At 37.9% G+C, this 142,723-nt stretch overlaps 13 protein-coding genes, 2 long non-coding RNA genes, 3 other non-coding genes and 5 pseudogenes across 20 annotated transcripts; 10 read left to right on the forward strand and 13 right to left on the reverse strand.

The window, feature by feature from the left end:
- Positions 1-244: 244 nt before the first annotated feature.
- Positions 245-3,817, reverse strand: LOC121776385 (protein IQ-DOMAIN 5-like). Of its 3 annotated transcripts, none has more exons than XM_042173557.1 (6): positions 3,705-3,817; positions 2,109-2,222; positions 1,796-1,960; positions 1,387-1,614; positions 938-1,051; positions 245-860 (listed from the first exon to the last, which is right to left on the reverse strand). In XM_042173557.1, the coding sequence occupies exons 2-6, from the start codon at positions 2,181-2,183 to the stop codon at positions 501-503; spliced, it is 942 nt and encodes a 313-aa protein (XP_042029491.1). In that variant the 5' UTR covers positions 2,184-2,222; positions 3,705-3,817; the 3' UTR covers positions 245-500. The 3 variants fall into 3 exon arrangements, with proteins under 3 accessions (XP_042029491.1, XP_042029490.1, XP_042029492.1); XM_042173556.1 differs by lacking the exon at positions 3,705-3,817 and adding an exon at positions 3,316-3,657; XM_042173558.1 differs by lacking the exon at positions 3,705-3,817 and adding an exon at positions 3,239-3,259.
- A 3,047-nt stretch (positions 3,818-6,864) lies between these two features.
- On the reverse strand, positions 6,865-6,938 carry TRNAI-UAU. Its single transcript has one exon. It is a non-coding gene; the product is annotated as a tRNA-Ile (tRNA).
- A 351-nt stretch (positions 6,939-7,289) lies between these two features.
- Positions 7,290-9,172, reverse strand: LOC121776347 (annotated as a pseudogene).
- Positions 9,173-11,963: 2,791 nt separating this feature from the next.
- On the forward strand, positions 11,964-13,820 carry LOC121775754 (pentatricopeptide repeat-containing protein At1g28690, mitochondrial). Its single transcript, XM_042172795.1, has one exon. It carries the CDS (start codon positions 12,089-12,091, stop codon positions 13,667-13,669), a length of 1,581 nt encoding a protein of 526 aa, XP_042028729.1. The 5' UTR covers positions 11,964-12,088; the 3' UTR covers positions 13,670-13,820.
- A 2,293-nt stretch (positions 13,821-16,113) lies between these two features.
- Positions 16,114-17,745, reverse strand: LOC121775984 (F-box/kelch-repeat protein SKIP6-like). The gene has a single exon (XM_042173101.1). The coding sequence runs from the start codon at positions 17,718-17,720 to the stop codon at positions 16,617-16,619; it is 1,104 nt and encodes a 367-aa protein (XP_042029035.1). The 5' UTR covers positions 17,721-17,745; the 3' UTR covers positions 16,114-16,616.
- A 62-nt stretch (positions 17,746-17,807) lies between these two features.
- On the forward strand, positions 17,808-18,759 carry LOC121777794 (annotated as a pseudogene).
- A 1,412-nt stretch (positions 18,760-20,171) lies between these two features.
- On the forward strand, positions 20,172-23,070 carry LOC121777795 (annotated as a pseudogene).
- Positions 21,215-21,816, forward strand: LOC121776147. Its single transcript, XR_006045248.1, has 2 exons — positions 21,215-21,359; positions 21,512-21,816. It is a non-coding gene; the product is annotated as an uncharacterized LOC121776147 (long non-coding RNA).
- A 1,686-nt stretch (positions 23,071-24,756) lies between the features above and the next one.
- Positions 24,757-28,150, forward strand: LOC121777952 (GDSL esterase/lipase At5g45910-like). Its single transcript, XM_042175294.1, has 5 exons — positions 24,757-25,062; positions 25,809-26,030; positions 26,163-26,314; positions 27,163-27,436; positions 27,777-28,150. The coding sequence occupies exons 1-5, from the start codon at positions 24,831-24,833 to the stop codon at positions 28,004-28,006; spliced, it is 1,110 nt and encodes a 369-aa protein (XP_042031228.1). The 5' UTR covers positions 24,757-24,830; the 3' UTR covers positions 28,007-28,150.
- A 223-nt stretch (positions 28,151-28,373) lies between these two features.
- Positions 28,374-31,103, reverse strand: LOC121777951 (adenylate-forming reductase 06235-like). Its single transcript, XM_042175293.1, has 2 exons — positions 30,709-31,103; positions 28,374-29,926 (listed from the first exon to the last, which is right to left on the reverse strand). Exons 1-2 carry the CDS (start codon positions 31,016-31,018, stop codon positions 28,533-28,535), a joined length of 1,704 nt encoding a protein of 567 aa, XP_042031227.1. The 5' UTR covers positions 31,019-31,103; the 3' UTR covers positions 28,374-28,532.
- A 4,198-nt stretch (positions 31,104-35,301) lies between these two features.
- LOC121777796 lies at positions 35,302-36,865 on the forward strand (annotated as a pseudogene).
- A 136-nt stretch (positions 36,866-37,001) lies between these two features.
- Positions 37,002-39,415, reverse strand: LOC121777641 (NEP1-interacting protein-like 1). The gene is made up of 5 exons (XM_042174957.1): positions 39,163-39,415; positions 38,844-38,995; positions 38,288-38,371; positions 38,042-38,194; positions 37,002-37,358 (listed from the first exon to the last, which is right to left on the reverse strand). Exons 1-5 carry the CDS (start codon positions 39,308-39,310, stop codon positions 37,236-37,238), a joined length of 660 nt encoding a protein of 219 aa, XP_042030891.1. The 5' UTR covers positions 39,311-39,415; the 3' UTR covers positions 37,002-37,235.
- Positions 39,416-44,190: 4,775 nt separating this feature from the next.
- On the forward strand, positions 44,191-47,597 carry LOC121776032 (calcium-dependent protein kinase 2-like). Its single transcript, XM_042173146.1, has 8 exons — positions 44,191-44,854; positions 45,679-45,822; positions 45,918-46,070; positions 46,165-46,280; positions 46,593-46,760; positions 46,862-46,989; positions 47,080-47,179; positions 47,470-47,597. Exons 1-8 carry the CDS (start codon positions 44,191-44,193, stop codon positions 47,542-47,544), a joined length of 1,548 nt encoding a protein of 515 aa, XP_042029080.1. The 3' UTR covers positions 47,545-47,597.
- Positions 47,598-47,897: 300 nt separating this feature from the next.
- LOC121775728 (AUGMIN subunit 4-like) lies at positions 47,898-51,706 on the reverse strand. The gene is made up of 13 exons (XM_042172765.1): positions 51,446-51,706; positions 51,298-51,345; positions 51,080-51,205; positions 50,425-50,778; positions 50,137-50,236; positions 49,899-49,944; positions 49,673-49,766; positions 49,473-49,544; positions 49,292-49,350; positions 49,101-49,169; positions 48,974-49,025; positions 48,323-48,400; positions 47,898-48,102 (listed from the first exon to the last, which is right to left on the reverse strand). Exons 1-13 carry the CDS (start codon positions 51,572-51,574, stop codon positions 48,031-48,033), a joined length of 1,299 nt encoding a protein of 432 aa, XP_042028699.1. The 5' UTR covers positions 51,575-51,706; the 3' UTR covers positions 47,898-48,030.
- A 179-nt stretch (positions 51,707-51,885) lies between these two features.
- On the forward strand, positions 51,886-54,743 carry LOC121775730. The gene is made up of 6 exons (XM_042172766.1): positions 51,886-52,169; positions 52,240-52,370; positions 52,458-52,627; positions 53,169-53,246; positions 53,791-53,932; positions 54,028-54,743. Exons 1-6 carry the CDS (start codon positions 52,043-52,045, stop codon positions 54,445-54,447), a joined length of 1,068 nt encoding a protein of 355 aa, XP_042028700.1. The 5' UTR covers positions 51,886-52,042; the 3' UTR covers positions 54,448-54,743.
- A 177-nt stretch (positions 54,744-54,920) lies between these two features.
- Positions 54,921-61,860, reverse strand: LOC121777160 (aconitate hydratase, cytoplasmic-like). The gene is made up of 20 exons (XM_042174315.1): positions 61,548-61,860; positions 60,734-60,838; positions 60,445-60,605; positions 60,240-60,332; positions 59,843-60,028; positions 59,504-59,665; positions 58,959-59,103; positions 58,738-58,880; positions 58,596-58,652; positions 58,427-58,506; positions 58,235-58,310; positions 57,847-58,032; positions 57,656-57,723; positions 57,461-57,579; positions 57,020-57,141; positions 56,466-56,564; positions 55,904-56,383; positions 55,644-55,742; positions 55,299-55,541; positions 54,921-55,213 (listed from the first exon to the last, which is right to left on the reverse strand). The coding sequence occupies exons 1-20, from the start codon at positions 61,813-61,815 to the stop codon at positions 55,145-55,147; spliced, it is 2,961 nt and encodes a 986-aa protein (XP_042030249.1). The 5' UTR covers positions 61,816-61,860; the 3' UTR covers positions 54,921-55,144.
- A 7,044-nt stretch (positions 61,861-68,904) lies between these two features.
- On the reverse strand, positions 68,905-70,279 carry LOC121777257 (heterodimeric geranylgeranyl pyrophosphate synthase small subunit, chloroplastic-like). The gene has a single exon (XM_042174446.1). It carries the CDS (start codon positions 70,036-70,038, stop codon positions 69,094-69,096), a length of 945 nt encoding a protein of 314 aa, XP_042030380.1. The 5' UTR covers positions 70,039-70,279; the 3' UTR covers positions 68,905-69,093.
- Positions 70,280-74,025: 3,746 nt separating this feature from the next.
- Positions 74,026-77,563, forward strand: LOC121777256 (probable beta-1,3-galactosyltransferase 2). Its single transcript, XM_042174445.1, has 11 exons — positions 74,026-74,579; positions 75,236-75,332; positions 75,437-75,486; positions 75,575-75,786; positions 75,869-75,932; positions 76,089-76,161; positions 76,230-76,350; positions 76,439-76,526; positions 76,649-76,774; positions 76,864-76,973; positions 77,091-77,563. Exons 1-11 carry the CDS (start codon positions 74,467-74,469, stop codon positions 77,237-77,239), a joined length of 1,203 nt encoding a protein of 400 aa, XP_042030379.1. The 5' UTR covers positions 74,026-74,466; the 3' UTR covers positions 77,240-77,563.
- Positions 77,564-78,670: 1,107 nt separating this feature from the next.
- On the forward strand, positions 78,671-80,969 carry LOC121776149 (autophagy-related protein 8C-like). The gene is made up of 6 exons (XM_042173291.1): positions 78,671-78,832; positions 78,920-78,972; positions 79,712-79,767; positions 79,873-79,925; positions 80,480-80,598; positions 80,686-80,969. Exons 2-6 carry the CDS (start codon positions 78,936-78,938, stop codon positions 80,778-80,780), a joined length of 360 nt encoding a protein of 119 aa, XP_042029225.1. The 5' UTR covers positions 78,671-78,832; positions 78,920-78,935; the 3' UTR covers positions 80,781-80,969.
- Positions 80,970-82,604: 1,635 nt separating this feature from the next.
- Positions 82,605-82,677, reverse strand: TRNAK-UUU. The gene has a single exon. It is a non-coding gene; the product is annotated as a tRNA-Lys (tRNA).
- Positions 82,678-85,225: 2,548 nt separating this feature from the next.
- TRNAK-CUU lies at positions 85,226-85,298 on the reverse strand. The gene has a single exon. It is a non-coding gene; the product is annotated as a tRNA-Lys (tRNA).
- Positions 85,299-86,449: 1,151 nt separating this feature from the next.
- On the reverse strand, positions 86,450-87,021 carry LOC121777185. Its single transcript, XR_006045405.1, has 2 exons — positions 86,779-87,021; positions 86,450-86,696 (listed from the first exon to the last, which is right to left on the reverse strand). It is a non-coding gene; the product is annotated as an uncharacterized LOC121777185 (long non-coding RNA).
- Positions 87,022-87,626: 605 nt separating this feature from the next.
- On the reverse strand, positions 87,627-96,601 carry LOC121777184 (annotated as a pseudogene).
- Between the last annotated feature and the right edge of the window lie 46,122 nt (positions 96,602-142,723).

Here is a 142,723-nt window from a genome sequence, read left to right on the forward strand (position 1 = left end):
GACCATGAACTGCATGTGTCATTGTCCCGAGATTAAGTATCAAGCTCGAATCAAGTGTTGTAACTCGATCTTATTTGATCCATCAAATTGAAATGAGCAAACAATAAGAAAATAACTTAATTAAGAACTACTATTACTTATATATTCAACTCAAAGTAATATATTTTCTTTTTGGAATGTACAATAAAAGCGGCAAATTTCTAAACAAAAGAAACACTATTGTCTCTATTTTGTACAGCATAAATTTTTGTAGCAAACAAGAAAGGTGTCGTTTTGAGTGGAATAGAGAAAGTAATTCGTAAACATAAAATTTTCAATTTACAAAAAGAAGCCATGATCACACCACAAGTACAAAACCAACACACACATACAAGTATATCACAATAACTTAATGTTTCATAATAAAAAATTTACAATATTATAAGGAAGAAAAGAGAGTACTTCCTGAAGGTGGAGCTCAGATCAAATCCTCTATCTGCTTCAGTTTTTGCATTTTCACATCATACTTGGGAGCTTTCCTTTGCATTCTTCGTTTTCTTCTCTTCACTTTTCACGCTCACTTTTTTAACCGTAGCTGCGTTGTAAGACAGTTTACGGGCTTTTCTGGTGGCCTTTCCATTAGGAGAGATCCGTGTGACCTTTCCTGGCACCTTGCTCGCAGGGGAAATGGTTTTCTTAACCGCCTTTCCGTTAGGCAAGATCAGTTTCGCGTGTCGGGCCTTCTTTGCTTTTTTGGGGATATAAACTCGACTTTCCCATGGCCTAGCAGCTATCCAACGCTCCATCCAGCTCCAGCCCCAATCCGCTTTACTAAGTTCTTTGTTGCTCGGTCCAAAACTTGGCATCGTGTTGGCCCTCCACTGCACACGTTTTGTTAGATTTGTTTCTTGGGCTCAAAGATGATGAAGAAATCGATAGATACTACAACTCGACATACCTGACGAGTAAAGGCATACGCCAAAGCTCGTTCCCTTCTCAGTGCTGCTTCTTCTCTGTGATGTATTCTTGCAAGGGCTTCAGTCACTGTTTCAGAACCACCACTCCACTCCACCTGTCCCACATTTTATTTATCGAAGAAATGTGACATCCGTCTTAAATGTGTAGTTTCAAGTGACAGAATACTTCGGTTTACATATAGAAATCGTGATGTATATAAGGTGTGTTAGGAGGCTTCCTAAGCACAGGACGACTGATAGTACTACTATCGATACATGTAAAGAAACGACAATGATATATCGTTCGCTTCCTTTTCCCCTATCACACACTATCTCTTGGTCTTTAAGGTCACTTTTTTCCACAAGGAAATGGAAAGAACAGCAATTTCAATCATGACAATTCCTCCAACATAAAATTATGCATAATTTTAAGGAGAAAGTTTTGTATTACCTCAAAGTCATGAAGCTTAGCTTCGAGCTTCAACTGATTCTCGAGCTTCTTCTGCCTAAGTTGGCCTTCCATAACCATATTAGCACGACGTGATCTAATCTGGGCCTGAGTTTTCGTCCATGAGTGCAGGCGACCCAATGTAGTATGTGCTTGATTCTTAACAGAATCACACTGCACCAGCTTCTGTAACCTTACATTTCCTCTCATTCGACATAAACTTCTCCTTGCCTAAAACAGGAGAGGAAAAGCATAGTCAATTCAAGAGTTTGAGAAAAAAAAAACCATAGACTTATCATAAGTTCATAACGATCTTCATATTTGAAAGCCCAAGACAGTTATGGGGAAAGGCAAAATAAATGAACCATGTAAACTAAGACGATAGTGATTGCTAGCAGGGAATATGACATACAACATGTGCACGGTATGCAGTCTGAATCTTTCTAGCAGCAACATATTCTCTGGAGAGAACGACACTGCCCTGATTGTCGAGACAAGCGCCATTGGCTAGTGCTAGACACCCTCTGAGAGAGCAGAGATCCTCTCTGCAGCCATCTATGCGTTGAAATGAAGATCGCTGCTCAACAATATCGAAAAAAGATAGTAATATCAGAAATCAAGAAGATGGGACCGAATCATCTTCAGATAACTTGAATAGTCAGTTAACATGGGAGGAAAACAAAACATAGAAAACCAAAGATTCAGACTGGAGTTGAGCTTCAAACCTTCACTCTACGTGATTTCTCTCCTTTCACTTTCCTTTTGCTGATTATATTCTTATACCAAACACCTGAACCCATACTCAGTGCTTAAAGCCTGGATGTGGTAACTGAAGGACCCTATAGAAATCACAGATTCCATAAATTACATTCAGTATATGAAACATCTAATTAGATATATCGATGAAATGCTAATGGATAAATGGTGAAATGTATAAATCAGCATAAAACAAGATGTTAGAATCATATGATTAATGAAAGAGATTGCTCTAATTAGTAAGGAATTCTCAATATTTTCCTCTTGTGAGCTCAAACACCGGCAACCAGAAAGGACGGCAAGAAACTTCTACAAAGAAGAAAGCTTGTGTGACACAGCACCTGCTCACTCGCCCAACTATATTCCAAAGAAATGCTAATCGATAGAAGGCAAAACGTATACTTCAGCATAAAATGAATAACGAAATAGATTGCTCCATTAGCAAGGATTTCTCAATGTTTTCCTCTACTGAACTCAAAAACAGGCAAACGCGAAGAAAGCTTGTGTGACACAGCACCTGCTCACTCGCCCAACTATATTCCAAAGAAATGCTAATCGATAGAAGGCAAAACGTATACTTCAGCATAAAATGAATAACGAAATAGATTGCTCCATTAGCAAGGATTTCTCAATGTTTTCCTCTACTGAACTCAAAAACAGGCAAACGCAAAGGATGGATTAAGAAACTTCAATAAAGAAGAAATCTTTTCCATCTCAAAGACAGAATTTACAATGTGTCTTTTCATATGTGGATAAAACAGTACAAGAAATGAAATTTAGAACACAAAAATCTGATATTAATTTGTCCTGTCACAAAAAAGAATTCTCAAATCCAGCCTAATCATCAAAAGGGATCATTAAACCTAAACAATACATCACTGGAATTATGAGGCACGAAACTGGGATTTCAAAGAACCATTCAGATTGAAATAAGCATCAAATTCAATCAAGTAGTACAAAAGACTCGGTTTTTTCCAATTCAGCAGTCCATAGAAAGTAAATGCTGTAAAACTAAAACTGCTCAAGAATCACAAAAACCCACATGTTTCTTTCAGTGCTAGTTGAAAAGAAAAATACAAAAAGGCCACATTTTGCTTACAGACACATGAAAAAAACATTCTTGAAAGGTGCAATGAAGGAATAAAAGAACATGGGCAAGTCAAGAAGCTCACATACCAAACTCCTTTTAGGCAAAAGGGTTTCTCTCAAAGCTGACAAAGAAAACCAAGAAAGCTAAAGAGCAGTGATGGAGATTGGAAGTATGAGGGAAACAGAAGAAAAACAAAGGCTTATATGCAGAGGCTTGAAGTGGAAGGTAGAGAGGGAAAGTGGGTAGTGTTGGTTTTGCCGATATTAGCCATGGCCCAGCGACTGCTGACCTCAAAAACAGAGGTTGAACACAATCAAACTCAAATGTATCACCAAATAAGAAATTCTATCCTGTCGCTTTAGATTACAATTATTTGAAGAAAATTGATGCCTTTCCTCCATCAAGGGGTTTAATTTGGAGAAATTTCGCAATTTAATCCAAGTAAATTTATGGTAATAGAGACACTCGAACTAACCTGATACAACCATCAATCATTATTCGCATTGCCTCTTATCATTTTTGTAGGAAAAAATACTTTAAATTAACCTCCTAAGGCTAATTGAATTGTGTATCAATGGTATTTGATTTAATAGAATAGATAAGATTCAGTCGTATAAATATTGTTCGATTAAATTGCAATACTATAAGATAAGACTGAATCAAGAATTTTCAACTAAATAAATAGGATTCAATACATAATTTCAAGCCAATGTTATGTAGAACTGGTAAGGTAGTTTAGCCTTTACAAAATTAATCTCAACTAATCTTGTGACTATTCAATCTCGGGCTATTTCAAATCAAGTTAATTTTCAGCAACAGAAAGTATGAATGTGTGGTGTGGAAGTTTTTGTGCAATTAGGGCTGTTAGGGTTGACATGTTATTCGGTTGAGTATGATAAATCTTGACAAAATTAGACTAATTCCATAAAGGATTATTTAATCTTAAGTGACTGAATATCTGCTGTAAATTTTATAACTGAAAAGATTAAAAATTGGAATTACATCAATATTAAAATGGTTCAAAATACAAGCATGCATTTAATTGGTTTTCTGAGCTGATAAATATACACACAAAAATTCAGCTAAAATCGGCATGTCTGTTTGGTGTGAACGATGATTTACAGATGAGATATGTTACGTGTTTTTAGGCCGTAAACTGGCAATTATAATCGTATTAAATGTCACACTTAATTTTGAATAATTAACTCATACGTAGATTGATTTTCTTATTATTATAATAATAATAATAATAAAGACGCTCATTATAGTTTGAGCTTATTAATTATGTAGTAGTTTGAGTTAATTAATTAGGTTAATCCGAATTGCATGTCTCGTAGTTTTCTATAAGGGCACCCGCAACGCGGGCCGTGGCCGTCGCGGGTTCCGTTCCGGCGGAACGGTTCGCCGGCGCGACGCGTTGCGGCTCGCCAATCCGTTCCCAGGCCGTCCCCATTCCGTGCCGTGAGCCGTGCCGGCGAGACGCGGCACGGCTTGTTCCTCCACGCGCGCCGCCGCTGCCTGCGAGACGTGGCCGCCCCTGCGTCGTGCGTGACGCCCACTCGCCGACCCGCGAGTGGGCGTCGTTAATTATGACGCAATAAATCATTTTTTTTTAAAAAAATTCGAATTTTGTAAAAAAAAAAAAAATTTTAAAAATGTGTAAACGGTCATATGACCGTTTTTTATATCCGTTTAACATTTTTTTTTTATTTTTTTTTATTTTCTTATTCTATAAATACACCTAATTTCATATTCATTTCACACAACTACACATCTATTCTTCCTACATCAACATCAATTCCTCTCCAATTTTCATATTCAATCTCTTCACAAAATGTCCGGCGACGGCAATTACGGTGGTGGCGGCGCCGGTGGGTGGGATCTTCACAAAATGTCAAGGACGAGGAAAGGTGGGCCGGCGGTGTCCGCTCGAGCTCGGGCTCAACCTCAAAGCGCACGAAGCACACGGCGACCGGCAACTACTCGTCTGGTGACACCGGTGAGGCCGGCGAGGGTGAACCGCAGGTGTTTGGGGGTACGGGGGATCCAACGCCCGGCGAATACGGGGGATCCAGCGTTGGGCGCCGTCGGTCGCAAGGGACGAAGGCGGCGAAGGCGGCTAGAGCGAGGAAGGGCCGAGGCGAATCAAGCCAGTCGGCCTCGGGATCGGGCTCGCGGGGACGCTCGGACACACTTATGGTGGCGTACATGACCGCCACAATGGCGGACACTTCCCGCTTCTCGTACGCCCAATTCACGGCCTGGTGGAACGGAATTGTTGCTATGGCAGCACATCTTGACCTTCCGACTCCCCCTAAACCTCGACCGCCTCCGGAGGATGATTCGCCGGCAGAGTAGTTTTTTAATTTTCCCACGTTTAATTGTGTGTTTTTTATTGTGTGTTTTTATTTTTTTAGGATTTTAATTGTGTGGTTTTTATTTTTTTTAAGTTGTAGTTGTAATTTTTTTTAATGTTGTGTGTTTTTTAATCAAGTGTGTTTGTTTTTTATTAAAGTGTGTTTTTTAATTGAATTGAGTTGGAAATAAAAAAAATGAAATTGAATGAATAGTAATTTAAGGAACGGTTAAGGAACGGTTAAGGAACGGAGGGTTGCAGGTTCCGTTCCTTAGTTAAGGAATGGAGTAAAAAAGTACAGTGGGGCCCTCAAATAGTGGTTTAAGAAACGATATAGGAACGGTATAGGAACAGCGTTGTGGATGGCCTAACAACTAGCAGTTTTGGAACAGTTGGATCACCAAAATCCTAATGCTTATTTATTTCGATTAATGATTATTAATTAGATTAAATATTTTACAATTAAGTTATGTGTTCCATGCAGTCACGTACATTTCTTTATTCACAATATGAAAATGTGCCAATATAAACAATTTTTTGTATAATTAGGCATTACATTATCACGACTTTCTTTATAATATGAGTATCCCGATCCATCCATGAGGGTATGGATAAATTTAACAATTTGAGCTGTTGTTGATTTCAAAGTGCGACTGGTGATTGCCCGGCCTCGTGAGCCTTCAGGACCGGATCACCTCTGTTATCTTCCATTGCAAGCAACGATCATCGCACCACTTATGCCGTATGATGCTAGTGACAACCTTTTCATAATGTCCGATCCCACGAATTTAGTTTCATATAAACCTAAAACACCATGTGTTAAGGGGAAATGAAGAGCCAAAAATCACATCTTAAAGTTGAAGATACTAAGAAAAATTGTCCAAAAGAAACCCCTTGTTTATTCAGTACATATTTTGTGGTAACATAAATCATGAAAAAGAGGTTGTAGGTTTTGATGTGGAATTGTTAGGTGAACCGTTCATGTTGGTCTTTATGTGATAGGAGTATAAAGTATCACAAATATCATTGCTCCATCACCAACAAAACTACTATTCCATTAGTCCAGATATATCTCCACACTGTTCTATCTTTTTGTTTGATTCTTCCTATCAATAATTAAGATAACATTATTCTAGTTAAGCTCAGACACAGTGTTTGTGAACAAGCAACTCGAACCTCTAAGAAATAAGCAACCAAAATCAGAAAAACATGGTTCTAGCGGGCCCGATGAAAAGGTCCTGGTAGCAGCAACTCAAATCTTTAACTGAATAAAAAAAGATGGTCCTGGCGGGGCTCGAACCCGCGACCTTCGGCTCATAAGACCAACGCTCTAACCAACTGAGCTACAGGACCAATGTTTATTAATCCTACTTATATCATATTTATATATATATATTTGGGTGTACTAGCTATTTTAAAGAGCACCCCACCCCACAATGGGTGGGTGCCAATTTGGTCCGGACCGGTGGGGCATTGGGGGTATCAGATGTGAGTTTTAAGTTTAAAGTGAGATACATGAATACGACCACTTGTGCTTGATGTTGTCCAAATTCTTCCCTAAGTTAGTCTACAATTCTCCACTTCTATATTGAAATTCATCAATTCTTGTGTAAAATTTTCTTAACAAAGTACTCGTAAAAGGGAAAATCATATGACCAATGTTGCTACTAATAACACATCAAAATTTTCAAATGAAGATGAAGATTTCAACAAATTCTAACCAATCAACTTCATTCCACCAAATCAACCACAAATTAGTTTGTTTTGCGGCTCCAAAATTGAACAGCCAAGTATAAAAAACCTTCACCCCAAAACCTTGCACTAGAAAAAAAAAAGAAGATGAAATTTTTACCTCCCTCAGGCGAAAACTTCATAGAAATTCTCGATCACGAGCAAGCCCGAGTCGATTGACTCCAGAGGGTCTTTTCTAAGCCGGTGTCTCAAGCAGTTGGGGATGACAGTGGCAATATCCTCCGTTGTTACTTTATCTCTTCCCTTGAGAGCAGCCAATGCTCTTGCTGCCCTATTCGTTACTATATCGCCTCTCAATCCGTCCACGTTGAGCTCTGCGCATACCTTGGAGATTTTCACTCTAAGATCATGATCTATTGTAACGGAAGAAAGGCCACTCCTGGCCGCATCAATTTGCTGCTGGAGTTTCACTTGCTCCGCGATGTAGGACTTCCTGAATTCTTGAGGATTCTTGTCGAATCGTGCTCTCTCCTCAACTATCTTCACCCTGAGCTCTGCGTCCTTCACTGTTCCAACTTGGGCGTGCATCCCAAAACGATCAAGAAGCTGCGGCCTCAGTTCTCCCTCTTCCGGATTTCCGGATCCGATGAGTATGAACGTGTGAAATCGAGATTCCCTCTCTCTCCACAGTATTCCAACCCGAGGCTGCAGAATCAAGCAGAACGTCCACTACATGATCATCCAAAAGATTAACCTCGTCCACATACAGAATCCCTCTGTTGGCCTTTGCTAGGAGACCAGGCTCGAACGCCTTCACACCTTCGGTAACGGCTTTCTCAATGTCAATTGTGCCAAAAACTCTATCTTCCGTGGCACCCAAAGGCAGATCAACCATGTTGATCTTTGTAGCTACGACAGGGAGCTTTCATGACTTTGTCACGTACTTCCGGCCCCTGCACTTCAGCATCCTCTGGATCCGAGTTAAATGGATCCCCGTAGACTACTTTGATTTCAGGGAGTAGATCGACTAAAGATCTAACGGTGGTAGACTTCCCGGTCCCCCTGTCACCCATGATCATCACCCCTCCGATCTTCGGATCAATCACATTCAACAAAAGGCACAATTTCATCTCATCCTGCCCAACTATAGCTGCAAATGGATAAACCGGCCTCTGATTCTCCTTTGAAGAAGCGAGCTTCTGAACCTGATTATAGCCATAATGTAAATCCAGAGTTCTTCACTTAGCTACTAAACACTACTCTATAATCTAATCAAGAATCAAGTGAGATGAAGAACAAGTGATTTTACTTAATTATGACTTGAATTATCCACAATTACCAAAAATGAGATAATATGAACTTCTCAATAGAACTCACATACAACATCAACACACTCTTCAAAGCAAGAGACGAAATCAAAATGGAAACAACAACTGAAAAAGTGATTTAATGTGTTATGCATATTTTGGTAGTTGTGGATACAAAAATTGAGATAGGATTAACTTCTTAACCAAAACCATTAGAATTTTCTCGCAATACACACCCAAAATCAAAATGGAAACAAAATCAGTACCTCTTGCTGAGCAGGAGAAGTGGCAACATTGGAAATAGAGAAATGGAAATGCAAGGGGACTGCAACTCCTCCGTAGAATTTTCTCCCTGAGCTCAGCCCTACATCAATTAATAATGAGCATAAATTTGAAGAACAAGTGGGAAACAGAAGGGGGTTTAGCAAATGTACGTGGAGAAGGGTGGAGGGAGAGAGAGGGAGAGGGAGTTATTGATGAATGAGAAGCAAAGATTGCTGCAGCGGAGGAAGCTCCCATTATCCCAGCCATCTTCAACCTAGTGTGTGTACGTGTGTTACTTGGGTTGTGGTGAAGATAAAAGGATCAGATTCTGTCGCGATCGATCAAGAATCTGGATTATTTCCACAAATGTATCAAGATTCAAGGGTATCCACGTTTCTAGTTATAAGGATTTAAGAGCATCTCCAACAACCGGCGTCACCACCGCGACGCCGATTTTTCGCCGACGCCGGTTTGACGCCGAACCATTGGAACCGGCGTCGGCGAAATCGGCGTCAAAATCGGCGTCGCCATGCTGATTCCCGCGCTGAGGCCGGTTCCGACGCCGATCCTCACGGGAGCCATTGTGCGTCCCGGATCGGCGCCAAACCGGCGTCGGATTTAAATTTTTTTTTTTTTGTTTTTCGAAAACACTATATATACGCACGTTGAACCTCATTTTCATTCGCACCACTTGTTTTAACGAGTATTTTTTGGTGTGCTTCAAGCTCGATGGGCTGCAGTTAAGGGACCAACGCGTTTGTGGCATGTCGACTGCATTGCTGATATAATGTACGCCTGTATTATCATGCACAACATGATCGTCGAAGATGAAGGTGTACAACTGACTGATTGGGCCACCGACGATAATGAAGCAGGTCCAAGCCACGGCGTCACCACCGCCAACGTACGAGGTGGGGTACCGCACGATGAAGAAGCCCTCCTCCAAGCACATGCCGACATGCGTCAGACGGAGGCTCATATTCGACTGCAAAAGGATTTAGTTGAAGAGTTGTGGGCGCGGAGGATTACAAGGCGTTAGTTTTTATGCAAATTTATGTAATTTTTTAAATGTAATTTTTTTAATTATTGTACTTTTTTTTTAAATTAATGTACTTTTTAAATTTTAATATTATTATTCGAATTTTCCGTATTTGTCTCGTAAATTAAATTCCGTATGTTGATACGAGTGTAAATTAAATTATATAATTGTTATTAGTGATGTGGATAGGTAGTGTGAAGGCTATGTGAGGGCTATTTGATGTCCAGTTGATGTGGCAAGCTGATGTGGCAGGAGAATTGTAGTGCTGATGATGTGGCAGTGTGAAGGCTATTTGAGGGCTATTTGACGTCCTAACCTATTGGAGATGCTATAAGTTTCGAGTGGTGCTAAATGGCCAGCCATAAAAAGGGTTTTTTCTGAAAAAATCAGTCCGGTTCAATTAGATTTGGTTCACCCTGCAATCAACAATTTTCTAGGACGAATTTACCCTTATTTAATATAGTCATACGGACTTTCCACTGCACTGTCACGTCATACGGACTTCCCACTGCACAGTGGCGGAATTCCCGACAGACTTCCCATAATAATGCAATAAACAGGAATTCCGCGCGAATCAACGCAATGCTGGACGTCCGCACGAATTCCCCGCGGAACGCCGCGGACCTGCGAATTCCTCGACGAAATTCCGTATCCGTGCATGCCACGCACAATGACCATTAAATTGCAACTAGTGCAATGCGAGCAACTTCACAAGAAGTTATTAAATTGTAGTGATTAAGTATCGCATATATATTTAACACGGCCTAATATAAACATAATTTTTTATAAATATAAAATAAAAAATGTCAATAATATTTTTTAATGAATTAGAATCGAACTAAATATATAAAATAAAATAAATAATATTAAAAGTGCATGGAACGAAGATAGTGTTCACATATGTAGCATATCATTTTTCATTAAATTATTAGATAATTTCTTAATTAAAATATGTAAGAATATTATTTGTAAAATAAATACTCTTTAAAAGAAATCATACATCTAATTACTAGTTTCCAACCAATTAGAAACATTAACATTAAAATAGAGTTCCACTAATTCCTTTCATCAGGTTATTATTTTTTAATTTCTCTTTTGACTGATTTTAATAAATAGAATATTTTTTAAATTTATTTTATTTGAGTCTGTATAGTGAATTAAATATCAACTTTATTTGATTGAGATAGTTTAGAATTAGATGAACTAAAATTTAGCAGAAAGGAGAAAAGGAATAAAAGGTGGGAATTTAGCAGATTGTTGCTACATGGAAGAATATGTGAGAATACATAGTGGAGAAACAGCTCTATTTGATTCTTCGGCAAGAAATAAGCATGAATAAAGACTTGTAGTAATTCAATATAGATTGATTAATAAATGCATAAAAGAACCGAATACAAATTTTTTCTGCAAAAGGGCTATTTAGTAAAAACAGTACAACACTCACAATTAAATTTGTTATATTTAATGTTTTAGAAGCACAAATTATTTTTATACCCTTATATGGCTGACTATGATATGGCTGGATAATATTTCCCTTGACTTTTCCCCCTTTTTTTGACCTCCAATGGCTTTAAAAAAGTATAAATCTCATGATATGTAGTCAAATTCTATTAAAAAAATTAGTATAAATTTCAAAGTTGTTTGTATTTATTAAATGGTGAAAAGATTATCTTACTGATTTTTAAAATTGTGATATAAATAAGAATTTAGCCAAAAATTACAATTTCTTAGACAATTTACTCGGAAAATACCCTTGTGCTCTAAAAAAATAATACTAATGTAATATGACTAGTTTTAATGAAAGTGATCGATGTAAAATCAGGTAGAAACAATATTACTCCATAAAAGTGTTAATAATTATTAATAAATGCATTGTGAGTGAAAAAATTAAAATAATATTGCAAATAATAAAAAAAAGAAGGTGATATATTGTCTATTATAGTGTGTACAAATGAAACATAATTTTAAAAAAATGGTGTAATTTTTGTTTCGATAAACTAAATGTTGTGTGATCAAATGAATGCAGAATGATTAGTCAAAATATATGTCCAGAAATAAAAAATAAATTCTAGTAGTAAAAACATAATTACAGATTAAATTGAGCACATGATTTATCAAGTCACCTTAGTTATACTGATTTCCGAATTCTGAAATTCAACTTGGATTTATATCTCCTTTTTGGATCTCCAAATGGGAAGAAAATGAGGCATGGCAGATTTAGCAATATCAGTGCCCTAGTTCAACCCACAACCAATTGCCTACGAACAGAGCTCAACGCTGTCCCAGTGTTTTCTGTGTCATCGGCGCTGCAGAGTTACGTAAATTCCGATCACCCCTCTCACGGTCAAAAGATCCATTCCCGCATTATCAAAACTGGGTTCATACCCAATGTCAACATCTCCATCAAACTCCTCATCCTTCACATCAAGTCTTCATGTTTATCTTACGCGCGCCAGGTGTTCGATGAAATGCCTCAACGAACTTTATCGGCCTACAACTACATGATAGCGGGAAACGTACGGCACGGTTTTGCCGAAGAAGCGTTTGATTTGGTGAGAGAACTCTGCCTTTCAGGTGAGAAGCCAGATGCTTACACATTTTCGATGATTTTAAAAGGTTCAACTAGCGGAAATGCAGGGCTATCCTCACATTTTGTTGCGAGGGAAGTCCATGCCCAAATCTCGAAATCTTATGTAGTCGGTGACGATGTGCTCTACACCGCGTTAGTCGATGCGTATGTGAAGGGCGAGAGGATTGATTATGCGAGGAGAGTGTTCGACTTGATGTTGGAGCAGAACGTGGTCTGTTCTACATCGATGATCACCGGGTACATGAACCGAGGCCGTTGGGAGGATGCAGAGGATGTGTTTGAGAAAACTCTCGAGAAAGATGTGGTGGTTTACAATGCCATGATTGAAGGATACAGCAAATCAGTTGAAATGGCTAAGAAGGCCATAGAGATGTATATTGAGATGCAGCGTCTTGATTTCACGCCTACCATATCGACATTTGCAAGCATCATCGGGGCTTGTTCGCTCTTGTCAGCATTTGAAATCGGCCAGCAGATCCAAGGGCAGCTCGTAAAGACTGAGTTTTTCCCTCACATAAAGATGGGGAGTGCTCTGATTGACATGTACTCCAAATGTGGCCGGACGGAGGATGCAAGGCGCGTCTTTGACTACATGCCTAGAAGGAATGTCTTCTCATGGACGTCGATGATTGATGGATACGGCAAGAACGGGAGCCCAAACGAAGCTCTAGCGCTCTTCAACAGAATGATCAATGTCAGCCGGATCACCCCAAACCACGTGACGTTTCTTGGCGCGTTGTCAGCGTGCTCCCACGCGGGGCTGGTTGGTGAAGGGATGGAGATCTTTAAGAGCATGGAGAGGGTTTATTCAATGAGGCCAAGAATGGAGCATTATGCTTGTGTGGTTGATCTGTTGGGGCGCGCGGGGAGGTTGGACGAGGCGCTTGAGTTCATAACGCAGATGCCCGAGAAGCCCAACTCGGATGTGTGGGCGGCTTTGCTGAGTTCTTGCAGGTTGCAGGGCGATGTGGAGCTTGCTAGAGCGGCTGCGGACGAGCTTTTCAAGGTGAAAGAGGAGAGCAGGCCGGGGGCATACGTTGCGTTGTCGAACACGCTGGCTGATGCCGGAAGATGGGAGGGTGTGAGCCAGTTGAGGGAGGTGATGAAGGCTAGAGGAGTGTCTAAAGGGACAGGGTTCACTTGGATAGGGACAGATGCTGGTTTAGAAGCTTTCCATGCTGGGAGTTCTTAGCAAAAACATTTCAAAATCTTTTTTTTTTATAAAAGAATTTCATAATAGAGATTGCTTTCACTCAATTGTGTGAACTGGTATTAATTGACAAATGCTGAGGGATTTTGGCTCCATTTTATATTTGAATTCAAATTTCAGTACTTATTAGATACTCCATTTATCCGTGATTACACGTCCTACTTTTTGGCTGCAATGTAGTTTTACCAATTCCCAAAAAAATATGGTGAATTCTTGTTGATCTCTTTCTACTTCATGTTTTTCCATGAGACAACACACACACACACACACACACACACACACACACACACACACATATATATATATATATATATAACTCACGCGAGCTGGGATGGCATCCATTTGACAGAGGCGGCTTACGGATTGATTGCAGATGAATTACTGCGAGGATCTTTTACCATTCCTCCTCTCTATGCGTTTTGTGCTCCGCCTTCAAATAATGCTGCTCCATTTATCCCCGTGACTACTATGGTGACCCGATGCCCTGGTTTATCGGTTGGAGGCGAAGCATCTTAACAAATAAATTGCACTTTGTAAAACTAAAAACTATACTACCTTCTATAAACTCTCTTTTCGGTTGAACACTCTTTTTGTATGTGGTATAGAAAAATGTTAGACTTGACATGGAGTATATTTTTGTTGTATTCATTTAAGTTGATTCTAATATCTTAAGAGGATGTTCGGTTTGCAAGATTGTATCCCGTATTATTTGGTTCATGAGATTCAATCTCACAATTCAATCCAAGATAGATAATCATGGATAATTAGTCATAGCTAACCCCTATGACTAAAATAATCTCACAACTCAATCCTAGATTGTATCTTGATATTATTTTATCTAGGAAACCGAACACCACCTAAAAATATTTTTTAGGTGTCACTGCTTTTACAAAAATCATAGCTATCATTAGAGAATCACTTGCTCATCTAATCCATTTCACAGATAAAAAGGATTAATTATCGAAAAACATAACTCACGAATCCATTGGCCCGGCGATGAAGATGAATTACTCAATCGCCATTCTACTGATTTTAATATCAGCAAGCAATCGAGCTTCAAATCCATCATCAGCTTCGGCGATTCGCTCGCAGACACCGGCAACTCAATCCAATTCACTCCCTCCGCGCTGCCCTATGGAGAAACTTTCTTCCACCGCCCCACGGGGAGGTGGTCCGACGGCCGCCTCGTCATCGCCTCCGCAATCTCTTCTGTTAAGTGAACTGATAATTACCTATATAATTATTTAGTTTACTTTATGTAGTTGGGATTTCATTTGTTTTCTTAGATATTTTTAACGTACCTTGTAAATATATAGATTGTCTTTTATTGTTATTAAGAAAAATGAATTAAATAAAAGATTTATAATTCTTTTACCACTCACCGTCAATTGATTTGCAGCTGAGGCTTGGGGCTTCCGTTGGTGCTGCCATTTTTCGGTGGCAGCGATTTCAGCGGTGGTGTGAATTTCGCGGCAGTGCGGGACTCGTTTTGGGCAGATGAGGGGGTCCAGATTGATTTAGCGAATGTGTCTCTAGCTGATAAGTTGATTGGTTTAAGGAACTATTTTTGCCCAAAACATAAGACTCTTGTGGTTCCTGGGAATTTGCCTATCCTATGGGATGTTCGGCTCTTTATCTTACTTACTTCATAACCTCGAATCAAACATACTACCACCCTGAAACAGGTTGTCTCAACTGGCTAAACAGGTTTGCTCGCTACCATAACAAACTGCTTCAGATAGAACTTGACTTCATCCAAAAGCAGAACCCAAGCATCAACATAGTCTATGCAGACTATTACAATGCTGCAATGCAGTTTTACCAATTCCCAGAAGAATATGGTGAATTCTTGTTGATCTATTTTTACTTCACACTTTTTATGTGAGACAACTCATATATGAATATATGATGTTGCAGGAGCCCTTATAGCATGTTGTGGCAGTGGAGGACCATACAACGTTGATCACACGTCCATGTGCGGATCCAAAGGATCTAGCGCATGCGAGGATCCGTAGTTGCATGTTAGTTGGGACGGTCTCCATTGGACGGAGGCGGCGTACAGATTGATTGCAGATGGTTTGCTGCGAGGATCTTTTACCATTCCTGCGTTGCATGCGTTTTGTGTTCCACCTTCAAATATGATGCTTCGTTCATCCCGGTTACGGTGACTCGAACCTCCGATTTATTGGGTGGAGGTGAAACATCTTTACAAATAAATTGCACTTTGAAACATGTAAAACTACTGTTGCCAAATGTTAGCCGAAAGTTTAAACTATTTAAGAACTAGACCTTCGATAAAACAGCCATCTCTCAATCGACATTCTCGTTACTTTTTCTGTGTTGAGTGTATCTTGAATAACATAGCATATTTGTATATTTCCAAATCCAATAAAATAAAAGATTACTTCTTTCATAGAATTAAGATGTTTAGCTCAGTGCTTCATCACTAATTAGTATCAAATCCAATAAAATCTTGCTAAAGTAAGTGGTAACAGTAACAATCTTTATTGACACAGAACCAATACATATCACTTCACAACTTGAAAGACAAATGAAACATCATAAAATGGTGAAACATACTGATCAAAACAGACCACAAAAACGAAGAAGGAGATGAAGGTGCTGCCTAACCTTATCATCCAGTCCGAGCAATGCGAGATAGTAGCCCCTTTAGGCACGACAAGAATCACATCCAACCTCAATATCGCGCAACTCAGCCCTCCGTCTCCATCCCTTCCCACACCACACAGCTTCCCATCCAAATTCACCATTGTTAAGCTGCACAGAAAATTCGGGAGCCCTTTCTCCACCCCTCTCAGCTCCTTCAACACATCCTCCTCCTCATCATACCCACGAATCTTACCCATATAATCATATTAATACAGCACACTGTCCACCACCGCGAACCGACCCCTCCACCCCATACCCGTCAAAACTCAACAGCCAAGCAATGAGAGATGGTAGCCCCTTTAGGCACAACAAGAATCACATCCGACCTCAATACCACGCCACTCAGCCCTCCGTCTCCATCCCTCCTCACCTCAATCTCCGCACACATTATATCCACCTCTTTCCCATTCCCTTTCCCTTTCCCTTTCCCTTCCCACACAACACACAGCTTCCCATCCAAATTCACCATTGTCGAGCCGCACAAGAACTTCAGCAGCCCTTTCTCCACCCCTCTCAGCTCCTTCCACACATCCTCCTCCACATCATACCCGTGAATCTTCCCCAAATAATCGTAACAATACAGCACATTGTCCACCACCGCGGCTCGGCCCCTCCACCCCAAATCCAGGCTCTTAGGCACATTCCCCCACCCGCCCCGCCCGATGTCGAGCACCACACCACCTCTATCCGCCATTGCATATAACCTAGTCCCAATTACCGCGCTCGCGTGCATCCACTTATCCCTCAGCTCAATCTCACTCGGAATCGCAGCCCACAACCCCGTCGCTGGATCAAAAACCTCCGCCCAATTGATCGATCGAGACCAGTTATCGACATTACACCCGCCCATTACATATATCTTCCCGTCCAATTCCCCCGACGCGGAAAATTCCCGAGAAACCCTCATTCTATGCCCTAATTGCCAATTATTCGACCGACAATCGAAGATCCAGACATTGTTCGAAGGAATATCGCTGAGAGAGCCGCCGATTACGTATATTTTGGGGCCTAGGGCTAAAACTGATGATCCAACGGGGTGCTGAGGGATTGAGGGGATGGGAGTGAAACTGCGCTTCGAATTTTGGGGGTTTCGCTCGGAATACCAGTTGAAAGAAGAATTGATCCGGAGATTGAGGTAGAGAGATGATTGGGATGTACGGAGGAGAGATCGGGTGCGGAAGAGCTCCGGTGAATTGACGGCGGCGCGCCACGATTTTGAGACTAGAGAGAGGAAGGGGTGGCGGAAGCGCGGCACTCTGGCAAGGATCTGGATTGAGATATCGTCCGGGAAGTTCTGAATCAGTGGGGGTGGAGCTGAAACTGGGGACCCGGCCCCAGCGGCGGCGGTGGTTTGCTCCGCCATACTTAAAATTTAAGGGAATTTTACTCTTTTTATATAATTATTTGTAGAGGAAAGGGCGTCCCGAACCGCCGAACGTGTGGACATTTTATGATTTTGGTCATAAATATTATGTTTTAAATTTTTGCATCCCAACATTTTAACTCGGGCCGAAATCAGTCCTAAACCAATGGATCCATCAAATTTTAACAATCAACGTTTTTAATTCGGATTTTGACCAAATTAAATTGTTAAGTGTGATTACTACCTCCCTAATTATATCCATAATTATTATAATAATTTATCATTTAAAAAACAAAACAAAGCTAGTCTTCGGAATGGCAGAAGCCCCTGCTGCTTCCACCTCCGGTTCGCTCCGGTGTGGCGGCGCCTGTGGCTGCCGCCTTCCTCCTCCTCTTCCTCTACGCGCTCTTCGCCTTCTTCACTTCGGACAATTTAGCCACTTCGAAGAATATGCTCTCAGCATAATTTTCGTCGCGATTTTCCTGTTTTTGCTCTCGAGAAACAAGGGTTTAGTTAGCAGGAATGTCAATTTCTTCAAGCAAACCCGCGATGAGTATGGGAAGAGGTTAGGGTTTTTGCGTTTCGCTTTGAGAACTCACTCGAAGCCTGTGCAATGGTTCATCGGCGAGGCAGAATTGGAGAGTAGGAAGATTGTTCGGAAGGTGTGGAGTTTTACAGCAATGGCGATTTCTACGAAGAGGAGTTTCACAAGGGGGCATGTAACGGAAGCGGTGTGTACAATTACTTTGTGAATAAGAGGTATGAAGGGGATTGGATCGATGAGAAATACAACGAGTATGGGATCGAGAGCTGGGCGAGAGGGAGCAGGTACAGAGGGCAGTATCGCCATGGCTATGGAGTGTATAAGTTTTACACATGGGATTCGTATGCTGGAGAGTGGTGCAATGGGCAGAGCCATGGCGTTGGAGCTCAGACTTACGGCGATGGGAGCTGCTTCGTCAGCGAGTTCAAATCCGGGGTTAAGCATGGCTTTGGATGCTACCATTTGAGCTTAGGACTTACTTCTGTGGTGGATTGATCCGTGTGGTGGTTGTAAGTGATAGAGATGAGTGGGGATTATATTTCTGTTCTGTAAGGATAACCGGTGACAGCCGGCGGTCGACCGGCGGCAGCTGAGTAGCTATTGACTTGCGAATTTGGGGCGGGGTATCGGCGACGATCTTCCATTGCGGGAGTCGCGGCAGGGGAGAAAATTTTTGATGTTTTTTAATATTTTAGAATAATAATTTTTTTAATTAAAAAATCTAATAAAAATGCTTAACTTGGTCAAAATCGGCTAAACAACCGTTGACCGCTACTTTTAGATGGAGCCGTCCAAAATGGGCTGATTCCGACCCGAGTTAAAATGTTGAGGATGCAAAATTTCAAAACATAATGTGTAGGATCAAAATCATAAAATATTCAGGACCAATTTTGACCTTTACTCTTATTGGAAAACCCCAAAAATTTACAGAATTTATATTTAGAAATTCAAATTAAATATTAGACGATAATCAACGTGCAATTTTATTAATATTGGCCCAATAACAGTTAATTTTAAAATGAAAACCTGGCCCAATTGGAACACGTCGTTAATTATAATGAAGCTACGCCCAATTATTTTATACTATATATTCTTTTAAATTTTAAAATCTAAATTGAATCAAAGTGTGGGACATATATTTATAATCAAACGAAGTACATAAAAAATATTTTTAAATAAAATAAAAAAAAATATTCTCAATCGAATTATTTGGTTTTATAGTACTCCGTATTAAAGATGAACAAGAATGGTCCCTATTTATGGGGATGATTATATTATTTATATATAATGTTTTACGATGGTATTCAGTTTGCAAAATTGTATCTTGAGATTAAATATGTAGTGTGCTTGGTTTATGAGATTCAATATCTCAACTCAATCCTAGATGGATAATCATGAGATAATTAGTCATAGCTAACCTCCTATTAATAAAACAATCTCACAACTCTATCTTGGTACTATTTTATCTAGGAAACCGAACACCACCTATGTTGATATAAAATTTGAAGCTTGCGTAAATAATAGTATCACTCTCCTTCGTTCATAAAAAATAGTCTAATTGGTGGGATGCACGAGTTTTAATACGAAATTGGTAAAGTGTGAGAGAGAATAATATAAAAAGATTACTAATTTTATATATTAGTTTTATATTAAAATGTGAGTTGGAATAAGTTAGTGGAATACGAGGTCCACTATAAAAAAATATTAAATAGTGAAATGTGACAAATATTGTGAGACAGACAAAAATGAAAAAATGTGACAAAATTTAAGGACATGGGAAGTGTGATACAATTGATAAAATATTTGGTATGAATAGTATACTTAATTACGACCCTTCAATCATCGCGTGATGACTCGAGCATCCAACCTATTAGTGCCAAAGAATCTATGAAATGAGTGGACGTCAATGTCCGTATGAATGGTCCCTGGCAACATTTTACTACCTCACAATGCCATTGCCACCAACATGAGCTCATGATACATTAGTATCATCACGTCGATAAGTAACAACCAAAAATTAACTCATATCTTTCATAGAGACAAAAAAAACAATTCCACTGGAGCAGCGATGAGGATGAACTACGCAATCGCTATTCTCCTGATTTTATTATCAGTAAGCAGTCAAGCTTCTTCCAATTGCTTCAAATCCATCATTAGCAACGGAATCCACCTCGCTCCCTGCGACACTTCATCTCTACTCCGCCATGACGCCGTATGGACAAACTTTCTTCCACCGTCCCACCGGGAGGGCCTCCGACGGCCCCCTCATCATTGATTTCATCGGTTCGAATTCCCAATCTCACTTCCCTTGATTCAAATTTTCATGGTTCACCGTCAATTTCTGCAATTATAATTGATTGAATAATTACCTAACAATATGTTCTAAGCCTGCTTAATTTTTTCATAATTTATACTCCCTCCGTCCCCAAAGAATATCCACTTTGAGTTTGGCACGAGTTTAATGCAAAATTGGTGAAATAAGAGAGAGACATAGAGAAAAAATAATTAAATTATTGTTAGTGGAGAATGAGTCTCACCTAATGAGAGAAAAGAATTTTCAAAATTGGAAAGAATGCATATTCTTATGAGATGTATAGAGTATATATTATTATAAAACTATTGATATTTTGTGTGAATAGTTAAAAGCTTTTATGAGAAAATATTATCTCAAAATTCCAAACTCAAATTTAAGAATATACAAGCATTACCAAAATATTTTTTCGGTGTCCGCCCATGTTTGCAGCTGACGCTTTGAGGCTTCCTTTTTTGCAACCTTTTTTTGGTCCAAGCAACTGCGATTTCAGCGGTGGTGTGAATTTCGCGGTGGCAGGATGCACGGCACTTGCGGACTCGTTTTGGGCGGAGGAGGGGATCCAGATTGGGTTGGCAAATACGTCTCTAGCTGATCAGTTGAGCTGGTTTAAGGAACTCTTTTTGCCCCACACCTTCAGGTAACTCCTCACTAGAGAATAAAATTAGAACATCCAGCCCGTTTCGTGGGACACGCAAGAGACGAGCACGTGGTGCGGGTCCAATTAAGGGACGGGTGTTACTAAGTTAAGCACAAGGCAACGGGAGGTCATGATACAATTTCAGTTATGTATATTCTTCCTCTATCCGTCTTATATCGTCCTAACTTGTCATTCTCGTCCGCCCGCAGTTAACTACGGAGTATTTTATTTACCTTGAACTATTATTTTATCAAATGGACTCCACATATCTACTAACTTTTCTATATATTTCTTAGAATCCGAATCAACGCAATGTAAGCCAATGAATAGCAGATAGGCGGGGTATATTAATTTTTGTGTTGCTTCCTGTTGCGGCTGTGGAGGAGCGTACAAGTATAATCAGACGTCCTTCTGCAAGGATGTAGCACGTGCCAGGATCCGTCATTGCACGTGGTCTCCATTTGACAGATGCTTTGCTGCGGGGATGGATGTTTTACCATTCCTCCGCTCTATGCGTTTTGTGCTTCTTTGCCTTCAAAATTCTTGTATTAGTTGGAAGGTGAAATATCTTAATTAATAAATTGTGACCCTCTTAATTGGAGTCGGTGAGTTGTCCCTTCCTAAAAATCATATGCGCTTATCAAATTATACTATATTCTACTACTGTACTACTATTACAAATTTTACTCTTTTCATTATAGTTGTCAAATGAGAGTTGCCAAGGTCAAACTTGGGGCAACCCCAATATAGATATTCGGCTGGTCTGCATTTTTTAAATTTCTTATGTATTTTAATTTTGTATTAAATGCCACTAATAAATACTCCCCCTATTTTTCAAAAATAGCAACTATTTACATTTTGGGTTGTTCCTTATAAATAGAAACTTTATAATCTTTCTATTTTAGGACATGGACCCCACAATCCACTAACTCTACTTTCACTACTTTTTCTCTCAATCTCTCTTACTTTTCTCATTTTTCTTTTCCTCTCTCTTACTTTACCAATTTTTCTCACTTATTTTATCAATTATGCATTAAAACCCGCACCGTTTCAAATGTTTCTATTTTTTTAATACGGAAGAACTAATAAATAAGAGGATAAAAATATTTATAAGATTTTGTGTTTTCAATTGTAGTTCATATAGATATATATTATATTGGTTGGATGATTTCAAAATTACATAAAATATGATTTCAAAACCCGCATCTCTCTTGCCGACGGCACGGACGGTCCGTTGTGGATGCTCTTACAACCCAAAACAGTTTTTTTTTTTACTTTTGAAAGATGATCAATAATAGTTCATCATTTAATATGTGCGTCAAAAACAAAAACAGGTTGCCTCAATTGGTTGAACGAATTTGTCAGCAACCACAATAAAATGCTTCAAGGACAATTGTATCTCATTCAAAAAGAGCACCCTCACACTGACATAATCTACGGGGATTATTACAATGCGATTCTATCTCTCCCAAGACGAATATGGTAAGTATGCCATAAACAATAGTCTTGTTTTGGAGTGACACGAGTTTCGATAAAAAAAAATAGTGCGAGTATTGTGAGTGGAAAATGAATTTGATGGTGGATCGACTTCTGTGTCTAGGGTTTTCAAAAAGGAGCGCTCACGGCTTGTTGCCCGAAATGCGGGCCCTACAAACTGGATAATAAAGAGACGAAAACGTGCGACGTCCCAGCACAGTACGTGAGTTGGGATGGTTTGCATTTGACGGAAGCAGCTTACAGTATCATAGCAAAGGGTTTGATCAAGGAATCGTATACAATACCTCAAATTGAACAAATCTGCTCAAACCATATGTTCAATAGATCGTATTCTGTTCCTCCAAGAATTGCACTATAATTTTTCTTCCAATTATATACGCCAATGTTCGGCTACATTTTTATGTACTGCAAGAAAATTGCGAATCTTGGCTTCTAGCATTTGAATGCATTAATAAAAAAATTTGAATCAATTGGATTTTCATTCTCTTATGAAAGTTCGGACCATTTTTTATGTTTACTATCTTAGTGAAAACTGAAAAACATAGTGTTCAATGTTCATAAAAAACTGACTGCAAAAACAATTTTTCTCTCCACTTCAGAAAATCCTAGAAACTAAAAAGAAAAATAGTTCATAATTTTGGAAATTATAATGGCACTCTTGCCCCTAAAACGACTTCCGGTGGCCAAAATCTATCATTTATCAACCCTAAACTGGTTTGCAGCATGGAATGAACGAATATAAAAGAGTGTGATTGTGCTTTTACTTTAATATATAGGTAAAATTATACTTTCACCAAGTGGATTGTGATCAAGATAGAACCATTCTTAAACGTAGAACAAATGCCAAACGGAGGTCGTTAGATCTTTTAATCCAATGGTGTTGATTTGCACAACAACTTCCCATTACAACCAAAACTATTATTAATGGGTGAATGCAGATAAGTGAAAAAATAAAGCATGCATGGACTCTTCTTCGTTTCATTCATTCTTCCATCAACATGTGAGTTTTTTCACATGTTGAGTCCGGAATGTCGTGAAAACATAGTCTAATATGTATGATTTTTAATCTTGACCGTCATTTTTTCCTCATCCAATGAATAAAATATGTAGAGTTCTAGGTTCTACACTTAAGAATGGTTCTATCTTTAACGCAACCCAAGTAAGTTTACTAAAACAAAACGACAAAAAATTGTTTCTACTTTCTAGTGCTTTAGTTAAAATATTAGAAAACCTCACTCGATACGCATTTGTATATAAAATTGCATTCTTGCATGAGTCGACATACCTAAAACAATAATAAAAAGCTGGATTCAGTTACAAAGTTGCTATCACTCGGTGGTTATTATTGGTCGACATGTCCTCCTAATTTAATAATTATAGTCTATTTCGTGCAGAAGACAAGTGGTTTGCGTTGTAATGTGATCAAAATATGAGGAATTAGTTTAGCAAATATTAGGTGTTAGTTGAACTAATATCGAAATATTTTTTACTTTATACAATGTTGAACTTTCCCATGTCCCTTTTTAAAAAAAACGCCGATTCCGATTTTGAGAGAAATTTGGAACTGGAACCGGCACAGGAACCGGCACAAGGACGAATTTTTTTTATATATAGTTATAATTCATAATCACCAGTTTTTTAAATATTGGAATCAAAACCGTATTAATAAACTCAAAAAGTAAGTTCTGATTTAACCATGCATCTTAGATATAGTGAGTCATTAGTTAAGCAAAAATTAGGAATTAGTTGCACTAATATTGAAATATATTTTAATTTTTACTCTATAGTGTGTTGAATTTTTACTCATTAGTTCCGAGTGAAAATTGGATTTGGAAGTGGGACCTGCCCAAGAAGTAATTTTATAGTTTCGGTTCAAAATCAATTGTTTTATACCGGGTCAATAGAATCAATAAGTCGGTTCTGAATTAACCATGCAGTTATAGAAAATAATAAAACAATATTAGCCATTTTATTTATCAAAGCTCAACTAAAATTCACAGCAGAGCAGTTGGAGTAATGGCTATATAATAAAGGCTGGTCGTAGTATTAATTGATGAGTGGCCCTAAGCCAACACTTGGTTGAAATTTCTCTTGAATCTTACTCCCAATCTAGGTAACATGAAAATCGTTTTCTTCTTAGTACTTTCCTTTTCGATCACTGTTTTATGCAGCCCTCTTCCCAAGTATGACTCAATTTTCAGCTTTGGCGATTCGCTTGCCGATACCGGAAATTTCCTACTCTCCGGCGCCCTCAAGTTTCCGGTCATCGGGCAACTTCCTTACGGCCAAACATTCTTCCGCCACGCCACCGGCCGCTGCTCCGACGGCCGCCTCATTGTCGACTTTATAGGTACATAATACTACTATAATAATAAACTTCTTATCCAATTGTCTAATTTAATAGTTATATGTGGTATGTTATCAAGTAATGAAACACAAGATGATTTCCAATTAATATGCTTCCGTAGCCCTTAAAAAAGGTCAAAGTGGATGATGGAATTTTAATATAAGTGGATGTTGAAATGTAAGTTGATTGAGAATAATATTAGTAATAATTATTAATGTATTATGAGTGAAAATGGCGGGTTTATAAGAGGTTTAAGTAGGTAATAAATAAATTTATATACTATGTAATGAGACAATACCATAAATGAAAGGGATATTGGTGCGTAATATCACGAAAATTTTATAAAATTAGTTTTTTCCCACAAACTTTAAACATGTCATAAAATATCACAAACTTAAATAGTTGTTTAAGTTTTCTCAGCAGCAACAAAATCATACTACAATTCATTTATTATTACATCACATAAGATATGATTACTATTGATAGATATGGTTATCCATCTTAGTTGGATTTTTTTGGAGGTTGAAAAAAAAGACGCCAATTTTCCCAAATAAAAATAGAATAATTATTGTGAATAGCAGTGGAGTCAAACTTTCCAAAAAGTCCTTTCATAGCTTTCTTAGCATAATTGAGTAATTGACACCAAGTCTCACCATGTAGCTCCATGATCAGTGAATCACATACCTATAAAAATGACATTTTGGGACGAACATAAATATAACTAGGGTCTCTTACTTGTGACATTGCAGCGGAGGCCTATGGTTTGCCATATTTACCACCGTATTTATCGCACGATAAAAGTGAAAAGTTTTCGCATGGGGTGAATTTCGCAGTCGCGGGAGCTACTGCTCTTGACTCCAAATTCTTCTACGACCGCAACATCGGGCAGTTCCTTTGGACAAACGATTCATTAGCTGTTCAACTAGGCTGGTTCAACAACCTAAAGTCCTCCCTTTGTTCCCACAAACAAGGTCACCTTTTACAACTAACTTAACTGCGTGAAAATTTTACATATAAAGTCATTGCATTCGCAGTATAAAAACTAATTATATTTGATGGGAACCAAGGAAATGGAGTAGTTATGTTGAGTACTGTTGGAACAGATTGTGAGAAGTATTTCAAAAGAAGTCTGTTTTTGGTGGGGGAGATTGGTGGTAATGACTACAACTACCCATTCTTTGTTGGTGGAAACATTACTCAGCTTAAGGCAATGGTGGTACCTTTGGTTGTTGGAGCCATTTCCTCAGCTACTTCAGTAAGCTACTCCCATTATTCTCTTTATGATAAATTGCTTCAAACACTACACTCAAATTCTGATTTGTCCCATAATTTTAAAAACAATTGAAAAAATCATAAAAAATTGGTTTGTACACAATCATCTCATGATGATTTTTTTTTGTGAAATTGTATCCAATATAATAACTGGAAAATCGAAAATGGATATCATGACGATTTTTTTAACCTAATGGCGACACTAGGTTAAAAAAACACCAACAATAAATTACACATAGGTGACTGAGTTTTTTTGTAGTGAGATAACGAATAGATTCAAATTTCAGGTTTTTTACTATTTTAAAAGTTGCTAGGCATGCCAAAAGTTGACAAAACTTCATAATTTTTTGGCCAATTAAACTTAGATCATTATAAACATTTACATAGTGGTCTACTATAAGTAGACTCCTAACTAAAAATCGATATCCCTTTCATTTTATTTTTTTGGGGTAAATAAGTTAGGCACGAAGACAGACTAATGGATATAAGAGATATCGAACCTATTATGCAATAACGAGCTACCGATGACTAATGGATATAAGAGATATTGAACCTATTATGCAATAACCAGCTACCGAGATCCATCGGTGTAGTTTTCAACTCATGAACTCCCTTGTGGAACGTATATATTGCGACATAAAATCAGTTACAAAATTTCGTTTTCTATGCACGTGATGAACCGATACTGCATCAAATTCTTGCAATAAAATATGTACACCTCAAAACATCCTACAATCATAGATACTCCAACAAAACTATCACTCTCAAGTCTCAACCCCCACCTTCCGACAGCCCCCAGCCTTTGCTAACTGTAGCCCTTTTATATGACAGATGCTTATAGAGGAAGGTGCAGTAGAACTGATAGTGCCTGGGAACCTGCCGATTGGGTGCAACGCAGTGTATCTAACGTTGTTCGGAACAAGCAATGTAAGAGCCTACGACAAAAACGGGTGTCTGAAAGCGTATAACGCTTTCTCAAAGTACCACAATTCTCAACTCAAAATTGCTTTGGACAAGTTGAGGCAAAAATATCCTCATGCAAAAATCAGCTATGCTGATTACTATGGTGCTGCTAAGAGATTCTTCCATGCTCCCAAGCATTACGGTGAGTGCAAATCTAAGATTTTTCACATAAATTCAGGTTTAACATTAATTAATTTTTTTTATATATTTAATTCTATTATTTAAAAAATTGTTGAAATTGTTAATTTTGTAAGTTGCATAAAATCCAAACTCAATTTGTAATTTTATTCATTTATTTGGAGTTACATAGAAAATGATTGAATTTAGACTTTATATGGTATCAGCTGTGTGAAATTATGTTTTTGTTTGGTAGTATCTTTTCGGAAGCATGTCAACATGAATTTAAACCATACTGTTATCGTGCCTCTGCCTGTGCAATTTGTCATTCGTGTTTCCATCATGAGACGCGCATGGTTTGTTAGGTTTTACGGAGACGCTAATGTCGTGCTGCGGAGGAGGTGGGCCCTACAATTTCAATAATTCAGCGAGATGTGGCCACGTTGGATCAACGGTGTGTTCGGATTCAAAGGGTTATGCAAATTGGGACGGGGTCCATTTAACTGAGGCTGCTTACCGTTCCATTGCTTTGGGCTTGCTTAATGGATCCTTCACTACTCCAAGGCCCACATTTTCCCCTATTTATGCCTTCTAAATTTCTCTTCGGCCTTGCTTAGTAGATTCATAATCTCTCTTCTATGAGATACTAATAAATATGTATGTTCAATTAGACAAAAATATCAGCTCATGAGCCAGATTCTATGGTGAGGTTAATATATATTTTCGATTTAATTGCGTATGGAGAATTGTTTATGCGTCAAATTGACATACACATGATACTGATAGTAGTGAATTCATTTGCATGATTCAATCAAACACCGAAAACTTATAATAAAATAAGCAACTTTGCTGATTGTTGTGTTTAATTATCCAATACATAACATTTGTTTTGAATCCAAATTTATATTCATGTAAAAAAACATCCTACCAACTAAGATGTGTTTAAGCTGAGAGTAGGACAATTATGCATTAATAATGGTTGATTAGCTAGGATTCAACCGGTACATCCACATATAACCATACAATAGAGCAACATATATAGATATAGTTACATACATAAATCATACTCCCTCCTTCCGCAATTTATAGTCTCATTTTGACTCGGCATAAGTTAAAAAGATTTAAGAATCCCAGATAGGGCCAAAAGCAGCAATCCCATTAGCCTTGCATGCATCAACCACATCCCTACTCCCCTCCGGATTACTCGTCACAATCACCACCTCCGCCCCAAACCTCTTCGCCGCGTCGACGCTCATTTCCGCCACGTTCGGCCGCCCCAGCACCGCCGTGTCGTGAACAATCACCCTCTCCTTCGGCTGCCCGCTCACCCACTCCTTAATCTCCCTTCCAAAATTCACCTCCACACCCTTCGTCACCCACAGCAAGCAAACCTCCGCCTTACACGGCTGCAGCAGAAACGACAGAAACACGCAGATCCCCGACCCGGTCGCCACTAAAAGCACCCGCCCGTACATGTTCGTCAAGTACGGAAGGCCCGCGAACCGCACCCCCCGGACCCACAGCCACCGCGGCGGGCTCGACACGAGAGATCTGGTGAAGTCGCCCACCGCTCCGGCCAGCATCATGTGCTCTTTCTTGTTGTCTGATATGATCCCAAATGCGTGCCATTCTGAAAGCGGGGACGGGCTGATCCTCCCCAGGATCCCCGCCTCCACGCCGCCCTGGAACTTGATGATGGCGGCGTGGCCAGACGGGGACGTCACCCGGACCGGGACCCGCCTCATGGTCAGCCAGGGGATGATGATTAAGACAGTGATTCCAGTGGTCAGCCAGAATTCGGGGATTGCGGTCAAATCTGAATTCTCTATTTTGGAGTAGTTTTTAGTTGAGGGATTGTATGTAGCGTTGAGGGTGACAAAAGCCCAGAGGAGGGCTAGAGCGGCCCACCCCGCGAAGCGGTGGGTCCGCTCGAAGAAGTTGTGGTGCAGGTGTCGGACGAGAGGAAACGCCGCTGTGGAAGTGAGGCATAGAAGGCCAAGGATCACGGACGCGACTGCGATGATCTCCGATGAGGTGGTGTCTCTGTGTTTTAGTGTGAGGACTAATGCGTAAATCAGCCATGCGGCGGAGGAAATCCCGCAGCCGCTGTGAATTCCGCCGAGGGATTGGAGCAAAGCGGTGGTCATGGTTTTGAGGCGGAGGGGGATCCATGGGTGGCCTAGAGCGGTCACCGCGAGCCAGAAAACGACTCGTAAAACGGCCTCGCTGCGGCATAGGACCAAGGCGAAGATGTTGGCGATGGAGAAAAGGGCGGGGCGGTCTGCGGCGTAGGGGAATTTTCCGGTGGCGGCGAGGACTAAGGCGGTGAGGTTGAGTGCCAAGCAAAGTGCGAAGAGACGCTTGTAAACGGTGAAGAGGCCTTGGTCGAGGAGGATCACGGAGAGGCGCGACGAAGGAGGCTTCTTCTTGGCGGCGGATTGAGGCGGGGGATGATGATCCGATCGGGTGAAGGGTTGAGGAAGAAGATGGTGCGGTGGAGTTTGGTCGGATTTACCTGAAACATATATGAACTAGATTAAGATATTGTACATAGATTGGCTAGTAACTGCATTAAGATATTGTACTTAGATTCCTACAACAAATAAAATGGATAAATTACATTTTTAATGCTATTAAGGACGCTAATTTGTGTGTTTAATTATACCTCCGGCCTAATGCTTCATATAATATTCTTATAATTAATTTTTTTAACTAATACTTAGAATATTATATGAAGCATTAGGCCGGAGGTATAATTAAACACACAAATTCGCGTCCATCAATAAAACTTAGGTATAATTAAACACACAAATTTTACCGACACACCAATTCTAAGTATTAGTTATAATTAAGGACACACAAATTTTAATTGTGATGTCTCAATTAAAATTAGTTATAATTATTTTTTTTAAAATTTTAAATGCTAAAAATTAGTAGATAAGTTTTTTTTACTGATTGTTTGTTAGTATATTGTCGGTAAAATTTTCTAATCAACAAAATCCATCAATAAAACTTTTACCGACATGCTTTATGGAAAAATCAATCGGTAAAATCCGCATTTATAAAGTAACTAATGAACATAAAAAAATTTAAAAAAAAAAGAATATAATCGGGCTAAGAGCTTATAGTAAAGAAATAGATTATGAGTTCAAAACTTATGGAATATGATTGACTTATCCCTCCTTAGGTTGGCATGTGTGCTTAGAATTGTAAAACAATAGTATGAATTTAGATCATTATTCAAATCTTTTATTTACCAGCGTATCATTAGATAATGACAGGGATGACTAATAATACCTTCCTCATGGCTCTCTTCAATGTCAGCAAGGGTTTCGACATCTCCATCTTCGTCCCCGTCCTCGTCATCATCTAGATCGCAGAAATGACTACTTTCGCGGCTGAGAGACCTCTCAATGAGGTCGGAGGATGGAATGATCCGAGCGAAGCTGCTCCTCCATTGAGCCCAAGATCTGCGGCTGCTGCTGTTTCGAGACTGGTTAGTCGGTCGGTCTCGGTCCGGAATGGCGAAGAGGTCGGCATGCGGCTTGATTTCAAAAGCTACGCCTCTGCAGCTCGAAAACCTTCCATATTTTTCAGTGTTTCTCATTCTACAGTTTTGTGATCACAAAGAGAGAATGCAAAGAGAGAATAGATTTTATTTTTTGTAGTGAATGATTGCAATTGAAGTGAGAATTAAGATATTTTGAAGCTATATATAGTTGTTTGTCTCCTACTTGTCAAGTGATGGTATCTCTATTTATTAACGCCAACAACCAACTGCAGCTTCTTAATACCTATCGTTATCGAATTGTTCATTATTATTGTTGACTAATTAAGGGCTCTAGTACATTCATCTCTTATAGTCATGCAGAATTTTATGAATATATATATATATATATATATATATATATGCGTGTGAAATTCATGTACATTCATTATTCTCATTGTTTAGGACTTTGATACTAATTTCTAGTAGTTGATTCGTGAGTCCATTTGGAACGTGTCAAGCATTTCTATTTCTGAGGTGGTGTGACTAAATTTTACTACCTTAATTTGGATTTCGATATTTGGGCTTTGTTAGCCCGAATCATCTATACATCGGAATAAATTCGATTTTATGCAATAGCCTGAAAATTACATATGTCAAGTAAATTATTTTCGGAAAATCATCATATCTTTTGATTGAATGTTACCTGAAATATTTTTTTTTCTGTTATTAGACCAAGGATTTCGACCAATGAATAGTTATGTGCTTATTTGTAAATTGTAGTAGTAAACACTATGGTGCAGCTATACCAAGGATTTCAGACTGCTCCCTATTCAAAGAGAAAGATTGGTCTCCTGATCATTTGGTTAAGACTGGACGAGTCTCGTGACACTCGACCATAAATTCTGGTGCGCAACCTTCCTTTTCCATCGCCGCCACCTCCTCCTCCATCCCTCGCCTTCTTCTGTAAAAGGGATGGAACTCAACCGCCTCTTGTTACAAATTGGTATAGATCTAGAATGAAAAGATAAAATTGAAATTATGACAAGTAATAAGGTTAGTAGCATCTCTCCCTATACTTTCAATCGCACTAGAGAAAAATACCTGTAAAGTTCTTAACATTAAATTAGAAAGAAAGAATCAAAACAATCAAATCAATTTTCACTATCCCACAAAATTTACAAATCCAAAATTTTCCAAAAAAAAAAAGAACCCATCTTGTATCCAACTTCCTACCTACAACTACAATCTTTACACAATAGATACAACTTTTTGTCCAAAATCAAATACTACTAATAATTTGATGCACCATCACATTCCGGTATACTGCCAAGAGCCGGCCTCCACGGCCGCTGACTCTCCTCTCCGGCGGCGGCGACGAGCTGCGCCAACACCTTCTCCACCGAAATCCCTTCCACGTCGGCTTCTTTCAACAGCTTCTGCAGCTCCTTCTTCGATATCTTGATCTTGACCTCCAAGGAACAAGGCAAAACGCTCTCCGCCGCGGGCAGCCCGGGTTCGTCCATGTCGCGACCCGACCCGAATGAGGCCCAGTCTTCGCCGCCCCATTCCGTCGACGATCCTTTCCTTATGCAGTTTCCCATATATATTAATGATGTAGTGATTTCGAGGTATTGGATTTTGGAAGATCGGTTTTGGTGAATGAGAGAGAAGGAGTGGGTGATATATATGCTGCAAGGGAAGGGGGTGGTTGTTTAAAGTGTGGGGCCCGCTCCACCTATTTTGGGTTGGCTTGAGTGGCGCCACCGCCACCTCAGCTCTTGTTGTTGAGCTTATCGGCTGCGGCGGCTCTTCATGCTTGTCGGCTGCCTTTTTTATTTGAATTTCTTATTATAAATTGACATTAAAAATCATAACATTTGATTAAATTCGATTTATCCGACTTTGAAATATTTTGGAAAACCATGTAAGGTATAACAATTGAGGAATTATATTTGGTCGTTGTTGTCAGTTAATTGAATGATGCGAATACTTTCTCCGTCTCATAAGTGTAGTCCTCTCCTCTTTGTACTTCATCCGTATAATAGGAGTCATATTTAGTTTTGACACAAGTTTTAAAAATTATAAAAAAAATTGAGTTGAATAAATTAATGTAATATGTGTCTCACTTATAGGTATTCGGGGGTGGAGCCACATGGGCCCTTGGGCCCCTAAGTCGTTTGAAGAATTCCTATATATAATACTCCCTCCGTCCGCCATTAGGAGTCTAATTTCTTGGCGGCGCGTGTTTTAAGAAATGTTAAGAAAAGTGGATGGAAAAAAGTTAGTAGAATATGAGTCTCATTTGTGTATATTAGTTTTAAATGAAATGTGGGTGGAATGAGTTAGTGGAATGTGTGACCCTATTACCATTAATGGTAAAAGTGAATCGGAAATCCTATTTACGGACGGACTAAAATGGAAAAACGGGACTCCTATTCGCGGACGGATGGAGTATATACTATGCTTTCTTATACATATGAAATGTTGACGCTGGTGGTTTGAATATCGGCCTCTTCTTTGCTAGGTACCAAGTTCGACTCCCTGCTGAAGCATTTAACATTTTGATTTATGTATTTGATCCTACTATTTTGCATTCATTTATGATTTACTACTATATTTTTAATATTAGTAAAATTGATTTTATGCTTGTAGTTCATTTACTTTTTTTCTAAGATTAATTTATTTGATTTTCTCATACTCATTTATATTTTATGGATTTTCTCACATTACTAACTTTTATTGATTTTTTCACTACTAATTTTGTATAAAAAATTTAAATTGTAATCTTAAAAAATGATTTTTATAATTTAAAAATAATGTAATTCTTTGATTCTATAAATATTTTAAAATATTAGATAATATTTTTAATTTTATGTCCTTCACTAAAAATTTTTGGAATAGAGAATAAATCTTTAATCTAATAAAATATGTAAGTATATCATATTATTAGTAAAATACTATGCTCCAAAAATCTATTCACTAATTAATTTTCTCATCCTTCGTTTCTAACGCGCGGCCTTTTTTATTGCTCATGTTCGAGTTGTTTCCGTGTCCTTAGCACTGAACGTATTCAACAAATTTTAATGGTAGTTTGAGCCCCCATCGTTAAAATTCTGGCTCTGCCACTGTATGCACTAGTTTTATAATAAAATGTGAATGAAATAAGTTGGTGCAATGTAGAGTCTACTTACCATTTTATAGTAAAAGTGGAATAGGACTCTTATCGTGGGACGGATTAAAATGGCAAATAAGAATCTTATTGTGGAACAGATGGAGTATATAGTTCCTTTCTATATTTGATAAAATTTTCTATGTTGTAAGTTGTGTGTTGATTTTTATTAACAATATTTTAATTACATTTCTTTTGACATATCTTCTACTTATCAATTTTGTATTAAAACTCGTATCGTTTTAAATAATGGATGAGAAATTTATAAGAATTCAACTTCATTTTATTAAAAAAATATCAATAGTTATATTGTAAATAAAAACATAGTTTTTTCAATTACGAATAGGTGAACTTATTTTAAATAAAAACATAGGTTTTTTCAATTACGAATAGATGAACTTATTTTAAATGGGAGTGCAAAATCAAGTATGGTTAACAAACCGCCTGCGTTTAACTAATTTTGGGATTTTTTTGACTTGGGATGAAATGGCCGCGTCATATCAGCAGCCAAAGGTCCATTTTTTATTAATTATTTATGGTTTCTAAAATACTAGAAATTATGATTGTTGTTTGACTATCTATTCTTACTAATTAATTAATACCATTGAGGCTTGAGCCACAAAATATATATATTTATATATATACATGGTAAAAATCACGATGATTTCTTCTTTCTTGAAATACATCACATTATTTAAGTAAGTATTTACAAATATCAGAAGTTATCATTTTTAGTGAGTAAATACACACATGAACATTCATCACATTATGATCTTGTACATGAACTAAAAGTTGTGTCACAACATACTCAAATTTTTAAATTTTCTAGATCTGTCATGAAAATGTTAATAACCTTCAGATTAGTGCAATCATGACTAACTGAAATGACAAATTAATATCACTGTAACTAGTTGACTGACAATTAAGATATTTTTTAGTAATTAAGTTGTACTACTAGTATTATATATATACACGTTTCCATCATCCTCTTATCAGTGATTTATTTATGATAAATTGACAGCTACATAAAAAATAAGAGGTTTGTAAATCGTAGCTATTTTTTATACACAAGTATCCTTTGTATGGCATGTCATACAAAGATAATTTCTTAGATAATAAACATGGACTTGGCTTAACAAATACTACTCCGTAATATGACTGCCACAATAATTATAAGGGTCATAAGATAAGATTAATTAATAACATAGATTACTAATCTAGAAATAAGAGCATGAGCCACGGCTCAGCTCACTCTAGCCGGCTCCGTGTGAAAAGCCAAGAGGCATGGAATCTAGAATCTATGTGGCACTTTGATTGATATGGATTTGAACGCGGCTCCCACCCTGGCTTCGCTCATAATTAATCAATTAGGAAAATAATTATGGCATTTAATTTATTTTTTATGGCAATGTTTATCCACTATACTGGAATTAGACAATTAGTGACAGTAATCCCCTGACTGACTCAAATTATTAGAAAACTTCCACGTTGGAAGCTAGTCAGTGGATAAAACGTCTTATTTTCCAACTTAAATTACTATCGATAGAAGATGTAGAAAATCATGAAAATGAGAATTGTGTAATTGTTCGACCAAGCGGTTTTATTGATGTGATGTAATAATATATGCATGTGATATTGAGAATATTTGTATTGATTAAATATAAGTAATCCTTCATTTTAAGATACTGCAAATTGGAAAATTCTTGATAACGAAGCGAAAGACAATTTAGATTAGAAAAATGAACTTACGAGATAAATGGATTGTGTTTTCCTTCAAGTAAATTAAATTTATGGACATCTTTTAATATACTTAGTTCAGAATCCTTACTTTTTATTGGGCCCAGGCCCACAATATATGACGCCTATCGATTAATAACGAGTATGGTTTTGTATCTTTTTTTAATGGGCTTGACCCAATATAGAACGAGATACAAATTTATTGGCCCAAAACCTTTTTAAATTTATTGGCCCGAATGTAATTATTTGTAATATTTATTTAGATGCTCTTTGCCGAGAGGTAAGGATGGAAGAGGCCGAGCATATGTTGGTCACTATGCTTCAAATTGATGTTCAACCCAACATTTTCACATACAATATTTTGATGAATGGATATTGTTTGCGGGGAGAGATGGAGAAAGCTAGAAACATTTTGCAATTAGCAACGAAATCTGGCATCAAACTTGATATTAGAAGTTACAATATTATATTGAATGGGTACTGCAAAATGGGACAAGTAGATGAAGTTTGTCATTTTTTTACCTCTGCTAAAGAGTTAGAGCACGACGTGGTTTCTTATAACATAATGCTTGAGGCCTTCTTTCGTGAAGGCCGATGGCTTGAAGTTATTCAGTGAGATGGAGGCGGAAGCTCTACCTGTGTGTCCTAATAGAATGACATACACTATCTTGCTACATGGTTTGTGCAATGCTCGTCGTATTGATGAAGCGTTTTCCATGTTGCATACCATGGAAAACAAAGGCATCATTCCGGATATAGTAGCGTACAGTATCCTCATTGAAGGATTGTGCAAAGATGATAAACTCAAACGAGCAAAGGATGTGTTTGACGATCTTCCTTCCAAAATTTGGAGCCTAATGTTGTAACACATACAAGTCTTATCCGTGCATTTTGCGAAAAAGGGCAGATAGAAGAAGCTAAGGGTTTGATGACGCAAATGGCGAACAAAGGTTGCTTGCCTGATGTGTAACATATACTGTCCTTATTGCTGCACTTTGCGAAAAAGGACGGATGGGAGAGGCTAAGGATATGATGAGACAAATGATGAGACAAATGATGAGACATGATATGATGAGAATGTGAGTATTTATAGATGAAAATTATAATTGCATAATAAGTATTCTCTCCATTCACCATAAGCAAGATGCATTTTTTAAGTACTGTGTTGGATCAGAGATGAAACATTGCACAAAATGCAGTAAAAAAGAAAAGCTTTTTATCAACATAGAGGCGACGCCGATATCATACAGAGATGTCTCCTTTTCTTTATAGACAAACAACTGTTATAACTTCATTTATACTAATACAGCATCCCAGTTCATGAAACAGACATCCTCGCATCATTTCCGCCTCTTTTTCTAGCCCCCTCAACTGTTCTAAGGGCTCCGAGTTTCCTTTTCCCAACTCATTTTCGTCTTCTGAGAGTCCTCAAACGTCTTTTCTGCAAACCGGGCAAGTTGCTTGTCGGATGAGCCATTCATCTATACAATGTATGTGGAAGAAATGCCTACAGCTAGGCAGCAACCGAGTAGATTCGCCATCCGTCAAATCCTGGCAAGAAACAGGGTGAGCACTAGTTTTCAAAAAACGGAACTTTTTGTTACAAACATCAACCACACATGAGAACACTAGATACATGGAGAAAAAATTGTATAGGGATTAATCCAAGACTTGGTCTCAAGCTTGAGCACTAGCTTTAATGTCATAGTTCGAGCCTAAATGTGCAAGCTTGGTGTGATAATATTATCCTCATTGGATTGAATAGGAGGAATAAGAGACGTGGGTTCGAATTTCAAGCCAAATAAATTAACCCACCAAAATTGGAGTGTTCAAATAACCCAGGAAAACCAAGAAAAGAACACGGGTCCTTAAAGGCCAAGGAGAGGGTTATGCGGTTAAATTAATTTGCAAACCGAAGAGCAAGTAGAGCCAAGATAATTCCATGATCCCAGTGAAACATGACTACCAAACAGAGCCCTTATAGAAGATAAGGGAAAAAAACGAGAAATACAAAGGGAAAAATATTATCCTCGTTTCTAACGATAAGTTTACAACCACCAAATGCAACTTTTTGCATTTTTTTCAAAATTCAGGGTGTTTCTTCGAATCCCTCCGAATTCCATACCATAAACTACAATTAACCATAGAAATAACACATAAAAAAAATCAGACTTGTTATACTCCAAATTATGCTTTAAATGGACCAAACATTAATGCTAATAAGAGCTATATACCTGTAAGCAAATGGCACAATTAGTGTTGGAAGTCTCAGCACTATTAAACTCAAAGCTTGGTAGTCCTTTAATGGCATCCTGAGATAATCCCCTAATGGTATTCACCTCAAAAATGTCTGAAATCTCCATCAAACCTGTCTCCATAGTGCTGATCTGAACATTTTCAAACAAAGTAAGTTCAACTTACCTAACACTTAAAAAACCAGAAAATTCAGGAATTCCAAATAATAAAGAATCAAACTTTACCTGCCATTGGTATGCTTTTAACACTGCAGGGCTTACCCACTCCATAAATATCTTCCCATTCACAAGACTACATATTAGTGCTGCCTGAAAGAAAAAAAAACATGCCTTCAATTTCTTGTAATCCCCTCTTTCTTCAACAAAGTGACTAAGAATCAAATTTATTCACATTCATACACCCCAAATCAGCTGTCAAATCGACTCCCTTTCTCAACGCCCTATTGCGTTGGTCACGGCCGATTCCTTTATCAGGCCATCACTCTGAGTTAGCTCCCAAACATCTCATGTTACAAACCAAACAAAGAGCTCATCCCAAAAGAACTAATCTATAGACGCAGAGCTTGTTTAATCCATAAACCTCGCACCATATCATGTTGGTTACAGCTGATTCCTTTACCAGACCACCACTCCGAGTTAGAAACCAAAAGGAGAGCTTGTCCCAAAAAACTAATCTATCGGGAGACAGCTCGTTTAATCTATAAACCACACACCAACCGTCTTTAACCAATCGATGTGGGGACACTAAACTCGTTAACAATGGAGGCAAAGAATAATTAACCTTGGAAAAATGCTCCCCATTTAGTATGAGTTCCATGAGCTGCACGGCGGTGATGGCGCCCGCAACAGCCCCTACACCAACCCCACGCAGCAGACCAGTTTCTGTGGTCTGCCCTTTCAGCGCTCCGCTAATTACCCCTACAATAGCTCCACCTACACACGCAAATTTTCCCCAGAAATGTTAAAATTAGTTAGCAATTGAAGCACGAAACAAGCAGATACATCGAAATTCTCCTTTTTTGGAATGAAATTGAGCCGAATTTTGAAAAACCTATGAAATCGAAGAGGTGAAAGGGGGGCTGGATTGGTGAGAGACGTACCGAGAGCGAAGACGCAGGTGAGCAGAGCAACGGCGGATTTCTTGAGCAGCGCGAGGAGGAGCACAAATTGGGAGCGGCGGAGCTCAGTGTGAATCCGAGAGGCGGCGGCGGAAGCCCACCGTTGGATCAGCTGATAGCAGATCAACATTTAAGTGTTGAGAGAGACTGTTGGCGCAAATTTGTGAGAGGCCCTTTTTTTTTCTTTCTCTGAGACTTTTTCAATTGGAATTGGAATTGGAATTGGACTGGTGAGGGATTGAATTTATAAGAGAGCATTTATATCTGGTTGGGAGCTCATGAGCTACCACACACGTGTCAAAAGAGTTCGAATCCTGTGAGGGGCAAAATCGGATTTGGTCGTGTTTTCTCATTTCTTACGTCGTTATTCTAACTAAAATTTTAATACTAATACACCCTCCACAGTGAAGATGGAGAGAAAATAAAATAACTAAAAATAAACGTGACGATGACTTTTACTAAAAAAAAGGCAAAACATATCCTTAAGTCTTTGTACTTTGATTGTTTATTTCAGTAGGTCCTTATATAATTTTTTCGTCTTAGTAAGTCCTTATACTTTTATATTCGATATATTCCAATTCTTATTTGACGGAACCGTTAACTAAATATAAAAATAAAAAATAAAAATAAAAAACAAAAAAAATAAAGAATTCTAATCGTTTAAAGAAATTTTTTGTTTGATTATTTGAAATGCGAATATTAATTTATATTTAGAACCAAATACTATAAATTAATATTCAAACTTTAAATAATCAAACAACAAATTTCTTTTAACAGATTTGAAATTTTTAGTTTTTTTTATCTTTTTTTATACTTATGTTATGTTCATATTTTTCAACTAGGATATTAGGTGGAATATATTAAAAGAATCAATATATGATGTGTTATTTTATAACGGAAAAGTTAATGGTTCCGTCAAATAAGGATTGAAATATATTGAATATAAAAGTATAAGGACTTACTAAAATAAAAAATTTGTATAAGGACCTACTGAAATAAACAATCAAAGTACAAGAACTTAAGGATGTGTTTTGCCAAAAAAAAAATTTATTCCACTATCATAGAACGTACATAATGATAAAATGAATTCATCAGCATGTAGCAGAGGAAGTATATGGTGTGCTTTTCCGAATATTGTTAGATAAATTCATTCTAAAAAAACAACAATCAACTTATCTCTGATCCTCAGGATTCAATTTGAAAGCCTCATAACCATGTTGATGTTGGTGTTGCTCATCATGTGTGGCAAGCCAAGGAATTTGTTGGTGTACATGGAAACGGCAGTATGCCTCTTGATTGTCAATGGAAACACTCCAATTTAAGTGCCATGGCAAATCTATTAAACTCCAATAACATTGGCATTTTCAATATCTAGTCCCAAATTCGAATTTTGTCATCTACACTATGTCATTTATTAATGCGTATAAAATTATAAATTATTTGAGTCAATATCAGAAATAAATTTATTTCCCTTTTCTTTCCTCTCATAACATCAAGTTTTATTTTATTTTATTTTTTTAAATTCCCTTTCCAAAAATTGACATTTCCATCCCACTTTATTTACAATCATTTTACACAACTGATGATAAATAAAGCGAGACAATTTCTGCTCAGCAATAAAAAAAAAACAATAATTTTCTTTAAAATTGTGACTGGACACCAAAATAGAATATTGAAGAAAATAGAAATTTCATCATCCCTTTAAAAAGATTCCAATTTTAATTGTTGACGTTGAAAATATCGATCACATCAAACTCAGTCATCTCCCCATAACTAAATTCGTTATAATTTATTTTTACATATGCTCCGAGTAGCAACCCATAGGGCCAATGTGAATGGTTTTATATTAAAAAAATAAATATGGTATCCTGAGAGTAAATGCACGAGATCTACAAAACCAGGCGCCGCTACCTGAAATTTCACCTTATCTGTGTGCTCAACCCTCAAGCTGACTAGGATTCATTGTTTATTGGTTTCCATTATTCACTCGCATTTATTGTTGCCTCAGATATTTTCTAACCCCCTATTTTTGATAAATAAATGCACCAGGTTCGAACTTGAGACCTTTGGCTTTAGAGATTGAAAAAAGTTGTCGTTGGCATCAGAAGATAGATGTGGTGATCAAGAGACTGTTAGGGATGTGCATTCGGGTTTTGGTTCGATTTTTTTAACAAAATCGAAAAACCGAATTTAGTTCAAAATCTAAAGCGAACCGAACCCGAAAAACCGAAAAACCCGAACAAAACCGAAAAACCCGAAAAAATTAAATATAATATTAATATATATATGTGTATATATAATTTATTTTATTTTATATATATACTAATATAATATTTATATATAATATAAAATTAATAATACATAGTATAATATATTATATAGTAGAATATATTAAAAGAATATATATTATATATAATATAATATATTAAATTAATAGAATATATATATAATTCGGTTTTTCGGTTTTTTCTTCGCCCGAACCCAAAAACCGAAACTTTTGTATTTTCAAAATCGAACCGAACCGAACCGAATTTAAAATTTTCATTTTGATTCGGTTCGGATATTCGGTTTCCTGTTTTTTTGCTCATCCCTAGTGACAGTTGCTGATAATATACGATGATCGAAGAACGAAAGTGAACCCTAAGCCTAAAGAATAGGGTTTGAGTTGTCACACAGTAAGATCATATCAGCTCTGAATGCCAAATTTAATCGAATTTTCTTATCCTCATGGGCTGGTAGAAGGGTCAGTGGACCCCACTGGATCCACCATTAATATGAAATATGGGTACGATATGGACATTTGCTTAATTAAATGTTGCATGGTGAGAAGTAGATTTGTTTTAGTTGGGGAAACTAGAAAAGGATTGAAAGTCCTCATTTATGAAATTGTTCTTGCCTAGGGGTGTTGTACCATGTATTAATTTGATCCCTTGAACTGGTATTTAGCTTTGATGGTTTTGTATGAAGTTTCAGTTAATAAGAAGAGTCGTAAGGGAAGATTGTGTTGTTTATTATGTGGGCGTTTTCTAATTAGGTCAGGGTTTTATTCAATCATATGCATTATAAGTTTGTATAAGTTGTAACTAAATAAAAGAAATATTCAAAAACCTTGGTAAAGTGTTATATTATCAAAGGACATTTAATCATAAATGTTGAATGTGGCTATATAGGCATATAAGAAACAAATATTTATAGGATGATAAAATATAATTTAATTGATAAGATAATTTATACCCAATCAGAGATTCTGAGTTAACTTAGCTGCATGAATGAGATGGGCCTAGAGAGAGTGGTCGGTTAATTATGTTCAGTTTTAAGTGGGCTTCTATATTTAAAATTTAAAAAGTAATCATCGTATACTCTTGGGCTTGTAGTTCTTCAGCTAGGTCACATTTTGGGCCCTCTAACCCTCCTAAAAAATATTTTATGGCTCAAATTGTTTTAATTAATGAGTTTTCAACTAATTTTTTTGTATAAATACCTCCAATCCCAAACACTTAGATCCTTAATCAAATAAGTAGTAGTAAAGTGTTTTCAAATCGAATCATTGGTTGAGTTCGGACGTTAATCAAACAAAAATATTAGACATATGCGGCATGCATTGGAAAAATATAAAATAAATATAACCAATAATTGGGATTCAATTGAAAATAAGTTGATATTTAATAAAATATTATGACCAAAATATGATAATCATTTTCACATAATGCTCGTGAAACAAAAGACGTGAAATTCACTACTCAAAGACCACTTCCGCGTGACATATTTAATTCCTCTGTTCTTGGTCAATAAATAGCACTAGTCCGATGAATAATTAATCAAATAATGATTTTATCACACTATAGAATATAAATGACAAGAATCATAATATTTGATTATATCAATGAAAGTGAAGAACGAGTATCAAATTAAATAAATATCGTAGAATAGGCGTTTGCGTTGTAATTACATCGTAGATGCGAACAATTCAATTAATAAATCAAACAACAGCCTTCGTTCCTCTTTCCGATCTCCCACTGTTGATTCATTATTTCTCATATATAATACTTCCTCGTTGGTTGGCCATCTAGATTAATTCAATTCAACATATATGTGAGCTTTCCAACTATATTTAATCGTGCCAACTCAATATATAAAACCAATAATAATATTTCACTTTAAATCATATTCCAAATATGCTTTCACCATAATATGATATTCCACTTAAATAAGACTATTAATCATAAACCATGACCTAATTTGATAGTATTTTTCATAAATGTGACCTTTAAATTTTCATTCATTAAAATTAAATAAATCAATAAAATTGCTCAAAATCCGTGACTCAAGACTTTATTATGTAAATAACATACAAGCTATAATTAGAATATCTTTTTCGCATGCTATTACTTGTCTCATGTTTTATATTGGTCTATCATTATTACTACCCTCATTTACTTTCATTATAAATAAGTTTCCCATTTCATTACAAAATCACTATTCAATTAGTCTTGAAGCAGTTGTCACATTTGGAAGGTACTCTAATACACAATTTTAGAAATTGTTGTTTAGTGTTAAATAGATAGTTGAATGTAACAATAAGAGAGAGAAAATATGATTAAATGCATTAATAGCAGTTTACTTTTACAAAAAATTGAAATATAGGAGTAATTTTTAAATAAATAAAAAAAAGGAGAGTGCAACATTTACTCATAATCAAACTCACATTTCACTATCTTTTCCACACACATTCCCTATACTTAAGCCATTGAAAAAGTAAGACGCTTATCGTCACACACAGAGAGCGAACGAGCATTCAATTCCAAAGCTGAAAAATCACAACATAAGATAAAAATAACCCTAGAAACTAATCTCTTATTTTCCTCCATAGCCCCTCACATTGACAAATTCCCTCTCCCTCGTTCAAACAATCTCCAAATAACAAATACAAAAACACAAAACATCCGATCCATTACCAACAATCCTTTTATTCCCTCTCCCCCCCAAAAAAAGAAAAGAAATCCACCACCAATGGGGCTTTGCATCAGCAAGCAAAACCCCCCCAAACCCACCACCACCGGCAACCACCACCACCACCAAACCCCCATCCAATTCTCCATCTCCCCAGGGTACGCCGCTGTGGCCCAGCTCCCGTCCCCTCCCCCTCCCCCGCCCCCGACAAAAACCAACACCATCCTCGGCAAGCCCCTCTCGGACGTGAAATCCCACTACACCCTAGGCAAGGAGCTCGGGCGCGGGCAGTTCGGCGTGACCCACCTCTGCACCTCCTCCGCCACGGGGCGCCACTTCGCCTGCAAATCCATCTCGAAGAAGAAGCTCGTGACTCGCAGCGACAAGGACGACATGAGGCGCGAGATTCAGATCATGCAGCACCTCAGCGGGCAGCCCAACATCGTCGAGTTCAAGGGCGCCTACGAGGACAAGCACTCCGTGCATCTCGTCATGGAGCTCTGCCAGGGCGGCGAGCTCTTCGACCGGATCATTGCCAAGGGCCATTACAGCGAGAGGAAGGCCGCCGGGATCTGCAGGAGCATTGTTGGGGTCGTCCAGATTTGCCATTTCATGGGGGTCATGCATCGCGATCTCAAGCCCGAGAATTTCCTGCTCTCCGATAACACGGAGGACGCCCTGCTCAAGGCCACCGATTTCGGCCTCTCCGTCTTTATTGAGGAAGGTAATGTCGTTGTTTTTACTCTTTAAACGCTGCGTTTTGTGTTGGGGCGAACACAGGAAAATAGTTTTGGGAGACTTCAAATTGGAATTTCTACTAATATGAAATAGATTGTCGGAAAATATTAATAGTACGATCCTCGTCAATTTGGTAATGATTTGATGTCATATCAAAATTGGGTATTTAGGGATTAGGCACATTTCGGGATGAAGCAATAGTTAAAAAGTCTTTATATTTAATAATATTACTCTCTCGTTTGTAAAATGTTGTCCATATTTGACTCGGCACGAATTTAAGAAATGTGAAAAAAAATGAGTGGAAAAAATTAATAGAATGTAGGTCCCACCTTTATATATTGGTTTTAAAATAGAATGCGAGTGTTACCAAAAATAGAAAAAAAGGCAAAGTGGACAACATTTCGCGGACGGACCGAAATGGCAAAACTGGATAACATTTCACGAACGGAGAGAGTACAATTTAAAAAAAAAAGTTGCTTATCTCCCTCTAAAATAGCATTATACCAAAACCTCATACGTTGACATCGTATTTTTACCAAATTTATGTGAAATAGAAACAAAAGGAATGGTGAAGGGGCATAAGAGCATCCGCAACGGTGGCGCTGCTCGCCACCGCCGTCCGCACGGTTGTGGATGCTCTAAGGTCCTATCAAACTTACTACTATAATTTTACATTTTTTTCCTTTTATAGTGTCTTTATCTAAAATTTAAAAAGCATAAGCTCTATATCATAATTATTTTTTGTGTGTCAACCCCTTTAAATTGGTTGAAAATTGATAATGTACGTGTTTTGGTGTTGTGGGGATGCAGGCAAGACATACAAGGATGTAGTGGGGAGCGCTTATTACGTGGCTCCGGAGGTGCTCCGTCGCAAATATGGAAAGGAAGCCGATGTGTGGAGTGCCGGAGTCATGCTCTACATTTTACTCAGCGGCGTACCTCCTTTTTGGGGCGGTAAACTACCTCCTCATCTTTACTTTTCATGATTGATACCATACACATTTAATCATAAAAATAAACGCTCCTAAAAGCTTAATCGATACGTGCAGACAACGAGCGTGCCATATTCGACTCTGTGTTGAGGGGCAACGTGGATTTCGAGACGAAACCTTGGCCATCAATATCGGAGAGTGCAAAGGACCTTGTGCATAAAATGCTTACAATGGACCCAAAGAAGAGAATTACTGCTGCACAAGTTCTTGGTATGTTTTGGACATTATCTTCTAATTTTGTTACCTTAACACATTAATTATTTGTTTCTTGGATTAAGATTCACTCTTGTTTTGGACATGTTAGAGCATCCTTGGCTTAAAGAAGGAGGGGAAGCGTCTGACAAACCAATAGACAGCGCGGTTCTCACTAGGATGAAGCAATTCCGAGCAATGAACAAACTAAAGAAGCTAGCACTCAAGGTATGAATTACAACTCACATACAATCGAAGTGATTGAATGCCTGATAGATCTACTGATTATAAGGGAAACATCTTACCAATTAAGTTGTTTCATCGTCGTCTAATGTGGCTAGCTTTTATCTATGTTCCAGTTGTCGTTTTTTTGAATTACAACTCACACATACATGGCACCCTCACAAATATGCGCACTAAAAATATCTTGAATCTTCGACCAATGGAAGAAATATTCTATTCTCTCTCCTTTTTATCTACCTGCAACTGTAATTGGTTGAACACACCCCTTGACAATATGTTCGGACCACTACTATGCAGGTGATAGCAGAAAATCTGTCTACAGAGGAAATACATGGTCTGAAAGCAATGTTCACAAATATGGACACTGACAAAAATGGCACCATCACTTATGAAGAACTCAAAGCCGGCTTAGCTCGGCTCGGATCCAAACTCACCGAGACTGAAGTCAGGCAGTTAATGGATGCGGTAATGAAAAAAAACAACCCTTAGTTTCCCATTAAGTTCTCTTCTAGTGAATTTTGAATTATGGAAAAACTCTTGTTTGATTTGTGACAACATTTGTGTAGGCTGATGTGGATGGAAATGGGACAATAGATTATATTGAGTTCATAACAGCCACAATGCACAGACACAGATTAGAAAGGGAGGAAAATCTTTATAAAGCATTCCAATACTTTGACAAAGATAATAGTGGGTAAGCATCTCTTTTTTACTTATTTATTAATATATTTGAGAGTCATATATTATTGAAGGATAACTAATGGTTGTGTTTTTTTTTTGATAGGTTCATTACAAGAGATGAACTGGAAACAGGTATGCAAGAACATGGGATGGGAGATCCAGCAACCATAAAGGAGATCATTGCTGAAGTAGACTCAGACAATGTAAGCTTATTTAACTTCCTCATATTTTAATTAATGGCGCTTTTTATTATACTTATCATCTAATATTAAATTCAGGGGTTATTTTAAATTATAATCCAATTTTAAAAACATTACAAAAATATTTTATACGTTGTTCACTTTATAGTTCACGTCAAATTTTCAAGGATCGAAAAAGGACACAAATTGTTTACAATCCAATTTTGGTTTTTTTAAATGACATAGCACAAAACGATGTCGTAATGAGGACATGATCGAACTACATCGTTTCAATCGCCGTCTTCTTTTTGCAGGATGGAAGAATTAATTATGAAGAGTTTTGTACTATGATGAGAACTGGAAACCAGCATCAGGCCAATCTCTTCTAGTTGGTGAATTTTATCTGTTGCAAATGGCAATTGTATCATATATAGATTATACAAATTCCAATGTTTCTACTCTTTTCTTCTTCTTTTTTTGTCTTCCTTTATAACAAGGGAGATTGCACATTCTTTTTCTTACACATTCCTTTTCTTACAACATTGGTCTCCTGATGTATTCGAAATGCAGCTTTGGGCAGTTATTGGTTAGTTTAGACAAGGGTCACTTATAATAAACTAAATATTTCAACTTATATTTTGCAAAAAAGGACATCTTTCGATACATTATGTCACTAACTCAGGCCCGCATATAGATCCTCTTACAACGTGTAAAAAATTTAAGAGAAAAATAAACACAGGACTCGTGAATAAAGAAAGCAATAGAAGATTCAAATAACTCTCTCTGTGACAAAACATGAAATAAAAACCCAAATAATGTAGTAGTATCATTATACTATTATTTACACACGGGTGAAAGTTTCTCTTATAAAAAAGTTAGGTGGTGGGTTGATCACGTTTCAAGTCCATTTCCACCTGATGAATGGTCCATTGCATGTTTTCCAATTTCTGCAAGGGGAATTTTCCTAGAAAATTAGAGGGGGGGTTCGGTAGTGCACCCTAGCATCGAATGGTACGTTCTCTTTGGTTGTAAATTTATCAAGGAAAATGAGGGAATAGAAAGTAGATGTTTGAAGGGTGGGATTTTCTTTTCCCTCGTTTTCCCATGATAAATTTACATGCAAGTGAAGGCATCATAAGTAAGAATTGAAGTTGCTCCAGATTTTACCTTCACTATGTCATGGTATTGCCTGGCAATGGTATCAAAATGAGGATCGACACCTTGGTACTCACGAAGCCTTGTGACCTGGTAAAGAAATTGAAACACACATTTGTTTTTAGTTTTCCTATTTTCAGTTAGCTGCAATGATCTCTGCTACTTGTATATCCTCGCATAATAAGCGCAATCTACGACTACAAATCAGATGTGTGTGGAAGATAGACTGAAAAAAACCATACATTCAAAGTCGTGTTGATTAATAGAATAGTTTGAAGCATGGGGAATGAGGCAGCACTTCAAAAGTATATTTCTTTTAAGCCTGTAGATCTTCACAAACTTTTAAATTTTATAACTAGTATCTATGTAACTCTAGAGACTACAATTATGTAGTATTAGTAATTCTTGTCTGTCAAAAGAAAAAACCATTCAATTGTGCCCTCATGTAATATCTGGATATAATTTGATAACTCCACAAATCGACACCTTGAGCTTGCAAGAGTGATGTGCATAGCAGGTCGGCAACAATGCACGATAATCCTCTACACTATCTCATACTTCAAGGACCGTTAAATTAACCAGCAAATGAGTTATATATGCAATGCAAACAAGAACTTAATCTGATCATAGCTCAAAACACACTACAAGAATATGGAAGCTCACCGCTTTATTGTATGCAAGTGAAGCTTCTTCAGTTGATTCAACCAAATATTTCCTGGTGAAAGCAAAATACGTAAACGCAGCTGGCTAATAGTTAACCAAGTATTATTTCAGAATATATAACAATTACCTGATTTTGTGGAGTGCGGGAATGGTTTCCCTAGTATAAGTTTCAAGCAGGAGAATATGCTCTAGAACTCTTCAATAACAAATCAAAACAATTTGTTAGCAAAACAATGCTCCTTAAAATGGACATTCCATAAACAATGTCAATATATTGAAATTAAATTCCAAGAGAAACGTCAGCAGCAGAAGAAAGACCTTAATTTAGCACTCATCGTCTCACATCTCTTGCATAGCCAAGTCTTTTGTAGTTCATCCTATATAAGGCAGAACAATTAGCATATTGCTCACAGGAGTCTCTCAGAGACAGAAAGTGCACTCAATAGCCCAAAAGAAAGGCCAAGGTATATTTTGAGACAACTGTGATACAAAAACTTACATATTTATGTTGATGCCGGAGTTTTACATCTTTTACGAGCTTAATAAGCACCCCAAGAATCTGCTCCAAAACCTTGGATAGAAAATATATTTGAAAGTACATGCAAATCACGACACCAACATTAATGATTACACATAGTCAGGTAAAAGAAGTCATATAAGAGTAATAGATCATCAAGAAAGTACAACAGCTCTGCTTACATTGTAGTATTCTGCAAATTTTCTGTCAGAAGAATATAGATCCTCTCTCCATGCTAATTCTTCTCTTTCTATCTCTTCAATAATCAACTTCACCCTGTGATATGTCAAAAAGGTTAAACATGTTTCGATCTATGATTGCTAAAATCTAGAAGGAAATGCATGCTGCATGCATGTCATTTTGCAGAGTGTGTATGTGCGTGTGTGTGTGTAAGAGAGAGAGAGAGACCTTTCTGGAAGTCGAGAAGTCATGCTCTGGTGACCAGTTCGTGAATCTAGGAATCCAATGTCAAAGATAGTCCAATTACAAGATAGATCTTTACAATATTAAGTACTATACTACGAAGGAAAAACTCAATGTGCACAAAACATTAAACAGTTCTGATGCAAACCAATATCAAGAGCATGAATGGCACAGACCATAACTCATTTACAATGTGGAGAGTAGAGATAAAATGTAGACTAACCAATGTCATCTATCACAATGGCTTCAGCTACCTTGTCACACTTGGCACCTAACCTGCTGGCAATCTCACGGGCAAGCAACATTTGGTATTCTGTAATGTCCTACATTTTCAGTAAAGTGGAAACACTTTTAAACAATAAACACTGCAGAAATAATACTAAGCAATAAAGTTCAGATTATTGAAAGTTCAATTCTAGAAATGAAGCCAGGAGAAGAATTTTCATGTTGTTACAAATTGCATGTAGACAGTAACATAGATGAATGTCCTTCATTGTGCGTTGTTACATACCATTGATAGTGGTGCCTGCTGAAGTTGGGTTTGCCATAAATAGGCTGGAGTTATCCCAAGGAACCTATTAGGGACACCACCAACCTCAGGTTCGGACGAGTCGGTTGCTCCGAATGAAACTGGAATGTTTGCAGATGTCCCCGCTCCAATGGCAGATAAATTTGTATGATTAGTCGAATTTGTACTTGAGCTGATAGTGACACCAGTACTTGTACTATCAAGCGAGCTCCTCGATACTACACTCCATTTTTCAATTTCTTCCTCATGAATCTCACCATCTTTGGAGATGAGAGGAAGCCTCAATTTTTGAGCAGCTTCAGCAACAACCATCCGATGCTCAAGGGTCTCGTAAACCTGAAAATAAATAACTCTATTTCAGCCACCTCCTTCACAGCTCAGGTTTTAAATATATACCCAAAGCCACTTCTCATCCATCTCATTCAACCTCAACTTAGCAACAACTTGGACTAAACAAAACAAAACATACATATAAACACAGCATCAGAAGCTCTATATGTTAATACTTCAGTTCAGACTCTAATTGACATAATTATGTGCACATGTTTGCAGCAAATCAAATCCATTCCATTCAGTTTCAAATGTCTACCAAACTTAAATATTACTCGTAATTCAACGTTAGCAAACTGTTTGGAACCTGAGGCAAGCTCTTCAAGCCCAGCTGCGGATAAAGTCCCTGAATATCTCGAATACCGCCCAAATTAGCCACGGAAACCGCTTGCTGATACTCCTCCACCATCGCAATTGCCTCTATGTAAATCGCCTGCAAAATTGACCGACACTTATCCTAATTACAACAAGGAAAACCTCCAAATCAGCCACTGCAATTAGGGGACAAAATCGCATAAATAGTACCATGGCTTCCAAATAACGCTGCCTCTCCTTACACATCTCTTCTCTCGCCTGCATTGCCAAATCAAAAAAAATTACACAAATTGAACTCGATCACGAGAGAGAGAGAGAGAGAGAGAGAGATTTGAAGCGGGAAAAAAATGGATAGTACGAGCTGGAGATCGTAATAGGTGGATTTGGAAATGAGAGAGCCGTCAGGTGCCAAACAATGGCGCTCCAGCTGATCCATAACTTGAGCGACGTCAGAGGGGAGATTTTGCGAAGCGAATATTTTCGCCATTGATGAAACTCAGCAGCTTCGATTTGAGTTCAATCCAACAAATTTCAATGCTCTCTGAATCTCGCCGGTTTCCAAATTCAAATGGGGGATTAAGGTGATCACCAAACGGCGTCGTTTAGGAGAAAGTGTTTTCAACTAATTTGTTAAATAATGTCATTTCAAAGTATTTACAATTAACAAACCATTGACAAATTAAATATACATAAAATTGATAGAAATCAAAACTTTTACAACCTCAAAAAAAAAGTTCAATAAAAATTACTCCTCCTCACAGTACTTTTTTTTATAATAACTAGTAAAAATCAAATGAATTTTCAAAATATTTGTAAAAATTGAAAAAAATAACCAGAGTGACATGAAAATGAACGTCGGCGGAAATGCGACGGCGGAGACAAACATCGTTATAACAACCAATTCTCAGCCCCAAATTCCTATATTTTCGCCTGCAAATTTTCCTTAGCTTCTTTCATGGAAAAGGGGAAATCCAAAGATTCTGCAGGAACAGTCACCACTTCTTTGCGGGTTCTCCACTTGGATAATCATTATTCTAAATCAACCCCAATTCCAAATTCGTTTGCTTTCTCCCGCCAATCTCGTAAGCGCTTGTTTCCCCTTTTCGTAATTTTCTAGGGTTCCGAAATTCTTGAAATTTTTTATTTTTGCAGAATCGCTGAGCTCCAATAGGAGAAAGGCTCCAGCTTTGTTGAGTTTGTGCCTGGGAGTAGTGGGTTGCAATCTCGAAGACATCATTGATGACTTTACCGAGATTGCCATCGCTTTCCCTTCCGATATCAAGGTATAAAATTGGGGATTTTCAGCACATTTGGTTTTGTGATTTTTGAATCAGCTGTTCTTTAATGGGGTTTTGATTTGTGATTTGTAGATGGTATTGGTGGCTATTGCGAGAAGAAGGAAGCTGCTGAATGATGATGTGTTGATTGCATTAGCTGATAGTTCATGGGAGATATTAGATGTGTCTGGTTCGGATGTTTCGGATTCCGGGCTTTGTCATGTTGTCACCATCTGCCATAACCTTAAAGCAATCGATATTAGGTAGCTGTGACTGAATCTTTAGTCTCATTGCATCTACTTGTGCATAGTTACTTAGAAAAGAGGCTTTTGTTGTTAAAATAAGGGGTGATTGAGCCTAATACAAGAGCTTTCACCAGATTCTGGTGCACATGAGCTAAAAGTTCGCCTCGAATACATTAACTTTTGATAGTTTTGATTTTTCATGCAGTTATCGATTGTCTCCCAATTAATACTCAGCTGGCACCTGAATGTTTACATGGTGTATACGATCAATTTAGTGAACAACTGAACAATGTAGCTGGATGTTTACGTCACTTTAGTTAATGATTATGGCATTAATTCGCCACTTTAGCTTCCTTGATGGCATTAATTCACAGGAGATAGATAATATTGTAGTCATTTTAAATTCAGCAAATTTCGGTCAAAATTTCTTTCAGTTGCTTAAGCTTGTGCCCATGACCACTCACATAGTGGCATGCTCCGTGTCTTTCATTCGACAGTTGAAGCTCAGTTTGCAGCAAATTCTACATTGTAGTTCTAACTAGACATATCTCTGTTTCAGGCTTTGCACAAGACTGACACCAACAGGAGTTTCTGAGCTTCTCCAGCGTTGTCATTCACTAGAGATATTAAGATGGGGGTATGTGCATTATGCTTTTATTGTCTCAGTGCTTTTTCCTATTGCATAGAGATTAGTTCATGGTGGGAAGTAGTAAGTACAAAGGATCATAAAGATTTTATGCATGTGTTGATGCAATAGTACATGGTGTTATACTGATGGTAGGCAACTAGGCATACACCGCAGACAAATTCATAAAAGTGGCGAGAGGCATAATATGGCACAATGATGCGTCACTTAGTGATATTCCATGCTTAAGCTTATGGTATAGGAACACCAGTGGAGAAAAATCTTACGGAGTAGCAAATAAGGGTAAGCTTCTAATGGGGAGGTGGGACATGGGAGGAGCTTTAGACAATCGATGGAAAATTGATGTTTATCTTTCTCCTTCCATGAACTAGTCATGAACGTTAATTTCACTGACAGCTACTTCTAAAGAAATTGATGCATTTTGATTGCTAATTCCTCTGGCTATGCATTTTGTCATAGTGTGGCCCATTTTATTGGGTTTTGACATGGGGGATAAACCTCCTAACTGGAAATGAACCAATAGTTAGTATTGCAGAGGTTGCACAAGGAGTGACTATGTCGTTCGTAGATGTTTGAGCCTCTTAGAGCCCAACCTCAATGACGTAGGGGGAGACTCGTGGGAGGATCTTGATGCAGTGGAGCTGATTCAAGGTGCCTCGCTTCGTTGGCTTGTCTGGGTATGCTGTTTCTTTTCACTCGACATTCATGTCTGTGACATGTGGTAGTTTACGAAATCTACAATCTTGCTAATTCGCCAACCACTATTTTACAGCCAACAATCGACAAGGATTCCCAGGAGACCTTAACTTCTGAATGTCCGCGGATTGTGGTCAATCCGAAGCCATCTCTTTTGGGTTACCGAGGAACTGAAGTTCCACGAGAAGCAGCAATGCACGTTGCATTAGATGACGCTATTGTTGAAGATATTGATCCGAAAGCGTGGGCAGTTTCTGGATGCAAGCCATCTAGGACTCCAGTTCTACCAGCTGCATCTCCTAATGAACTATCCATTGCTGAAAAATTTAGGCTAGCGTTCCTGGACAGAGATACTCGGTTGGCACCAAAGAGAGCCAAAAATACAAGGCAACACCAACGTCGTGCTGAGAGAGAATGGGTGACGACGGATATGAAGGCAAAAGCATTGGCGCTTGCTTCCAAGGCTAATAAATCGATGAACCACCGGAATTTGTGAGCCGGAACTAGTGGCTCAAAACTCACTTTGGATGGTTTTTTGTCCAACTTGAGGCTATATAAGATTATAAATGGGAATGTGGTGTGATGTACATGTGAGTTGGTTTCATGTTTGAGGTTTCTTTGCCGTTGCATTTGTTAGGGCATCTCCACCATGCTCCACAATAGAGTAAAACTCTTTGGAGTAGAATTGTACTGTATTTTTACTGTTTCGCCTCCCCGCAGTTCCCTCCACCTCCGTCCCATTATATGTGACACATTTTGATAAGTTATTATATCATTACAACAATTTTATTATTTTGTGTTAATATTTGTTAAGGGGTTGACAGCTAAATGCACAAACTTCAGGTGCTTTTGGTTTTACACATAATTTTATAAATCGAAACGACGTGTTTTATTTATGAGCTCCTAAATATACGTGTTAGTAATATTGGAATGAAATTTAAATGATGAGACCCTATTAGTATGGAACAATTTAATCAACAAAACAGTCTATATATAACCAAACAGTTGGGTAGTTTTGTTTCATTTCAACAATTGGCATAATATCCATAACTGAAACAAATGATACTTCCTCCTTGAGATACAAAGTATGCGAACCTCCCAATTTTATTGAATCCCTTGGATGGGAATGTAAGCTTCCACTGAATTTCGAGCAAGCGATTTTCACCAAGAATATCGATACACCCGAAACCTCCTCACTGTTTGCTTAAATTACGAATGACATACTGAAGGATGCCTCCATGGTCAAAGTATGCCAGTTCGACCTGCAGAATCAAAATAACTCGGTCACACACTCCACCTAAATCATATTCCGTGTTTCTTATTTTGATAATGACCTAGGAAACGTACCTCAGTGTCAAACCGCAAGGTACATGTGAAAGATTTTCCAGCATCTGTTGTCACGGTAATATCTTGTCCAGGCCTAATATCGCTGACCTTCGCTGGAAGATCGATGGTGTAGCGCTCATGTCCGGTTAAACCAAGTGTTTCTGCATCCTCACCAGCCTTGAAGCAAAGTGGAACTATACCCATGCCAACTAAATTACTGCGATGAATCCTCTCAAAACTCTTTGATATCACAGCTTTGACACCCTGGTTTAAAGAATGGTCAACAAGAATAGAGTTAAATGACTAATTCTGAATAAGAAAAAGCTACGGATAACATATAACGACGGTATCGCAAAAATCACTCACCTGGAGCATTGGCCCCTTGGCAGCCCAATCCCGAGAACTACCACTACCATACTCTGCTCCAGCAATAACAATGGTATCCTGCCCAGCTGACTTGTATCTCTGAGGAAAGATCATATAAAATCACAACACAACTTCAGTCAAAATATATATATATATAACCCTACAGTTGTTTATTTCTAACAAGAAACTCTCCTCCCCGACCCCTCTAATATAAGTATGTTGTGTGTGTATTCATGTGCATGTTGTGTTTGTGTTCGTACCATTGCAGCATCACATACAGACAGTTTCTCCCCTGTTGGAATGTGAATGGTCTTTGGCCCCACTTCGCCATTCAGCAGTTTGTTCACTATTCTGATATTGGCGAAGGTACCCCTGGCCATAACCTCATCATTACCACGACGGCTACCATAGGAGTTGAAATCCCTTCGGTCAACGCCACGCTCCATTAAATACTTTGCAGTCGGACTATCTTTGTGGATACTTCCAGCAGGAGAGATGTGGTCAGTTGTGATACTATCACCAAACAACAGCAAGCAATACGCATCCTTCACTCCACGGGCACCAGGTGGGCCCATCGTCATGCCAGAGAAATATGGAGGCTTGTGTATGTATGTTGAGTTGGGGTCCCATCCATAAAGACTTGATGAAGGTACAGATAACTGATTCCAAAATTCATTTCCCTTTGTAATGGCCTCATAAGTACTCTTGAACATTTCAGGAAGGACACTCGACTGAACAACCTGCACAAGTACAATTCAAATCCAATTTACATATTGGTCCCAATCTGTATAATATTAACAGATATGGATAAGAAGAATATGCCTGTGCAATTTCTTCACTGCTAGGCCAGATATCCCTGAAATAAACACTTTTCCCATCTTTTCCAGTTCCAATTGGCTCTTTCTCAAAGTCGATATCAACCTGGAAAATACAGCACGAGAAGGAGGAACAAGGTAAATATTTTTCGCAAATTCCATGGCCCACCTGGCAACTACATTAAATATAACCATCATAATTTAATGAATGGCTTCTGTCCAAAGAACAGAAAACCACACATCTAGCCCACCAAACTTTTGCTTGAGCAGAAAAGGACGAGTCATATAACAACATAGTTTGAGATCTATATATCTGACTGCCTATCTGTAACTGATTCAAATACTTAAGCAAGGTCCACTGGAAAGTATAAAATTATAGATGATCACATCCTTTTTATTTGTAAATAAGAGAGGTGGTTGTGGGTGCAGCCGGACAAACCGCAGCCAGGGCCCACCCTATTAATTAATTTAATTATGTTAAATTAGTTATCCAATGCATACAATGAGTTTATGAAATAAAGATTGCTAATATAACAGCATTTAATCAATACTTAGGCATACCGTTCCAGCTAGTGCATAAGCCACAACTAATGGAGGTGAAGCAAGATAGTTAGCTCGGGTTAGTGGATGAACACGGCCCTCAAAGTTCCTATTTCCAGAAAGCACGGCAGCAGCAACAAGGTCTGACAAATCAGAAGAAGGTACTTCAGTACAATACAACTATTGAAAGTTGAGAGACCCACATAGCATAACTTCGTGCATTTTATATTGACTACATGCATTCAGCACTCAATTACACCCATTCCCACCCATCGTCAAAGATCAGTGCTATATCTAGAGCATAATACTTCCAACATTACCTAAATTTTGTCGACAAAAAAATATTGAATTCTATAGCAATTAAATTTTGGTCAAGTGACTGTTGTGTCGATCAATCAAGGAGGACAAAACAATCATTGGACAATTTTATCAAAAAGTCCAAGAGAGGGAAACACATAATACCATTGTCAGCTATAATTGAAGACACTGATTCATCAAGATCTCCAGAATTTCCAATACAGGTTGTGCAACCATAGCCAACAATATTAAATCCTTGTTGGTTCAAGTACTTTTGCAAACCACTACAAGAAGTAAAGAAAAATTAGTATTGATGGTAATGGTATCGAACCCAAGCAGGTCCAATAGAAAATATAGTACCTCTGAAGCAAATATTTTGTCACAACACCAGAACCTGGGGCAAGACTTGTTTTTACCCATGGCTTTACCTGTCCAATAGTTATTACACTACACATCAGAAATCATAGCAGGAAGAATCTCACCATCAGTGAAACTCATCAGGATTGAATAGAAAGAACAAATAAAACAAAAGACAAGCATATAACACAAACCTCCAACCCCAGCTCACAAGCCTTCTTTGCAACAAGAGCAGCTCCAAGCATGACACTCGGGTTTGATGTGTTTGTGCAACTTGTAATAGCTGCAATAACAACACTTCCATGCCTCAGTTCTGCAGGTTGCCCTTGGAATGAGAACTTTACTACCTTCTCTTGTTGTTCCTTGGGTACAGCAAAACCCTGAATGAATAGAAAAGAAAGTTATAAAACCAAACAAAACACAATCAGAAATTAATAAAAGGAAATAATAATAATAATAATAATAATAATAATAACACCAATAAATATATAAATAATGTCTATGCCACATGGGAAAACTATGGTCTGTATTTTTCATATCTACTATTCATCCAAAGGAAAATCTTATAAAAAGTTTATCTACCTTGAAACCAACTTTATTATCCAGACACGAGTGCCAATCAGATTTCATATCTTTTAAAGGAACTCGATCATGAGGCCTGCATAACACAAAAAGGATTTATTATGTGTGTTTTTGTCAACTCGTTTCCATTTTACGATGAGATAAATCATTATAACTCGAACAATTCAACGCCAGAAAAAACATTTAGCATACCTTTTAGGACCTGAAATACAGGGTACGACTTCAGCAAGATCCAACTCCAAATACGATGAGTACAGTCTCTCTTGTTGAGGCTGTGCAACCAATACTCTCGAGTAAGCCACAGTTCTCCATCATTATTACAAAAAAACTAAGACTAAAAACCAAAATGTTATTATTGTACCTCCTTGTAGTCTATGAACATTTTGTTTGCACGCAAGTACGCCTCTATCATTTCAACCTAGATAAGTTAGGGTAAGAAACTCAATGATCCCTGGACTCAAAAGTTGTGGGTATTATTGCAACATAAAAATATGAATACCAACCGTCTCATCACTCCTTCCAGTCAACTTCAGGTATTCTAATGTTACATGATCAACTGGAAAGAATCCCATGGTAGCTCCATACTCAGGAGACATATTTGCAATAGTCGCCCTATCCGCCAAGGATAACTGACCCATTCCCTCACCTATAAAATGGAGATTAATAAATAACTTCTAAACCATTACAAAAACATATATAACCATTCAGTTCTCAGCAGAATTACCATAGAACTCAACAAACTTTCCGACCACACCATGTTTTCTCAGCATTTGGGTGACTGTTAAAACCAGATCAGTTGCAGTGACCCCATCATGCAATTTCCCAGAAAGCTTAAAACCAACAACTCCGGGCAGAACCATGCTCATTGGCTACAATTAGTACAAGGAACAAGAGTGATATTAAACTGATTGGAAAAATATAAAAAAGAATATGAGAGGAAATTACAAAGCAACTAAAGTTACACATCCATAGACATAGAGCGAAAAAATTTGCTACACTAGATTTGTATTTTGATGAGAAAATCACATGTAGTCAATTTCAAGAGAAAAATAAAGAGATGGTTATGCAAAAGAATAGCACAGTATTACACTATCATAGAGGTGATCGCAAAATACTTCTCCAATGAAAATAGGTACAGCATAAACCGGTTCAGATATCAGAATAAACACTTCAAATATATCTTTACTAAAAAGTAAATCTCTATATAATCTGCAGAATCAACAAAAGTATAAATGGTATAGTACATGTCAAAAAAAAGTAACAGCTTACCTGCCCAAGCATTGTAGCCTCAGCTTCAATTCCACCAACTCCCCATCCAGCAACACCCAATCCATCAATCATGGTGGTATGAGAATCGGTACCGACAACACTATCAGGGTAAAGGATGCCTTCAGTATTGAAAACAACCCGTCCAAGATACTCAAGATTCACCTATTTTTTTTTACATTTCATCAATGTGAGATTGAAGTATTGTACAAAGTACAAGTGTTATGCTAATATTACAAGCTCCCATATCTGGATGGTATTCAGGTACATAACTTGAGATCAAGATCAAGCTAACTTAGATTTTGATTTTATTATTAACACAACCGACGATATTTGCCATACCTGATGGACAATACCAGAACCAGGAGGGACAACAAGCATGTTGCGGAAGGCAGTGGATCCCCATTTAAGAAAAGCAAACCTTTCTTTGTTTCTCTTGAATTCAAGGTCCATGTTAGCCTGAACAGCATTTTCTGATCTGGCTACATCAACCTGAACTGAGTGATCGATGACGAGATCTACAGGAACCTGGAGACATTTGGTACAGATAAAGACATCATCAGGAGCCATTACATGATGGAGATTACACAAGAAAACATGTCTATACACATCATTTCATGCAACTAGCACTTTCATGGGCTTGTGTATAGACGGTCACATAACAATACACAACTGCTTAAATCTAACTATCATCCTTCAGCAAGTAGAAGATTATAGCACAAAAGATGAAGATACTTACCAAAGGATTGATTTTGTCTGGATTGCTACCAAGGTCCTTGATAGCCTCCCGCATAGAAGCAAGGTCAACTACGGCTGGAACTCCTGTGAAGTCCTACAGAAAATAATTCAAAAGACAAGTTAAGATAACAAACCAGAGTGTATACACCAATTGTCAGTACTAGAATTGTGTACGAATCACCAAGGTCATGTCTAATTTTCCCCACCTGTAGCAGAACACGAGCTGGCTTGAAAGGGATCTCAACTTGCTTTGGTGCAGACTTTTCCCAATCAATAATTTTTTCCACATCCTCCTTGGTGACTTGGAAGTTGTCACAGTTTCTTATGGCTGACTCTAGGAGTATCTTGATGGAAAATGGAAGTTTTTCTGCAGAGCATGACACCATCATTAGAAGAAAAAAAAAATGAATTCTTGTTGCAGGATAAAAAATAACACTAAGAGTGACAGTGGAAGAAGAAAGAAAAAACAGAGGAACCTCAAGAATGCATCCTTACCAATTCTAGGATCGTTAAGGGCAGGAAGGCTATAGAATTTCCCAAATTCACCTCCTGCAGGCCTTGGAAGTCCAGATAAAATTCCATTGAACGGATGTTCTGAAGCTGCATGTTTAGATAAACCTTATCTTAAAACCATAACAAAAGCTACAAAAGAACAAGCAGGACAAAATGCCCAGTTACTTTTCTCAATGACAATATGAGAGCATCTAGAACTGATCACTAGACCTTCATGGTTTCATATGTGTGCATATATGTGTTTGTGTTCATACATACACTTGACAACAAATCAAGCAGTTACCTCAATGAGCCCTCACAAAAAACAATATAATCATCCATGGACGCATGTCATTTTAAAGACAAAATTTTATCAAGTCCAGACACCTTCCACATAAGTAGAATTGATACAAACACACACTAGCTATCAAACAACAATCTTGATATATCTGCTTTCGTTAACACCCATGCATCAATGATCAATTAGTTATTATTTAACCAGAACAGTTACCAAAAAATTAGTTCTCCAGTTGATCTTAGCAATACTCCCCACCAACACTAGCATTTCATATCTAACTGACACATACTGAAACGAATCCATCGAAATCAGATAAGATCAGGTTTGAACATCAATCACAACCACTCCGCCAAAATCAGAAAGCATCGCTACAAACTACACTTCAAAAACATCCCGATCACCGAAAACAGATCAATTACGAGCTCTGGAATTCGTCAGATCACAAAACGAACTCTACGCTAGCAATTAGCGATTAGATCACAACAGAACTCAATATCAGTGAGAACACATCCGTCATACCCATGGCAGCGATCTTCCGGTCGAGAGCAGGAGAGGCAGCTCCGATCTGAGCTCTGAGACTGACGCGCGACCGTGAATCAGCTCCGCGACTCCACCGGAGAGCCGACGAGAAGCTCGGCGATCGGCGAGACGGAGGCGGCACGAAGTTGGAGAAGGTTCCAGAAGACGGAGGGGAGAGAGAGGAAGCGAAACGAAGTGCGCGAGCTCTGAAAATGGGAGACGGTGATGAAGAGGTTGACGGTGAAGCGTAGTAGGTGGATAAGAACATAGAACAGATTAAAATAGATATTTATGGTCAGAAACCCTAAAAAGGGAGTGATAAATGCATTTTTTTGTTACCTTCTATAGATACGGATATGTGTATGTATACATGGCGGGAGTGAGTGTGTGAGCAACGATTTTTCCTTTTATTTTATTTTATTTATTTATTTATAGGAATATACCAGAGGCGGAGTAATCATAGTATTCATTGCGTCTAGAATTGTAGTGGCTGGTTGGTGTTCATGTAGCTGATCTGAACCGTTGGATATGGCTATGGACGGCTGCGATTGAACCGAGATGTAAGAAGATTTTCTTTCTTTTTGTGATGGAGACACATGGACATGTCATCATATATGTAATCCACGTGCGAGTAACAGAAAAACATTATCCTATTAAAATTTGATAAATTCAATAATGACTTAATTCCATGTTGTAATCACTAATCAATACTTAATTTTTTGATAAAATGATGTACTAATACTCCTAACAAATAGAATAATCAATCGCTTATGAAGAATATAGGAAGTTCATTAATAACTACTACTAATAAATTATTCATAATTTAATCTTAGGAAATCTCATTAAAACCTTATTAGTATTAGTTTCATATTATAGATGACCTTATGTTAATCTTAGGAAAAATCAATTGAATTTCTTGGACAATTTAATTCTTCTATTAATAACTAGTTGTTGATTTGGTAGTGAAATTGTCCAAAACATGAGCCCATATAATTATTTTCATAATTATGAATCTTGGTTTGTTATAAGATATGTAAAAGCCCAATTAAGTTGCAAGTTGTCACTTAAGAAAATCCACAAATCATATATCTAAAGTTCACGTCCAAGCCCACACAATTTATTTACTAGTTAGTACAGAGTAGTATTTTGTTCGAGGTTAGTAAATTAAATTATTAGGTCTATTCATATATTTTTAAACAAAATTTATTTATTACTCCATCCGCCCCACACAAAAATATGCACTATTTATTTTTTTGTCCGTTCCACAAGAATATGCGTTTTCTAGTTTTTAAAAATCTTTTCTATCTAATGAGGTGACTCATTCTCCACTAACAATACTTTAATTACTTTTTCTCTCGACCTCTCTCTTACTTTACCAATTTTACATTAGAACTCGTGTCATCCCTAAAATTTATATTCTTTAGGGACGGAGGGAGTATGTCTATTTTTTTATTAATGAGGTAAAACGAAAGCCAATACATACGTACTAATTAAATAAATAAAATGAGGAGGAAGATACTTCTTAAGGTCCTTTCTAGGCTATTTATATCAAATTGAAATATATACCAAAAGATAATCAAAATTTTGAACACAAAATATATTCGAAAGTGATACGTCATCCAAAATAACATAAAAGTATAAAATGATCAACCTGTCATATAACAATATAATAACAACAACAACAATCCAGTGGACGGTATAATAACAACAACAACCCGCTGGACGGTATAACAACAACAACGACTCGTTGGACGGGACAAATCACATGCCGACCTACTCTATATACGAGGAAGGTCAAAGTATGTATCATGTGTAGAGGTGAGCAGAAAGATCAATCCCTACAATGAACAATGCATGAGGTGGACCCAAAAGTGATCAATCCCCCACACGAAATATGCATCATTATGACTCAAAAATGTCGAAAACAGCTTGATTCATATTCGTAGGTTCAACTTGTGGTGAAGCAAACCATATCTCATATCGGAGAATGAACAAGAGTTGCAAGCATATAAATGGGCTACCCCAACTCCATTAGTATGAGGCCTTTTGGGGAGTACCCCAAGAGCAAAACCGTGAGGGCTTTGCCCAAAGCGGACAATATCATACTAATGTGGAGTTCGGGTGTGCACCACCGATACCCAACAGTGGTATCAGAGCCCTGGTTCAGGGGCTGGCCCTGTGTGGCTCGGGGTTCGATGGTTTGCGCTTGCAAGTTCTCCGATGTCTCTGCGTGAGCTCGACCAAGACTTGTGGTGACCTGGTGACCTGTAACATGGGGCACAGACATGTGGTCTTGGTCTGGTGGTCTTGGTTTGAGGGGAGGATTGTGGTGAAGCAAACCATATCCCACATCGGAGAATGAACAAGAGTTGCAAGCATATAAATGGGCTACCCCAACTCCATTAGTATGAGGCCTTTTGGGGAGTACCCCAAGAGCAAAACCGTGAGTGTTTTGCCCAAAGCGGACAATATCATACTAATGTGGAGTTCGGGTGTGCACCACCGATACCCAACACAACTAATTATAAATTTGACTCGAGTTATTAAGTTAACAACGAAGATAAATATTTACAATATTTATTTGATATCTCTAAATGGTGATGTTATGACTTTTATGAGATCAATTATACTGTCTGTAAGGATTTATATGTTTCAACAGAGCACATTTGAAAGAATTTGTATTAACTCACACCATTTAGTATATGATTATTTGTGTAATGTCATATTCCAAATATACAAAGTAATTAAAAATTTTGTTTTATTCTTCGTCCCACTTCATAAAATGTCAATTAAAAATATGTGCAGCTGAAAATGAATCAAATCTTTTAATTAGTGTTTAATTCATTGTATGTTATCTTATTTTATATACTACTTAAATTGAAGGATGAATAAATAGGATACTGATCAGTCATTCTTAATTCTTAAAGAGAAATAAATGTCCAATTTAAATTACTAACTAGTGTCACGCCCGTGCGATGCACGGGTCATTTTAATTTCTTCATATTTATTTCATTTTGCGAAATAAAAGTTGTGAAATGATAAATAAAATAATATTCGACATCCTCTTACTTTGGATTATACTTTTTCAATCACATTAACCCCACATAGACACAAGAGTATGTTTAAATGCTACCTTTTCTTAAAAATGTTAATACGATCACATTAAAATTTCAACACATATTTGTGTTGACATTTTAATAAATTGTCTTGACATTTAAATATCAGACTTAAAATTAAAAAGCATTTTAAATTTGTGAAAATATGAATTAACCGTTGAGTTATAACTGTAGGAGCAAGTTTACGTTGCAATAATTTAATATTGCACTGGTGAGACACTTTCTAGTCGAGATTCATTTCATTGCAATATAGCGACCTTATACACTAAAAACTCAAACCTTGAAACCTAAATCCTAAACCCTTAACTTTAAAATATACTCATCATAACCAACAAATGAGCCAAATTTTGATATATGTTGAATTTTAGTATTTTCACATTAAAAAAAATATTATTTGCTAGTATTTTAAAAATTTATTCAAATCAAAGGAAGACCGTGCCTTGTTAATATTTTTGAGAATTTGTATGCATGTTTATAATGATAGATTGAAATTAAAGTCTAGGGGGAAAAAATTGAATCTTTATTTCATTACACTTGTAAATCTATTTGGAGATTTTATTTATAAGACCAATTATTACTACTATTGGTCTAAATAGCCAAAAATAATCAATAAGTACCTTCATTTTATCATTAACCACGATTATGGGATAAAATTCTAAATATATGTAATCAAAATAATCCATAAATATATAATAAAAGATACTTAAAGATCAACATCATCGGCAACAACAAATATAATATGATACTTGATAACATGCTAACCAAAATATAAAATTGAATAGAGTGATGGACGAATTACCGATAGCAAAAAATAATGAACAATCGAGAAACCAATTAGTAAATGAACAAATCAAGAAACCAATTATTTTTCGGTATACCGTTACCGTTACCATACCGTTATTACGGTATACCGTACCGTGTTTCGGTATACCGTTAAAAAACGGTATACCGTACCGTGTTTCGGTATACCGTTAAAAAACGGTATACCGAAACACGGTACGGTATACCGTAATAACGGTATGGTAACGGTATCAAAAAATATCATACCGAATTTCCGGTATACCGGAATTTCGGTATACCGAAAATTCGGTACGGTATCGGTATTGAATTTTGTCATACCGTACTTTCCGGTACGGTATGCGGTATGGCACGGTCGGTACGGTATACCGTACCGACCCACCCCTAAGTAGACTATTAGAGCATCCACATCCGTGCTCTTGTCAACGAGCACGGATGTGGACCCGGACCCACTCTTACTCGCTGCTCTTAGGTAAGAGCACAAAACTCACATCCGTGCTCTTCCGCAAGGACATGCTCAAAGGTCCCACCATTCTATTATTCAATTTAAATAAACACAATATTAAAATGCATTAAAAATAACCGAAATAATATTACAAAATACAAAAAAAAATTAAAAATTACATAATTAAAATCCTAAAAATTAAAATTTTCTTCATTAAAGTCTTAAAAATTAAAAATTACATAATTTAAATCCTAAAAATTAAAAATTACATAATTAAATTCATAAAATTAAAAAAACTCACTACTTGTGGCCGAATTTCGCCCAAATAGATGATGAATGTGTGTATTTATAGATGATTTTGGGATTAATTTTTTTAAATTTAAAAAAATCAAAAAATGGTAATAAAATATGTATATTTTTGGGAATCCAAAAATATATTTTTTAAAATTTTTGGTATTATTTTTTATTTTTTTTAAAAAAATGTCAACGGCCAATAAAAACGCGACACGTCGCCCTGCTCGCTGGCACGGACGTGCTCTTAGCTAAGAGCATCGTCGTGCCAGCGGCAAGAGCGCAGCGGCGGACAGTGGTGCCGTGCCGCTGGCACGGACGGACGGACAGCGGTGTGCTCTCCGTTGTGGATGCTCTTATATAGAAAAGTCTCAATCATCAAGTTGGATTCAAGTGGACCTAAATTGGAGAACGTCACTACTTAAAAATAACTGGTGTAAAATGCCCAACTTTATGGCCCATTTATATGAAGATAGCAACATTTCTAGAAAAAAAAACTGAAAATTGATTTTTGGTTATAATAATAGATTGAGTAATTTATATTCGAGCCGTTTCTATATCAAGTTTAGGTTATTTCGACCAAACACTAATCCACCCCGATTTTGGGCTAACGGGATAACTGATTATATCTTTCATGCGCGTAGCGATGTACTCATGTACACATTGTATAGTACTCCATCAGTTCACAATAGTAAAGTCATTTCATTTTCTATACTCGTTTTGAAAAGTTAATTATAAATAGTTAAAGTTGAGAAAGAGTAAAGTAAGAGAGAATACTGCAAAGAAGAGTCTTATCTATAGTATTATATATTTTACTTTATTTTTTTTCCACTTTAATTATTTTTCTAAAACAGATGCAGAAAATGTGGAACGAATGGAGTATATGATTATAAAACGCCAACTTGGTCATTTAGAGATCTGCCGACATGTTTGTAGCAATAATTAAGGAAGCTATATATACGTATACCGTGTATATAGAATCTGTATAATCAATTTGAAATAAAATTATTCGTAAAAAAATCTACATTCAACTAAACGAGTTGAATTTGAATGAATGAACATACCGAAATTCGACTAAATAATTGTACTCTACAGAAGCTTAACATAGTGATAATAGCTATTAAAGTCAAATTAATTAGGTCGAATACTGACCAAATTATTAGCATAAACTGTTAATTTAGAAATTGATATAAATATTTGTTAATAATTTGTTTGGATATGTATAATCAATAACTAATTAAATAAAAGTATTTTAGGTTAATCTTTATTTATTAAGATGAATTGGGATTTTGAGATATACCAAATTCTTAATAAGCGATATCGTCTAAGCTAAGTTTGTATCATTTGTAGTGTAGTCACTAGTGTATATTTTATCAGATTTACTTCGATTGAATAAAATACTTGAAGTAGCAAAATAATACTACTGGTTAGTAAAGAGAACAAGTAACTACTACATACAACAAAAACTTAGAGCAAATAATTCTATAGTACTTCTTATCCAATAAGGAAGAACAACAACCAAACACATTTATACACATCAAGATCGCAAGAAAAAAAGACATCATACATAAAACAACATCATACAAAGCGAAAATATTCCTACATACACACCAACAATAACAAACTAGACACGTACTGACTGTATAGGTGCTGATGAATTCACTTTATCTCAACTTTTTATAGTTTCAAAATTTCAAAACATACTTAAACTTTAATGTTACGCCACTCATCAAATTTATGTCCCACATAAAAGGAGAACATCGAACACCATCTTCCAATCCAAGTAAATGTCACATTTTCATACCTCTATTGATGTGAAAGCCATTCATTCTATATATTAAAACGTTTATACTACTTTATTTAAGTCGTGTTTAAAAAACACGAAATCCATCGTATTCGACGTAGCTGAATGAGACCAATGCTAATGTTACTTATAAAATAAAATAACTTAACAATTATCGTGTAGTAGGAAAACTAAGTTAGATCATTTTTGTAGGCCAACTTCCATAGACACGTTACACCTTATCAACGTCGCTAGCCATTAGCAAAGGCCCACCAATGTCTTGCCCGTGAATTATCGAAGAACGGCAAGAATCGCATGTTTCATTTTAATATAAACATGATTCATTTCCACACACATTTTTTTTTTAAAAAAATGTGATATTAAAAAGCCATATGATTGCCCACACATATTGAAAATGAATAAATAACTGAATGATCAGAATTTTTTTTTATCATTTCTAAGGTTTCAATCTTATAAAATAATTTTTAAAAGATTTGAAATTATTATAAAGTATTAAAATGAAACAATAAAATATACTACTACTAATTTAGTTTTTGTTTATAGCTAAATTTTGGTGGAAAGAATATGAAAAAATAAATTAAAAATCATAATATCTATTCGAAATTGATGGAAGATCATACGTACAAAAGTATTTAAATAATAATTTGTTATTAAATTATGAAGAGTTAATAGTCATTTGAATCAAGAAATTTGGTTAATTTCTCACCAACTCTATAAACTTTGAAAACTACATGGTTAATCAAAAGTTTTTATTTTTTTCGCAATTGTCTCGTTGGTATACAACACAACTTCTTTTGACAATGTTTAAAATGACTTCACTTCATTTTTCTTATTTAATGAAACGACGTCGTTTTGAAGATCAACAAAAGACGTCATTTTTATACCATGCGCGCAACAAGAAGATTGAAATAAACTAAAATCTCATTATTTAATATTATGATTTCAAATCATATGACAATGGATATAATTTACAGCAAGTTAAATGGAATAATGTAGCTACATATGCTTATTGTGAAAGAAATTCATACTCTTCCTTTTCTTCTTTCAATAATCACCGGTCGTCTTCACGGCCCCAACTTCTAATAATTTAGTCTAAGCTGAGCAGAGGCTCGGCTTGGCTACAAGGCTCGTTAAAAGCTCAACATTCTTCTTTCCATGGAATCCTTCAAGCTCCTTGAGAGCCAAATCCCTCAATTTTCTAACTATATTTTCAATTTCAACACTAGTTTTCCTCTCCATCAATCCTCTCACCGTTCCCGCATAAAGCCCGAAATTCCTCAGCTTCTGTATTTCGGCCTCGCTTCCGCCGCCCAATATGGCTCCAGACGCCGCCGCACAAGCATGAATCTCGCCGTATTTCTTCTTACACACATACTCGATGAACTCAAATCTCGAATTCTCATCAACGATTTCCCCTTCCTTATACAGCCCGTCCATGATCCCCTCCGACCCGCCGGCCCGGCTTATCTCGATCATAACCTGAAGGACCCTCTCCGGCCGGGCCGGGCCGACGGACCGGGCCAGCAGCTCGAACCCGAACGGGAAAATCCCATCCCCGGTCAGCAGCTCGATGTTCGGGCCGTACTTGTGCTCAACTTCGGGCCTCGGTCCGGGCCCCGTCCGGTCGGTCAGGGGGAGGTGCTCGTGGGCGTAGGCTGCCGCGTGCACGAGATGGACCGCGGCCGCCGCGGCCATGGCGTGGCTCCGGTCGCCGCCCACGAGCTCGCACGCGGCCACGCACAGGGCCGAGGCTGCGGTCCTCGGGGCCGCGAAGGTGAGGTGGCGCATGGGCACGAAGACGGCCTCAGGCTTCCTTATTGGGATGGATTTGTCGAGAAAAGCGTCGATTTCGGATTCGATTCCGTGCCAGTACGGTTGATTTTGGGCAACTGCTGACACCGTTATGCAACGCGGTTGCTTCGAATGGCTGAGATTTGGTCTTAGTTTCGAGGGAAGGCAAGAGTTGGACTTGGCATAGGAGAGATTGATGGAGGTTTTGATTGTGTTGTGGAGGGAAATGGAGAGATGGCTTGCCATTTTGTGGGTGGGAAAATGAGGGGGAAGCCAAAGGTATTTATAGAGTTGTGGTTAGACCGGTCTGACTGCTCGGATTACAAACTGATAACTCGGTTGATTTGATGACCCGGCCGGTTTTTAAATTGGATTTTATCTAGCATGCCAAATTTGGATCTAAGAGTTATTTAATCTTCAAATTGTGTAGGTTTTGTACATATGTGTTTAGAGTATTATTTAATAAGAGGTTGAATAATGTTGGGCACATGGGAAACTGAGGACTGCAAGAAATCTGGGTCGTTTATGTTGTGCGGATAATATAAAGTATATTTAATGGTGGAGAACAATATACTTAATGCGCGTTGCAAAACTATATGCTGGCTTTTTAATTGTGTAATCAATGTATCCCTCAATAATTTATTAATTAGTCTGCTGGGTTTGTATATTGATAATATTCAATGCTTATATATATTTCTTTTACATCATATTGTGTTTTTCCTATCCAATAGTTGTTTTCACATATGTCATATTGTCCCTTTTATTTAAAATTATTATAGATCATATTATGTGTTGTAGATCTTAGAAGACCATACGATCGACACTGACAAATAGAAAATACGATGTCAACTATTGTAAATTGGTTGTTGGTAATTAAGATTTCAAGTCTTAATGACCGATTTCTGGCTTTCTGTTTATATGGTCATCCTTGAATTTAACAATAAAATATGATTGATTTTGTTTTTTACTTTATATACTTTTGATGTGGGACAACTCAGATGTGAATATTTCACCATATAGAGCATTCAATTAAAATATTTTTTTTCTATGACTAAATTATACTCCCTCCGTCTCACGTTACTTGAACTGTTCAATTTCAACTCGTCACAGACTACTTACACTATTTCTAGTTGAAGTTAGAATTAATGTATTTAATTAATATGTTAGATTAAGTAGAGGTCCTTTATTAAGTGATGTTTCGTTACACTTCAAATTCTAATTTAATTACACTAAAAATCAATCCCAAATTTACGATATAAAATGAAAAGTGCAAGTAACATGGGATGGAGGGATTACTACTGTAACTCTACCTGAATTACTTAAAATGGAATTGTAATTTAATTGGAGATGTGTAGGAGTACACTTTAGGAAAATAGAGTTGGAATTTGATTTATACTTAATTTTATGGAGTGGTTTATTAATTCGACCCAAACTAATGGCCAATAAAATCCAACTAAATTATAGAGCTTATATTATGAAACCCACTCTAGATACTATATGAAAAAGTGTACGTGGATATATTAAATATACTAATTTAAATAATCAAATTGGTATATCAATTTACTCTCCTGTTAAAATACTCCTACTAGAGTACTTTTTTTTTAAATACTAGAGTACTTTACAACCCTACAATCTCACGAATTTCAACTTATGTTGAATTTTTCAATCGCCAATTAGGAGTAGTTTACAATTGAGGCCCACAAAACATTAAATATATCTAATTATTTTCAACAATTTTTTAATATTTTCTTTTTAGTTTTATATAATTAACATCCAAATAAATATCCACCGTTGACCTAGTTACTTCCTACACCACTTGCTTGGAACTTTCTATTGTTAGAGTCATAGGAGTAATTCATTATTGTATAATATAGGTAGGCTAAATATTTAATAGGGCAAACCTGTTAATATGTATCGATCGATATCTCTGAATTAAATCATACGATCAAATAAAATCTAATTTTTTCAAATGAGGGTGGTTAAGAGTAGGAGTATTATACTTCAATCTATTTGGCATGGTTGTTGTGTAGAACATATCATTTATTTTGATACTGTTATGAGACTACTCATTTTTTATGTAATAGTACATTGCTTGCAGCTGCTCATTTTAGTTCGATTTTCTTGTGCTCTTTTTTTTAGTAGCAGTCCGATAAATTGTTCTTTGTTGTTATTTTTAAATATTAAATGCTTATGTATTGCAATAGCCTCTTATATATATACATATAAATTCCTTCTAAGATGGATGCATAAATCAATCAATCTGTTACTATTACAATAAATTAATTCTAAAATTAGTTTAGGAGCATTTTAATTCAATGATTTGGAGTTTGGTTCACCAACTCGCCACCCACTATAACAATACTTATTTAAGAGAAATCTCTTTAAAAATAAAAAATCTATTGCCGCTATTATTATGGTAATACAATCACTTATCTACATTCATGATCCATCCACCCAAAAGATAGTCAATTTTTAAAAAAATCATTTTTCATATTTCATTATTTACACTATATTTATCATTATATTTATTTTTTCACTCATACTACTACTGTTACTTTTATTAAAAGTCATATATTAGTGTGACCAAGTGCATAAAAAAATGTCAGAAATATGCACCTAAACATCACATGTTTGGTCCCATATAACGACAACTAATTGTGGTGATCAATTTAATGGTCTTTTATTCTTTATGGAAAGTAAGAATGACTTTTACTAGAACATGATAGTGTTTTTTGCAGATTTAATCCTAGCACACATAATGGGACGGAGTTGATACAACAAATTTAAGAAAATTTTTAAAAAAAAGGAAGAATACTATAATTCAAACTTTTCTTAATATATAGGGATAAAAGACACATCTATCTAGCACTAATTAAACAACAAGCACTAGTTATTAACAACTAGTATAATGAAGATATAAAATAATATTTAAAAAACATGATTAAATGCACTAAGATACATAAATATTGAGATAATTTTTATTTTATATGTATAGAAACTTTTCATTAATCTAAAAGTCTTTCTTTTCCAAATTAAAATAATTCACTTCTCAGAGTTAAACAATGGCCTTTTTTCTTTATAATATTCTAAATAATCTTGAAATCCTCAATACTAGAGTGTTAATTAGAACCATGTAACAATTAATCGCCCTTATATTCTATACGTATTCGATACATTTAATTAGTACTAGTATTTTTTTACGTAATTGCATTGATCAATAATATGCATCGACTTTAGAGTTTAGAACATCACTTAATAATAAATTCAATTACACCTTTACGATCTAAGTGATGGGTTTGAGTACACGTAAATGATTGAAAAGTTGTAGCAATATGATATGTTAACATATGATGTTATAGAACAGATGCATGTGTTTTCACACGTGTACCACGTGTACAATCATCCCCATCTCCTTTACCACAAACATTAGGAATGATGTCTCTTTTTTTTTTTTTGCAGAAGCATAAGCTATATCATCATATCTTACTAGCTAAACTAATTATTTGATGCCATCTATATTTGCATCTATCAAATTTAACATTATTATACTCTTTATTACTTTTGTTTGAAATGTATTCGTCCAAAAAGATTAATAAAGTATAAGAAATTATATAGATGGAACAAGTGAATCCATAAGCGTTTGATATAAGCATTAATTTATAGTACTGTATTGTACTTGTAACTATTCATAATATTCTTAAAACTATCCATCAGCTATTATTTGTCATTAATAATCTTTTTTTATGTTCTGGCTATGGTACTTAGTACATTTATTTTTTTATTACCATCTTTTACGAATAATATTTTAATGGGTTGTGTAAATTTAAATTTTATGACTATACATCATTAATAATAAATTTCATAAAAACTAGCTTATCAAGTTAGCTTCACTTCATCGTTCTTCGATCTTGATTGGCCTTTCATATTTCACTCCAACTCATGCCCGTATTTTGCCACACATATATAACGATAAGCCTCCTTACTTAATCTCGAGACAGTATTATATGAATATTTTCGACTTCCCTTTATCACAAAACTAATCTAAAATAGTTCAGAGTTATTTTAATCTCCAAGAATCTTAAGATAATTAATTAAGCATAGTCTAAATTCGATAGTCAGCCTCTGTAATTAGACAGCGCACCGACAATTTAGCTGACGAAGCACTGTTTGATAATAATGGCGCTGTAATTTGTTTCCAAAGATAAAAAAATAGAAAAAAGAGAAGACTTGGAAGAGATTTCAGTTGGGTAGGAGAGGTGGTGGGTCTATTCTCGAATTCTTCCCTTCCATTTCTTCTCAAATTCCACACACCACCACTCCTACTTCATCTTCTTCATCAATTCTCCCACCCCATTTTCCGAATATACACCTTCACTTATTCACATTAACCACCCCTTTTTTGCGTGCATAATCTAAGCACATATCCATTTATGTTCCACTGAAAAGGTCACATTTTGGGAAGCCCCATTTCTCTAAAAGACCAATCCATCCCCAAATCCCCATCATTGTACTCATACGTTCTTTTCAGTACTCCAAAATTAACTCCTCCCGCCTTTTTAGTTGCTATTAGTAGAAGATCTTGTTTTAATTTTGAATTTTGGGTGGAAATTGAGATGGGGTATGCTTGATTCGAGAGATTGAGAGGCTAATTTGAGGGGGGGGGGGGGGGGGAGGATGTCTTGGAAGAGCAGAGGAGTTGAGTCAAATTCGAAGAGTTTTGTTTCGAGGAATCTCGCTCTTCTTCTCTGTGTTGGCTGCTTCTGCGCTGGAATGCTCTTCACCGACAGGTTTGATCTTTGATTTTTTAATTAATTCTGATTTTTATCATAGTGTTAGTTAGACCTATAGAGTGGTTATGATTGATGATTTGGTCTTGAACTCATTGATGACTTTCATCATTCAGCTGATCTGCAATCCAATTGCAAAGTGTAGTTCACTTTTTTAGCATGTAATGATGAAAGTTGATTTGTTTGAATGTAATTTAGTTGATTCAGTTAATTGAGCTAGGGGGATTGAAGTTGACCTTGATAAACCCCTTTCTTGGGGAGCTTTCATGACTATTTAGTAGATCTGCCCAATATTCAAGATTAGCCTACTATTCTAGGGATTGAACTCGAGTCCCTTTCTTGGGGAGCTTTAACATGGGATTTCAGATGGGGTTCAGTGTTAACTAGGGCTTTCCGGTATCAGTTTATAACAGAGATTTGACTCAATCTTGTGTGCAAACTCAAGCAGTCTAGTTTAGGGACTGATGTGTTGTTTATGGATCACTTTGTATAACAAAATAAGAACGCTTGTATTCGTGTTTTTATCTTCCTGATCATCACCTTCTGAAAGTAATGGCGTATTATGAAATCGGTGATAAAATTTCCACTTACGTCAGAAGTTCTTTTGTTATAACAACGTCCCATGAAGAGTGAATGTTTCGGTCTTTTGCTGGCAGGATGTGGGAAGTTCCAGAAGCCAAAGATATATCGAGGTTGAGAGGGGTTTCAGACGAAAAGCTTCAGTTAGTTTCAGATGATTGTGATCCAAAAGTTGTGAGTAATAAATTACCTTTAACACTTCAATCACATTTAATTTTTTAAGATTTATTTGTTTATTTGGCGATTAGCATATAATATCAATTCGTTGCTTTGTCAAGGATGTGAAATGGGGTTCCAAGGATGTATTAAGGACACCCGACACGGTTCAGTAAGTATACTTCATGTCTTTGGATGTTTATGTTATAGTATTCATCAGCAGAGTGCGTAACTCATAGTTACCTGCTGCAACAATGCAGGACTCTCGATAAAACAATTTCAAATTTGGAAATGGAGCTAGCTGCAGCTAGGGCTGTACAGGATTCCTTACTCAGTGGTTCCCCGATATCCGAAGATCTGAAAATACCTGAATTGACCAAAAAAAGAAAGTACTTGATGGTTGTAGGCATCAACACAGCTTTTAGTAGTCGAAAGAGAAGAGACTCAGTTCGTGCTACTTGGATGCTACAAGGTGCTCCATATTTCTTTCGTTTGTTTTCTTATTTATGTCTGCAAATTTGTTTTCATGACTTCTGTTTGCTGGGAAAACTCAGGGGGCAAACGGAAACAGCTTGAAGAAGAAAAGGGAATTATTATTCGATTTGTGATTGGTCACAGGTAAGTGATAAATGTTTGTGATTCTGAGCATTTATATAATTCAATGCATTTAGTCGGCTAAACCATATTTGGAAGCTGACTTGGTATCACTTTTTCACCTCACTCGTTTTTTAACGTCTAATTTCACCGTTGCTGATTTGATCCTCGAATCACCAGTTCAACATCCGGTGGAATTCTCGACAGAGCTATTGAAGCTGAAGATCGAAAACATGGAGATTTTCTAAGACTGGTAATTTATTTATTTTAATTTTAATTCATTGACCTCATATGGTCGCCTAAGACTACCTTATTTTACAGGATCACGTCGAAGGATACCTTGAACTATCAGCCAAGACGAAAACCTATTTCACCACCGCAATTCAATTATGGGATGCGGATTTCTATGTCAAAGTTGATGACGACGTGCATGTTAACATAGGTAAGAAGTACATATTTGCCTCCGATTGAAGGAAAAATAAGCATTTATTGCTTTAAGAGCACGCGAACTTATATTCTTTTAATTGCAGCGACGTTGGGAGCAACTCTGGCTAGACATCGTTCCAAACCGAGGGTGTACATAGGATGCATGAAATCTGGTCCGGTCCTGGCACAGAAGTAAGCATCTCGCATTGCTATCCCGTTTATGGAAGGGAATATTATACTTCACGTTCTATTGTCCCGAATGTTCCCATTTCTTTCCCTTACTCAGGCTTGGTTTTTGTCATTCTTATCAACAGGGGAGTAAGATATCATGAACCTGAGTATTGGAAGTTTGGCGAGAACGGAAACAAGTACTTCCGTCATGCTACAGGGCAATTATATGCTATTTCTAGAGACTTAGCCTCGTATATATCAATAAACCAGTAGGTTTTTCGCTCTCGTGTTACCTTTTTATGGTGTGTATAAAATACTATAGATCCATCTGTTAATCTAATCATCTTTATTGTGGTAGGCATGTACTGCACAAATTCGCAAACGAGGACGTCTCATTGGGATCTTGGTTCATAGGATTGGACGTGGAACACATAGATGATCGAAGATTATGTTGTGGCACACCACCTGGTATCTTATTTCCCCCAAGCGATCGAAAACCTAATTGTGTTATAAACTTACGTTATCAAATCAATGTGTATAAACGCCACGTTTTTGAGTTCTTAATCAAAGCTTGAGAAACTGCAGATTGCGAGTGGAAGGCCCAGGCAGGCAACATATGTGTTGCCTCGTTCGACTGGAGCTGCAGCGGGATATGCAATTCTGCGGATAGAATCAAGGAGGTGCACCGCCGGTGTGGAGAAGGCGAGAGTGCTGTGTGGAAGGCGGCGTTCTGATTCTCTTCCGGCTGCATCTAATGGAAGGTTAGATTGCTCCACGGCTTGTAGTTACGGGATGAAACATCCTCTTAGAAATTTGCTCATAAACCGACCTGTAATATATGCGTGTCTGCTCTGTTTTAGCCGAGAAGATGGGTCGCTATAGCAACTAAACTATACGTAGAAATTAGCGTGTTTAGGATTGGTAGTAATAAATGTATGTTTGCTGAGGTTTTGATGCCGACGATGTCCACCTATATATATTGGTTGAAGTGCAAGTGTCTCACCAACTAAATGTTCCTTTCTTGCATTATTAATGGAACCAACTTAATTTTCACGTAACGCCAACATGTCCTTCAGTTTATATTCTCTTGTTACGTTACTGTTTATATTAATAATAATTATTATTATAAACAAAGGGATTTGAAAAACAGAAAAATGAATTTTACTAATATTTTCCTCATTTTAGACTCAATGCAAATTTAAAAAGTGAATGGATGATTATAAAAATGAAAATTTAAATATATTCCTTCCTCCGGAAATAAATGAAATAAGACATTTAGCGACATATTAACAGAAAATGAAATAAGTATTGAGATACTGAATGAGGAATAAAGGGAGTACTACTATTTAAAAAGCAAGAGAGAAATTTGCAAAAACAAACCAAATGACAAAAATAAAAATTTCGCACCCAATGCGATCTAATATTATTGAGATATGTACGTACTCTAATGTCTAGAGCTCTCTCTTAATTACTTGTGACTCTAATAATTGTATGTTAAGTGGAGTACATAATACTATGTATAAATATATTGAGGTTGTTTGCAATTTATATTATTTATTTAGAAATATAAGAATCTTGGATAAATAAATATTTTTTACAAATTGATGTTCAGTTTAAATTGATTTTCGTAATTATGAAAATAATTAAAGGGAATTACAGTGTAGAGATATTGCGTTAAAAAAGCATTTCATTTTTATTAATAGGGCTAATAAATTTGTTTTTCGAGGCAACTCTACAACTTTTTTACAAGCTATTCGTGATATTACATTCGTCTTAGGTTGAACCTAGGAATATTAGTTTGAATCAGATTGCAGGTTAAAATTGGATTTGGAATTGGAGTTGCCTCTAAATCTAACCGAATCTAATCTATATATATCAATCCAATTTAGATTCAGAATTTTTAGAACAGTATTAGACAATTAATTGATATAATTAAATTAATAATTAATTGTCATCATCGCTCAAAAAATGGTGATTTTAAATCGAAGCGAGAACCGGGAATTTCGGTTAAAACCAAAATCGTCATTTCTGTACCGAATCGGTTCAATGACGCTATGAATAATCTTTACCGAATCGGTTCAATAACGCTATAAATAATTATAATTTATACATATGGAGTATTAATTGATAACATTAAAAAGAGAAAAAAAGGAGAAGGCGTAAGTAGTAGACATATGGAGTATTAATTGATAACATTAAAAAAAAAGAAAAAAAAGGGAGAAGAAGGCATATTCCTTACGCCATCCATTTCCAAAGATTTGGATAATCACAATTGGATTTGTAGCGACGCATAGATTTATTGTTTCCCCCAAATTCTCTCGACTTTGGTAATCTCTTTATCTTTCACTCTACTTTGGATTCGGTTTGTGAACCCTAATTTCATTCATTCACCTTCTTTTTGCTCCCGATCGCAGCCAATCATCCGACGCCATGGCCAAGAGTTCCTTCAAGCTGGAACACCCCCTCGGTATTGTCTCCACACTCCGATCATCGGTCAACTTAGCCCTAATTATCATTCCGATTTAAGTTTAGTAGCTGGTTTGATGCTATTGCTTTGAATTTCTTCCTAAAATTGCCACTCTAAATTTACGATTAATTGGAGTTCACATGATATGGATCATTGCACGGTCGCGCAGTTAAGCTGCTGATAGATTTCCATTTATTTAGGTTTTTTTGAAATGATTTATTTGTATAGTTGAAGGGTGTTTATGAAGAATATTTGGTATGGTTGGAGCAAATGAATTGAATTTTATGATTTTGATTTAAAATGTTAGTTTGTTTTTGGGTCTTTGGGATTCCATTCCTCTTGGTTGCCTGAGTAAGACAGTTTTTTTGCAAAATTGTGAAATTGAATTACTATACTTCTCAATCTCAACCCTTATCAATGTAATTTTCATTGTATTTTTCAGTTATGTTATTGATCCTGTCGTTTGCTTGTATTTTAGTTTGTGCAGTGCTTTCTAAATGTGTGGAGAATATTCTCTTTTGCTATGGTTTATGTTTGTACAGTACTGGGAACTTAAGCTCTGTTCTTCCCATTTTAATTTTGGTTTATGTTTTATGTTATATGTAAAGATTTTATTAGGCCAGAACCAGCAGCTTTTGAAGTTGCTTTTTCCCATTAGAAGGCATTAGCATTATGCAAATATTGTTGCTTGTGTTTTTTAAGGAGACACTATAATTGTATTGCTCTTACTGAATTGCAGAGAGGCGACAAGCTGAAGCTGCCCGTATTAGGGAGAAGTACCCAGACAGAATTCCGGTATTAACTAAACAAATTTGATTTATGAGTGCTGCTTGATGTATGATGTTTTCCCTGTTTAAGTTTTACCAATTTTTGACGGTGCCTATATGTTTTATAATGTAGGTCATTGTAGAAAAGGCTGAAAGAAGTGACATACCTGATATTGACAAGAAAAAGTCAGTAAACCTTGGTTTTTCTACTACTTGGTTCTTGTCTGGTCTGTCTTGACTTGTTGTGTAATAAGTTACGTAGTGGTTTATTCGAAATTTTTTCTCTGCCGTGTCATCCTCTATTAGGATCATACATTCTTTGACGGCAAAGCCTTGTTTATTTTGCAGCTTCAGTTTCAATTTGATATTAACTGTAAAACTCATTCTCTTTATTTCTGCTATACTTGGTAATTATTTTCCCTTTTCAATTAAATATTGACAAGAAAAAGTCGGTAAACCTTGGTTATTTTCTACAACTTGGTTCTTGTGTGGTCTGTCTTGACTTGTTGTGTTACCAGTTGAGCTAAGGTTCGGTCGAGAAATTTTCTCTGCCGTCTCATTCTCTATTAGGATCTTTCATTCTTTGACGGCAAAGCTTGTTCATTTTGCAGCTTCAGTTTCAATTTTATATGATACTCGACCTGGAACACTTTAGGAAATTTATCAATTACATAACTCATTTTCTCTTTATTCTCTGCTATATTTTGGTAATGATTTTCCCTTTTTAACAAAAAATACAGGTATCTTGTTCCTGCTGATTTGACTGTAGGGCAGTTTGTGTATGTTGTCCGGAAAAGAATCAAGCTCAGTGCTGAGAAAGCCATATTTGTTTTTGTCAAGAACATTCTCCCTCCCACTGGTAATGATACAAACTTCAATAGAGTCTTCTACGCGATGTACTGTTCAATTCTTTTCTGATGCCGAAATGTGTCTTATATAACTGCAGCTGCAATGATGTCTGCTATCTACGAGGAAAACAAAGACGAAGATGGCTTCCTATACATGACTTACAGTGGCGAGAATACCTTTGGATCACTCTAAACAAAGGTCGAACTGGGCCTTGTATATCCTCGAACGAAATCTTTGTAAAAATCTCTTGAATTCTCTCTAAGCGTTATTCTCCCAAAAGGACGGGTCTCTGATGATTTCCTTAAACTCATGGATTTGAATGTTGAATTTGAATTCATAACTACCATTTCCAATATGTATCAATCTTTACATCTCCTACTACTTGTGCTTTTCAGGTTATCAGTATGCAATTTCGATATAAATAAGCATCGTTGTTTAGGTTTGACGATTAAATCAAAATTTTAATTTGAAAATTTGTCATATAGCTTTGTACTATGTAATATGAATTGAAATGTCACATTTTTTAAGCGGGCGCTTACTTTCATTCCAAAATAATAGTACTAGTAGTAGTCAATTTCAAACCTCTCTGTTTTTACACTATTTGAGTTTTCGTAAAAAACAAATATTATTCGGGAAGCAAAGCATAGGACGGCAATAATATATTGTCAAATGTCGACCCCAATTTAATGCCCAAGTTAAGAATTTGAATCTTTTTTCTTTATTTCTTGGAAGAATTTTATTCTTGCAATTCGACTTAGACCAATATTCATATTTGAGACATCCCATTTAACTTGGCATATTTTTTATTCGATAATTATTTTATATTATTAGTCTTAATTTGAATATACGTCAATGAACGAACCCATTAATTCGTTGGCAAAGAAACATAACATTAATCATGTACTCCTACTACCAAGTAACTCATGATGTGTGCACACCATTAAATCAAAGAAGGCATGGACTCCTTTAATGGAAAGCCAGCACATTTTGTATAATTTGACTTCTCATTAAAGAAAAGAAGATAGACGTGTTGCAACATATTCAATGGTTCTCCATCGAAAGCGTGTAAAAATCAACCTCACACATCAATATTGTATACTCTTTGACAATATTAAATTCCTCACAATACAAATAAAATAAATGGCTAAATTACATGCACGCTACAGTCATTTCTTGACCATAACGTTGGAATAATTCAATGATGTAGAGATAGATAGTTGGTTGTTGCACCTCAAAATATATAGCCTTTCCCACCAAACATAAGTAGAGAAAGCTTTGAAGGCATCCATATAAGAAAGAGGAGTTTTCAACACAAAGAAAGAGTTGTAGTTGGAAATATTAGAGAGATCAAGATTCAAGAACATGGCGATGCCTTCGTTAGACATCTTGAAGAGGTGTTTTTCCGAGAAACCGGAGAGGAGTGCTTATGTATGTGAAGGAGATGTGTGTTATCTAAAAACAAGGGCATCACAACCACAGCCTTCGGCTTCGAAGAAGAGTGATCAAAAGCTAAGTGTTCGGATTCCGTTTTATAGGGTTTCGACAAGAAAGGATTGAGATGATATATAAGGGTTTGATATGCTTTGATTTATCATAAAACTATCATCCATGTTTATATATACATACAGTTATTGATGAATGAAATGCCCTTTGATCTAGATTTCTAGTGTATATGAATTGATTTTGAAAGAATGTGCTGCTGTTTCTTGATTATTCATGTGGTCAAGATTGAAAATTCTATTTTAGACCTTGGTTTGTTGATATGTTTATGTTTCTTTCTGTTTTTTGGGGATTTTAGAGTAAGTTTGAGATGAATATGAGACGACAAAAGTGTTTGATTTGGGTTTACAAAATACTGCTAAAAGCATCTTAATTTAATATTACTCCGTATTCAATCAATTGCAAAAATAAATAAATAAACTATTTATGCAACTTAATATTACTCCGTATTCAGTCAATTGCAAAAATAAATAAATAAACTATTTATGCAACTTAAAAAATGACAACAAAAAATACTGCGATGAGCGTGGATCGAACACGCGACCATTAGATTAAAAATCTATTGCTCCGCCAGCTGAGCTATCATCGCTACATTCACGTTGCTTGTACGTTATTTATTCAGTATGAAACGTAGTTAACTAAACATAAATAGTAAAAGTTTAAGTATTACTGTAAATTTTTGCCACATTTTGTGTAAATAGACTATTTTAATCTAATACTAATATGCAATTAAAATAATTGTATAAATCTACATTCATACGAAAAGCAAAGGCTCTCACGATCACAAGATTAAATTACACGGTTTTGCATGATATACAATGTAAATCGTCAATCAGCGGGATTATATGGACCTTTGATTTTCACATGTACAATTGAACACGGACCTTAACACCAACAACTTTTCGGAAAAGATAAGCAATCAAGCCTAGTATCTATGCTCAACGCGACCACATCATATTTTTTGGATGAATCAATGACTACTAAAACTCATTAGGATCAAAGATTGGAAAATTCTGTGTGAAGTCATATTCACGCAAAAATCAAAGATTTATGTGATTGTGTTAATTAAACAATTTCATATGAATCAAGTATCTGTGTGTCGACAACCTAGCAATAAAGTGGTTAATGCATGGGACCTTGGAGTCTCAAGTTCGAGTAAATTGTACATTTTTCAAATTTAAAAGGTGTTTGGCTAATCTTAAAAGCTTCTTAAAACAACTTATACCCATAGCTTATACACTCTTGAGAAGTATTTCCAAATGATGAAAGTACGAAGTTAATCAAGACTTTCGACCTTAATCCGCAAACCCGGTCGAACAGGATCAATCGGATTCCGCCAAAAGCGGGTTCGGTACACATGTGGTAAAACAAAAAAATAAATAAATTTATGACTTACTCAATGCAAAAGGCTTATCGGAGACGAAAAGAGGGTTCGATACACATGTGGTAAAACAAAAAAAAAAATTAAATTTATGACTTACTCATTGCAAAAGGCTTAGAGCATCCACAATGGCGCCTAGCCGAGCCCCGGCGCTAGGCGGTGCGCTCGGCGAATTTCTGAAAAAAAAATCGCCTAGCGCTAGGCGATATACGTGCGCTCGGCGCCATTGCAGGGTCCGGATCGACGAGCGCATCGCCCAGCGGATTTTTTTTTAATTTTCAAAACACTATATATACGCGCTTTGCACGTCATTTTCATTCGCACCACTTGTTTTAACGAGTTTTCTCTCTATCTTAATTTCTGTACAAGAGCAACAACGCGAAATGGAGAACAACAATGAAGGTACTCCGGTGACGAGCGGGTCTCAAACTCCCCCGGTACCCATGGGAGGTGGATGGGGTCCGATGCCAGGGTACTACAACATGTACCCGTGGCAGGGGATGATGCCCGGGATGGCAGCCGGGGGGAATATGCCCGGGATGGCAGCTGGGGGGAGTATGCTGGCGTGGCAGGGGGTACCGGGGATGCAACCCGGTATGCAGATGATGCCGGGGGGAGGGGGGACGGTGATGCAGCCCCCGACAAGAGGGGTACCGGCGACGCAGGGGACGCCGGGGGAGGAAAACGTCTATCGCCAGTTTTGATTTTTCGACTGCTTCTTCGCACACATCAACCTCAACGGAGGCGCAGTTCACGCAATTTGAGACTTTTTCCTTAGATGAGTTGGGGTTTGATATTCTCGGATTTCCGGATACTCCCGTTCAAACGGGGGGGGGGGGGCAGTGTGGGGTTGTGCCGCCTCAAAGAAGAAGGGCAAGGGAAAGAGGGTAGGCGAGTCGTCGCAGCCGGGTGAGGACGACTGCTCTATACGGAGGAGGTGGACAAATGCGGGAGAACGTCGCGCTGTCCAAGGCGTGGGTGAGTGTTTGCGATGATCCCCTCACTTCGAACAATCAGAGGATCGTCAACTTGTGGGCTAAAATAGCAGCAATCTACAGGAACATTTTGCCCGGAGCGGAGGCCACACACCGGGGAGGATTGCCGGAAGGCGTGGGACCGAATCAGGGCTGCGGTCTCCCGATTTTCGGGCTTGTACACCAACGCCCTCCGCATGCAGAGCAGTGGCCAAACGGAGGATGACTGCAGGAGGATAGCGGAGAAAGCCTTCCCCCAGCCCGGGTTGTATAAGGATTTCACCTACTGGAACTGCTTTGTGGTGCTGAACGAATCCGAGAAGTTTCGAGCAGGTGTCGACGCTGGCTGGCCGAAGAAGCAACGACTGAACTACACCGGTGATTTCAGCGGCAGCAGCGGTGGTTCCCACGAGGAACAGTCGGCATCCCCCCTTGGTCAGTCCACAGAGGATCTCAAATTCTTCGCGCGTCAACAAACGCGCGCTCGGTCAAGACGTTAGCCGAATGGCGGGCGACGACGGACCCCGAGGAGAAGCGTGAGCATGCGTGACGATTTGAGTGGAGGCGGCAGCAACGGTGGCGACGAGGAGTGAATTTTTTTAATTAATGTATTTTTTGATTTTATTGTTTTTTTTTAATTAATATATTTTTTAAATTTTAATATTATTATTAAATTTTCCTGTATATGCAGTTATTGATTTATGAAAGCGTACAAGAACTGGTTTCGTGTTTCTTTCTAATTTTTTGTGGATTTGGATTAAATTTGAGATGAGTTAAAATATTGCGATGAGCGTGGATCGAACACGCGACCATTAGATTAAGAATCTATTGCTCCTCCAGCTGAGCTATCATCGCTATATACCATTTGCTTGAACGTGTTATATATTACCAAAAATATATAACCGAAAAGTGTAGAGAAACTTTAAGTACTTGTATTATAAATTTTAGCCACATTTTGTCTATATCGACTCTTTTAACCTAATAATTTGCATCAAAATAGTTTATAAAATTTACATTCATGAGAAAAGCAATGGCTCTCAAGATCACATGATTAAATTATGCAATCGTGCGTGATATACAATATAAATCATCCAAAACAATTCAATCTGATGGACCTTTGGATTTCACATGTACAATTGAACACACGAGCCTTGACACCAACAACTTTTCAGAAAAGATAAGCAATCAAACTCAACATCTATGCTCAACGGCGAGTACGCCATTTTTTGGATGAATCGATGACTAGTAAAACTTATAATTACGGTCGATGATTGGAAAATTCTTGTGAAGTCATATTCATGCAAAAACCAAAGGTTCATGTGATCGTGTTAACTAAACAATTTCATATGAACCGAGAATATGTATGTTGACGACCTAGCAATAAAGTGGTTAATGCATTTGAGTTAATGATAAGAGTTCTACACCATCCGCCGAGGCACAGCCACGACCTTTGGGCGATACATTGTCAGATGCTCATTCAACTGAAGATGTTCGAGACCTCAGCCAAGGCGACTCGCGACCTCCTCGCATAAGAAGGCCACCAATCCGTTTCCAAGACTATGTTGGTCGTTAGTGAGTTGTAGTTATTTCAGTTATTTTATCTAATGTAATAGATTAAGGCGTCGAGCGTATTATAAGATCTATCTCGAGTTTTCTTTGCGGTTCTTTCCCGGGAGATAGGAGGTCGAACCGCCCTAGGGTCTCGAGTCTGCTATTGTCGTCGATCTTGCTGCCAACCAAACTTCCGATACGATCAACATCGTATTCAGTTAACTATGATAAGTTTTTCGAATTCAAAAGGTGTTTGGCTAATCTTTTAAGCTCCTTGAAACAATTTATACGAGCTTATAAATTCTTGAGAAGTATTTGCAAATTTATGACCTATCCAATGCAAAAGGCTTACCATTGATGTATTTTAAGCTCAATACGTTTCATATCCCGTGTATGATATGTTTCCTAGTGTGATCATAATTAAGTCTCTTATATTGCTTATATATAGAAAAAGCTTATAAATTTGAAGAATAAGTAACTAGAGTAGGATAAATTTCACAAAACAAAAATAAATATGGCATGATTTGTAGTGAAAAAGAGAGCAACCCATGAATTCTTCCTATAATTGAATCTATCTAAACAAGTTTGATTCAACTTTCCTCTTCATTTGAATTATCTTCTTTCTCTTTGGATTGAAGATCCTTGAGAACGATTCCCGGCACCACAAAATTTGCAACCCAATACGCAACTAGGCACACACCACTGCCCATCATTTACTATTCATTAGTGAAAGATTACCTGGTAAGAAAAAGAGGATGGAGAGTTGGAGTGGGAGAAGACGAACCCTGTCTGAAGAAGAACCGAGAGCTTCCCAGCCGGCGGAGCGGTGGCTGCGAGGATAATAGAAGGCAGCGCCGCCGTGGTTGTGAGGTGCAGCGTGCGAGGTTTGTTGGGGGGCCGGATTGTGTGTTTGTTTGTGTGCGGACGGAGTGGCACTGGTGGTGGTGGATATGGATGGTTGATGGAAATCATCCCTCAATATCCTGAAAAATTAATGATTGTGCTTGGATAATGTCATGAAATTGTATACAAGGCTCGCAGACGCCTTTTTAAAAATAATAATAAAATAAAAGGTTATTCCAATTATATTGTTGTATATTTCAGACTAAATTTGCAATTCTCCCAATTGCAAAAGTACAAAAATATTTCTTTGATAAAATAATACTAAAAAGGTAATTTTTTTTTATAAAATACTCCAATATTACATCAAATATTAGACATGTTTACAGAATAAAAATCTCATCATAATTTAGAGATTAAATTTGTAGCTCTCTCCAATATTAATAAATACTCTTTCTATTCTTTAGAAATAGATCACTTTGCATTTTGAGATGTCCATTGAAATTAAACTAATTTTATTTAAAAAAATAGTTTTCTCTCTAATGAGGTAAATCTCATTCTCTAATGATCTAACGAGGGAGTACTGAATAATGCTTTGTCTACCGTCGTCTAAGAACCATAAATCTGTTTTACATAATAACTAAACAATTGGATATAAATACCACGACTCATTTTGGATCAATGTTATAACCAAACATCATTGAATTCGTATTTTTTGTTTTATTTCAACATCATGATTTTCAGTATAAACAAATAGAGACTGACGATGATGATTAAAGAATTATAGAAGAATTTTAAGATTCCCAAAACTTGCCTTTGCTCAAACGACTGATAATTACAGAGCACCCCATGAAAACTGGAAATTCAAAATTGTAATGTTTCTTAAGGCAATATATCTTCAAAGAAAAGCTTAAAATCTCCATTTGAAGTATCAAATGCCAACAACTTCTTAACAGCCTCTTGCACAAATTTCAACACTTCAATATGGCTTGACAACTAAGGCGGAGCACAATGAAAAATGCGCGTAAACTACACCTGATACTGCTGATCCTGCGCGGATATGCTCTCACTAACAAGTCTGTCAGCATTCTTGTTATTCTGCATGGAAACAAGTAGGTGTGCTGCTCTCTCTACGACTTTCTCAGAAACACCTAAAGTGGTTTACATTAAAAGGCTTAAATCAGACGAAAATAGACTCGTTCAACAACTGCTGAATAGAAATACACGCCATGATCCTGAATTATACAACATTCCAGACAGGATGAAATCTTGGGATTTTGCTATGAATTGAGATGTACCAGCTAGTAATGCACAGTGCAGCCCTGCAAAACAAATCATGGCAATTATTTTTAGAAAGGAATCGTGAATCTGTCTTAATTGTGATGGTAGGTCACTCACCATAGCTAAGAAGTGCACGCCCGGGAACCAACCTGACAGACAAAAAACAAGAATGTCAACGAAGACAGTCTCTCCATAACCTTTTAAGCAAATATAAATACCAAAAAGTTATAAGGAAAATTAAGCATAACTTATATTATTGGTTCAACAACTGTGAAGCAAGTTTGCGTTTCTAAGAATGAGCTTTATTTCCAAACTTGAGTAGAAACAGCATATCTACCTGTATAGAAATACAATGTCTTCGGCGTCTGTGCATTTTTCATCTGGGCTCAGCACACTCATAGTGAAATGCTTGATCTTGCTTGACTGAAGAAATTACACGATGTTTGTGTGATACCAGTACCACATCTAGAAAGTAGAAGCTCAAATTTGAAAATGCGAAACATGATTACAAAATATGTTACCTCCACTAAATAACCATCTTCAAATATCTCACTCAAGTGAGTCGAGAGCAAAACCTGCAAAAACTTGGAGAATCTTGATATGTCAGATAAGAAGTTGTTTTAATAGTAGTAGTAGTATAATATATTAGCCTCATTATAAAAATCCTTATGTGAATGTCCGAAAGTATTAGTTGAGTTTAATGGGATAGAACTCCATCAATTTGCACAATAAGGGCAAGGCCTCTACGTTTTCAAGAGAAAAGGAATACAGGATGCGCAAACAACAGAATGGAAGCAATTAAAATTTCAGATGAAGTATTAAGCAGTTTCCTGTAATCCAAGAAAATAAAGGGAGTCGATACCAAACCTTTGGGGGATTATCATACGAGGCAAAATAATTTATGGTCCCACCGAGGAGACCAATGCCATCTGGAATTGACATAAAGGATGTTAGATAATGTCAGCAGCAACCGTAAACGATTATAGTGTCCTGCATTATTGCAGTAGCTAACCTGCAGAAAGAGTTCCTTTTCCGAATTCATCAACCAGACACAAAGACCGAGAACTGGCATGCCTGAAGGATATAGTCATTTTAGGAATTTTATATACATGAATTACTTCGTACTTGTTCAAAACTACATCATTAATGGAATAATCCTTACAAAAACAAGGAAAAAGAAGTGATGTTTAAGATCTCAATGAATATAATTCTTATCAATTTAAGCTTAATATACCTCAACATCATGCCTATTTGTTGGAGATCAATCATAAATGTAGATTGCTCGGCAGTCATATACTTGCTTCCCATTGCACAGAATATCCTGTTTTAAAGGATGATGGTATTAAATCTTCTCCAATAAAATAGAATAAACAAGTGTCACCAGAGAAGGATGATTAATTAAGAAGATTGGAAAACAACAGACGCAACCTATCAGTCACACCCACTGTTGCTGCATCTGCTGGTACAAAACTCCCAATATGGGAAAGGAAAACAATCAAGGCAACCTGAGATGGAGAAGTGGACTTAATATAAAATATACCCATCCAATCTTTTGACAATGTATACAAAAATATGAACTTAAAAAAAAACTATAGCAATCTTGATCTGTTGTAATGGTCATACTATGCAACACTACACTTGTATATACACATTTCATGACATGAGATCAGTTTGTTTATGACTCAAGACTTTGTTGAATCTATTGCATGACCCTGATGTCTGTCGCAGGTTATATTTGAATGTGGATTCATGTCACTCCCCTCACAGAAAAAAACAGCATCTATACAGAGAACATCTCACATGCTGAGGATCTTAAAAGATGTGATCAACCATTACGTCCGTAAGTGTTGTGTGTAATATGTTGGTGACTATTTGCAGCCTTGATGGTGACTTTATTGAGCGCCAAAACAGACTGGACTATATTTATTGGAAAAAGTCTAAAGGGAAAAGTTAAGAAGTTTTTTGTTAACCTGTTTTATGTAGACACTTTTTCCAGAATAATTTGGCCCAGTAATGATACTGATTCTTCCTGAACATCCATGATATCTCTTTAATAGCCAATATTAGTGACGAAACCAAAAGCTGATCAATTAAGCAGGACAAGTTTCTCGAAAGCACCTTCATCCATAATTATTGTATCATTGGGAATAAATGTATCAACAGTCATTTCCTGCAAAACATGCCTGATAGCCAGAAGAAGATAGATTTATAAAACATTCACAATGTAAAACAAAGTGCAACTCATAAGGCATTACTGCTCAAACCTTCCATTTCTTATGTCAATCATGCTTTCTGAAGTTAAAATGGGCCCTTGCATAGTTGTTCTGACGAGCAACTAATGCTAATGACAAAGTGCTAGAACAATCACATAGAGGTCAGAATAAGGGGAAAATAGGAGGAGAAACAAGGGAAGCACATGAAGAAAATCCCCAAAATTGAATGTGCCATTAAACTTTAAGTAAACTAACCAATCCAGCTCAGCTACAAAATTAACAGCTTTGAGTAGTGGAACATAGAATTCAATAATATGTGTGATGAGGTCTCTGGTAATTGCTCTCTCCATGTCTTGAGAAAGGAAAAAAACGAATAAAGATGGATTAAGCATCAGAGATGGGAATACTATGTGATTAAAACAAATATGCTTCTTGCAGAAGTAATTGCCAAAACGCTGAGCAGCCTAGAAAAACTAAAGCTGCTTTGACCGTTTTCCTTACAGCTCATTCTCAAAGTCAATATTCCTATACCAAAATATCTATTTTTCTTGCTAGGGATAGGCAATAGCTAAAAGAAACATTAAGGTCGATTCATATAGATGGTTTACTTACCAAGAATTTTGTGATATACATCTCCAAGAAGGTTATCCAATTCCCTTGTCTTTGCAGTGCGATAGAAAAATTTCTTGCAGTCTTTATCTTCATCGGAGAACTATGAATCAACCAGAAAATATGCATATGAAGCAAGAATACAATGTATTGAGTCAAAGTGATAAACTAATAGTATGTTATTACTTACAGCAAATTCAAAATCCTGAAATTTCTCCAGAACATCATCATCAAGTTTTTCTTCAAATAGGCACATTAAGTAGCCTACATCATTTTGTTACAATAAAGTAATTGTAACAAAATTTAGAAAAACCAGTCTTTCAAAAATACTAATATAGATTTTATGTATTCCAGATGAGAACCCATTCTTCAAAACCAGTGAAGGGGAGAGTTATTGAAGTTTGATTGACTTTGAGAAACAATAAAGGACAAAATCAAACCAATTTAGTTATTATTTGTCTACAAGAAAAAGAACGGGAAAAAACTGTAACTGATCCTACTGAAATTTTGTTAGTTGATTGAAGGAAGTGTTTCAACAAACAAATGAACGCATCCTCTCAGACCAACCTATTTGGTGTATATAAACAATACAAGGAATAAATTTTTCCCCCGACATATAAGGCAAACGTGCAAGTTCCAATGATGAGACCTGTAAATGCAGGTAATATCTTCATGTCAACTTCATGGTTAGACTCTCATTAACATGATAAACAGAAAATATAGCACCTCTTCAAGAAATTCAGGCAATTCCTCATATATTTGCCTCAGCTCGTCCAACTACATGGAATGAATGTAACTAAATTATTCAACAAACTAAGAGGAAAAGGATAAACTGCAATGATCTGAAGATTTAGATTAGAATCTCTAGACCTGCTTTCTTACAATAAAGCTTTCTCACCTCCCCACAAAAGTTGTCTTTGACTATTGTCTCATAACCCTTTTCTTTACCTCGATTTAGATCTATAACTCCAATAACCTACAAAAGGTTCGAGTAAACATATAAAACTAACAAATACAGTGCAGTATAGCAACAACAAAGATGATGTTTATCTGCAATTTAAGTATGACGTAGAAAACTGCACTTCTTCATCCTTCAAGGTTAAAAAAATCCACTTAGCTAGATTCTTAAACTTCAACTGGAAAACAAATTTGAAGTCAACTATAATTGACTGAATAGTCTTGACTTAAAATTAAACATATGACCTACCAGATCAATGAAGAAAAACATATGGGAAAGAAAACAACCCATACCAGTTCATATACGTAGGCCAGATCTGCAGTGATGTGAAGACCAGCCTGCAGTGTAAAAACAATACGGAGAAGAAGAAGAAGAAGAAGAACGTTGGACAAGATTATGGTATGCTAATTAAAGTAATGATCAGTAGTAGCTGTTACACCTCCTCAATGATGTCCAAGTTCAGATACTTCAATTGATCTTGGAGTGTTTCAGAGATACCTACTTCAAATATCTTGTTGATGTGCAGCAGTGAGCATATGCTCTAGAAAACAAAATATCGTCCACAGTTATTTCACCACAAAGTTCATCCAAAAGTACAAGTATAACTTGGTGAGTTGAGGTATAAATCTCTCCTACCCTCAGAAAGGTAGCCCAATCACTATTTGTACATACAGAACTTGGAGAGTTGATTTCTGTAACAAATACAAATATATCTGAATCAGAACCCCAAAAGGGGAGATTAGATAGCAAACAACATGGAGAAAAGAATGTCCCTAAAACCCCCTACCCCAAAAAATAAAAAAATACAAAGAGTGCATGCTTAGTAAGGTATAAAGGGATTGCCATAATGATAACCACAATGTTGATTTTACATATAATAAAGATAACAGGGGCATAAAAGTGTTAAAATACATTCACCAGAACAGCTGAGAGAAGACTGTTGAACCTTGAGTAAGTGTGGAATATCTTTCACAGACTTCAGGGTCTGACGTATAGAAACCATGAATTCTTCAGCACCAACAAAGAAAGATATCTAGATTTACTGAGAGGAGAAGCTGCGCGAAGCGCATAAGCATATAATGTTTGTACTCAAAACACGTCTAATCAGAGATGAGCATGCAGACTTCAAACGAGTAAAAACTCAATTTTAATAAAAGGGGAATGCAAACTACCATTGCTAATAAGAAACACTCATGCTTGAAATATCCAAATCAAGAAGATTCATATGAAGAAAACTCTATATTGATCAGCATTCGACGGATATCACTGTGAAGATATAATGCAGTTTGCTCATTCAAAGCTGTCAGTCTTATGGAGTATGTAGTGTTTTTTCATGTGGGCACTTTACAAGTCATATGGACAAAACTAAAAAAAAATTAAAGCGTCATACAGATGTGCCTAGACAAGGATATGTTTTTTCATGTGGGCACTTTACAAGTCATATGGACAAAACTAAAAAAAAATTAAAGCGTCATACAGATGTGCCTAGACAAGGATACAGTATCAAGACGGACATTAAGCTTTTCAAGGTCCACTATTGGCCTCAGGAACCAGTTCCTAATCAAATGGCAGCATTAGATGAAAACTCAGCTAGATAAGGCAGTTTTTACATCAGCTGGGATTTTTCTACTTTTCTTACCTTAATAGACGTCTGCCCATTGGTGTTACACACTGAAATATGCAAAATAATCAGTTCCAATTGTCTTGAAGTTAGGTTAACTGAAATTCAGCAAACATAAATACAGAAGTCTCATAACACCTTATTCATCATTCCGTATACAGAGAACCTGCAATCAGTAACATCAGTAAACACTTTGTGAACATGTCTTATTTTCTCTTAACATTCTTTCGCTCTACCTATGCTTGTACATCTTGGACAATTTTTATAACAGAAGAGCTAGAGCGTATTTCAGATTTTACCCTTCCCTTGATCTACCAATGCCCATATGACTGGGATGCTTGTCAGTTTGAAATATTTGTAGTGCCTCGTGAGCAGTGGAGTCAACTTTAAGGAAATTTTGCCTGATCTTGTTTGTTAAGGTGTGGACTCAGCACATTGAGACTAGCTTTTTTCAATAAAATGCGTAGTCATACAATGAAAGAACTTAACCTAAGGAATTAAGTTGAACTGAAGTCTTAAAGACTGCAAAGGATACAGTGAAATTTGAGATATGGAATTTATTGCTATTGATGGGTTCATAGACTCTTTCTGTTCAAGGGTGTCTATTAACCTCTCATTCTCTAATATGGCAAGAAGTCCCCCACCGACACGAACTTGAACATCACTTCGGATGTCCATCATTGAACTGAGCTACAATTCAACAAAAGAACAAATTAATCTGCAATATAAGATATGAGAATGGAGTCAGTCAATATTCTGACAAGTGAAGTCTGGGATCAGATGTGTATATGCGAAGTTGTCTTATATTATTGTTATAAACTCAGTCGCAATATTTTCAGTATCTATTGGAGAATTCAGATATCCATAGATCTGATTTGGCAGCAAGGGCTATCTCCAATTATCACGGCTCTGATACAGATTTGTTTATTAACAAATGTGACAAATGAATCAAACAAGGCATTCGTATCTCTGGTGAATAATAAAACACACAATGCATATATGATTCAACTTCACGAGAAATAATAACAAAAACAAACTAGAGAGAGAGAGAGAGATAGTTGAATAATTCAATTCAGTTGACAATGCCATCAATTTCTAGGTATAACATATAATAGGTAATATCTAGTGTATCAGCAAGACATGCTGAAACAATTAAGGGTGAAAATAAAACACAACAACACTAAATCAAGCAAAAAAAATTCAACTTACAAAAGAGACCCTTTCCTTAATATTGAATCCTTCATCCATTCCAGCAACACGCAGGTACATTAGTCTGTTTTAGGCAATACAGACCAAAACATAGAGTCAAAAAAATCCATCACAAAAAGGATGAAGCCAGAAAAAGTAGTTCCAAAGATATAAAGACAGGGTAAAGCAGTAAAACTTTAGCATTTGTACTAAAACCACTTATGTAATCCTTCAATCCCTGCTCTTTTCCATACCATAGAACAAAAGTAGATGTCATCTCATGACTTTCAGGAAAGCAAATACATTTTGGATATGATGGCATCAGTATGCACCTTATAAAACTTCTAACCAGAAACCCCATTCTCCCACATAACCAAACTAATCAGATTGCATAGTCATTCTCTCTTTGGGGGATAACTTGCTTGATCAACTATAAATGAAAGTAATCGATTGAAATAAAGAATAAGGATGCAAAGCTCCACCATCAGGAACACCTGATAAGTTTGCATTAATTGTTCTAATCTTCTAGGATTCATGAATCCTCTAAGTTCATTTGTCAATATATCTTTCTAGAAATGCATCACAGACAGTATACATTTTTTTTGAGAAATCGAGATGAGAAGATTAAGATTACTGAAGCTAACCAGAATAGCTAAAACTATCATTAAGAGCGTACTGCGAAACAGCTAATGGTAAATTTAAAATTTGGGCAAAAATGCAGTTACAAAGTTCTGCTATTTTGGCTTTACCTGTGCCATGCTTGCTCATATGTGAATAATGAACTTTTCACAAGCTTCACTGTTGAGCTTCAGTTTCTCCGTCTGCTTAACTCATGAAATTATATAATAGATAAAACAATGGAACTAGCTGCGGACCCGAATGAGACATCAGTTATTAAGTAGTGTACCATTGCTTTGTAAAGCGTTCACGAAGGACTCTTCACTCTTAGTGCTGGTATAGATAACACAAGGCTGAGCTTGATATTTTACTACATTGAAAGAGAGTAAAAAGTTTATTATATGTAAGGCACAAAACCAGAGTGAAAGTACTTGAACATTTCCTTTTCAAGTACCCATCTCAACCATAGGAAAATCTTCATCCTCATCTTCCCAAAATTCCATAACATGGAGATGGCATATACTGGAATCATAATAAGAGATTCCAACTCTGTAGAAAGGCCACAACCACAATCACATCAATGATTTGTAAACTATAAATATGATTCATGAACTACAGAGGGTTACCTTCGACCGTGCACGAGGCATGCCATATACACCTGAAAAATGAAGCAATGAAACAGGAAGATTCATGAGATCAGAGAAATCTCTATGATCCACATCAAAATGTGCACCGCAAAAGCTAATTAAGCTAGGATTAACGGAAAATAACTATATCCGAGTGCAATTGACATTTATTATGCTGTCTAGATCCAGCAAATTGGAAAATGAAGGCGGATTAGCCGCCGAACGGTACAACCCAAATATTTCTGCAAATATAGGTATAAGGAATTGATCTTCAATGTTCTCTTTCAAACAGCTAGAGCCAACACTCCTGGACTAACCAGAGGTAAAATTACCTAAAATCAGTTGAACGAGCTATAACGGGATTTGTATCGAGCGACGGCGATGTAACAGTTCATATTTGAAGTTTCAGCTACTTTACTGAAAACAAATTCCAAATTGCTGCGAAAATAAAGACATCGGAGAAGAGTGAATGGAAGAAAACCTGAGGTAGGGCATCTGTTTCGTCAACCTCTTCCATGATTTCGAGCTTGAATCCGTACAATGAAGCGCGGAGAGAGACTTTCAAATCTGTTGAAGAAAGAAGCTTACACAAGTTCGCGCTTTTAATTTTGAAGCGACTTGGTGCGTGTGAGAGTACGGCGTATAAAAGCACATCCGATTTTCGTCCAATTGACAAGTACTACTCCCTCCATCTCACTTCCGAAGACCTCGCTATTCATTTTAATCCGTTCACTTTAGAAGTCTCGGTTAGAATATTCCATTATAAGTCTCGTATTTCACTAACTTCATTTCACCCACATTTTATTATAAAATTATTATAAAAATAATACGGATCCTTTCTCACTAAACATACTTTACCAAATCTATTAAAAATCGTTCGATTAAACCAATGTTTTAAAAATCGGACCGGACCGGACTGGCCGGTTCGACCGGTTCAACCGCGAACCGGTAGGTGGTCCGATCCGGTTAGCACTATAAAACCAGTGACATGTTCAACCGCCATGAATCGCCGAAACCGGCCGGTCGGACCGGTCTGGCCGGGAACCGGTTCAAATGCTTTTCAAAATTTTATTCTAAAATTTTGGCCTTGATAGAGGTCGAACTCAAGACCTCCCGGTGAACTTACCAACAATTCTACCACTACACCACAAGGACTTCTTTGTAGTAATATGAACATAATTTATTTTCATATGTTAAACACAAAATATTTATCTATATAAACTAATAATTCGTGTTTAATACGTATATATGTATATTAAGAATATGTGATTAATTATATTAAAAGTTTACTACTATTTGATTATATACTAGGAGTATTTACTAAATATATGTTTTTAATTTATGTTTATTCATATATCTTCGTGTATAATATTATTTTGCCGCATTACTTTTTGAAAATAATACTATGAACTTATTTATTTTTATACATAAATATTAAATTTTTTATTTACAATAACTTACTACTAGTATAATTTATATATTTAATTATATTTGTTGATAAAAAATTAATAAAATTCTATCATTCACTAAAAATATATTCTTTTTAATTTTATATTCTTTTAAGATAATTCATTTTAATTTTATATATTCTTTTAAGAAATTATTAATTTTAATATATTTCTTATATTTTAATTATACTTTTACAATCACTAATGTTTTATAATATAGGAGTTTATAATTATACATAGAGTTTAATACTAGTTTTTAATATTGTGTATTATAATTTATTATTGTATTTAAACTTAACGTCATTAAATATTCTAATATACTAGTACAAGAATTGTTTTCTATAATAATACTATTAAATGTATAATACTATAATATTTATTGATAAAACATTTGATTAAATTTTATTATTTACTACTAAATAAATAAATATATATATAAACAGTATTCCGGTTCAACCAATGGTTCGACCAGTGAACCGGTTGAACCAGTGAACCAGTAATGACGCCGGTTAGCTTGCCGGTCCGGTTTTTAAAACATTGGATTAAACACTTTTATATTTTCCATCAATGTAAAAAGTGTATAATACTTCATCTGGTCTCCATTAAATGTCTTATTTCACTTTTACCATTTTTAATAGTGGACCACATGTTTCAGTAATTAATTTCACTCACACTTTTAAGTAGGATCTACATTCCACTAACATTTTCTACCCACTTTTATTCACAAAGTAAAACAATTTCCCAGAACTTGCGCCGATAAAATATGTGACATTACATATATGTACCATAACATATTTATATTACTAAATTAACATTAATTTGGGTCTCATAAACCCTTCTAGCACTGTTAAAACTTCTATACATTAGTAACATTTGACAAAAGCAAATATATTAATTTAGCACACTAAACATATACTATCAAACAAACTAAAATGATACTAGTAGTAATTTTATTAAGACAAACTAAAATGACATAAGTTTATTAAGACCATGCAAGTTTTATTACATAAGTACAGTCTAACAAGCTGGTCTAGCTACTGTATATCGTGGATGGATGGAGTATATTATTTTGATATGTTCGTCTTTTATGGAATTGCTACGCCGATAGGGGCATCAATCCCGACTCCAACGCCGCCTCCGACAGTGCCCTCACCGACACCAAAGCCAACGCCGCCTTCGATAGTGCCCTCAACGACACCACCTTCATCACCAATTCCACAGTCAATTAGTACCAGAGTTGTGCACTTTTCGACATTGGCAAATTAAACTGTTCTTCGAGAAACGTAACGAAAGTTCTCAGTATATAACTATCTCTACAGTTCGTCGCAAGTCTAAATTTTATTAATAAAACAATTACTACAATTTTGCAAAATTGTCAAGGCATGCAAAATTATAATGATGGATGTTTTTCTTGTATCAAAATTAAAACTCTAAACTTAATAATCTTAATAAAACACTGGATTTCACCTGTAATTTAAAATATGTGATATATCTATCTATCAAAAGTTCAGAACATGAAAAAAATGGATGAATAACATCAACAAATGAGAAAAAAGAGAGATGAACCCTAAACCCTAGGGTTCAAAAGTGGCGTCTTGCATTACCATATTAACGTTTTCGGTGCCTAACTTGGAATATATAAACAAATAAGTACATGGCTGATAAAGATTTGAATTATAACCAAATTGACTTTGAAAACATGAATTAGCAAAAGCATTTAGGCCATGTTTGATTGTCAGGATTGGAAAGTAATTTGATTTCTTAAATTTTAAAATCCTATGTTTGTTTCGTTTTTTAATTACACTGGGAAAGTAATCAGAATCTCGAGAACAAGGAAAGTTAGCACAACTTTCCACGATTCTAAATCCTAACTTTTCTTATGTATTCTTTTTCTCAATTTTAGGATTCTTACATATTTAATGCAATATATTATTATTATTATTACTATTAATTACAATGTTTTAAAAATAATAATCAATAATTTATTAAAGACTTAAATATAATTATATATTATAAATTATATAATAATAAATAATAATTATTATTTTATAAATCAATAATTAATCAATAAAATCATAGTGAAATTTTAATAATAATAATAATAATAATAATATTAATTAATTATTATTATAATCATTTATGATTATAATACTCCATGTAACTATAATATAGTTGTATTATAAGATATTGTAATGGATGATCCATATTTAAACTACTCATCGTAATAATAAACATAATAATATAATTATTATCATTTGTAATTAATAATTTATTACAATTTAATTATTCTTTGTTGAATCGGTATGATTTACGTGGTTCGATCTTTCGATCTACGTCCATGGGCGAGGAAGAAGATGGCTTTATTGATTATGGTTGAAGATTACAAAATATAAAAACAACTCCACAAATCACCACACTCACTTCTAATCTCACTTTCTCTCCAAAGCTAATCAAGTGAATGTAAAACAAGAATTGATTCACGATTGCTGGTTCATGCTGCTCGTGTGCATGCGCCTTTGATCTCCTTTTATACTCGGAGAAACATGCTCCCTACAACAGCTCGCGGCCCAGGCGTAACAGCCTTCCAACCGAAATAACCGTTGCATTCAAATCTCAGCCGTTGATCTTGATGATACACGATGTGTGGCCCAGATGATGCGTGGTTATATTTCATCAATCTCCAGCTTAACCACGCCATCAACTCTAATCCCTTCCCTACCTTATTTCATCCTCCATCACTCTCGGAGACCCACCAACTCTAAACAATACTTGAACTTTAGAGCTGGTAATGGTTTAGTTAACATATCCGCGGCATTGTGATCAGTCGATACTTTCACCATTCTGACTTCTCCCTTTTGCACTTCATCCCTTACAAAATGGAGCTTCACGTCTATATGCTTACTTCTTTCATGAAATACTTGGTGTTTTGCAAGTGCCAATGCACTGCTACTATCACAGAAAATGTTCACAGTTTCTTGTTTTTCACCGAAGTTTTCTAGGATTCCTTTGAGCCACTTTGCTTCCTTCACTGCCTCAGTTATAGTGATATACTCCGCCGCAGTAGTGGACAAAGCCACTACATGTTGTAGCCCTGATTTCCAGCTGATAGCAGTCCCATAAAGGTTGAAGACAAATCCGGTTTGAGATCTTCTATTGTCTTTGTTTGAGGGAAAATCTGAATCACAAAAACCAACAAGTCCCCCATCTTGCTGATCATCCTCTACCTTGTATATTAACCCATATTTTGCTGTTCCCTTAAGGTACCTGAGTATCCATTTTAGAGCATTCCAATGCTCTCTACCGTGATCATACATGAAGCTGTTGGTAACACTTATATCTTGTGCTAGATCAGGTCTGGTACATAGCATAGTGTACATAATGCTGCCTATGATGTTAGCATAGGGTATCTTGTTCAGCTCTCTTCTTTCATCATCATTCTTCGGCTTCTGGTCCATGTTGAGCTTAAAATGAGCTTCCAAATGAGTGCTCATAGCCTTTGAATCATTCATTTGATATCTCAGCAACAGCCTCTTGACATAGTCTGATTGTATCAGTCTCAATTCCCTTTGAATCATTCCAAGTATTCTCCTAGCCTCTCCCAGGTCTTTCATGTTAAACCTGGTCTCCAACTCTGATTTCACTCTCATTACCTCAGCATTATTTGCAGCTGCCACTAACATATCATCCACATAGAGAAGAAGAAAAACAACTGCAACTCCATTATCTTCTTTTATGAAAACACAGCTATCAAAATCTGATTTCCTGAATCCCATAGTAGTGATATGTTCATCAAATTTGAGGTACCATTGTCTGCTACTTTGCTTCAAACCATATAAGCTCTTCTTCAGCAAACAAACCATACCTTCACTATCTGGGACTTCAAAACCCTCTGGTTGATGCATGTAAAAGGTTTCTTTTATATCTCCATGGAGAAAAGCTGTCTTAACATCTAACTGATGCAAGACCCAACCATTCCTAGCCACGAGCAAGATCCTGATTGAAGTGTGCTTAACTACAGGTGAGAAAACTTCATTGAAATCCACTCCCTCCTCTTGAGTGAACCCTCTTGCCACAAGCCTTGCTTTGAATCTGATGTGCTCAGTCTCCCCTACTTCAATCTTTTTCTTAAATACCCACTTGCTGATTACTTTCTGAGTCATAGGGTTTTAACCAAAATCCATGTCCAGTTCTTCATCAAGCTCTCAATCTTATCTTTCATAGCCTTGAGCCATTCCTCACTCTCCTTGCTCTTGATGGCTTCTGCATAACTGGATGGCTCAGCATGCTCAATGACCTCAGCCACACACAAAGCAAAGAAACACATCTCATAGTCACTGAATCTAGTTGGCCTTTTGATATCCCTTCTAACTCTATCTCTAGCTAACTTGTATCCACTGTTATTCTGTGTTGTTGTCTCTGAATCATTAGTTTGAGGATCAGAACTACCTGACTCAGCAGCTCCACCTCCATCTGAGGTTCCAGTTTCATCAAGATTTGGACTCATGCTAGCAGCTCCACCTCCATCAGGAATTTCCACACCATTCTCTTACTCAGAAGAGCCAACCACTGCAGCTCTTTGTCCAGAATCTGCAGAGACATTAGCATTCAGAAAAGGCATGTTTCCCTCATAAAAAATCATATCCTTGCTGATGATGATCTTCTGATTTCCCTTTTCTGTACACCAGAGCCTATACCCTTTTACTCCATGCTGATAACCCACCATTACACATTTCAGAGCCCTGGGATTGAGCTTGCCTTGTTTGCAGTGAGCATAGGCTCTGCAGCCAAAAATTCTCAATGCTCTGTAACTATTGTCCCTTTCGTACCATCTAGTGTTTGGTATTTCATTGCCTATTGCTGATGAAGATGAGTTATTGATTAAGATAGAAGCTGTGGACACTGTCTCTCCCCAGAAGTTCTTAGGCAGCCCAAATGACAGCATGCATCTAACCCTCTCTAAAAGGCTCCTGTTCATTCTCTCAAACACTCCATTCTGTTGTGGGTTGGCTGGGACAGTTCTGTGCCTGCTTATGCCATTACTCTTGCAGAAACTCTCAAATTCTGTGGATAGAAACTCCAGGCCATTATCAGTCCGCAAGTACTTCAATGTCTTTCCAGTTTTGAGCCTCATTTCTAGGATCCATTCCTTGAATTTCTCAAAAGCCTGTGATTTTTCTTTCAATATGAAAACCCTCACTTTCCCTAGTATAATAATCAATGATAGATATGAAGTACTTTCCTCCACCTAGAGTCAGAGGTGTGGCAGGCCCCCATAAATCTGCATGAGCATAGTCCAGTATATGTGTGGATGAGTGTGTGCCTGCTTCATATGGCAACTTCTTGTTTTTTCCTAAGACACAATGCTCACATATATTCGGCCTTGAAGAATCATCAACTTGGATTACCCCTTTTCTGATTAACTCCTTCAAACCAGTTTCACCAATATGCCCAAGTCTTTTATGCCATCTGTCAAAACCAGCCTTCTCTGCTATGTTCAAAGATCCAACTATGGTTTCTGCTTCTAGATAGTGTAGGCTATTTTTTCTCCTAGCCTTCATCATATCAATATCATCTTTTGAAACAACCATCTGTCCATTCTCAGAAATGATCTTGAAACCCTTTGATTCTAGAATTCCAACAGATATAAGATTTCTTTTGATGCTTGGAATGTACCTTACTTGAGTAATGATCTTGATTGCTCCAGTGCTTGTTTTGAGTCTGACATCTCCTATTCCTTTGACTGTACACACTTGATCATTACCAAGCATCACTGATCCTGTTGCTTTAAGAAAATTCTCAAACCAATCTCTGCAAGAACTGATATGGAAGCTACACCCGGAGTCCATGATCCAAGCCCTCTCAATCTCCCTTCCTATGATGTTCATTACCTGAGCTGGTTCCTCTTCCAAAGCCAAATCAGCCTGGTTCTGAGCCATCTCATTTTGCTTCTTCTTCCAAGAAAAACAATATTTCTTGAGATGCCCGGGTTTCTTGCAATAATGGCAGCTTCTTGTTTCTTTTCCTCCCCCATCATTCTGCTTTTGATGTTGAGAGGGCTTATAGATCCCTGGTCCTTTCTTCTTCTTTCCTTTGAAGCCATTTATGTTCAAAGCCTGACTGCAGCGGCCTTCATTTGATGTAGAGGAGTTCTTTTCCAGCTCTTTTGAACGAAGGGCACATTGAACCTCCTCATAGGTAATCCCAGACTCTGCATTCCGGCCAAATAACATTGCATCTTTAAGATGCTAATAGGACTTAGGCAAGGCGTTTAAGAGTAGAATGGCCATATCCTCATTCTTCATCGGACCATCAACATTCTCCAAATCATCTAGATTCTTGCTAAAATCATCTATCTGCTCTGCAAAGGATCTATCCTCAAGGATCTTGTCTGAGAAGAGGCGTTGCTTTATGTACAAGCGGTTAGCGAACGATTTGGTCATGTACAGACTCTCGAGCTTCGTCTAGACTCCAAGTGTCGTGGTCTCCTTCGCAACCTCGCGCAACACCTTGTCAGTGAGGTTGAGAACAATGGTGCTATGAGCTTTCTTGGCTATCTCAGCCTTCTTTTTTACACTCTTCTCATCGAGATCTTCCTTTTCCTTCCCCTTCGGATCAATCAGTGCAATGGCTTCATCAAGCCCTTGCTGTATCAACAGAGCTTTCATTTTGATCTGCCACAGACCAAAATCGTTCTTCCCTGAGAACTTCTCCTCTTCGAATCTTGTCGTCGCCATCGATAACTACTCCGATCTGAAGTTCCCACAGACGGCGCCACTTGTTGTGAATGGCGACCGATTCAACACACACTCGAACACTGAAGATAAAGGCACAATGATTTACGTGGTTCGATCTTTCGATCTACGTCCACGGGCGAGGAAGAAGATGGCTTTATTGATTATGGTTCAAGATTACAAAATATGAAAACAACTCCACAAATCACCACACTTACTTCTAATCTCACTTTCTCTCCAAAGCTAATCAAGTGAATGTAAAACAAGAATTGATTCACGATTGTTGGTTCATGTTGCTCTTGTGCATGCGCCTTTGATCTCCTTTTATACTCGGAGAAACATGCTCCCTTCAACAGCTCGCAGCCCCAGCTGTAACAACCTTCCAATCGAAATAACCATTGCATTCAAATCTCAGCAGTTGATCTTGATGATACACGATGTGCAGCTCAGATGATGCGTGGTTATATTTCATCATTCTTCTTCTGTATAAATAAAATAATAATAAGTACTTCCTTTGTCCCATTAAATATGCAACGTTTGCTTTTGCGCATTTGTTTTGGAAAAATTATAATAAATAACTAAAGAGTGAAAAATAAAGTAAGAGAGAGAATAATGTAGAGGAGAGTCCCCTTTATATTATTTTCTTTTTTTTCACTTTAATTATTTATTATTATTTTTTCAAAACATGTGTGAAAAAGCAAACGTTCTCTTTATTTTAGCATACTTCAAATCTTGTTTTTTTAATTTCACTCACAATTTTCACATACATGCTAGCCAAAAGGTCTTCTCTTTTACACATTCCTATATTATTTATGATACTTTTTCACATTACTAATTATTTATTTACGATATTAGTTATTATTATATTTGTTAATTTTGATTATTTTCCTATACAAATATATCAAATAATTAGTAGCTCTTTTACATACACTCAATTTATTTAAATGTTAGTCACTGTTTGTTGAAATTTCAATTTTGATTATTTAAAAAAAAACATTGTTGTTTATAACGTTTATATGATGGTCAAATAATTATATCATATAAAATTAATAAATTTTATTGTAATACAATGCTATTTATTAGTAGAATTTTTAAATTTAATTATAAATATGTGAAAAAGTGATATTTTATACTCCCTCCGTTCTTGGGATGGAGGGAGTAGGTCATAACAAGATACTAGTTTATTAATCGTAGTTTTGACAGTGTAAACCGCCGTTTTACTAACATTGCATGCTTCTTCAATATCGAATTTTCTTTTTCTACGACTTTATCTCTAATTCTTTTGCTCTAATAATCATCTTTATCTCTAGTAATTCTTGCGCTGTAAGATACATTCAATTATATTGATGTCGACACCGAAAATTATCTAACAATAAATAATGTTTTGGGCCACCCAGTACAAAATTTCTGGCTTTGTCACTGAACACACAATCTCATAGTGCCAGTTTGGTATGGAAGATCTACTGAATATTTTCTCGGTACTAACAGATCCAAAAAATAGTTTCGTAATCTCAAGTGAACGGATCCCTTTACTATTTAATTTAATGGCTAAAATTTTGATTTCGCAACAATATTAAGTTATTCTCAAATCGAAGTTGTTTGATGCCTTTTTTTAAAAAAAAGTTTACGTGTATCCATAACATAATTTTGGGGATGGATCATGAATGTGTTGGGTGGAATGTTTGCGGCCTAAAGTAAACGAACGGAGGAGAATGGATATATTTTTTTCTTTAATGATGAGTGAAATCGTATTTTCATATTATATAATTAGTTTTTTTTTAAATAATCTAAAAAAGAGTTGTTTGATGTCGTCTCTTATTCTTAAAAAAATATGCAAATCAGGGCGATTTCAGTAGAAAGAGTAGAGGATGTAGCTGGTCAACTTAATCTGTGTTAGAGTCAAAATCAATGAATCATATGCAAATATGTTACGGCCTCAACAGAATCACAAGTGACGACGGATACTATAGGGGCAGACGTGGCTGAGGCGCCCCCGACTCCGTCGTCGGCAGCAACAGAAGGCGAGGTAGGAGCGGCCCCGGTTGGGGAGTTGGAGACAAGCACAGAGGATGTCACGAGGAGGAAGTTGAGACCAAGGAAGGACCTCAAGCAGCCGGAATGCTACCGCACATCAGCTGCTCGGTAGAAGGCCGGAAGGAGTGGCGGATTGCATACTGTTATTTTAGTTATCTTTTAGCATTATTATATTTCCCTTTATTTACGTATTTTTCTTTCCTTATTTGAACAATTATTGGGTCGAGCGTTTTATAAGCTCCGTCGGTTTTCTTTGTGGGTTCTTTCCCGACGTATAGGATTAGGTCGAACCAACCATAGGGTTTAGATTATTATAAATACGGCCTTTCATTATTCTTTGAAGAAATGAAGAATTATTTTGCCCACAAACTTGTGCAACACTCTATTGAAACCTAACGCTGCCGACGGAGAGACTCCTCCGCGCCAGCTCACGAATCAGCCGCCGACCCCAACGTTCGGGGCGCCGGATTTGTTGTGTTGCGTACGACGAAGGCAGGGAATCTTCGTTAAGAGAATTGGGCTCTTAACAACTGGTGCTTCATCTCGAACTCATGGATACAGTAGACGACGTTCAGCGCTCTCCGCCGTTTCTGACCGGGGGGAACGCCCAAGAATTGGTAATCGGGTCGCCACGTCGGCCACCAGTGGGGAACCGCCGGGACGACGGTGGTCCGCCCCGACCACCACCGAGAGGGGAAACGTCGGCCGCCGCTCAGCAGAGGACGGACATGGGACCGATCGACCCGTTCACCCGGGGATTTGATCGAATTATGGCACGTTTTGACCAACTGGAAGTGAGGGTGAATAGTTTAGAGTTTCCGCACGCACGTGAGATCGATCCCCCAGACGATGATTATGATTCGGATGATCGAGAGTATGCGGACTATAGAGAATTTGATGATGTCCAACGTGGCCCAAATCCTCGCCACCGCCTGCTAGGGTTCCGCGACCGGAAGGGGCGAGAGGAGGCAGGTGTGGGGGCAGCTCATGCCGTGAGGATGCGAGGCGGGGAGACGGGTGGCAACACGAGGGGGCCGGTGATAATCGATTGGTACCATATCAGCCCCGTCGCCTGTCCAACTGGGACCCGCCAGCAGCACACCAACGGGGGTGGCGGGACCCTCGCCGCCGTACGTCGTATTGGGACCCACCGGTATCTCGGGACCAAGGCCACTATCAACGGGGTCCCGAGTCTCATCACGGGGTCAAAATGCACGCCCCGCATTTCGACGGGTCCGACGCCACGAACTGGATCTCGCGGGTCGAGTATTATTTTGATCACATCATGATGCTAGACGAGGATCGTCTCCACTATGCAGTAATGCTCTTCGACCCCCCGGCAGCAGAATGGATTTTTAACTACAGAACCAACAACCGATATGTCACATGGACTGAATTTCTGGAGGATGTTCGACATCGGTTCGATCCACAGAGTTTTCGGAATTATATTGGGCCATTGGCCAAATTAGTGCAGACGGGATCGGTCGCAGAATATCACGACACATTCGAGAAGTATTTGAACCGGGTGGAAGAGGTCACGGATTACATTTTAATTCCCGTATTCATCGAGGGGCTTAAGATGCCGATTCAGGAGAAAGTAGAGCTGCAACAACCACAGTCGTTGGCCGAGGCCATGGCGCTGGCTCTGCGTTTAGCAGCGAACCAGGAACAGAGATACCAGCAGACCGCTTCGCAGAAAAGGCAGTGGCCTGCGAAGGATACGCGCCAGCCAGCAATGCTGCCCCCCGCATCGGGCGGCAGCTCTTCCCAGGCGCCGAAACTAAGCCAGCAACTCCCGGAGCAGGAGCGGCCTCGTTTTACCCCGATTCGCGTGTCTAATGCCGAGAAATCGGAGCGCTCGCGAAAGGGTTTGTGCTGGCATTGCCCGGAGAAGTACACACCGGGGCACGTTTGCTCTACCAGGTTACTATGTTACGTAGGGGATGATGACTGGGAGGTTTCTGGACAAGAGCACGAGGACCAACCGCAGGACGAGGAGTTAATTACTGAGGATATCTCCCACCTTCACTCCCTCGCGGGTGGGAATCGGTCGGTCCCTTTCCAAGTCATATGGGAATTAGGAGTCACAAGGGTGAGGATTCTGATTGACACAGGGAGTACACACAATTTCGTCCACTCCCGCTTCACCGAGAACCTGAAACTACAGCTATCGGGTATTCGCCCCTTCCGTGTGTACGTGGGGAACAGCTCATCACTTATATGTTCCCACATCTCGCGGCGGACGAAGCTGTCGATACAGGGGATGGCATTTTTGACGAATTTACACATCCTCGATGTACATGGTTGGGATGTCAGTCGTTGGGTCGGATCTCTGCGGATTTTGTAGGTAAAACCCTGGAGTTTAAACGGGATAATAAATCGGTGATGTTACAGGGGAGCAGGCCGTGACCGCAGTAGATTTCGTTGCATTGCTTAGCTCTATTGGCGTCATCCTCCTCAACTCAGGAATTCTATGAAATTGTCGCATTGACCCCCGACGAGGGCGCGTCGCCCCGTGCGGCCGCGGCCACGGACTTCCCCAGAAGTTCCGAAGGAGTGCCGGCTAGTCCTTGAAGCGCATAGGGTCGTGTTTGACGTCCCTTGCGGCATGCCCCCACCTCGAGCGTTTGACCACAGAATACACTTGCTGCCGGGCACGAAACCGGTCAATGTTAGACCGTATCGCTACCCGTACTTCAAGAAGAATGAAATCGAGCGGCGGGTGAAGGAAATGTTATCTCAAGGGATTATACAACGGAGCCAGAGTCCCTTCTCTTCTCCGGTGCTACTAATTCGGAAAAAAGATGGGACTTTTCGTTTCTATATCGATTACCGCGCCTTGAATTTAGCGACGGTACCCGATCAGTTTCCCATTCCCACCGTGGACGAACTGTTTGATGAATTGGGCAAGGCTAAGTTTTTCACTAAACTCGACTTACGGTCAGGGTATCATCAGATCAGAATGCATGATGCAGACATCTTTAAAACGGCTTTCCGAACGCATGACAGTCATTTTGAGTTCTTGGTAATGCCTTTCGGGCTCACCAACGCCCCGTCTACCTTCCAAGCTGCAATGAACAATATTTTCCAGCCTCTTCTGCGACGTTTCGTCATTGTGTTTTTTGACGACATCTTGGTTTATAGCCCCACATTGGATTTACACTGCGGACATTTGACGGAAGTACTATCGCTCCTGAAAGCTCATCAATTCTATGTCAAATTGTCTAAATGTTCATTTTGCTGCACGACTGTTGCGTATTTGGGGCACTTGATTGCAAACGGAACGTTGAAGGCGGACCCCCGGAAAATAGAGGCAATGACCGCTTAGCCATCTCCACGGACGGTCAGACAACTCCGTGGGTTCTTGGGCCTAACGGGTCACTATAGACGCTTTGTCACGAACTATGCCGTGATCGCGACCCCGTTAACAGATCTACTTAAAAAGGAGGCTTTCGAATGGACCCACGCAGCCACCGAGGCCTTCGAGGCTCTGAAAGAGGCAATGACATCGACGCTGGTATTACGTCTACCAGATTTCAACAAAACCTTCTACGTCGAAACGGATGCCTCAGACCTGGGGATCGGGGCAGTATTGATCCAGGGCGGACATCCCATTGCTTACTTCAGCCGCAAGTTGGGTCCCCGTCGTAGAGTCACCTCGACTTACCATAAGGAGCTATATGCAATTGTGGAGGCTGTACATAAATGGCGCCAGTATTTGTTGGGCCGGGAATTTGTAATACGCATCGATCAGAAGAGTTTGAAAGAGTTGCTACAACAGGTGGTCCAAACACTCGATCAACAATTATATGTCCGGAAGTTAATGGGCTACAATTTCCGCATCGAATATAAGAAGGGGACACTAAATCGGGGCAGCCGATGCGTTGTCTAGGAGGGAGGAGCCTGATCCAGCGATTGAGACGCATGGCGCGGAGGAGGCGCATGCGGAGGATGCAGCGGACCAGGGGGCCGACACGGCGTGCCTCACCGCCGATCCTGAGGCTGCTAGATGCCTTACGACGTGAAACGGCGTCTCTGCCAGAATTGATAGAGCTCGCAGCGCGGATTCATTCGGTGGGGGCACCCCCTCATTTTGCTTTCGCCGACGGATTGATTTATTTCAATAGACGGATTTTGGTCAGCCAAGCGTCGAAATTGAAGCGATTGTTGATGGAGGAACACCATAGTACACCGATGGCGGGTCACCCGGGTCATGAACGTACCTTCCGTTTATTAGCGGTGGGATTTTATTGGCCTAAAATGCGAAAGGAGGTTCGAGAATTCGTGGACGCGTGTGCGGTTTGTCAGTCCACCAAGTACTCGACGCAGAGGCCGGCAGGGCTTCTGCAACCGTTGCCCGTCCCTTCCCAAGTATGGGACGATGTCTCCATGGACTTCGTCACGGGCCTGCCCCAATCACGCGGGTACACCACCATCATGATGGAGGTCGATAGACTCTCCAAGTATGCCCACTTCGCGGCACTGCCCACTCGATTCGACGCCTTGCGGGTGGCCCATTTATTCGTTAACACGGTGGTTCGCCACCACGGATTTCCAAAGACGTTGGTTTCAGACCGAGATTCAGTCTTTCTTAACGCAGTTTGGGAGGAAATCCTTCGTCTAAGCGGGACCAAATTGAATTTCACTACGGCTTATCACCCGCAATCGGATGGCCAAACCGAGATTCGCAACAAAGGGTTGGAGCAGTATCTAAGAGCGTTCACTTCAGACAGACCGTCGACGTGGTCCAATTTCCTGCCGTGGGCTTAGTTGGCGCTCAATTGCTTCCACCACGCAGGCCTAGGCACCTCACCCTTTCGGGCGTTATATGGACGGGAGCCGCCTTTGCTGGTCGCTTCCGTGCCGTCGGCAAAAACGCCTCCTAGCGTGGCCGAATTGATCAAGGAGCGGGGTGAACTGCTCGTCCAGCTACGACACAATTTGTTCAGCGCCCAACAGCGGATGACCGCGATGGCCAATAGGCACCGTCGCCACGTGGAATTTGACGTGGGCGATTTTGTGTGGCTGAAATTGCAGCCATATCGGCCACACTCCGTTGCGAAGCCCATCTCGGCGAAGCTGGCGAAACGTTTTTACAGTCCTTTTGAAGTGGTGAAGAGAATAGGACCCGTGGCATACAAGCTACGGTTGCCGGAGGGCAGTCGCATACATAACGTATTCCACGTTAGCCTTCTGCGAGCTTTCGTTAAGGACGACCCTGTCGTCCCCTTACCGGAGACGTTCGTCGGGAATAGGCCCGTGGCCCAGCCGGTGGCTATACTGGACTCCAAGATATTGTGGCACAAGGGGGAAGCAGTGGAGCATGTGTTAGTGAAGTGGTCAGACGGGACGGACTCGCCGTCATGGGAGCCGTTCGAGGAACTGGTGAAACGTTATCCTACCCTCTCCCTTGAGGACAAGGAAGTTTCTAAGGAAGGGGGAGTTGTTACGGCCTCAACAGAATCACAAGTGACGACGGATACTATAGGGGCAGACGTGGCTGAGGCGCCCCAGACTCCGTCGTCGGCGGCAACAGAAGGCGAGGTAGGAGCGGCCCCGGTTGGGGAGTTGGAGACAAGCACAGAGGATGTCACGAGGAGGAAGTTGAGACCAAGGAATGACCTCAAGCAGCCGGAACGCTACCGCACATCAGCTGCTCGGTAGAAGGCCGGAATGAGTGGCGGATTGCATACTGTTATTTTAGTTATCTTTTAGCATTATTATGTTTCCCTTTATTTACGTATTTTTCTTTCCTTATTTGAACAATTATTGGGTCGAGTGTTTTATAAGCTCCGTCGGGTTTTCTTTGTGGGTTCTTTCCCGACGTATAGGATTAGGTCGAACCAACCCTAGGGTTTAGATTATTATAAATAGGGCCTTTCATTATTCTTTGAAGAAATGAAGAATTATTTTGCCCACAAACTTGTGCAACACTCTATTGAAACCTAACGCATTCGACGGAGAGACTCCTCCGCGCCAGCTCGCGAATCAGCTGCCGACCCCAACGTTCGGGGCGCCGGATTTGTTGTGTTGCGTACGACGAAGGCAGTGAATCTTCGTTAAGAGAATTGGGCTATTAACAAAATACATGTGGAATTCGAACGATATGTAAGCGGAAGTGTACTTGTGTTCATGTCAACAACGTGAATTAGTGTTGATTGTCTGCCAAGTGACATGTATGAAATCGTATAAAGAAAGTTTTGATTCTGGTTTCGATTTCTCCCATTACAAAATAATGCTACAAGTTATTTAAAATAGTATGCTTTCCAGATAATCGATTGACCTATCATATTTAATTATATGAGTATTACTCGTTAAATCACTTTGTTGGATCACTCCTTAGATATTCATAAATGAATACAATTGTGTTGAACCATATTATAATGCAATAATATTCATGCACCATTGCCCAAGATGCACCAAATTATATATAATAGGAATACATATTTATAACACTCATAGCTATGATCAAACAACTGATCAAGTGATATACTTTTATTAAGACAATGCTACTTTTATTACCCACATTCACATAATGTAGCATCTGTCACACACACACACACACATATATATGTATAGAGATGTATTTTCATGGAATTCCTCCGAGTCCGGTATTGTTGTTGCCGCTCCTGCCGGAGCCATTATTGACACCGGGGCCAATATGACTGGAATGGCCAGTTTTGCCGCTGCAGTTCACGCTCACGTCCACGGCCACTCCCACGTCCTTGTCGGCCGTGGCCGTGGCGGTATTGTTGCTGATGCCAAAACCGCTCCTGCCGGGTTTAATTTTGTCGGCGCGGCTAATAGAGCCATCGGGCTCAATAACGTCGGTGATTTTCACGTCCACGTCCATGTCCACGTCTTCAAAGTCCTCGTCGTCATCGAGGTCCACTTCCACCGCTACGCCAAAGTCGTCTTCCTCGCTGATGTCGGCGGTGGCGGTGCAAACAAGAAGGCACAGAACAAAAACAACAACCAACGTCTTTGAAGCCATTTTGATACGATCATATCCTAATTAATTAGTTATCTTTGATTCACCAAATCTTTCCATATATTATTTTCTTGTTTGGTAAGTTAGGGTTTAGTATTATAAATAGGGAAGAATGTAATTATTTTATCAGTCAATCAATCAATAAAATTATCAATACTTGGCTCAATTGCTTATCAAACAAGAAACCTCCCTTAAGGCTGCCGACGAGCTTGATCTCGCGCTCAGCCGCCCTCCGCCGAAGTGGTCTCCGACCCAACACGTTGGGCGCTCGATACCTACGGCAAGTGTTTCTTGATTGTGTTCGTTATCTCGACGTTGGGGAAGCGTTTCCTTAACAACTGGTGTCTTTCATTGCGTACTCTACATGGACGGCGCCGATGACCATGCTCAGCCAGCCGGCCTCCTCACTGGAGGCAACGCGCAGATTCTGATCGGTGATACATCGCGCCGTTTTCCGGCGGTCAACCGCCCCAGTGACAGCATACTGCGGGTACCCCAGCGCGAAACCCCGGAGTGCAGCAACCGACCTCGCGACGCTGCAGGGACAAGCGACCCCTCGTCGCTAGGGTTTGAGAAAATTATGGCTCGTTTCGACCAATTGGAATTCCGGTTGGGGAAGTTGGAGATGCCGCGAAGCCCTGACCCGGATCCACCCAATTTTTCAGATGATGCAGACGCTGATTCCCAGCGTAATGGATGGAAGGCCGACGAGGATCTCCCCTGGACCTTCAACCACGGCCGGGGGGGCATGCTGGGCATTTTCAACGCCGGCGTGGGGCTGTCCACGAGTCACTCAACCGTGGGGGCCGCTTTCCGCAGTTCGGCACGGCGGCTGCACCCTATCGCTCACTGCCAGAGAAAAACCGCGCTCTAGTTGAGATAGACCGGTGGAACGCTACCAACAGGAATTCGATAGAGGCAAAGACCGTGCTTGGAGCTATCCGCCAGATCGCCCGAGAATACCACGGTCCTATTTTAGTCGGAATTCTTATACTACTCGTGGCTCGAGCAGCAGCCCTCAACCGGCTGGCCACCGCCACCACCGCGCCGGTATCCGATGCGTCATGTCTATTCAGCAGCACTGCCTGTCCCAAGCTCAATGAGAAAAGATGAAGCTTTTCTTTCGAGATCGATATCATATTGTAGGGATGAAAGTGAAGATCTATATTGGGAGATGATGTCATCTTTCTCTCATAATAGTTCTCTGCGGAAAATCGACAGGTGCTCGAAGATGGGTTCAGCTCCTGAGATGAAAGCTATTCTCGAGGCCCAATTTAGAAAGAAGAGGTTGTTTGGTCTTTGTTCGCTTCAGAGCCGGAGTGGAACAGATTCACTAGTTAGTGATAACGAGTTCTCACATACACATTCTTCGAAGTACGCTTTGTTTACGAATGAAATGAGGGAACAAGAAGAAAAAATGTTTGATTTACCGAGTTGGGATGCTCATATGGAATATTCATTTGATAATGCTAAAGATTTCATTTATTTTTCTGAGAATAAGATGGTGAAGGAGCATAATGACAATCTGGGAAGTTCATTTTTAATGGACTCTAGATTAGAAATAGAGGTGGACGAAGTGGGTGATCATGGTGCATCTAATTTAGATGTGGCTGGTGTACCAAATCAGTCGATTGCCTTGCTTTGTGATAAGCACGGAGTAGATGAAGAAGTACGAGCTATAGAGGTGGATAAAATTGGTGCCGATGGTGGTCTTCATGATTCAAGTAAAATTGCAACATTTGATTTCGATGGTTGTCTTCCAAAGACATCTGTGAAGGGAGTGAATGCAGATACATGGTCCCTCGTGTCTCCTTCAATACCAGAGAAGCTCCATAATTGATATAAAGATGAGCTACAGGATGCTCGCGAAGATACGGTTAATGGGTTGAAAGACAAGTCCATATACTCACGTATGGGTGTGAAGAGGATGGGGGAACTTGATAACAAGCCATTTCATGTTACGATCATGAGGATGCTCATTGAGGAGGTTTACATCGAATATGAAATGGTAGGTCATTGGAGATTGAAACAACGTCCGTGCACATTTACATTTGATCCCGGAGGAGATAAATCGCCAAAGCTTCTTCTTTTAACTCTTCGTTGCTTCGTGGTTTCCACCTTGAGGACAAGGTGGATTTTAACCGTGGGGGAGTTGATACGATCATATCCCAATTAATTAGTTATCTTTGATTCACCAAATCTTTCCATATATTATTTTCTTGTTTGGTAAGTTAGGGTTTAGTATTATAAATAGGGAAGAATGTAATTATTTTATCAGTCAATCAATCAATAAAATTATCAATACTTGGCTCAATTGCTTATCAAACAAGAAACCTCCCTTTAGGCTGCCGACGAGCTTGATCTCGCGCTCAGCCGCCCTCCGCCGGAGTGGTCGCCGACCCAACACGTTGGGCGCTCGATACCTACGGCAAGTGTTTCTTGATTGTGTTCGTTATCTCGACGTTGGGGAAGCGTTTCCTTAACACATTTGCTCAGAGATTATTGTACAAACAAGTCTTGGTGATGAGAGTTATTCAGAGATATTGCAGTATTTATAGACATCAACCCTAATTGTTCCATGTTTCATTTTATTTTTTATATTATAGGTTAGATATAATATACTTGAATTACACTTTTATGCTTAAGCCTTAAAGTAATTGTGTACTAGGAATATAATAGATGAATTTAATTTATAATTAAAGAATTTTTTAAGTGAATAATTTCCTCATTCTTTTCTGTCTGTGTATTAATAATTGTTTTATTTTTTTATTATTTTAATAATAGATCTCTCATTCCATTAACTAATAATATTAAGATATTTTTATATATAAGTAGTATGCTAGCTAATAGTACAACTTTTAACATATACTACATGTCACCAAATTCACTTTTTAAAACTAATTAAGGCTGATAATGAGTTGACTGACCACCGAATTCACTTCTTAAAACTAATTTAGCAAAAACATTTAAAGCAATAATCAATAAGGTTTAAGTAAATTTAATTTTTTCGAATAAGAAGGTCGAACAAATTTAAAATTAATTAATTTTTTAATTCGGATTATATTTATAAATTTATCATATACTCACTGCATCACTCAAAGTTAGATAAATAGTTGATGCGGGATCCTTTTACCAAAAATAATTAATCAAAATTATTAATCGTGCCACTAAATTTTCTTCGACGTAGAGAGTGTATAATATCAAGAATTTATTCGAAAATATACATCATACATACCAAAACTAAACCAGCAGGAGTTTTAATTTGGGTCATCGTAACCCTTAATTTACAGCATTCTTTTGAAACTTATATACTGCAATAACACATGACAAAAGTAGAAATTATATTAGCATCTAGCGTATACTGGGAGACAGGGAGTCTCAAATAAACTAAAATGATTTAGATTTATTAAGACCATGCTAACTTTTATTACCTACATACAATCTAGGAAGCTGGTCTAGCTACTATATACTCATGGACGGATGGAGTATATTATTTTGATAGCTTCGTCTTTTCATGGAACGTCTCCGGCGGCAACACCAACGCCAACGCCGGTGGCAACACCAACGCCAACGCCAACGTCAACGCCAACGTCGACCGTGCCCTCACCAACACAACCTTCCCCACCAATTACGCTGTCAATTACCGGAGTTATGCACTTTTCGTAATCGACAGAACCGCTGACCGAGCCACCAAGATTCCGGCTGGCGGCGTTGGCGGTGCAAATAAGAATGCTCAGAACAAAAACAAGAACTAACTTTGAAGCCATATTATGCTTAGTAAAAGGGATTATTTTACAAACAAGTATTGGGATTCTTGATGATGAGAGTTAATTAACGGGAATTTATATTTATAGGCAACGATCGATCATCAATTATTATTCGTGTTATATATTTTGTCATGCTTAAACCACGTAGCTAAATGGTAATTAATGAAAGAAAAGAATTATGTATGCTCTATAACGTAGCTAGGCCGTCCAAGTTTCGGGATTAATGGTTGTAACGAGCCGGAGATGTCAACGGGTGGCTTGGAATTCGGACTGGGCTTACGATACGGGTAGAGATGCCCACCGGTTCCGGTTCCGAACCGGAACCGTGGCAATTTTCCCGAACCGGAACCGTCGCAATTCGGGTCGCGGTCCGGTTCAGGTTCAAGATATTTCGAACCGGAACCGTCGCCGAACCGGCGGTTCGGGACGGTTCGGAACCGCCGGTTCGGGCGCGTATATCAAGGCATTAGGGATGGGGCCGACGGCGGCAGCTTTTCAGCTGCAAAACCGGCCGGTTCCGGCGGTTTTTGGGCGGGTTAACCGCCGGTTCAGTGGCTTCCGGTGGCGGCGCGAGAAACGAGGAGACATGGCGCAGCTTTTGCAGACAGTTTGTTGACCGAACCGGCGGTTTTGTCCCGGAAACCGGCGGTTTTCCGAAAATTCAAATTTTTTTTTTAAATTTCAGATTTCAAATTCGAATTCTTCCATTCCCCCCCCCCCCCCTTTATCTATAAATACCCCCTCTATCCTCATTTACATTCACCCCACTCTTGTGTTAATAAGAGTTTCTCTCTTCAATCTCCCAATTCTCTCTCTTTGTCTCTAATTTCTCATTTGTGCTATTGTGCTTCCATTTAATTACTCAAGTGCTACTCTTATTATTACGCATTGTTATACACTTATACTTGTTCCCGTAATTCTATAAGTTGTCTTTCTTTCTCAATTGATAAAACAAATATATATATATATATATATATATATATATATATATATATATTATTCCATATTTCTACATTTCTACATAGCAATATGTCTTCATCCCGAGAAGGTCGTGTTGATAAGAGAAAGGGAAAGTCCAAGAGGCCATCTCGACGATCCGTTATATCCAACCAAGCTGCTCTAGTGGCTTGGGAGTTGATATCAGGGAGCTTTCACTTCCTAGGAGGTCGCAGGTTCGAATCCTAGGAAGTGCAGATTTGGGGATTAATTTCTCCTTTGGCCTGTGGGCCCAGAATGACAACGAAGCGCACCTACGGGGTAAGACGCTTCACCTCCAACTGTTTGGTCGGGGGTCCGAGTCACATCGGAGGGTAGATGGGGAACCATCGTCGATCCTCCTAAATTAAAAAAAAAAAAAAAAAATCTCGGCGATCCGTTATTGATGAAATTTCTCAAATGAACATGGATGCGTGGCAGGTTAATATTTATTATCTACTAATTTAATTAATTTTGAATTACATTACATTATTGTTCATAATTTTATTTGAAATTTACAATACAAATATTATTTTGTAGACTCGAGAAGAGCAAGATGTGGCACATGTTATTGCTCTCTCTCTTGCTCTCAATCCCAAGGCGATGCTTATGTTGGTATCGGTAGTGGTGCTCCCGGTCGCGGTGCCTATTCTCAACAAATTCCAACCCCTGTGAATGTTAATGAAGACGACGATGATGATGATGACGACGAGGAGGAGGGGGAGGAGGTAGAAGAGGTTCAAGAAATGCCACCCCCACCACCACCAAGGAGTCGCCGTGGCCGTAGTCGTGGTCGTGGATACCCTCCTCAACCCCCTAGACCAGCTGAAAGGGCTTTAACCTCAAACATCATGGTGAAACATTTCAAGAAGGTACAAGATGGTAACGATCCTGACACTTATAATGTGTATTGCAACTATTGCAAAAACGTATACACATTCCGAAGGGGTGGAGGATACGGTACATTTACTCGTCACATGGAGAAAGCGCATCCGGTCGAGTTTGGTATCGCTCCAACCCAAACTCAACTCAACTTTCAACATGGAGTCAGGACCGGTAGTGGGACGGGTTCATCCCAAACATCAGGTATGTGTAGCAATACTCTTTTGAAATATGATCACAAAAATGCTCTTAATGTGATATCTAGATTTGCCGTTATGAAACATTTTCCATTCAATGCTTTTGATAACGATGTTTTTGAGTCGAGTATGCGGCAAGTTTATAATGCCGCTGCAAGAAAATTGAGTCGAACTTCAATGACTCGAGCCGTTGTTCGACAATGCATGGAAAAGAAGGCGCAATTAGGTACGTTTATTATTAACTTAGGGCATAAAGTTTCTATTTGCTCTGATGTGTGGACTGATTGTTTTTGCAAAAATTCGTATATGGGCATCACTGTGCATTTCGTTGATCACAGTTGGACTTTAAACAAACGTTTGATTGCATTTCGGGAATTTCCTGCACCACACACTGCACAAGCAATTGCTTAATTGATCATTCAAGTTTTGAATGAATTTCAATTGATCAATAAAAAATTTCCATTGGTTTTGAGAATGCTAGCGCTAACACTGCTAGCATAGATGAACTAATCAGTGCATGTTCTCCTGTTATTGATGGCAAATATTTCCATGTGCGATGTATTGCCCATATTTTGAATTTGTGTGTTCAAGATGCGATCGATTTGTGGCAAAAGTATGTTGATCCTATTAGAACTGCTGTGAAGTTGATTCATAACAAAGCTCCTATTGGTAGAGCTTGGAAGAGATATTGTCATAGTAAGCAATGCAAGTACACCAACTTTCGTTTGGATGTTTCAACTCGTTGGAACTCGACGTATGATATGTTGGAGTCGACTTTGAACCACATTGAGTATTTATGTGATTTTTTTAGAAGTTGTCCTCATGTTCCTTCTGATTTGATTTTGATACCCGCTTGTTGGGACCACAGCATGGATTTGTTTCGATTATTCCGCGCTTTTAAAAGTGCCACTGTTGAGTTATCCGGTGTTTTTTTTTCACACACACACACAACAGAGTTCGAGATACATTGGCAAGCGAACCAACCTCTTCCAGCCCCTCGTGGTCACGTCCGAACTAGCCTCCTCTTGGCTCGTAAGTTGACTACCCTCAGGCGGGACCCGGGCATGTAAGTTGACTACCCTCAGACAGGTCCAGGTCTACACGCTTGCAAAGTCCCAAGGCAACAAGCCTTGAGCCCACAGAGAAATTAATCCCAGGTTGCGCCATCCAGGATTCGAACTCAGGACCTCCTGGATGGCGCCATATCCTTGCCTCTCTTCTCAACCAGTTGAGCTATGAGGCTTGGATTAAATTTGAAAAGTTTAACTTTGAAAGTTTAAGTTGAGCTCAAGCCTTTTTCAATTTTTTTCCCCCCATTTCATGTTTTTTTTTATTTAAGTTCCGAGTCCGACGACACTTGTAAATTATATTACATTGTTGTATGTTGTATACTTGTAGTTGTAGTTGTAGTTGTAGATGTATTGTAAATTGTAATGTATCGTTGTCCGTTACAACTCAAACTCAATAAAATTGATATCATTTTCTTCTTATTCGTCGTATTTCTATTTGAATTATACATTGTCTTGTTCCAATTTGTTGTATAAATCCAAATTTCAATTAAAAAAAAATAATAATCGAACCGCGAGACCGCCGGTTCCGAACCGGAACCGCCTAAACCGCCGGAAAAACCGGCGGTTCCGAACCGGAACCGGAACCGCCGGTTTTCGAACCGGAACCGTGTAGCCTCACGGTCAGGTTCCGGTTCCGTCTTCAACCAAACCGGAACCGGCGGTTCCGAACCGGAACCGTCCGGTTCCGAACCGTGGGCAACACTAGATATGGGTGGATGAGTCAAACTCATCGCCTTTCCATATCACTTATAAATTAAAGAGTGGTTTCCGTTGTTCTGCAGCCAATTTTGATTATTTTTAATAAATTCCGATTTACGAAAATAAGATCTCTCTGATATCTCTGAAGTTCACCATTCTTATAGCATGTTTGATTAATTATATTTTCAATAACACAATTACAAGAATTTACAATTTTGCGAAATTCTTGTCAAGGTATGCAAAATTTTCATTTATGCTCAATTGTGTATATAATGATGGATATTTTCTTTTGACAAAATTTAAATTCTTAAGTTAATAATCTTAATAAAACATTGCATTTCAGTTATATTTTAAAATATGTGATATATCTATCGATTTGACCATAACGAAATGGATGAATACCATTGACAAATGAGAGAGAGAGGTGAACCCCAAACCTAGGGTTCGAGGCGGCGTCTAGCAGCATATTATCACGTTCGGTGCCAAACTTTGAAATTTTAAATAAATACATGGCTGTTATGATTTGAACTATTACCAAATTGACTTTTTAAACATAAATTAGCAAAAACATTTAAGGCCATAATCTCTCTTGCAGTTTTAAAGATCAAAATTAAGTCATAAATTCAAGAAATTAACCATAGCTATCTCTCCCATCGCTTGAATCCCAACACCTGTATTTTGCATTATTTAACACTATTACGCATTAATAATTCATGATCAGATTCCATTGTCTATGAATACAATCACCCATTTACTTTTCCATCATCAAGATTTAAGAGAAAATACAAACTTGTAACAATATATAAGATTATACTATATCTAAGCTATGGCTTCAAAGATGGTTCTTGTTTTTGTTGTGATGTGTGCTCTTGTTTGCACTTCCACTGCAAGAAAGCTTGGTGGTTCCGCCATCAACGACGAAAAGGACGTGATTGTAGTTCAGGATCCATATGATAGAATTGGTGAAGGAATTGGTGGAGGAATTGGTGAAGGAATTGGCGAGGAGAGTGGTTACAGATATGAAGGGGGAGTTAGAGAGGGCACTGGTATAATTGGAGGTGGAATTCCTTGAAAAAACAAAACCTCAAAATATTATATGTGTGTAACTACTACTATTTGATATGTATGTAGGCAATAAAACTCATTAGCATGGTCTTAATAAATGTCACTCACTTAAGTTGTTTGGTCATAACTTTCCTTGTTTCTCTTTCTTCTGTTTTTTTGCACTAGAGATGTATCTCTAGTTTGTTGGAGACTATATCTACTTCATATCCATATCTGTAATGTTGTACGATAATTTCAGATTTGTAAAATAACATTATCGAATTGTGTTGCAACATGCACGTGCACGCTTTGTACTTAAAGAAATGGTTTTAAGAGCATCCGCACCGGTATTCGCTGGGACGGACGCTGTCCGTGCCGCTGAGCAGGCGACATGACGCGTTTCTATTCGCCAACGGATTATCCTATAAAGACCTAAATTTTTAAAATAAAATTTAGAAATAGTTTAAATGCTTTAAAATTTTAAATCGATTAATTTATAGATCTTAATTAAAATTAGTTAGTGTGTGTGGTTTGGTATGGAAATTAAATTCTAAAGTGTAGTTTTCTTTGCACAATTGTGCAATTATTTTTTATTCTAGTAGGGTGGTGTTTTATTAGAATTAGAGAAAGAATAAAAGAACATAATAAGAAAAAGAAATTGGAAGGGAGAATGAGATTTTTATCTGTGCAGTCCTAGAATTCACGTGAGAATTCTCCTCCACCGCCATTCTTCATTTTTTTTTATCAATTCCCACTCATTTTCTTACGGGACACACAACATTTGCTCACACTTTTCCCCTTGCTAAGGGTTTGCAATCTCTCTCTGTAAATTCCCTCTCTCCGATCTCTGAATCAATCCCTAGGGTTTGCTCTCAACTGCCGATTTTGATTCAGTTCTGCGTTTCTCGCCGTTGCTGATTTCGAATTGGTTGCTAAGATCCGCGAGCGACGGAAATTCGGTTTCCTTGCTGGTTTTCACCTCCTGTTTGATGATTGAAGAAGCGCGGAAGGATCTGAGGGTTTCGAGCTGTATTGCGATTTCTGCGGATTTTATTTTGGGGAAATAGAGATGGATTTGGATTTCAATGGCGATGTCACGAGCCTCGATGCTGAACTGCTGCAGCTTCAGGAGGTGTCGCTGCTGGCCATCAAAGCCAACCCGTATGTTGCCGAGAAGCTGCAGCTTCCACTTCCGGAAACCAATTCCTTGGAAATAACAAGGGCAAGGAGAAGGAGCATGAATAAAGTGATTCGTGTGTCAAGGACGTTTTGGATTTCGAGGTAGTATATTCTACATTAGGTCTTAATTCCTGAATTAAGTCTACACTATTGCATATAGAATCTTATGTGCTTTTATATGATTTGTATATGTTTTTTATGACGTGAAATATGTGAATTTTGAATATGCGATGGCATTGTGAGAGTTGAAATTTAATCTTTTATCTGATCTGATATGGTATGAAAAGAAGATACTGATGTGTTATGTTAGTAATTATTGAAAATAAGTATTGATATGAAAATGGATATATTTGACTGTGTTTACGCCCCGTGCTTGAGTGTGTTCTGTGGGTACAATTGGCATGCCATAGTACAGCAGCGCTGCAATATCTGTGATCACTCGTCTTCTGGATAACCGAAGTGAGGATCATCTGTTATCTGACGGGCCCCTATCTGATCTGTCTGATATGCACCCTAATGGGTGGTCTGATTATCTGTCTGCACCTAATGGGTGGTCTATGCGGCGTTCTCTCGAGGACCATGGCCGCGTCTGTATCTGATTCTGTTTCTGATCTGGTCCGCGTACCCTAGTTTGCCACTAAGCACTTAATGAGGCTATATGTGTTCTGATATGTGAGAACAATGGTGATCGCTATATGTGTTATGATATGTGATTGTGTGAAACCTCTGTTATAACTCTGATATATTTGGTACATAAGATCAGGTGTTGTTATGTGTGGTTGGATACGTGAAAATGTTGGTGATCTGTATACGTGTTGGTGTATGAATAATATTGTGATATATTCTGTGGTTAACTTGATAATTGGTGATGTGCACTTTACTTTGTGTTATATCCTATTAGTTTATGAATTTATATATGACTATGAATCTGGTAAATTCCATGAGATCAAGGAATGCTGACCTAAACTTGTGATTATGTTGTTGGGGGCTTCTGATATTAGATATATGTAAATAGATATGATGAGGTAGGCTTTGGAGTGTTTTTTGGATTAATAATAATGAAAATGCATAGGTTGCATAACGTTTACTTAACCCCGGAAATTAGGCTCTAATGTTGAGTATACTACTGGGGTTGTTGAAGCTCACCCCTTTCTTTTTCCCCTCTGCAGATTAGAGGATCATACCTAGCTCTTTTGTTGTACAGCTGCTCAGCCAGGTCACTAGCCAGTCTTTTGAGTTCGAGTAATTCTTGGATATGTTAGTTGTGGCATGTATAGAAAGTGTAATGTAGTTTGGACGTTTCATTTACTTCGTTATCTAGGTTGTATAAATATATATAGACTTTTGGGAAACAGGTTTATGGTCCAATTTCAGACGTTATATAGCAGTTATTCCGTTTGCCAAGTAAAAGAAAATAATATATCCTTGTATAAAAAAAAATCAAGGATTTTCTGTTAAGTCGGGATTTGTACCAAAAGGTGACATCACTTATTCGATTATTAAATTAATCGGGTAAGGGGTGTTACATATCCGTTGGAATTTTTTTTTAAATAAAAAATAATACCAAAAAAAATATTTTCAGATTTCCAAAAATATAGCCGTTTTATAACTGTTTTTTTGAATTTTTTTTTTGTTTTTTAAATCTCAAAATCATCTATAAATACACACATTCATATCCATTGTTCACATCAAATCATCTCTCATTCATATTTTTTCATACAACCCATCTACATCTTTCTCTCTCACTCAAACCCTCTCTAAAAAATTCAAAAATGAATTTCACCGATATCATTGCGGAAGCGGAGCGCGAAGAACAAGAATACTATGAACAATATCGTGCCGCCTATAAAGCCTATGTCGCCGCCGCTACCCCCGCCCCTCCTTCTCGACCAACTAGATCAATTCGCCGCTACATCCCTCTTGACCGGGAGGGAGCCAACAAAAGGCTCGTTGCCGACTATTTTTCCGACCAGCCGCAATTTTCGGAAGATTATTTTCGGTGCCGTTTTCGCATGTCAAAACGGTTGTTTATGCGTATTGTCAACACATTGTCCGCCCGTGTTGAATACTTTCAATCATGTAGAGATGCAACCGGTCGGCAAAGTCTCTCGGCGTTGCAAAAGTGTACTTGTGCCATCTGACAAATTGCTATTGGGCAAACAGCTGACCTCTTCGACCAGTATTTGCATGTGGGTGAGTCAACTGGAATCCTATGCCTCAAAAATTTTTGCGACGACGTTCGTTTTGCTTTTGGTGAGAAATTCCTTCGGGTACCCACCACCGAAGATTGTCAACGGTTGTTTCATCTTCACAAAACAGTCCACGATTTTCCCGGTATGCTTGCCAGCATTGACTGCATGCATTGGATGCGGAAGAATTGCCCGACTGATTGGAGGGGGCAATACTTAAGCGGCCACAAAGGCGGCGACCCAACGCTTATCCTTGAAGCGGTCGCCGACTGCTTCCTATGGATTTGGCATGCATATTTCGGTGTTGCCGGATCCAACAACGACTTGAACGTACTCTATTCTTCACCACTCTTCAATGATGTTTTGAATGATGTAGCACCGGCGATCGACTTCACCGTCAACAGAAATGCATACCACATGGGTTACTATCTCGCCGATGGTATCTAGCGAAGGTGGTCGACTTTCGTGAAGACGTTCAACAATCCACAAGACCCGAGATGAGTTCTTTTTGCGCAGCATCAAGAGTCTGCTCGGAAAGACGTCGAAAGAGCTTTTGGGGTCCTTCAAGGCCGATTCAACATTATGAAGGCCCCGTCTCGGCTGTTGTACGTTAAGAATATCGCCGACATCATGTACACGTGTATTATCTTGCACAACATGATTATAGCTAACGAAGGACCGAGGGTGGCTAACTTTTACAACGAGGATGAAGCCAGAAGCTCAACCGCGAGGTCTCCCCCACGCCGAGGTGTGCATACGACGGTGGACGAGAGGATCGAAATAAGACACACAATGTGCGATACCAGAACTCACATTGAGCTACAAGAAGACCTAATCAACTCGTGTAACAATGTCAACTAGGGTTACTGATGTCAACTCATGTGTAAATAATGTCAATAAGGGGTATTAATGGAAACTGAATTTTGTTAGTTATAACTAACTTTTAGAAAATATCTCAAAGCTTCAAACTAATATAATTATCTCAATTTACACTATTTTATAAGGATTCTAACAAGATCCTAATTGCATATGCTTGATAATAAAATTTGATAATTTTATTTGAATTTTTAATATTTCGATGTTCAGATTCATGTCAAGAACAGTATATATAATGTTAATCATATGCATGTCCAGTGTGAATCAAATTTAGCTGACATAATCAAGACATTTAGTTGACATTATTAGTGTAACGGATTGACATCGCGAGAATGACGAAAACACCCTTTTCGAAATTGATTGATACAAAATGAATTTTCACATAGCAACACTATCTTTTAGATCTAATGACTAGAAATTAGTAGTAGTTTGCAATTAATCACATCCCTACTATATATCCCTCGTTAACCAAAAGAAATCTTTATATTATACTACTGTTAAAATAAAATATTTAATTTCACGTGCAAGTACTTATCAATTGGAAAAAAATTAATTCATCAAAATTACTTATTTTTTCCCCTTTTCCTTCGCATTAACTTAGACTACTTGGCTTAGAGTTGTCAACTGGGTCAGGCTAGCCCAGCCCGGCCCAGGCCCGGCGAGGCCTAATGGTGTTGAGGCCCAGCTCGGCCTAGGACCAGGGTCTGAAACGAGCTGTGTCGGGCCGGGCTTATTTTCATATATCTCAACCCAGCCCAGCCTAGATCCACTTGGTCAGTGAGCCAAGTTGGGCCGGGCCGGGCTGAACTGGGCCGAGCTTTGACAATTTAATAATAATCAACATAAACAAAAACATTCTTAAACATAAAACTTCAATTGTAAAATTACAAAAAATATTACATGTTCGAAGAGTTAATCCGAATAATTTTGCCAATCAAAAGTAAAGTTTGGATCATTAGTACTTGAATAGTAATAATCTGTTATTGGAAAATAAAATCTCTCGATATCCGGCTCTTGATCTTCTTGTGCATTAATTACCGAATTCGGTCCGCTGTCTTCATCTTCTTGACCTTCTTCTTTCATTTATGACATTCTATATCTTTCGAGCCTCTTCAACTTGTTCAATCGAAATTCTTCATCCATCCAATTCTTCAAAAGCATGCAAAATTTGATAGATTTTGGCGTCATTTGAGTTCTTCTATCTGTCACTGTTCTTGCACTTGCACTAAAAGCACTTCCGGATGCTACTCTAGACATTTGACATGTTAGTAGATCACGTGCAATCATAGATAAAATAGGAAAATTTTTTTGTTCCATTTTCCACCAATGTAGAATATCGAAATCCTCATAATTTTCCACTAAATCTAAGCTTAAATAATGTTTAAGCTCATTTGTTGATCTAGTACCAGAATCACTTTTCCTCTTTTTTATTCTATCTAGAAGTGCATAACTAGATGAATAACCGCTGTTGTTTTTGTTGGAAGAAGATGGAATAGCAGTTGTCAATGTATTTTTAAAACAAGAGGTATATGAACCAACTAACAAATTCAAACAATCCTCCAATTGATCATTTGTTATAGGATTTTCACTACCAAGACACGAGTAATATTCTTCAGGATAAACTTCACAACCATCCTTTTTGCATCTTGGATAAAAAAATATAAGAAAAAATAGCACAAAAAGGAACATTTTGATAATACTTTTTCCCTTTAATCTCCATCTTTCCGATAATGTCTTTCAAATTTTTCATATTTCTATGCTCATCAAAATTTTTAACAATGTTAACCATTTCACGCAACATAATATTAGAAGTAGGATAACAACTACCGGACATAACATTAGTCATATCACTAAACGTTTGTAAAAGAGGTATTAATATGTCAACAATCTCCCAATTCTTCTCACTAATAACACTAATGCTATAATTTTTTTCTTCTTCATATAGCGTATTATTATTGAAGAATAAGGTTTAGCTTCCATTAACATTCTATAAGTTGAAGACCACCGCGTTTTTACATCAATATAAGGAATTTTAAATTTCATTTTCACACTTTTAGCCATCCTCCTATACTTTTGCAACCTAACCGAAGATGATGTAATGAACAACAAACAATCTCGTATAAGATCAATATGAGGTATAATACTTTTCATTCCATCACATACACATAGATGTAGGACATGACAAACACAACGAATGTGAAAAAATTTTGCATCGAAATTTGGCTTCAAAATTCAATAAAATACTCTATAGCTTTGCCATTATTTGTTGCATTGTCTAATGTAATAGACATAATTTTATCACTTATTTCCCAATAATTCAAGCAAGACATAACAACTTGATATATAGATATACCGTCATGTGGATGCTCAAGCAATGAAAAATCAATTATTCTTTTTTCCAACATGAAATTTTCATTTATCCAATGGGTTGTAACACATAAATAATGCAAACCTTTTCTACCAAGCCATAAGTCGGTAGTTAAAGAAATTTTAGAATTTAATTTAGAAAATAATATTTTCAAAGCAATAATTTCAAATTCATATATTTTGTAACCATCTTTGTAACAATTGTTTCGTGGAACACTTTTAAAACAAGGTTGAGTTTTTTTTTCAAAATCTGCAAAATATTGAGTTTCCACGAAATTAAAAGGAAGTTCAGCTCCTATAACAAGTTTAGCAAGTTCAATTCTCACTTTATCTTGTTTATATGCACAATTTATATCAGCACCACTAGATGAAATATCTAAATTTTGTTGTCTACTGTCATCTAACAAGTTATTATCTTCCCAATTCTAGCGATGATTATTCAAATGTCTAGTTAAAGTACCGGTGTCATAATTAACTTTAAAAGCAAATTTGACCTTACAGAGCTTACAAGCTGCTTTTTTTCATCATTCAAGGTAAAATAATTCCACCCTTTACTAGTCTTATATCTAACTGGTGGTTTTTTAACTGCAATAGAAGTTTGGGTTTCAACAAAAGTGGTTTGTTCCTCCTCTAAGTTTACATGTTGTGGCTGTGATGCAGATTCTGAAAAAAGAGGAACGAACTCATTTTGTGGTGTTCTAGAAGACGAACTAGGAGACATTCCCATAAATCTTTTCATATTTAAGATATAAAATAGCAAAGAAATAAACAGCCATTGAAGCTATAACAAAATTAAACAAATAAATCACAACTGGAGCAAAATCAGCTATATAAAAAATCAACAGTAACAAATATTAAACCAGAACAGTTATATAAATCAAAAATTAAAACAAACCAGGTGATTATTGGCAGTTCAGCAACACCAAATCAGACAAATGATACTTCGATTGGATGATTCTCGACAACACCAAATCCACCAGATGAACCGTTGGATGAAGATGGATGATTCTCGATCTCGACAACAATGACTGAGGATGCAGAGAATAAGAGTAAGAGAATTGGAGTAGGGATGAAGATGGAATGGAGAATACAATTACATGTATTTATAGGAGAATTAGAGAAGAACAATTAAGATTATACTGTTGCAAACTTGGAATTGGAGAATCAAAAATAGTGAAAGTTAACTCATCTCCCCTCCATAACTGATTAAATGAGAATTTTGGGAAGAAGGATCGATTGAGATATAATTGTTCCTGAATTGTTAATGGTGTAAAGAGAGGTATAATATTAAAGCAAAGAGAGAGAAGAAGACCGATGGAATGAAAATTGAGAATGAAGGTTGCATCTGGCACTCCTCTTTTATTTACCAATCATCAATCTCTCTTTAATTAAGCGGCCGGCACGCCATATTTATTACTTAGAAACTAGTAATTTATTAATAGTGCATTGCCATTTAATATATTACTTAGAAACTAGTAATTTATTAATAGTGCATTGCCATTTAATATATTAGTTTTAATTAAATCCTAAACCTAACCATATTTAATTAAGTGAGTGGGTTGAAGCTGGGCCGGGCTCGGGCCAGGCCTGGGCTACTAGCGGGCCTAGTCCCGGGCTGGTCCTGGGTTTACAAATAAGCCCAAATGGAGCCTGTTACACTCAACAAGCCTAGCCCAGCCCAGCCCAAGCCAGTTAGACTCAACAAGCCCAGCCAAAGCCCGTTCCATTTCTCTGACGAGCCGGGCCTGGGCCAGCCCTGCCCAGTTGACAACTCTAACTTGGCTGCTTCCTCACATTATTGATGACAATTTTGATGCCATTTCTTGCATGTATAGATTCATTTTGAATGATATGATAGATTGGCAAAATATTATATCAAGTACATATGACTAAATAATAAAAGTTTGAATTATTTTTAATTCAATTTTTATAGTTCATCATTTACATCAAAGTAAATGCATTACATAAATTATTTACATCAAAGTAATAAAAGTTTGAATTACATAAATTTTTTTGGATTCATATGACTAAATAATAAAAGTTTGAATTATTTTTATAGTTCATCATTTACATCAAAGTAAATGCATTACATAAATTTTTTTGGATTTCGGATCCTCTATACTAAAATTATTAAAGCTTCTAACCATTAATCAATTCAATTTTTAATCAAATTCTAGTTCAATATGCAACTTTGAAAATCAGCTATAAAAATTATGAATTTTAACAATTTTCTTAAATTTCCCACAAAGTCTAATATGGGTCAAATTGTATATAATGTGGCATCCGAAAAATTCTACAAAGACAATATCCCATGTGAATTTTATAATAACTCAATCATGTCATCATTTGAAACACGTGTGCGCCAAATCAATAACTTTTATTAAGACCATACTTGTTTTATTACCTTCATACAGTATACATATATTATAAGATTAAGTATAATACTTTGATAGCTTCGTGTTTTCATGGAATTCATCCGCCAAGTCCGGCATTGCTGCCGTCGGCGCCAGCATTGACGCCTACGTCGACTTCCGTGAGCATGCTCTGGGCCAGGTTCACGTTTAAGTCCCCCAAGTTGCCAAAGTCGACTTCGAGGCTCACAAGGTTCTGGCCGCCGGTGCAAACAAGAATGCTCATAACTAAAACAACAACCAACTTCGAACCCATTTTTGCTGAGAAATTAAAGAGATTATTTTACAAACAAGTCTTGTTGATGAGAGTTATGTTGATTGTTTGGGCTGTTAAGTTGGTGGACTATTATTGTTGGGCCTGGAATTAATCTGGCCCATCAGGTAAGTTGGGCTAGTTATTGCCCTAGCTCATTCCCGGTTTGATATACCCCCCTCTCTCCACTCACCGCCTCACTTCACTCTCTACTCTCTGATTTCTCACACTTCACTCTCTACTCTCTGATTTCTCACACTTCTCTCTCGAGTTCTTGAGTTTCCCTTGAGTTTTCCTTCTCTGATGTTTCTCTGGTTGTTCCACTGTGGTTTATCACTGATATTTGTGTGATTAAACGAGTGTGTGGGTTTGAGATTAGCAACTACTTCGGTTGCTGGGGTTCCAGTGAAGTTAAGGTTTCTTGTGGAGAGGTTTCTGTGGTTGTGAGCTTTGAGATCGGCTAGATCCGGTGCAGTGGAGTGGTTTGGGGTTGCAACCTATGGTTTGTGAAGAGTTTCACGGTTGAACTCAACGTTGCTCCCTTGGATTGTTGTTTTGGTGAATAGATCTGTACTATTGGCGGGTGGCTGAGCCATTGCTTATAGATCTATGCGATTCCTTTGTTATATTGCTTATTACTGCTTGGTTTGTGTAGATCCGAAAGGATCTTTCCTATTTTACTAACTAGGGTTTCTAGTTGTGCAGGGTTCTCGGTGAATCTTGAGGATTCTGGTTCGTGAAGGCAGTGTTTAAGTTCATTAGCTCATTGGTTGTAATAGCTAGTGTCCTTGTATTAAATCAGTCGCTTGGTTGGTGGTTTGACTGAGCCATCTTGTAAACAAGACCAAAGAGGTCTCGGTAAATAGTGAATCCGGATAGTCTGATCCTTACAGTGGTATCAGAGCCACGGGGGGACTATTCCGGCACGCCGAGTCGCTAAAGGAGGTGGGCAAGTGGAACCCTCCCTCGAGTGGGGGTTTGCTCTGGTAAATTGGCTAAATCTTTCTGGATATTTCTGTTTTCTGTTTAGTGCCAACTATAGGATTGGGTTTTTTGTTGCTGGTAGACAGTCTTGGCAAGACTTAGGGTTTCTTGGTGTGTTTTTCACTGTGTTTCTTGCTTCCGTGGTGTTTGTCTGTTTTTTTTTTCCTTTGCGCTCTCTGCTTTAAAATCTCTTATTACTTGACCACCAAGCATTTTGTGCTGCCTAAGTGACCCCCTGCGCCCTCCACAAGCGAGTGATTGCGAACTGGGATAGCCTTAGCCGGCCTTGCTCGTTACAGTCAAGGATTTGAGGTTCTTGTGTGAAAACTCTGTGAAATCTGAGTAATTTTTTTTTTCTTGTTCCCTGTGAATCTGTGTTCTCTTGCTGCCTGAAAGGCTGTCTGTGTGCTTGATTGGTTGCCTGCTGAGGGTTTTAATTGCCTTTCTTGCTCTCTGTGCTGCTTGAAAATTTTTCTTTTGTTTGCTTCTAAAATGGCTCAACCTGTCAGTTTGGTCCCTTTCAATGGCAAAAATGACTTTGTGATTTGGAAACAGAAGCTTAAATGTGTTCTTATTCAGCAAAAAGTGTTTAAATGTGTTGATGGTACTGTGCCTACTGATACCCCACAAGATAAGCTTGATGAAATGAATGAATTGGCAAAAGCAACTATAATTCTCAATTTGTCTGACTCTGTGATTAGGAAGATAAATCACATTGAATCTGCCTCTGAAATGTGGAAATATCTTGATACCTTGTACACTGAAACTTCTATGTCTTCAAGGATGTATTTGCTTGAAAAACTTTTTAAATTTAAGCTTGATTTGTCAAAAGATATTGATGACAATGTGGATAGATTTCAAAAGCTTGTTCAAGACATTAAGAGGTCAGGAGATAAAACTATTGATGAATATACCAGTATTGCTTTGATGAATGCCATACCTGATTCATACAGTGATGTTAAAGCAGCTATTAAATATGGCAGAGATGTTGCTCCTCTTGATTTGATAATTAGCTCTCTTAAATCAAAAGAATTGGATCTAAGGGAAAGAGCTTCTGATAAGGCTACTCCTAATAAGGCTTTAAATGTTAGGGGAAGGTCTAACTCAAGAGGGGGGAATGAATCTAATGGAGGGTCTAACTCCAGAAGGAAGGTCAGATCTAGGTCCAACAGTAAGGACCCTAGATTTATCAGGAAATGTTATAATTGTGGGGAACCTGGGCACTTTAAGAAGAACTGTAATAAGCCAAAGAAGTATAAACCTCCTAACAATAATAATGGAAACTCACAGATTGAAAATGTGGCAAATATTGTCAAATTTGAAAATGAAAATGACTCTGTGTTTATGCTGCATGGTCTGATGTATATTAATGCCTCCCCCAAATGTGTTTTCTCTTCAAATGATTGGCTATGTGACTCTGGCTGTACATACCATGTAAGTCCTTTTAAGGAAGTGTTCACTGATATAAAGCCTATAACTAATACCTATGTCTCTATGGCTGATGATAAAAAGTGTGTTGTTCAAGGTATTGGCACTGTGTGTTTGCAGTTTGAGAATGGCTATGTGTTGAACATGAATGATGTAAGATATGTGCCTGAATTATGCTACAATTTGATGTCATGTACTGCACTTGAGCACTCTGGCCTGAGTGGAAAGTGGGGAGATGCAAGGTAGAGATGATAATTCCCCGGGGTATGGAGACTCGGGATACGACAACTTCCCCAATCAGATGTGGAGTCCGCAATCGCCCCAATTCCGGGTCCAGTCATCCCAGCAGAGGAACTTGGTTCGCCAACCATCGGGGTTCGGTGACTACCGACCGAATATGGACGCGATCAACAACCCGTCCCAGTACTTCCAACCCTCCCAATTCCAATCCTCCCAATTCCAATACTCCCAGTCTCCTCTGTCTGAATCTGATAGATTCACATGGGAACAGTTGATGGGTACACCGGAGACCCCGACATCCAGTAGTGTGGAGATGGAGGCCCCCACCGGGGGTCGCCGAACCGGTGGTGGTGGGGGGTGAGGCGGCGACGGTAGCGGTGGGAGGTGAGGCGGCGAAGGTGGGAGGCGAGGCGGCGGCGGCGGTGGAAGGCGAGGCGACGGCGGTGGGAGGCGAGGCGGCAGAGAGCAGGGGCCCACCGGGAGCCGAAAACCTGCGGTGGCCGAGGCGGTGGTGATCGGCGGGGCGAGAAGTACAACGACAACGAATCCCTCGCTGTTGCGCGGGCTTGGGAGGCGGTCACGACGAATCCGGTCATCGGCACGGATCAGACCAACTTTTGCTTCTGGAGGCGCGTCCTGACGATGTACAGCAGCTTCAAACTAGAAGGCAGTGCCGGACGTGATGAAGGCCAGATCCGGAAGAAGTTCGGCCGGATCAGTAGAGCTGTGAAGAGGTTTAGGAGCATTTACGAGAAACAGCTCCAGAATGCCGAAAGCGGCCGCAGCGAAGCCGACGTACGGGCGTTATCGTATCAGTTGTTTAATACTGAACGTTGGCCCAAGTTCACCTACTGGAATGAATACATGTTTCCCTGAGACTCCCCTCAATTCAAGGCGATCTGCGATGATGAGACCGGTCCTACTGGGAAGCGGACAAAAATCGGGGCCGACGGCACCTACAGCAGTGGTAGCGACTCACGTGCATTCGACTTGAATGACGATGTGAGGGATGAGCCCCCCTCGACAATGTCGAGGCGCCAGCGCCCGCAGGGCCAACAAGCCGCTATCTGGGAAGCTAGAACCGCTTCCCAAGTCTCTCGGGCGAGCGCGGCGGCACCGCGCCCTTCACCGACCGCGGCGTTGACTCAAACACTGGAGGTGTAGATGATGAAGCAACTTGCGGATAACTTGTCCTTGTACGAGAAGTCGACGGACCCTATCACTAAGATGATGTACTACGACCTCATTCTTAGATTGAGGTCGAAGTTGGGCTTCTCCGTTCGGTCGGAGACGGGCGAAGCTAGCGCCAGTGGGGCCGGTGTCAGCGGCGGTGGAGGAGATGAAGAAGATGTGCCGGATTCCGATGACGCCACCGAGTAGGTAGCGGTGGCGTTTTTTTATCTTTTTATGTTGTGTTTTTTAAAAAATTTCGTTGTAGAATTTTCCCCTATCAAAAGTATGACGAAAATGTATCTCTAATTCGTAACTTTATTAAATTATGTTTATTTCCCAAATTATTAGTCTACTAAAATTTAATATAGTTAAATTAAAAAATAACATTAAAAAAAGCAAATAAATTAATTTTTTTTTAGAGGGCCACATTTGGTGGCCCTTATTATTTTTGTTACTTTTACCATTGCGGAGGGCCACATAAGAACCACGAATGGTGGCCGGGCCACATTTGGTGGCCTTCAAGGGCCACCATTGTGGACACCCTAAAAGCACATCCGATTTTCGTCCAATTGACAAGTACTACTCCCTCCATCTCACTTCCGGAGCCCTCGCTATTCATTTTAATCCGTTCACTTTAGAAGTCTCGGCTAGAATATTCCATTATAAGTCTCGTATTCCACTAACTCCATTTCACTCATATTTTATTATAAAAATAATACGGATCCTTTCTTACTAAACATACTTTACCAAATCTATTAAAAATCGTTCAATTAAACACTTTTATATTTCCATCAAGGTAGAAAGTGTATAATACTTCATCTGGTCTCCATTAAATGTCTTATTTCACTTTTACCATTTTTAATAGTGAACCACATGTTCCTCTAATTAATTTCACTCACACTTTTAGGTAGGACCTACATTCCACTAACATTTTCTACTCACTTTTATTCACAAAGTAAAACAATTTCCCAGAACTTGCGCCGATAAAATATGTGACATCACATATATGTACCATAACATATTTATATTACTAAACTAACATTAATTTGGGTCTCATAAACCCTTCACCCTTCTAGCACTGTTAAAACTTCTATACATTAGTAACATTTGACAAAAGCAAATATATTAATTTAGCACACTAAACATATACTATCAAACAAACTAAAATGATACTAGTAGTAATTTTATTAAGACAAACTAAAATGACATAAGTTTATTAAGACCATGCAAGTTTTATTACATAAGTACAATCTAACAAGCTGGTCTAGCTACTGTATATCGTGGATGGATGGAGTATATTATTTTGATATGTTCGTCTTTTATGGAATTGCTACGCCGATAGGGGCATCAATCCCGACTCCAACGCCGCCTCCGACAGTGCCCTCACCGACACCAAAGCCAACGCCGCCTTCGATAGTGCCCTCACCGACACCACCTTCATCACCAATTCCGCAGTCAATTAGTACCAGAGTTGTGCACTTTTCGTCATTGGCAAATTAAACTGTTCTTCGAGAAACGTAACGAAAGTTCTCATTGTATAACTATCTCTACAGTTCGTCGCAAGTCTAAATTTTATTAATAAAACAATTACTACAATTTTGCAAAATTGTCAAGGCATGCAAAATTATAATGATGGATGTTTTTCTTGTATCAAAATTAAAACTCTAAACTTAATAATCTTAATAAAACACTGGATTTCACCTGTAATTTAAAATATGTGATATATCTATCAAAAGTTCAAAACATGAAAAAAATGGATGAATAACATCAACAAATGAGAAAAAAGAGAGATGAACGCTAAACCCTAGGGTTCAAAAGTGGCGTCTTGCATTACCATATTAACGTTTTCGGTGCCTAACTTGGAATATATAAACAAATAATTACATGGCTGATAACGATTTGAATTATAACCAAATCGACTTTGAAAACATGAATTAGCAAAATCATTTAGGCCATGTTTGATTGTCAGGATTCTGTCCGAGAAAGTAATTTGATTCCTTAAATTTTAAAATCCTATGTTTGTTTCATTTTTAATTACACTGAGAAAGTAATCAGAATCCCGAGAACAAGGAAAGTTAGCACAACTTTCCAGGATTCTAAATCCTAACTTTTCTTAGGTATTCTTTTTCCCAATTTTAGGATTCTTACATATTTAATGCAATATATTATTATTATTATTATTATTACTATTAATTACAATGTTTTAAAAATAATAATCAATAATTTATTAAAGACTTAAAATATAATTATATATTATAAACTATATAATAATAAATAATAATAATTATTTTATAAATCAATAATTAATCAATAAAATCATAGTGAAATTTTAAATTATAAAATTTATTTAATTATAATATTCATAAATATAATAATAATAATTATTATTATTATTATTATTATTATTATCATTTATGATTATAATACTCCATGTAACTATAATTATAATTGTATTATAAGATATTGTAATGGATAATCCATATTTAAACTACTCATCGTAATAATAAATATAATAATATAATTATTATCATTTGTAATCAATAATTTATTACAATTTAATTATTCTTTGTTGAATCGGTATGATTTACGTGGTTCGATCTTTCGATCTACGTCCATGGGCGAGGAAGAAGATGGCTTTATTGATTATGGTTGAAGATTACAAAATATGAAAACAACTCCACAAATCACCACACTCACTTCTAATCTCACTTTCTCTCCAAAGCTAAACAAGTGAATGTAAAACAAGAATTGATTCACGATTGTTGGTTCATGCTGCTCGTGTGCATGCGCCTTTGATCTCCTTTTATACTCGGAGAAACATGCTCCCTTCAACAGCTCGCGGCCCCTGCTGTAACAGCCTTCCAACCGAAATAACGGTTGCATTCAAATCTCAGCCGTTGATCTTGATGATACACGATGTGCGGCCCAGATGATGCGTGGTTATATTTCATCAATCTCCAGCTTAACCACGCCATCAACTCTAACCCCTTCCCTACCTTATTTCATCCTCCATCACTCTCGGAGACCCACCAACTCCAATCAATACTTGAACTTTAGAGCTGGTAATGGTTTAGTTAACATATCCGCGGCATTGTGATCAGTCGATACTTTCACCATTCTGACTTCTCCCTTTTGCTCTTCATCCCTTACAAAATGGAGCTTCACGTATATATGCTTACTTCTTTCATGAAATACTTGGTGTTTTGCAAGTGCCAATGCACTGCTACTATCACAGAAACTGTTCACAGTTTCTTGTTTTTCACCGAAGTCTTCTAGGATTCCTTTGAGCCACTTTGCTTCTTTCACTGCCTCAGTTATAGCGATATACTCCGCCTCAGTTGTGGACAAAGCCACTACATGTTGTAGCCCTGATTTCCAGTTGATAGCAGTCCCATAAAGGTTAAAGACAAATCCGGTCTGAGATCTTATATTGTCTCTGTTTGAGGCAAAATCTGAATCACAAAAACCAACAAGTCCCCCATCTTGCCGATCATCCTCTACCTTGTATATTAACCTATATTTTGTTGTTCCCTTAAGGTACCTGAGTATCCATTTTAGAGCATTCCAATGCTCTCTACCGTGATCATACATGAAGCTGCTGGTAACACTTATAGCTTGTGCTAGATCAGGTCTGGTACATAGCATACTGTACATAATGTTGCCTATGATGTTAGCATAGGGGATCTTGTTCAACTCTCTTCTTTCATCATCATTCTTCGGCTTCTGATCCATGTTGAGCTTAAAATGAGTTGCCAAAGGAGTGCTCATAGCCTTTGAATCATTCATTTGATATCTCAGCAACAGCCTCTTGACATAGTCTGATTGTATCAGCCTCAATTCCCTTTGAATCATTCCAAGTATTCTCCTAGCCTCTCCCAGGTCTTTCATGTCAAACCTGGTCTCCTACTCTGATTTCACTCTCATTACCTCAGTATTATTTGCAGTTGCCACTAACATATCATCCACATAGAGAAGAAGAAAAACAACTGCAACTCCATTCTCTTCTTTTATGATAACACAGCTATCAAAATCTGATATCCTGAATCCCATAGTAGTGATATGTTCATCAAATTTGAGGTACCATGGTCTGCTACTTTGTTTCAAACCATATAAGCTCTTCTTCAACAAACAAACCATACCTTCACTATCTGGGACTTCAAAACCCTTTGGTTGATGCATGTAAAAGGTTTCTTTTATATCTCCATGGAGAAAAGTTGTCTTAACATCTAACTGATGCAAGACCCAACCATTCCTAGCCACTAAAGCTAGCAAGATCCTGATTGAAGTGTGCTTAACTACAGGTGAGAAAACTTCATTGAAATCCACTCCCTCCTCTTGAGTGAATCCTCTTGCCACAAGCCTTGCTTTGAATCTGATGTGCTCAGTCTCCCCTACTTCAATCTTTTTCTTAAATACCCACTTGCAACTGATTACTTTCTGAGTCATAGGTTTTAACCAAAATCCATGTCCAGTTCTTCATCAAGCTCTCAATCTTATCTTTCATAGCCTTGAGCCATTCCTCACTCTCCTTGCTCTTGATGGCTTCTGCATAGCTGGATGGCTCAGCATGCTCAATGACCTCAGCTAAACATAAAGCAAAGAAACACATCTCATAGTCACTTAATCTAGTTGGCCTTTTGATATCCCTTCGAACTCTATCTCTAGCTAACTTGTATCCACTGTTATTCTGTGTTGTCTCTGAATCATTAGCTTGAGGATCAGAACTACATGACTCAGCAGCTCCACCTCCATCTGAGGTTCCAGTTTCATCAAGATTTGGACTCATGCTAGCAGCTCCACCTCCATCAGGAATTTCCACACCATTCTCTTACTCAGAAGAGCCAACCACTGCAGCTCTTTGTCCAGAATCTGCAGAGACATTAGCATTCAGAAAAGGCATGTTTCCCTCATCAAAAATCATATCCTTGCTGATGATGATCTTCTGATTTCCCTTTTCTGTACACCAGAGCCTATACCCTTTATTCTATGCTGATAACCCACCATTACACATTTCAGAGCCTTGGGATTGAGCTTGCCTTGTTTGTAGTGAGCATAGGCTCTGCAGCCAAAAATTCTCAATGCTCTGCAACTATTGTCCCTTTCGTACCATCTAGTGTTTGGTATTTCATTGCCTATTGCTGATGAAGGTGAGTTATTGATTAAGATAGAAGTTGTGGACACTGCCTCTCCCCAGAAGTTCTTAGGCAGGCCAAATGACAGCATGCATCTAACCCTCTCTAAAAGGCTCCTGTTCATTCTCTCAACCACTCCATTCTGTTGTGGGTTGGCTGGGACAGTTCTGTGCCTGCTTATGCCATTACTCTTGCAGAAACTCTCAAATTCTGTGGATAGAAACTCTAGGCCATTATCAGTCCGCAAGTACTTCAATGTCTTTCCAGTTTTGAGCCTCATTTCTAGGATCCATTCCTTGAATTTCTCAAAAGCCTGTGATTTTTCTTTCAATATGAAAACCCTCACTTTCCTAGTATAATCATCAATGATGGATAGGAAGTATTTTCCTCCACCTAGAGTCAGAGGTGTGGCAGGCCCCCATAAATCTGCATGAGCATAGTCCAGTATCTATGTGGATGAGTGTGTGCCTGCTTCATATGGCAACTTCTTGCTTTTTCCTAAGACACAATGCTCACATATATTCGGTCTTGAAGAATCATCAACTTGGATTACCCCTTTTCTGATTAACTCATTCAAACCAGTTTCACCAATATGCCCAAGTCTTTTATGCCATCTGTCAAAACCAGCCTTCTCTGCTATGTTCAAAGATCCAACTATGGTTTCAGCTTCTAGATAGTATAGGCTATTTTTTCTCCTAGCCTTCATCACATCAATACCATCTTTTGAAACAACCATCTGTCCATTCTCAGAAATGATCTTGAAACCCTTTGACTCTAGAATTCCAACAGATATAAGATTTCTTTTGATGCTTGGAATGTACCTTACTTGAGTAATGATCTTGATTGCTCCAATGCTTGTTTTGAGTCTGATATATCCTATTCCTTTGACTGTACACACTTGATCATTACCAAGCATCACTGATTCTGTTGCTTTAAGAAAATTCTCAAACCAATCTCTGCAAGAACTGATATGGAAGCTACACCCGGAGTCCATGATCCAAGCCCTCTCAATCTCCCTTCCTATGATGTTCATTACCTGAGCTGGTTCCTCTTCCAAAGCCAAATCAGCCTGGTTCTGAGCCATCTCATTTTGCTTCTTCTTCCAAGAAAACAATATTTCTTGAGATGCCCGAGTTTCTTGCAATAATGGCAGCTCCTTATTTCTTTTCCTCCCCCATCATCCTGCTTTTGATGTTGAGAGGGCTTATAGATCCTTGGTCCTTTTTTCTTCTTTCCTTTGAAGCCATTTATGTTCAAAGCATGACTGCTACGGCCTTCATTTGATGTAGATGAGTTCTTTTCCAGCTCTTTTGAACGAAGGGCACATTGAACCTCCTCATAGGTAATCCCAAACTCTGCATTCCGGCCAAATAACATTGCATCTTTAAGACGCTGATAGGACTTAGGCAAGGCGTTTAAGAGTAGAATGGCCATATCCTCATTCTTCATCGGACCATCAACATTCTCCAAATCATCTAGATTCTTGCTAAAATCATCTTTCTGCTCTGCAAAGGATCTATCCTCAAGGATCTTGTATGAGAAGAGGCGTTGCTTCATGTACAAGAGGTTAGCGAGCGATTTGGTCATGTACAGACTCTCGAGCTTCGTCCAGACTCCAAGTGCTGTGGTCTCCTTCGCAACCTCGCGCAACACCTTGTCAGTGAGGTTGAGAACAATGGCGCTATGAGCTTTCTTGGCGATCTCAGCCTTCTTCTTTACACTCTTCTCATCGAGATCTTCCTTTTCCTTCCCCTTCGGATCAATCGGTGCAATGGCTTCATCAAGCCCTTGCTGTATCAACAGAGCTTTCATTTTGATCTGCCACAGACCAAAAATCGTTCTTCCCTGAGAACTTCTCCTCTTCGAATCTTGTCGTCGCCATCGATAACTACTCCGATCTGAAGTTCCCACAGACGACGCCACTTGTTGTGAATGGCGACCGATTCAACACACACTCGAACACTGAAGATAAAAGGCACAATGATTTACGTGGTTCGATCTTTCGATCCACGTCCACGCCACAGAAGATGGCTTTATTGATTATGGTTGAAGATTACAAAATATGAAAACAACTCCACAAATCACTACACTTACTTCTAATCTCACTTTCTCTCCAAAGCTAACCAAGTGAATGTAAAACAAGAATTGATTCACGATTGTTGGTTCATGTTGCTCTTGTGCATGCGCCTTTGATCTCCTTTTATACTCGGAGAAACATGCTCCCTTCAACAGCTCACAGCCCCAGCTGTAACAGCCTTCCAATCGAAATAACCATTGCATTCAAATCTCAGCAGTTGATCTTGATGATACACGATGTGCGGCTCAGATGATGCGTGGTTATATTTCATCATTCTTCTTCTGTATAAATAAAATAATAATAAGTACTTCATTTGTCCCATTAAATATGCAACGTTTGCTTTTGCGCACTTGTTTTGGAAAAATTATAATAAATAACTAAAGAGTGAAAAATAAAGTAAGAGAGATAATAATGTAGAGGAGAGTCCCCTTTATATTATTTTCTTTTTTTCACTTTAATTATTTATTATTATTTTTTCAAAACATGTGTGAAAAAGCAAACGTTCTCTTTATTTTAGCATACTTCAAATCTTGTTTTTTTTAATTTCACTCACAATTTTCACATACATGCTAGCCAAAAGGTCTTCTCTTTTACACATTCCTATAATTTTCACAATCTTCTCTTTTAT

Source organism: Salvia splendens, chromosome 18 (assembly GCF_004379255.2).
Source record: "Salvia splendens isolate huo1 chromosome 18, SspV2, whole genome shotgun sequence".
Taxonomy (NCBI): domain Eukaryota; kingdom Viridiplantae; phylum Streptophyta; class Magnoliopsida; order Lamiales; family Lamiaceae; genus Salvia; species Salvia splendens.

Coding starts and splice junctions, on each gene's coding strand:
- LOC121776385 (XM_042173557.1), bottom strand. CDS start 2,183: ATGGGTTCAGGTGTTTGGTATAAGAATATAATCAGCAAAAGGAAAGTG. Junction 1,052..1,386: donor CTAAGCTTCATGACTTTGAG/GTAATACAAAAC, acceptor AATGTGGGACAG/GTGGAGTGGAGTGGTGGTTC. Junction 861..937: donor CGTATGCCTTTACTCGTCAG/GTATGTCGAGTT, acceptor AAACGTGTGCAG/TGGAGGGCCAACACGATGCC.
- LOC121775754 (XM_042172795.1), top strand. CDS start 12,089: ATGAGGCATGGCAGATTTAGCAATATCAGTGCCCTAGTTCAACCCACA.
- LOC121775984 (XM_042173101.1), bottom strand. CDS start 17,720: ATGGCGGAGCAAACCACCGCCGCCGCTGGGGCCGGGTCCCCAGTTTCA.
- LOC121777952 (XM_042175294.1), top strand. CDS start 24,831: ATGAAAATCGTTTTCTTCTTAGTACTTTCCTTTTCGATCACTGTTTTA. Junction 25,063..25,808: donor CCTCATTGTCGACTTTATAG/GTACATAATACT, acceptor GTGACATTGCAG/CGGAGGCCTATGGTTTGCCA. Junction 27,437..27,776: donor CCATGCTCCCAAGCATTACG/GTGAGTGCAAAT, acceptor ATGGTTTGTTAG/GTTTTACGGAGACGCTAATG.
- LOC121777951 (XM_042175293.1), bottom strand. CDS start 31,018: ATGAGAAACACTGAAAAATATGGAAGGTTTTCGAGCTGCAGAGGCGTA. Junction 29,927..30,708: donor TGAAGAGAGCCATGAGGAAG/GTATTATTAGTC, acceptor TATATGTTTCAG/GTAAATCCGACCAAACTCCA.
- LOC121777641 (XM_042174957.1), bottom strand. CDS start 39,310: ATGTTGATCTGCTATCAGCTGATCCAACGGTGGGCTTCCGCCGCCGCC. Junction 38,372..38,843: donor ATGGGGAGCATTTTTCCAAG/GTTAATTATTCT, acceptor TTTTTCTTTCAG/GCAGCACTAATATGTAGTCT. Junction 38,195..38,287: donor TAAAAGCATACCAATGGCAG/GTAAAGTTTGAT, acceptor GAAAATGTTCAG/ATCAGCACTATGGAGACAGG.
- LOC121776032 (XM_042173146.1), top strand. CDS start 44,191: ATGGGGCTTTGCATCAGCAAGCAAAACCCCCCCAAACCCACCACCACC. Junction 46,071..46,164: donor TACTGCTGCACAAGTTCTTG/GTATGTTTTGGA, acceptor TGGACATGTTAG/AGCATCCTTGGCTTAAAGAA. Junction 46,990..47,079: donor TTTGACAAAGATAATAGTGG/GTAAGCATCTCT, acceptor TTTTTTTGATAG/GTTCATTACAAGAGATGAAC.
- LOC121775728 (XM_042172765.1), bottom strand. CDS start 51,574: ATGGCGAAAATATTCGCTTCGCAAAATCTCCCCTCTGACGTCGCTCAA. Junction 51,206..51,297: donor AGCGTTATTTGGAAGCCATG/GTACTATTTATG, acceptor TCAATTTTGCAG/GCGATTTACATAGAGGCAAT. Junction 48,103..48,322: donor AATACCATGACATAGTGAAG/GTAAAATCTGGA, acceptor TTCCCCTTGCAG/AAATTGGAAAACATGCAATG.
- LOC121775730 (XM_042172766.1), top strand. CDS start 52,043: ATGGAAAAGGGGAAATCCAAAGATTCTGCAGGAACAGTCACCACTTCT. Junction 52,628..53,168: donor CTTAAAGCAATCGATATTAG/GTAGCTGTGACT, acceptor TCTCTGTTTCAG/GCTTTGCACAAGACTGACAC. Junction 53,247..53,790: donor CTAGAGATATTAAGATGGGG/GTATGTGCATTA, acceptor TTAGTATTGCAG/AGGTTGCACAAGGAGTGACT.
- LOC121777160 (XM_042174315.1), bottom strand. CDS start 61,815: ATGTTCTTATCCACCTACTACGCTTCACCGTCAACCTCTTCATCACCG. Junction 60,333..60,444: donor CAGCTCGTGTTCTGCTACAG/GTGGGGAAAATT, acceptor TATTTTCTGTAG/GACTTCACAGGAGTTCCAGC. Junction 57,142..57,460: donor TTCAATTATAGCTGACAATG/GTATTATGTGTT, acceptor CTGATTTGTCAG/ACCTTGTTGCTGCTGCCGTG.
- LOC121777257 (XM_042174446.1), bottom strand. CDS start 70,038: ATGGCAAGCCATCTCTCCATTTCCCTCCACAACACAATCAAAACCTCC.
- LOC121777256 (XM_042174445.1), top strand. CDS start 74,467: ATGTCTTGGAAGAGCAGAGGAGTTGAGTCAAATTCGAAGAGTTTTGTT. Junction 76,351..76,438: donor CGACGTGCATGTTAACATAG/GTAAGAAGTACA, acceptor TTTTAATTGCAG/CGACGTTGGGAGCAACTCTG. Junction 76,974..77,090: donor ATGTTGTGGCACACCACCTG/GTATCTTATTTC, acceptor GAGAAACTGCAG/ATTGCGAGTGGAAGGCCCAG.
- LOC121776149 (XM_042173291.1), top strand. CDS start 78,936: ATGGCCAAGAGTTCCTTCAAGCTGGAACACCCCCTCG. Junction 78,973..79,711: donor CAAGCTGGAACACCCCCTCG/GTATTGTCTCCA, acceptor ACTGAATTGCAG/AGAGGCGACAAGCTGAAGCT. Junction 79,768..79,872: donor AGTACCCAGACAGAATTCCG/GTATTAACTAAA, acceptor TTTATAATGTAG/GTCATTGTAGAAAAGGCTGA.